Genomic DNA, 144,179 nt, shown 5'->3' with positions numbered 1-144,179 from the left:
GTTTCCGAGATATTTGCAGATTTATCTCAAGGGAAGGGGCCTGACGGACATATTTCGGGATATTTCTTCTTCTTGTTGTTCTTCTTCTGCACAGCTGAGCTGGAAGTGGCATTTGCAGGTCGCAATAGTGCAGAGTTATCTCAAAGAAAGGGGCCACGGTGTTTCTGTATCTCTATTATGTTGGTGCGGCTTCGGAACTTTTAAATATCTCGATATATCTCGAAAACTACGCTTCTGATCAAAAAATATCATAGAACATAAATTGTAGGAAACATAATTCTTTACAAAAAAGGTCTCTTAACATTTTGCCATAGCTCGCTTCGTTTCCGAGATATTTGCAGATTTATCTCAAGGGAAGGGGCCTGACGGACATATTTCGAGATATTTCTTCTTCTTGTTGTTCTTCTTCTGCACAGCTAAGCTGGAAGTGGCATTTGCGGCTCGCACTAGTGCAGAGTTATCTCAAAGAAAGGGGCCACGGTGTTTCTGTATCTCTATTATGTTGGTGCGGCTTCGGAACTTTTAAATATCTTGATATATCTCGAGAACTACGCATCTGATCAAAAAATATCATCGAACATAAAAAGTAGCAAACCTAATTCTCTACAAAAAAGGTCTCTTAACATTTTGCCATAGCTCGCTTCGTTTCCGAGATATTTGCAGATTTATCTCAAGGGAAGTGGCCTGACGGACATATTTCGAGATATTTCTTCTTCTTGTTGTTCTTCTTCTGCACAGCTAAGCTGGAAGTGGCATTTCCAGCTCGCAATAGTGCAGAGTTATCTCAATGAAAGGGGCCACGGTGTTTCTGTATCTCTATTATGTTGGTGCGGCTTCGGAACTTTTAAATATCTTGATATATCTCGAGAACTACGCATCTGATCAAAAAATATCACAGAACATAAAAAGTAGGAAACTTAATTCTCTACAAAAAAGGTCTCTTAACATTTTGCCATAGCTCGCTTGGTTTCCGAGATATTTGCAGATTTATCTCAAGGGAAGGGGCCTGACGGACATATTTCGAGATATTTCTTCTTCTTGTTGTTCTTCTTCTGCACAGCTGAGCTGGAAGTGGCATTTGCAGGTCGCAATAGTGCAGAGTTATCTCAAAGAAAGGGGCCACGGTGTTTCTGTATCTCTATTATGTTGGTGCGGCTTCGGAACTTTTAAATATCTCGATATATCTCGAAAACTACGCTTCTGATCAAAAAATATCATAGAACCTAAATTGTAGGAAACATAATTCTCTACAAAAAAGTTCTCTTACCATTTTGCCATAGCTCGCTTCGTTTCCGAGATATTTGCAGATATATCTCACGGGAAGGGGCCTGACGGACATATTTCGAGATATTTCTTCTTCTTGTTGTTCTTCTTCTGCACAGCTAAGCTGGAAGTGGCATTTGCAGCTCGCAATAGTGCAGAGTTATCTCAAAGAAAGAGGCCACGGTGTTTCTGTATCTCTATTATGTTGGTGCGGCTTCGGAACTTTTAAATATCTTGATATATCTCGAGAACTACGCGTCTGATCAAAAAATATCATAGAACATAAAAAGTAGGAAACATAATTCTCTACAAAAACGGTCTCTTAACATTTTGCCATAGCTCGCTTCGTTTCCGAGATATTTGCAGATATATCTCAAGGGAAGGGGCCTGACGGACATATTTCGAGATATTTCTTCTTCTTGTTGTTCTTCTTCTGCACAGCTAAGCTGGAAGTTGCATTTGCGGCTCGCACTAGTGCACAGTTATCTCAAAGAAAGGGGCCACGGTGTTTCTGTATCTCTATTATGTTGGTGCGTCTTCGGAACTTTTAAATATCTCGATATATCTCGAAAACTACGCCTCTGATCAAAAAATATCATAGAACATAAAAAGTAGGAAACTTAATTCTCTACAAAAAAGGTCTCTTAACATTTTGCCATAGCTCGCTTCGTTTCCGAGATATTTGCAGATATATCTCAAGGGAAGGGGCCTAACGGACATATTTCGAGATATTTCTTCTTCTTGTTGTTCTTCTTCTGCACAGCTAAACTGGAAGTGGCATTTCCAGCTCGCAATAGTGCAGAGTTATCTCAAAGAAAGGGGCCACGGTGTTTCTGTATCTCTATTATGTTGGTGCGGTTTCGGAACTTTTAAATATCTTGATATATCTCGAGAACTGCGCATCTGATCAAAAAATATCATAGAACATAAAAAGTTGGAAACTTAATTCTCTACAAAAAAGGTCTCTTAACATTTTGCCATAGCTCGCTTCGTTTCCGAGATATTTGCAGATTTATCTCAAGGGAAGGGGCCTGACGGACATATTTCGAGATATTTCTTCTTCTTGTTGTTCTTCTTCTGCACAGCTGAGCTGGAAGTGGCATTTGCAGCTCGCAATAGTGCAGAGTTATCTCAAAGAAAGGGGCCACGGTGTTTCTGTATCTCTATTATGTTGGTGCGGCTTCGGAACTTTTAAATATCTCGATATATCTCGAAAACTACGCTTCTGATCAAAAAATATCATAGAACGTAAATTGTAGGAAACATTATTCTCTACAAAAAAGGCCTCTTAACATTTTGCCATAGCTCGCTTCGTTTCCGAGATATTTGCAGATTCATCTCAAGGGAAGGGGTCTGACGGACATATTTCGAGATATTTCTTCTTCTTGTTGTTCTTCTTCTGCACAGCTGAGCTGGAAGTGGCATTTGCAGGTCGCAATAGTGCAGAGTTATCTCAAAGAAAGGGGCCACGGTGTTTCTGTATCTCTATTATGTTGGTGCGGCTTCGGAACTTTTAAATATCTCGATATATCTCGAAAACTACGCTTCTGATCAAAAAATATCATAGAACATAAATTGTAGGAAACATAATTCTTTACAAAAAAGGTCTCTTAACATTTTGCCATAGCTCGCTTCGTTTCCGAGATATTTGCAGATTTATCTCAAGGGAAGGGGCCTGACGGACATATTTCGAGATATTTCTTCTTCTTGTTGTTCTTCTTCTGCACAGCTAAGCTGGAAGTGGCATTTGCGGCTCGCACTAGTGCAGAGTTATCTCAAAGAAAGGGGCCACGGTGTTTCTGTATCTCTATTATGTTGGTGCGGCTTCGGAACTTTTAAATATCTTGATATATCTCGAGAACTACGCATCTGATCAAAAAATATCATCGAACATAAAAAGTAGCAAACCTAATTCTCTACAAAAAAGGTCTCTTAACATTTTGCCATAGCTCGCTTCGTTTCCGAGATATTTGCAGATTTATCTCAAGGGAAGTGGCCTGACGGACATATTTCGAGATATTTCTTCTTCTTGTTGTTCTTCTTCTGCACAGCTAAGCTCGAAGCGGCATTTGCAGCTCGCAATAGTGCAGAGTTATCTCAAAGAAAGAGGCCACGGTGTTTCTGTACCTCTATTATGTTGGTGCAGCTTTGGAACTTTTAAATATCTTGATATATCTCGAGAACTACGCATCTGATCAAAAAATATCATCGAACATAAAAAGTAGGAAACCTAATTCTCTACAAAAAAGGTCTCTTAACATTTTGCCATAGCTCGCTTCGTTTCCGAGATATTTGCAGATTTATCTCAAGGGAAGTGGCCTGACGGACATATTTCGAGATATTTCTTCTTCTTGTTGTTCTTCTTCTGCACAGCTAAGCTGGAAGTGGCATTTCCAGCTCGCAATAGTGCAGAGTTATCTCAATGAAAGGGGCCACGGTGTTTCTGTATCTCTATTATGTTGGTGCGGCTTCGGAACTTTTAAATATCTTGATATATCTCGAGAACTACGCATCTGATCAAAAAATATCATAGAACATAAAAAGTAGGAAACTTAATTCTCTACAAAAAAGGTCTCTTAACATTTTGCCATAGCTCGCTTCGTTTCCGAGATATTTGCAGATTTATCTCAAGGGAAGGGGCCTGACGGACATATTTCGAGATATTTCTTCTTCTTGTTGTTCTTCTTCTGCACAGCTGAGCTGGAAGTGGCATTTGCAGGTCGCAATAGTGCAGAGTTATCTCAAAGAAAGGGGCCACGGTGTTTCTGTATCTCTATTATGTTGGTGCGGCTTCGGAACTTTTAAATATCTCGATATATCTCGAAAACTACGCTTCTGATCAAAAAATATCATAGAACATAAATTGTAGGAAACATAATTCTTTACAAAAAAGGTCTCTTAACATTTTGCCATAGCTCGCTTCGTTTCCGAGATATTTGCAGATTTATCTCAAGGGAAGTGGCCTGACGGACATATTTCGAGATATTTCTTCTTCTTGTTGTTCTTCTTCTGCACAGCTAAGCTGGAAGTGGCATTTGCGGCTCGCACTAGTGCAGAGTTATCTCAAAGAAAGGGGCCACGGTGTTTCTGTATCTCTATTATGTTGGTGCGGCTTCGGAACTTTTAAATATCTCGATATATCTCGAAAACTACGCTTCTGATCAAAAAATATCATAGATCATAAATTGTAGGAAACATAATTCTCTACAAAAAACGTATGTTAACATTTTGCCATAGCTCGCTTCGTTTCCGAGATATTTGCAGATTCATCTCAAGGGAAGGGGTCTGACGGACATACTTCGAGATATTTCTTCTTCTTGTTGTTCTTCTTCTGCACAGCTAAGCTCGAAGCGGCATTTGCAGCTCGCAATAGTGCAGAGTTATCTCAAAGAAAGAGGCCACGGTGTTTCTGTACCTCTATTATGTTGGTGCAGCTTCGGAACTTTTAAATATCTTGATATATCTCGAGAACTACGCATCTGATCAAAAAATATCATCGAACATAAAAAGTAGCAAACCTAATTCTCTACAAAAAAGGTCTCTTAACATTTTGCCATAGCTCGCTTCGTTTCCGAGATATTTGCAGATTTATCTCAAGGGAAGTGGCCTGACGGACATATTTCGAGATATTTCTTCTTCTTGTTGTTCTTCTTCTGCATAGCTAAGCTGGAAGTGGCATTTCCAGCTCGCAATAGTGCAGAGTTATCTCAATGAAAGGGGCCACGGTGTTTCTGTATCTCTATTATGTTGGTGCGGCTTCGGAACTTTTAAATATCTTGATATATCTCGAGAACTACGCATCTGATCAAAAAATATCATAGAACATAAAAAGTAGGAAACTTAATTCTCTACAAAAAAGGTCTCTTAACATTTTGCCATAGCTCGCTTGGTTTCCGAGATATTTGCAGATTTATCTCAAGGGAAGGGGCCTGACGGACATATTTCGAGATATTTCTTCTTCTTGTTGTTCTTCTTCTGCACAGCTGAGCTGGAAGTGGCATTTGCAGGTCGCAATAGTGCAGAGTTATCTCAAAGAAAGGGGCCACGGTGTTTCTGTATCTCTATTATGTTGGTGCGGCTTCGGAACTTTTAAATATCTCGATATATCTCGAAAACTACGCTTCTGATCAAAAAATATCATAGAACCTAAATTGTAGGAAACATAATTCTCTACAAAAAAGTTCTCTTACCATTTTGCCATAGCTCGCTTCGTTTCCGAGATATTTGCAGATATATCTCACGGGAAGGGGCCTGACGGACATATTCCGAGATATTTCTTCTTCTTGTTGTTCTTCTTCTGCACAGCTAAGCTGGAAGTGGCATTTGCAGCTCGCAATAGTGCAGAGTTATCTCAAAGAAAGAGGCCACGGTGTTTCTGTATCTCTATTATGTTGGTGCGGCTTCGGAACTTTTAAATATCTTGATATATCTCGAGAACTACGCGTCTGATCAAAAAATATCATCGAACATAAAAAGTAGGAAACCTAATTCTCTACAAAAAAGGTCTCTTAACATTTTGCCATAGCTCGCTTCGTTTCCGAGATATTTGCAGATTTATCTCAAGGGAAGTGGCCTGACGGACATATTTCGAGATATTTCTTCTTCTTGTTGTTCTTCTTCTGCACAGCTAAGCTGGAAGTGGCATTTCCAGCTCGCAATAGTGCAGAGTTATCTCAATGAAAGGGGCCACGGTGTTTCTGTATCTCTATTATGTTGGTGCGGCTTCGGAACTTTTAAATATCTTGATATATCTCGAGAACTACGCATCTGATCAAAAAATATCATAGAACATAAAAAGTAGGAAACTTAATTCTCTACAAAAAAGGGCTCTTAACATTTTGCCATAGCTCGCTTCGTTTCCGAGATATTTGCAGATTTATCTCAAGGGAAGGGGCCTGACGGACATATTTCGAGATATTTCTTCTTCTTGTTGTTCTTCTTCTGCACAGCTGAGCTGGAAGTGGCATTTGCAGGTCGCAATAGTGCAGAGTTATCTCAAAGAAAGGGGCCACGGTGTTTCTGTATCTCTATTATGTTGGTGCGGCTTCGGAACTTTTAAATATCTCGATATATCTCGAAAACTACGCTTCTGATCAAAAAATATCATAGAACATAAATTGTAGGAAACATAATTCTTTACAAAAAAGGTCTCTTAACATTTTGCCATAGCTCGCTTCGTTTCCGAGATATTTGCAGATTTATCTCAAGGGAAGGGGCCTGACGGACATATTTCGAGATATTTCTTCTTCTTGTTGTTCTTCTTCTGCACAGCTAAGCTGGAAGTTGCATTTGCGGCTCGCACTAGTGCAGAGTTATCTCAAAGAAAGGGGCCACGGTGTTTCTGTATCTCTATTATGTTGGTGCGGCTTCGGAACTTTTAAATATCTCGATATATCTCGAGAACTACGCGTCTGATCAAAAAATATCATCGAACATAAAAAGTAGGAAACCTAATTCTCTACAAAAAAGGTCTCTTAACATTTTGCCATAGCTCGCTTCGTTTCCGAGATATTTGCAGATTTATCTCAAGGGAAGTGGCCTGACGGACATATTTCGAGATATTTCTTCTTCTTGTTGTTCTTCTTCTGCACAGCTAAGCTGGAAGTGGCATTTCCAGCTCGCAATAGTGCAGAGTTATCTCAATGAAAGGGGCCACGGTGTTTCTGTATCTCTATTATGTTGGTGCGGCTTCGGAACTTTTAAATATCTTGATATATCTCGAGAACTACGCATCTGATCAAAAAATATCATAGAACATAAAAAGTAGGAAACTTAATTCTCTACAAAAAAGGGCTCTTAACATTTTGCCATAGCTCGCTTCGTTTCCGAGATATTTGCAGATTTATCTCAAGGGAAGGGGCCTGACGGACATATTTCGAGATATTTCTTCTTCTTGTTGTTCTTCTTCTGCACAGCTGAGCTGGAAGTGGCATTTGCAGGTCGCAATAGTGCAGAGTTATCTCAAAGAAAGGGGCCACGGTGTTTCTGTATCTCTATTATGTTGGTGCGGCTTCGGAACTTTTAAATATCTCGATATATCTCGAAAACTACGCTTCTGATCAAAAAATATCATAGAACATAAATTGTAGGAAACATAATTCTTTACAAAAAAGGTCTCTTAACATTTTGCCATAGCTCGCTTCGTTTCCGAGATATTTGCAGATTTATCTCAAGGGAAGGGGCCTGACGGACATATTTCGAGATATTTCTTCTTCTTGTTGTTCTTCTTCTGCACAGCTAAGCTGGAAGTTGCATTTGCGGCTCGCACTAGTGCAGAGTTATCTCAAAGAAAGGGGCCACGGTGTTTCTGTATCTCTATTATGTTGGTGCGGCTTCGGAACTTTTAAATATCTCGATATATCTCGAAAACTACGCTTCTGATCAAAAAATATCATAGAACCTAAATTGTAGGAAACATAATTCTCTACAAAAAAGTTCTCTTACCATTTTGCCATAGCTCGCTTCGTTTCCGAGATATTTGCAGATATATCTCACGGGAAGGGGCCTGACGGACATATTTCGAGATATTTCTTCTTCTTGTTGTTCTTCTTCTGCACAGCTAAGCTGGAAGTGGCATTTGCAGCTCGCAATAGTGCAGAGTTATCTCAAAGAAAGAGGCCACGGTGTTTCTGTATCTCTATTATGTTGGTGCGGCTTCGGAACTTTTAAATATCTTGATATATCTCGAGAACTACGCGTCTGATCAAAAAATATCATAGAACATAAAAAGTAGGAAACATAATTCTCTACAAAAACGGTCTCTTAACATTTTGCCATAGCTCGCTTCGTTTCCGAGATATTTGCAGATATATCTCAAGGGAAGGGGCCTGACGGACATATTTCGAGATATTTCTTCTTCTTGTTGTTCTTCTTCTGCACAGCTAAGCTGGAAGTTGCATTTGCGGCTCGCACTAGTGCACAGTTATCTCAAAGAAAGGGGCCACGGTGTTTCTGTATCTCTATTATGTTGGTGCGTCTTCGGAACTTTTAAATATCTCGATATATCTCGAAAACTACGCCTCTGATCAAAAAATATCATAGAACATAAAAAGTAGGAAACTTAATTCTCTACAAAAAAGGTCTCTTAACATTTTGCCATAGCTCGCTTCGTTTCCGAGATATTTGCAGATATATCTCAAGGGAAGGGGCCTAACGGACATATTTCGAGATATTTCTTCTTCTTGTTGTTCTTCTTCTGCACAGCTAAACTGGAAGTGGCATTTCCAGCTCGCAATAGTGCAGAGTTATCTCAAAGAAAGGGGCCACGGTGTTTCTGTATCTCTATTATGTTGGTGCGGTTTCGGAACTTTTAAATATCTTGATATATCTCGAGAACTGCGCATCTGATCAAAAAATATCATAGAACATAAAAAGTAGGAAACTTAATTCTCTACAAAAAAGGTCTCTTAACATTTTGCCATAGCTCGCTTCGTTTCCGAGATATTTGCAGATTTATCTCAAGGGAAGGGGCCTGACGGACATATTTCGAGATATTTCTTCTTCTTGTTGTTCTTCTTCTGCACAGCTGAGCTGGAAGTGGCATTTGCAGCTCGCAATAGTGCAGAGTTATCTCAAAGAAAGGGGCCACGGTGTTTCTGTATCTCTATTATGTTGGTGCGGCTTCGGAACTTTTAAATATCTCGATATATCTCGAAAACTACGCTTCTGATCAAAAAATATCATAGAACGTAAATTGTAGGAAACATTATTCTCTACAAAAAAGGTCTCTTAACATTTTGCCATAGCTCGCTTCGTTTCCGAGATATTTGCAGATTCATCTCAAGGGAAGGGGTCTGACGGACATATTTCGAGATATTTCTTCTTCTTGTTGTTCTTCTTCTGCACAGCTAAGCTCGAAGCGGCATTTGCAGCTCGCAATAGTGCAGAGTTATCTCAAAGAAAGAGGCCACGGTGTTTCTGTACCTCTATTATGTTGGTGCAGCTTCGGAACTTTTAAATATCTTGATATATCTCGAGAACTACGCATCTGATCAAAAAATATCATCGAACATAAAAAGTAGGAAACTTAATTCTCTACAAAAAAGGTCTCTTAACATTTTGCCATAGCTCGCTTCGTTTCCGAGATATTTGCAGATTTATCTCAAGGGAAGTGGCCTGACGGACATATTTCGAGATATTTCTTCTTCTTGTTGTTCTTGTTCTGCACAGCTAAGCTGGAAGTGGCATTTGCAGCTCGCAATAGTGCAGAGTTATCCCAAAGAAAGGGGCCACGGTGTTTCTGTATCTCTATTATGTTGGTGCCGCTTCGGAACTTTTAAATATCTGGATATATCTCGAGAACTACGCATCTGATCAAAAAATATCATAGAGCATAAAAAGTAGGAAACTTAATTCTCTACAAAAAAGGTGTCTTAACATTTTGCCATAGCTCGCTTCGTTTCCGAGATATTTGCAGATTTATCTCAAGGGAAGGGGCCTGACGGACATATTTCGAGATATTTCTTCTTCTTGTTGTTCTTCTTCTGCACAGCTAAGCTGGAAGTGGCATTTGCAGCTCGCAGTAGTGCAGAGTTATCTCAAAGAAAGGGGCCACGGTGTTTCTGTATCTCTATTATGTTGGTGCGGCTTCGGAACTTTTAAATATCTTGATATATCTCGAGAACTACGCATCTGATCAAAAAATATCATAGAAGATAAAAAGTAGGAAACTTAATTCTCTACAAAAAAGGTCTCCGAACATTTTGCCATAGCTCGCTTCGTTTCCGAGATATTTGCATATTTATCTCAAGGGAAGGGGCCTGACGGACATATTTCGAGATATTTCTTCTTCTTGTTGTTCTTCTTCTGCACAGCTAAGCTGGAAGTGGCATTTGCGGCTCGCACTAGTGCAGAGTTATCTCAAAGAAAGGGGCCACGGTGTTTCTGTATCTCTATTATGTTGGTGCGGCTTCGGAACTTTTAAATATCTCGATATATCTCGAAAACTACGCTTCTGATCAAAAAATATCATAGAACATAAAAAGTAGGAAACTTAATTCTCTACAAAAAAGGTCTCTTAACATTTTGCCATAGCTCGCTTCGTTTCCGAGATATTTGCAGATTTATCTCAAGGGAAGGGGCCTAACGGACATATTTCGAGATATTTCTTCTTCTTGTTGTTCTTCTTCTGCACAGCTAAACTGGAAGTGGCATTTCCAGCTCGCAATAGTGCAGAGTTATCTCAAAGAAAGGGGCCACGGTGTTTCTGTATCTCTATTATGTTGGTGCGGCTTCGGAACTTTTAAATATCTTGATATATCTCGAGAACTACGCATCTGATCAAAAAATATCATAGAACATAAAAAGTAGGAAACTTAATTCTCTACAAAAAAGGTCTCTTAACATTTTGCCATAGCTCGCTTCGTTTCCGAGATATTTGGAGATTTATCTCAAGGGAAGGGGCCTGACGGACATATTTCGAGATATTTCTTCTTCTTGTTGTTCTTCTTCTGCACAGCTGAGCTGGAAGTGGCATTTGCAGGTCGCAATAGTGCAGAGTTATCTCAAAGAAAGGGGCCACGGTGTTTCTGTATCTCTATTATGTTGGTGCGGCTTCGGAACTTTTAAATATCTCGATATATCTCGAAAACTACGCTTCTGATCAAAAAATATCATAGAACGTAAATTGTAGGAAACATTATTCTCTACAAAAAAGGTCTCCTAACATTTTGCCATAGCTCGCTTCGTTTCCGAGATATTTGCAGATTTATCTCAAGGGAAGTGGCCTGACGGACATATTTCGAGATATTTCTTCTTCTTGTTGTTCTTGTTCTGCACAGCTAAGCTGGAAGTGGCATTTGCAGCTCGCAATAGTGCAGAGTTATCCCAAAGAAAGGGGCCACGGTGTTTCTGTATCCCTATTATGTTGGTGCGGCTTCGGAACTTTTAAATATCTCGATATATCTCGAAAACTACGCTACTGATCAAAAAATATCATAGAACATAAATTGTAGGAAACATAATTCTCTACAAAAAACGTCTCTTAACATTTTGCCATAGATCGCTTCGTTTCCGAGATATTTGCAGATTCAGCTCAAAGGAACTGGCCTGACGGACATATTTCGAGATATTTCTTCTTCTTGTTGTTCTTCCTCTGCACAGCTAAGCTGGAAGTGGCATTTGCAGCTCGCAATAGTGCAGAGTTATCTCAAAGAAAGGGGCCACGGTGTTTCTGTATCTCTATTATGTTGGTGCGGCTTCGGAACTTTTAAATATCTTGATATATCTCGAGAACTACGCATCTGATCAAAAAATATCATAGAACATAAAAGTAGGAAACTTAATTCTCTACACAAAAGGTCTCTTAACATTTTGCCATAGCTCGCTTCGTTTCCGAGACATTTGCAGATTTATCTCAAGGGAAGGGGCCTGACGGACATATTTCGAGATATTTCTTCTTCTTGTTGTTCTTCTTCTGCACAGCTAAGCTGGAAGTTGCATTTGCGGCTCGCACTAGTGCACAGTTATCCCAAAGAAAGGGGCCACGGTGTTTCTGTATCTCTATTATGTTGGTGCGTCTTCGGAACTTTTAAATATCTCGATATATCTCGAAAACTACGCTTCTGATCAAAAAATATCATAGAACATAAATTGTAGGAAACATAATTCTCTACAAAAAACGTCTCTTAACATTTTGCCATAGCTCGCTTCGTTTCCGAGATATTTGCAGATTTATCTCAAGGGAAGGGGCCTGACGGACATATTTCGAGATATTTCTTCTTCTTGTTGTTCTTCCTCTGCACAGCTAAGCTGGAAGTGGCATTTGCAGCTCGCAATAGTGCAGAGTTATCTCAAAGAAAGGGGCCACGGTGTTTCTGTATCTCTATTATGTTGGTGCGGCTTCGGAACTTTTAAATATCTTGATATATCTCGAGAACTACGCATCTGATCAAAAAATATCATAGAACATAAAAGTAGGAAACTTAATTCTCTACACAAAAGGTCTCTTAACATTTTGCCATAGCTCGCTTCGTTTCCGAGACATTTGCAGATTTATCTCAAGGGAAGGGGCCTGACGGACATATTTCGAGATATTTCTTCTTCTTGTTGTTCTTCTTCTGCACAGCTAAGCTGGAAGTTGCATTTGCGGCTCGCACTAGTGCACAGTTATCCCAAAGAAAGGGGCCACGGTGTTTCTGTATCTCTATTATGTTGGTGCGTCTTCGGAACTTTTAAATATCTCGATATATCTCGAAAACTACGCTTCTGATCAAAAAATATCACAGAACATAAATTGTAGGAAACATAATTCTCTACAAAAAAGGTCTCTTAACATTTTGCCATAGCTCGCTTCGTTTCCGAGATATTTGGAGATTTATCTCAAGGGAAGGGGCCTGACGGACATATTTCGAGATATTTCTTCTTCTTGTTGTTCTTCTTCTGCACAGCTGAGCTGGAAGTGGCATTTGCAGGTCGCAATAGTGCAGAGTTATCTCAAAGAAAGGGGCCACGGTGTTTCTGTATCTCTATTATGTTGGTGCGGCTTCGGAACTTTTAAATATCTCGATATATCTCGAAAACTACGCTTCTGATCAAAAAATATCATAGAACGTAAATTGTAGGAAACATTATTCTCTACAAAAAAGGTCTCTTAACATTTTGCCATAGCTCGCTTCGTTTCCGAGATATTTGCAGATTTATCTCAAGGGAAGTGGCCTGACGGACATATTTCGAGATATTTCTTCTTCTTGTTGTTCTTGTTCTGCACAGCTAAGCTGGAAGTGGCATTTGCAGCTCGCAATAGTGCAGAGTTATCCCAAAGAAAGGGGCCACGGTGTTTCTGTATCCCTATTATGTTGGTGCGGCTTCGGAACTTTTAAATATCTCGATATATCTCGAAAACTACGCTACTGATCAAAAAATATCATAGAACATAAATTGTAGGAAACATAATTCTCTACAAAAAACGTCTCTTAACATTTTGCCATAGATCGCTTCGTTTCCGAGATATTTGCAGATTCAGCTCAAAGGAACTGGCCTGACGGACATATTTCGAGATATTTCTTCTTCTTGTTGTTCTTCCTCTGCACAGCTAAGCTGGAAGTGGCATTTGCAGCTCGCAATAGTGCAGAGTTATCTCAAAGAAAGGGGCCACGGTGTTTCTGTATCTCTATTATGTTGGTGCGGCTTCGGAACTTTTAAATATCTTGATATATCTCGAGAACTACGCATCTGATCAAAAAATATCATAGAACATAAAAGTAGGAAACTTAATTCTCTACACAAAAGGTCTCTTAACATTTTGCCATAGCTCGCTTCGTTTCCGAGACATTTGCAGATTTATCTCAAGGGAAGGGGCCTGACGGACATATTTCGAGATATTTCTTCTTCTTGTTGTTCTTCTTCTGCACAGCTAAGCTGGAAGTTGCATTTGCGGCTCGCACTAGTGCACAGTTATCCCAAAGAAAGGGGCCACGGTGTTTCTGTATCTCTATTATGTTGGTGCGTCTTCGGAACTTTTAAATATCTCGATATATCTCGAAAACTACGCTTCTGATCAAAAAATATCATAGAACATAAATTGTAGGAAACATAATTCTCTACAAAAAACGTCTCTTAACATTTTGCCATAGCTCGCTTCGTTTCCGAGATATTTGCAGATTTATCTCAAGGGAAGGGGCCTGACGGACATATTTCGAGATATTTCTTCTTCTTGTTGTTCTTCCTCTGCACAGCTAAGCTGGAAGTGGCATTTGCAGCTCGCAATAGTGCAGAGTTATCTCAAAGAAAGGGGCCACGGTGTTTCTGTATCTCTATTATGTTGGTGCGGCTTCGGAACTTTTAAATATCTTGATATATCTCGAGAACTACGCATCTGATCAAAAAATATCATAGAACATAAAAGTAGGAAACTTAATTCTCTACACAAAAGGTCTCTTAACATTTTGCCATAGCTCGCTTCGTTTCCGAGACATTTGCAGATTTATCTCAAGGGAAGGGGCCTGACGGACATATTTCGAGATATTTCTTCTTCTTGTTGTTCTTCTTCTGCACAGCTAAGCTGGAAGTTGCATTTGCGGCTCGCACTAGTGCACAGTTATCCCAAAGAAAGGGGCCACGGTGTTTCTGTATCTCTATTATGTTGGTGCGTCTTCGGAACTTTTAAATATCTCGATATATCTCGAAAACTACGCTTCTGATCAAAAAATATCACAGAACATAAATTGTAGGAAACATAATTCTCTACAAAAAAGGTCTCTTAACATTTTGCCATAGCTCGCTTCGTTTCCGAGATATTTGCATATTTATCTCAAGGGAAGGGGCCTGACGGACATATTTCGAGATATTTCTTCTTCTTGTTGTTCTTCTTCTGCACAGCTAAACTGGAAGTGGCATTTGCAGCTCGCACTAGTGCAGAGTTATCTCAAAGAAAGGGGCCACGGTGTTTCTGTATCTCTATTATGTTGGTGCGGCTTCGGAACTTTTAAATATCTCGATATATCTCGAAAACTACGCTTCTGATCAAAAAATATCGTAGAACATAAATTGTAGGAAACATAATTCTCTACAAAAAAGGTCTCTTAACATTTTGCGATAGCTCGCTTCGTTTCCGAGATATTTGCAGATTTATCTCAAGGGAAGGGGCCTGACGGACATATTTCGAGATATTTCTTCTTCTTGTTGTTCTTCTTCTGCACAGCTAAGCTGGAAGTGGCATTTGCGGCTCGCACTAGTGCAGAGTTATCTCAAAGAAAGGGGCCACGGTGTTTCTGTATCCCTATTATGTTGGTGCGGCTTTGGAACTTTTAAATATCTTGATATATCTCGAGAACTACGCTTCTGATCAAAAAATATCATAGAACATAAATTGTAGGAAACATAATTCTCTACAAAAAACGTCTCTTAACATTTTGCCATAGCTCGCTTCGTTTCCGAGATATTTGCAGATTCAGCTCAAAGGAACTGGCCTGACGGACATATTTCGAGATATTTCTTCTTCTTGTTGTTCTTCCTCTGCACAGCTAAGCTGGAAGTAGCATTTGCAGCTCGCAATAGTGCAGAGTTATCTCAAAGAAAGGGGCCACGGTGTTTCTGTATCTCTATTATGTTGGTGCGGCTTCGGAACTTTTAAATATCTTGATATATCTCGAGAACTACGCATCTGATCAAAAAATATCATAGAACATAAAAAGTAGGAAACTTAATTCTCTACAAAAAAGGTCTCTTAACATTTTGCCATAGCTCGCTTCGTTTCCGAGATATTTGCATATTTATCTCAAGGGAAGGGGCCTGACGGACATATTTCGAGATATTTCTTCTTCTTGTTGTTCTCCTTCTGCACAGCTGAGCTGGAAGTGGCATTTGCGGCTCGCAATAGTGCAGAGTTATCTCAAAGAATGGGGCCACGGTGTTTCTGTATCTCTATTATATTGGTGCGGCTTCGGAACTTTTAAATATCTCGATATATCTCGAAAACTACGCTTCTGATCAAAAAATATCATAGAACGTAAATTGTAGGAAATATTATTCTCTACAAAAAAGGTCTCTTAACATTTTCCCATAGCTGGCATCGTTTCCGTGATATTTGCAGATTTATCTCAAGGTAAGGGGCCTGACGGACATATTTCCAGATATTTCTTCTTCTTGTTGTTCTTCTTCTGCACAGCTAAGCTGGAAGTGGCATTTGCAGCTCGCAATTGTGCAGAGTTATCTCAAAGAGAGGGGCCACGGTGTTTCTGTATCTCTATTATGTTGGTGCGGCTTCGGAACTTTTAAATATCTTGATATATCTCGAGAATTACGAATCTGGTCAGAAAATATCATACAAGATAAAAAGTGGGAAACCTAATTCTCTACAAAAAAGGTCTCTTAACTTTTTGCCATAGCTCGCTTCGTTTCCGAGATATTTGCAGATTTATCTCAAGGTAAGGGGCCTGACGGACATATTTCGAGATATTTCTTCTTCTTGTTGTTCTTCCTCTGCACAGCTAAGCTGGAAGTGGCATTTGCAGCTCGCAATAGTGCAGAGTTATCTCAAAGAAAGGGGCCACGGTGTTTCTGTATCTCTATTATGTTGGTGCGGCTTCGGAACTTTTAAATATCTTGATATATCTCGAGAACTACGCATCTGATCAAAAAATATCATAGAACATAAAAGTAGGAAACTTAATTCTCTACACAAAAGGTCTCTTAACATTTTGCCATAGCTCGCTTCGTTTCCGAGACATTTGCAGATTTATCTCAAGGGAAGGGGCCTGACGGACATATTTCGAGATATTTCTTCTTCTTGTTGTTCTTCTTCTGCACAGCTAAGCTGGAAGTTGCATTTGCGGCTCGCACTAGTGCACAGTTATCCCAAAGAAAGGGGCCACGGTGTTTCTGTATCTCTATTATGTTGGTGCGTCTTCGGAACTTTTAAATATCTCGATATATCTCGAAAACTACGCTTCTGATCAAAAAATATCATAGAACATAAATTGTAGGAAACATAATTCTCTACAAAAAACGTCTCTTAACATTTTGCCATAGCTCGCTTCGTTTCCGAGATATTTGCAGATTTATCTCAAGGGAAGGGGCCTGACGGACATATTTCGAGATATTTCTTCTTCTTGTTGTTCTTCCTCTGCACAGCTAAGCTGGAAGTGGCATTTGCAGCTCGCAATAGTGCAGAGTTATCTCAAAGAAAGGGGCCACGGTGTTTCTGTATCTCTATTATGTTGGTGCGGCTTCGGAACTTTTAAATATCTTGATATATCTCGAGAACTACGCATCTGATCAAAAAATATCATAGAACATAAAAGTAGGAAACTTAATTCTCTACACAAAAGGTCTCTTAACATTTTGCCATAGCTCGCTTCGTTTCCGAGACATTTGCAGATTTATCTCAAGGGAAGGGGCCTGACGGACATATTTCGAGATATTTCTTCTTCTTGTTGTTCTTCTTCTGCACAGCTAAGCTGGAAGTTGCATTTGCGGCTCGCACTAGTGCACAGTTATCCCAAAGAAAGGGGCCACGGTGTTTCTGTATCTCTATTATGTTGGTGCGTCTTCGGAACTTTTAAATATCTCGATATATCTCGAAAACTACGCTTCTGATCAAAAAATATCACAGAACATAAATTGTAGGAAACATAATTCTCTACAAAAAAGGTCTCTTAACATTTTGCCATAGCTCGCTTCGTTTCCGAGATATTTGGAGATTTATCTCAAGGGAAGGGGCCTGACGGACATATTTCGAGATATTTCTTCTTCTTGTTGTTCTTCTTCTGCACAGCTGAGCTGGAAGTGGCATTTGCAGGTCGCAATAGTGCAGAGTTATCTCAAAGAAAGGGGCCACGGTGTTTCTGTATCTCTATTATGTTGGTGCGGCTTCGGAACTTTTAAATATCTCGATATATCTCGAAAACTACGCTTCTGATCAAAAAATATCATAGAACGTAAATTGTAGGAAACATTATTCTCTACAAAAAAGGTCTCTTAACATTTTGCCATAGCTCGCTTCGTTTCCGAGATATTTGCAGATTTATCTCAAGGGAAGTGGCCTGACGGACATATTTCGAGATATTTCTTCTTCTTGTTGTTCTTGTTCTGCACAGCTAAGCTGGAAGTGGCATTTGCAGCTCGCAATAGTGCAGAGTTATCCCAAAGAAAGGGGCCACGGTGTTTCTGTATCCCTATTATGTTGGTGCGGCTTCGGAACTTTTAAATATCTCGATATATCTCGAAAACTACGCTACTGATCAAAAAATATCATAGAACATAAATTGTAGGAAACATAATTCTCTACAAAAAACGTCTCTTAACATTTTGCCATAGATCGCTTCGTTTCCGAGATATTTGCAGATTCAGCTCAAAGGAACTGGCCTGACGGACATATTTCGAGATATTTCTTCTTCTTGTTGTTCTTCCTCTGCACAGCTAAGCTGGAAGTGGCATTTGCAGCTCGCAATAGTGCAGAGTTATCTCAAAGAAAGGGGCCACGGTGTTTCTGTATCTCTATTATGTTGGTGCGGCTTCGGAACTTTTAAATATCTTGATATATCTCGAGAACTACGCATCTGATCAAAAAATATCATAGAACATAAAAGTAGGAAACTTAATTCTCTACACAAAAGGTCTCTTAACATTTTGCCATAGCTCGCTTCGTTTCCGAGACATTTGCAGATTTATCTCAAGGGAAGGGGCCTGACGGACATATTTCGAGATATTTCTTCTTCTTGTTGTTCTTCTTCTGCACAGCTAAGCTGGAAGTTGCATTTGCGGCTCGCACTAGTGCACAGTTATCCCAAAGAAAGGGGCCACGGTGTTTCTGTATCTCTATTATGTTGGTGCGTCTTCGGAACTTTTAAATATCTCGATATATCTCGAAAACTACGCTTCTGATCAAAAAATATCATAGAACATAAATTGTAGGAAACATAATTCTCTACAAAAAACGTCTCTTAACATTTTGCCATAGCTCGCTTCGTTTCCGAGATATTTGCAGATTTATCTCAAGGGAAGGGGCCTGACGGACATATTTCGAGATATTTCTTCTTCTTGTTGTTCTTCCTCTGCACAGCTAAGCTGGAAGTGGCATTTGCAGCTCGCAATAGTGCAGAGTTATCTCAAAGAAAGGGGCCACGGTGTTTCTGTATCTCTATTATGTTGGTGCGGCTTCGGAACTTTTAAATATCTTGATATATCTCGAGAACTACGCATCTGATCAAAAAATATCATAGAACATAAAAGTAGGAAACTTAATTCTCTACACAAAAGGTCTCTTAACATTTTGCCATAGCTCGCTTCGTTTCCGAGACATTTGCAGATTTATCTCAAGGGAAGGGGCCTGACGGACATATTTCGAGATATTTCTTCTTCTTGTTGTTCTTCTTCTGCACAGCTAAGCTGGAAGTTGCATTTGCGGCTCGCACTAGTGCACAGTTATCCCAAAGAAAGGGGCCACGGTGTTTCTGTATCTCTATTATGTTGGTGCGTCTTCGGAACTTTTAAATATCTCGATATATCTCGAAAACTACGCTTCTGATCAAAAAATATCACAGAACATAAATTGTAGGAAACATAATTCTCTACAAAAAAGGTCTCTTAACATTTTGCCATAGCTCGCTTCGTTTCCGAGATATTTGCATATTTATCTCAAGGGAAGGGGCCTGACGGACATATTTCGAGATATTTCTTCTTCTTGTTGTTCTTCTTCTGCACAGCTAAACTGGAAGTGGCATTTGCAGCTCGCACTAGTGCAGAGTTATCTCAAAGAAAGGGGCCACGGTGTTTCTGTATCTCTATTATGTTGGTGCGGCTTCGGAACTTTTAAATATCTCGATATATCTCGAAAACTACGCTTCTGATCAAAAAATATCGTAGAACATAAATTGTAGGAAACATAATTCTCTACAAAAAAGGTCTCTTAACATTTTGCGATAGCTCGCTTCGTTTCCGAGATATTTGCAGATTTATCTCAAGGGAAGGGGCCTGACGGACATATTTCGAGATATTTCTTCTTCTTGTTGTTCTTCTTCTGCACAGCTAAGCTGGAAGTGGCATTTGCGGCTCGCACTAGTGCAGAGTTATCTCAAAGAAAGGGGCCACGGTGTTTCTGTATCCCTATTATGTTGGTGCGGCTTTGGAACTTTTAAATATCTTGATATATCTCGAGAACTACGCTTCTGATCAAAAAATATCATAGAACATAAATTGTAGGAAACATAATTCTCTACAAAAAACGTCTCTTAACATTTTGCCATAGCTCGCTTCGTTTCCGAGATATTTGCAGATTCAGCTCAAAGGAACTGGCCTGACGGACATATTTCGAGATATTTCTTCTTCTTGTTGTTCTTCCTCTGCACAGCTAAGCTGGAAGTAGCATTTGCAGCTCGCAATAGTGCAGAGTTATCTCAAAGAAAGGGGCCACGGTGTTTCTGTATCTCTATTATGTTGGTGCGGCTTCGGAACTTTTAAATATCTTGATATATCTCGAGAACTACGCATCTGATCAAAAAATATCATAGAACATAAAAAGTAGGAAACTTAATTCTCTACAAAAAAGGTCTCTTAACATTTTGCCATAGCTCGCTTCGTTTCCGAGATATTTGCATATTTATCTCAAGGGAAGGGGCCTGACGGACATATTTCGAGATATTTCTTCTTCTTGTTGTTCTCCTTCTGCACAGCTGAGCTGGAAGTGGCATTTGCGGCTCGCAATAGTGCAGAGTTATCTCAAAGAATGGGGCCACGGTGTTTCTGTATCTCTATTATATTGGTGCGGCTTCGGAACTTTTAAATATCTCGATATATCTCGAAAACTACGCTTCTGATCAAAAAATATCATAGAACGTAAATTGTAGGAAATATTATTCTCTACAAAAAAGGTCTCTTAACATTTTCCCATAGCTGGCATCGTTTCCGTGATATTTGCAGATTTATCTCAAGGTAAGGGGCCTGACGGACATATTTCCAGATATTTCTTCTTCTTGTTGTTCTTCTTCTGCACAGCTAAGCTGGAAGTGGCATTTGCAGCTCGCAATTGTGCAGAGTTATCTCAAAGAGAGGGGCCACGGTGTTTCTGTATCTCTATTATGTTGGTGCGGCTTCGGAACTTTTAAATATCTTGATATATCTCGAGAATTACGAATCTGGTCAGAAAATATCATACAAGATAAAAAGTGGGAAACCTAATTCTCTACAAAAAAGGTCTCTTAACTTTTTGCCATAGCTCGCTTCGTTTCCGAGATATTTGCAGATTTATCTCAAGGTAAGGGGCCTGACGGACATATTTCGAGATATTTCTTCTTCTTGTTGTTCTTCTTCTGCACAGCTAAGCTGGAAGTGGCATTTGCAGCTCGCAATAGTGCAGAGTTATCTCAAAGAAAGGGGCCACGGTGTTTCTGTACCTCTATTATGTTGGTGCGGCTTCGGAACTTTTAAATATCTTGATATATCTCGAGAACTACGCCTCTGATCGAAAAATATCATAGAACATAAAAAGTAGGAAACTGAATTCTCTACAAAAAAGGTCTCTTAACATTTTGCCATAGCTCGCTTCGTTTCCGAGATATTTGCAGATTTATCTCAAGGGAAGGGGCCGACGGACATATTTCGAGATATTTCTTCTTCTTGTTGTTCTTCTTCTGCACAGCTAAGCTGGAAGTGGCATTTGCAGCTCGCAATAGTGCAGAGTTATCTCAAAGAAAGGGGCCACGGTGTTTCTGTACCTCTATTATGTTGGTGCAGCTTCGGAGCTTTTAAATATCTTGATATATCTCGAGAACTACGCATCTGATCAAAAAATATCATAGAACATAAATTGTAGGGAACATAATTCTCTACAAAAAAGGTCTCTTAACATTTTGCCATAGCTCGCTTCGTTTCCGAGATATTTGCAGATTTATCTCAAGGGAAGGGTCCTGATGGACATATTTCGAGATATTTCTTCTTCTTGTTGTTCTTCTTCTGCACAGCTAAACTGGAAGTGGCATTTCCAGCTCGCAATCGTGCAGAGTTATCTCAAAGAAAGGGGCCACGGTGTTTCTGTATCTCTATTATGTTGGTGCGGCTTCGGAACTTTTAAATATCTTGATATATCTCGAGAACTACGCCTCTGATCGAAAAATATCATAGAACATAAAAAGTAGGAAACTTAATTCTCTACAAAAAAGGTCTCTTAACATTTTGCGATAGCTCGCTTGGTTTCCGAGGTATTTGCAGATTTATCTCAAGGGAAGGGGCCTGACGGACATATTTCGAGATATTTCTTCTTCTTGTTGTTCTTCTTCTGCACAGCTAAGCTGGAAGTGGCATTTGCAGCTCGCAATAGTGCAGAGTTATCGCAAAGAAAGGGGCCACGGTGTTTCTGTATCTCTATTATGTTGGTGCGGCTTCGGAACTTTTAAATATCTTGATGTATCTCGAGAACTACGCATCTGATCAAAAAATATCCTAGAACATAAAAAGTAGGAAACCTAATTTTCTACAAAAAAGGTCTCTTAACATTTTGCCGTAGCTCGCTTCGTTTCCGAGATATTTGCAGATTTATCTCAAGGGAAGGGGCCTGACGGACATATTTCGAAATATTTCTTATTCTTGTTGTTCTTCTTCTGCACAGCTAAGCTGGAAGTGGCATTTGCAGCTCGCAATAGTGCAGAGTTATCTCAAAGAAAGGGGCCACGGTGTTTCTGTACCTCTATTATGTTGGTGCAGCTTCGGAGCTTTTAAATATCTTGATATATCTCGAGAACTACGCATCTGATCAAAAAATATCATACAACATAAAAAGTAGGAAACTTAATTCTCTACAAAAAAGGTCTCTTAACGTTTTGCAATAGCTCGCTTCGTTTCCGAGATATTTGCAGATTTATCTCAAGGGAAGGGTCCTGACGGACATATTTCGAGATATTTCTTCTTCTTGTTGTTCTTCTTCTGCACAGCTAAACTGGAAGAGGCATTTCCAGCTCGCAATAGTGCAGAGTTATCCCAAAGAAAGGGGCCACGGTGTTTCTGTATCTCTATTATGTTGGTGCGGCTTCGGAACTTTTAAATATCTCGATATATCTCGAAAACTACGCTTCTGATCAAAAAATATCAGAGAACGTAAATTGTAGGAAACATAATTCTCTACAAAAAAGGTCTCTTAAGATTTTGCCATAGCTCGCTTCGTTTCCGAGATAATTGCAGATTTATTTCAAGGGAAGGGGCCTGACGGACATATTTCGAGATATTGCTTCTTCTTGTTGTTCTTCTTCTGCACAGCTAAGCTGGAAGTGGCATTTGCAGCTCGCAATAGTCCAGGGTTATCTCAAAGAAAGGGGCCACGGTGTTTCTGTATCTCTATTATGTTGGTGCGGCTTCGGAACTTTTAAATATCTTGATATATCTCGAGAACTACGCATCTGATCAAAAAATATCGTAGAACATAAGAAGTAGGAAACTTAATTCGCTACAAATAAGGTCTCTTAACATTTTGCCATAGCTCGCTTGGTTTCCGAGATATTTGCAGATTTATCTCAAGGGAAGGGGCCTGAGGGACATATTTCGAGATATTTCTTCTTCTTGTTGTTCTTCTTCTGCACAGCTAAGCTGGAAGTGGCATTTGCAGGTCGCAATAGTGCAGAGTTATCTCAAAGAAAGGGGCCACGGTGTTTCTGTATCTCTATTATGTTGGTGCGGCTTCGGAACTTTTAAATATCTCCATATATCTCGAAAACTACGCTTCTGATCAAAAAATATCAGAGAACGTAAATTGTAGGAAACATAATTCTCTACAAAAAAGGTCTCTTAAGATTTTGCCATAGCTCGCTTCGTTTCCGAGATATTTGCAGATTTATCTCAAGGGAAGGGGCCTGACGGACATATTTCGAGATATTTCTTCTTCTTGTTGTCCTTCTTCTGCACAGCCAAGCTGGAAGTGGCATTTCCAGCTCGCAATAGTGCAGAGTTATCTCAAAGAAAGGGGCCACGGTGTTTCTGTATCTCTATTATGTTGGTGCGGCTTCGGAACTTTAAAATATCTTGATATATCTCGAGAACTACGCATCTGATCAAAAAATATCGTAGAACATAAAAAGTAGGAAACTTAATTCTCTACAAAAAAGGTCTCTTAACATTTTGCCATAGCTCGCTTGGTTTCCGAGATATTTGCAGATTTATCTCAAGGGAAGGGGCCTGACGGACATATTTCGAGATATTTCTTCTTCTTGTTGTTCTTCTTCTGCACAGCTAAGCTGGAAGTGCCATTTGCAGCGCGCAATAGTGCAGAGTTATCTCAAAGAAAGGGGCCACGGTGTTTCTGTATCTCTATTATGTTGGTGCGGCTTCGGAACTTTTAAATATCTTGATATATCTCGAGAACTACGCATCTGTGCAAAAAATATCATAGAACATAAAAAGTAGGAATCCTAATTTTCTACAAAAAAGGTCTCTTAACATTTTGCCGTAGCTCGCTTCGTTTCCGAGATATTTGCAGATTTATCTCAAGGGAAGGGGCCTGACGGACATATTTCCAGATATTTCTTCTTCTTGTTGTTCTTCTTCTGCACAGCTAAGCTGGAAGTGGCATTTGCAGCTCGCAATAGTGCAGAGTTATCTCAAAGAAAGGGGCCACGGTGTTTCTGTATCTCTATTATGTTGGTGCGGCTTCGGAACTTTTAAATATCTTGATATATCTCGAGAACTACGCATCTGATCAAAAAATATCATAGAACATAAAAAGTAGGAAACTTAATTCTCTACAAAAAAGGTCTCTTAACATTTTGCAATAGCTCGCTTCGTTTCCGAGATATTTGCAGATTTATCTCAAGGGAAGGGTCCTGACGGACATATTTCGGGATATTTCTTCTTCTTGTTGTTCTTCTTCTGCACAGCTAAACTGGAAGTGGCATTTCCAGCTCGCAATAGTGCAGAGTTATCCCAAAGAAAGGGGCCACGATGTTTCTGTATCTCTATTATGTTGGTGCGGCTTCGGAACTTTTAAATATCTCGATATATCTCGAGAACTACGCATCTGATCAAAAAATATCATAGAACATAAAAAGTAGGAAACTTAATTCTCTACAAAAAAGGTCTCTTAACATTTTGCCATAGCTCGCTTCGTTTCCGAGATATTTGCAGATTTATCTCAAGGGAAGGGGCCTGACGGACATATTTCGAGATATTTCTTCTTCTTGTTGTTCTTCTTCTGCACAGCTAAGCTGGAAGTGGCATTTGCAGCTCGCAATAGTGCAGAGTTATCTCAAAGAAAGGGGCCACGGTGTTTCTGTATCTCTATTATGTTGGTGCGGCTTCGGAACTTTTAAATATCTTGATATATCTCGAGAACTACGCATCTGATCAAAAAATATCATAGAACATAAAAAGTAGGAAACTTAATTCTCTACAAAAAAGGTCTCTTAACGTTTTGCAATAGCTCGCTTCGTTTCCGAGATATTTGCAGATTTATCTCAAGGGAAGGGTCCTGACGGACATATTTCGAGATATTTCTTCTTCTTGTTGTTCTTCTTCTGCACAGCTAAACTGGAAGTGGCATTTCCAGCTCGCAATAGTGCAGAGTTATCCCAAAGAAAGGGGCCACGATGTTTCTGTATCTCTATTATGTTGGTGCGGCTTCGGAACTTTTAAATATCTCGATATATCTCGAAAACTACGCTTCTGATCAAAAAATATCATAGAACATAAATTGTAGGAAACATAATTCTCTACAAAAAAGGTCTCTTAACATTTTGCCATAGCTCGCTTCGTTTCCGAGATATTTGCAGATTCAGCTCAAAGGAACTGGCCTGACGGACATATTTCGAGATATTTCTTCTTCTTGTTGTTCTTCCTCTGCACAGCTAAGCTGGAAGTGGCATTTGCAGCTCGCAATAGTGCAGAGTTATCTCAAAGAAAGGGGCCACGGTGTTTCTGTATCTCTATTATGTTGGTGCGGCTTCGGAACTTTTAAATATCTTGATATATCTCGAGAACTACGCATCTGATCAAAAAATATCATAGAACATAAAAAGTAGGAAACTTAATTCTCTACAAAAAAGGTCTCTTAACATTTTGCCATAGCTCGCTTCGTTTCCGAGATATTTGCAGATTTATCTCAAGGGAAGGGGCCTGACGGACATATTTCGAGATATTTCTTCTTCTTGTTGTTCTTCTTCTGCACAGCTAAGCTGGAAGTGGCATTTGCAGCTCGCACTAGTGCAGGGTTATCTCAAAGAAAGGGGCCACGGTGTTTCTGTATCTCTATTATGTTGGTGCGGCTTCGGAACTTTTAAATATCTCGATATATCTCGAAAACTACGCTTCTGATCAAAAAATATCATCGAACATAAAAAGTAGGAAACTTAATTCTCTACAAAAAAGGTCTCTTAACATTTTGCCATAGCTCGCTTCGTTTCCGAGATATTTGCAGATTTATCTCAAGGGAAGTGGCCTGACGGACATATTTCGAGATATTTCTTCTTCTTGTTGTTCTTGTTCTGCACAGCTAAGCTGGAAGTGGCATTTGCAGCTCGCAATAGTGCAGAGTTATCCCAAAGAAAGGGGCCACGGTGTTTCTGTATCTCTATTATGTTGGTGTGGCTTCGGAACTTTTAAATATCTTGATATATCTCGAGAACTACGCATCTGATCAAAAAATATCATACTACATAAAAAGTAGGAAACATAATTCTCTACAAAAAAGGTCTCTTAACATTTTGCCATAGCTCGCTTCCTTTCCGAGATATTTGCAGATTCAGCTCAAAGGAACTGGCCTGACGGACATATTTCGAGATATTTCTTCTTCTTGTTGTTCTTCCTCTGCACAGCTAAGCTGGAAGTGGCATTTGCAGCTCGCAATAGTGCAGAGTTATCTCAAAGAAAGGGGCCACGGTGTTTCTGTATCTCTATTATGTTGGTGCGGCTTCGGAACTTTTAAATATCTTGATATATCTCGAGAACTACGCATCTGATCAAAAAATATCATAGAACATAAAAAGTAAGAAACTTAATTCTCTACAAAAAAGGTCTCTTAACATTTTGCCATAGCTCGCTTCGTTTCCGAGATATTTGCAGATTTATCTCAAGGGAAGGGGCCTGACGGACATATTTCGAGATATTTCTTCTTCTTGTTGTTCTTCTTCTGCACAGCTAAGCTGGAAGTGGCATTTGCAGCTCGCACTAGTGCAGAGTTATCTCAAAGAAAGGGGCCACGGTGTTTCTGTATCTCTATTATGTTGGTGCGGCTTCGGAACTTTTAAATATCTCGATATATCTCGAAAACTACGCATCTGATCAAAAAATATCATAGAACATAAAAAGTAGGAAACTTAATTCTCTACAAAAAAGGTCTCTTAACATTTTGCCATAGCTCGCTTCGTTTCCGAGATATTTGCAGATATATCTCAAGGGAAGGGGCCTGACGGACATATTTCGAGATATTTCTTCTTCTTGTTGTTCTTCTTCTGCACAGCTAAGCTGGAAGTGGCATTTGCGGCTCGCACTAGTGCAGAGTTATCTCAAAGAAAGGGGCCACGGTGTTTCTGTATCTCTATTATGTTGGTGCGGCTTCGGAACTTTTAAATATCTCGATATATCTCGAAAACTACGCTTCTGATCAAAAAATATCGTAGAACATAAATTGTAGGAAACATAATTCTCTACAAAAAAGGTCTCTTAACATTTTGCGATAGCTCGCTTCGTTTCCGAGATATTTGCAGATTTATCTCAAGGGAAGGGGCCTGACGGACATATTTCGAGATATTTCTTCTTCTTGTTGTTCTTCTTCTGCACAGCTAAGCTGGAAGTGGCATTTGCGGCTCGCACTAGTGCAGAGTTATCTCAAAGAAAGGGGCCACGGTGTTTCTGTATCCCTATTATGTTGGTGCGGCTTCGGAACTTTTAAATATCTTGATATATCTCGAGAACTACGCGTCTGATCAAAAAATATCATAGAACATAAAAAGTAGGAAACATAATTCTCTACAAAAACGGTCTCTTAACATTTTGCCATAGCTCGCTTCGTTTCCGAGATATTTGCAGATATATCTCAAGGGAAGCGGCCTGACGGACATATTTCGAGATATTTCTTCTTCTTGTTGTTCTTCTTCTGCACAGCTAAGCTGGAAGTGGCATTTGCGGCTCGCACTGGTGCACAGTTATCTCAAAGAAAGGGGCCACGGTGTTTCTGTATCTCTATTATGTTGGTGCGTCTTCGGAACTTTTAAATATCTCGATATATCTCGAAAACTACGCTTCTGATCAAAAAATATCATAGAACATAAATTGTAGGAAACATAATTCTCTACAAAAAACGTCTCTTAACATTTTGCCATAGCTCGCTTCGTTTCCGAGATATTTGCAGATTTATCTCAAGGGAAGGGGCCTGACGGACATATTTCGAGATATTTCTTCTTCTTGTTGTTCTTCTTCTGCACAGCTGAGCTGGAAGTGGCATTTGCGGCTCGCAATAGTGCATAGTTATCTCAAAGAATGGGGCCACGGTGTTTCTGTATCTCTATTATGTTGGTGCGGCTTCGGAACTTTTAAATATCTCGATATATCTCGAAAACTACGCTTCTGATCAAAAAATATCATAGAACGTAAATTGTAGGAAATATTATTCTCTACAAAAAAGGTCTCTTAACATTTTCCCATAGCTGGCATCGTTTCCGAGATATTTGCAGATTTATCTCAAGGTAAGGGGCCTGACGGACATATTTCCAGATATTTCTTCTTCTTGTTGTTCTTCTTCTGCACAGCTAAGCTGGAAGTGGCATTTGCAGCTCGCAATAGTGCATAGCTATCTGAAAGAAAGGGGCCACGGTGTTTCTGTATCTCTATTATGTTGGTGCGGCTTCGGAACTTTTAAATATCTTGATATATCTCGAAAACTACGCTTCTGATCAAAAAATATCATAGAACATAAATTGTAGGAAACATAATTCTCTACAAAAAAGGTCTCTTAACATTTTGCCATAGCTCGCTTCGTTTCCGAGATATTTGCAGATTTATCTCAAGGGAAGGGTCCTGATGGACATATTTCGAGATATTTCTTCTTCTTGTTGTTCTTCTTCTGCACAGCTAAACTGGAAGTGGCATTTCCAGCTCGCAATAGTGCAGAGTTATCTCAAAGAAAGGGGCCACGGTGTTTCTGTACCTCTATTATGTTGGTGCAGCTTCGGAGCTTTTAAATATCTTGATATATCTCGAGAACTACGCATCTGATCAAAAAATATCATAGAACATAAATTGTAGGGAACATAATTCTCTACAAAAAAGGTCTCTTAACATTTTGCCATAGCTCGCTTCGTTTCCGAGATATTTGCAGATTTATCTCAAGGGAAGGGTCCTGATGGACATATTTCGAGATATTTCTTCTTCTTGTTGTTCTTCTTCTGCACAGCTAAACTGGAAGTGGCATTTCCAGCTCGCAATCGTGCAGAGTTATCTCAAAGAAAGGGGCCACGGTGTTTCTGTATCTCTATTATGTTGGTGCGGCTTCGGAACTTTTAAATATCTTGATATATCTCGAGAACTACGCCTCTGATCGAAAAATATCATAGAACATAAAAAGTAGGAAACTTAATTCTCTACAAAAAAGGTCTCTTAACATTTTGCCATAGCTCGCTTGGTTTCCGAGGTATTTGCAGATTTATCTCAAGGGAAGGGGCCTGACGGACATATTTCGAGATATTTCTTCTTCTTGTTGTTCTTCTTCTGCACAGCTAAGCTGGAAGTGGCATTTGCAGCTCGCAATAGTGCAGAGTTATCGCAAAGAAAGGGGCCACGGTGTTTCTGTATCTCTATTATGTTGGTGCGGCTTCGGAACTTTTAAATATCTTGATATATCTCGAGAACTACGCATCTGATCAAAAAATATCCTAGAACATAAAAAGTAGGAAACCTAATTTTCTACAAAAAAGGTCTCTTAACATTTTGCCGTAGCTCGCTTCGTTTCCGAGATATTTGCAGATTTATCTCAAGGGAAGGGGCCTGACGGACATATTTCGAAATATTTCTTATTCTTGTTGTTCTTCTTCTGCACAGCTAAGCTGGAAGTGGCATTTGCAGCTCGCAATAGTGCAGAGTTATCTCAAAGAAAGGGGCCACGGTGTTTCTGTACCTCTATTATGTTGGTGCAGCTTCGGAGCTTTTAAATATCTTGATATATCTCGAGAACTACGCATCTGATCAAAAAATATCATACAACATAAAAAGTAGGAAACTTAATTCTCTACAAAAAAGGTCTCTTAACGTTTTGCAATAGCTCGCTTCGTTTCCGAGATATTTGCAGATTTATCTCAAGGGAAGGGTCCTGACGGACATATTTCGAGATATTTCTTCTTCTTGTTGTTCTTCTTCTGCACAGCTAAACTGTAAGTGGCATTTCCAGCTCGCAATAGTGCAGAGTTATCCCAAAGAAAGGGGCCACGGTGTTTCTGTATCTCTATTATGTTGGTGCGGCTTCGGAACTTTTAAATATCTCGATATATCTCGAAAACTACGCTTCTGATCAAAAAATATCAGAGAACGTAAATTGTAGGAAACATAATTCTCTACAAAAAAGGTCTCTTAAGATTTTGCCATAGCTCGCTTCGTTTCCGAGATAATTGCAGATTTATCTCAAGGGAAGGGGCCTGACGGACATATTTCGAGATATTTCTTCTTCTTGTTGTTCTTCTTCTGCACAGCTAAGCTGGAAGTGGCATTTGCAGCTCGCAATAGTGCAGAGTTACCTCAAAGAAAGGGGCCACGGTGTTTCTGTATCTCTATTATGTTGGTGCCGCTTCGGAACTTTTAAATATCTGGATATATCTCGAGAACTACGCATCTGATCAAAAAATATCATAGAACATAAAAAGTAGGAAACTTAATTCTCTACAAAAAAGGTCTCTTAACATTTTGCCATAGCTCGCTTCGTTTCCGAGATATTTGCAGATTTATCTCAAGGGAAGGGGCCTGACGGACATATTTCGAGATATTTCTTCTTCTTGTTGTTCTTCTTCTGCACAGCTAAGCTGGAAGTGCCATTTGCAGCGCGCAATAGTGCAGAGTTATCTCAAAGAAAGGGGCCACGGTGTTTCTGTATCTCTATTATGTTGGTGCGGCTTCGGAACTTTTAAATATCTTGATATATCTCGAGAACTACGCATCTGTTCAAAAAATATCATACAACATAAAAAGTAGGAATCCTAATTTTCTACAAACAAGGTCTCTTAACATTTTGCCGTAGCTCGCTTCGTTTCCGAGATATTTGCAGATATATCTCAAGGGAAGGGGCCTGACGGACATATTTCCAGATATTTCTTCTTCTTGTTGTTCTTCTTCTGCACAGCTAAGCTGGAAGTGGCATTTGCAGCTCGCAATAGTGCATAGCTATCTGAAAGAAAGGGGCCACGGTGTTTCTGTATCTCTATTATGTTGGTGCGGCTTCGGAACTTTTAAATATCTTGATATATCTCGAAAACTACGCTTCTGATCAAAAAATATCATAGAACATAAATTGTAGGAAACATAATTCTCTACAAAAAAGGTCTCTTAACATTTTGCCATAGCTCGCTTCGTTTCCGAGATATTTGGAGATTTATCTCAAGGGAAGGGTCCTGATGGACATATTTCGAGATATTTCTTCTTCTTGTTGTTCTTCTTCTGCACAGCTAAACTGGAAGTGGCATTTCCAGCTCGCAATAGTGCAGAGTTATCTCAAAGAAAGGGGCCACGGTGTTTCTGTACCTCTATTATGTTGGTGCAGCTTCGGAGCTTTTAAATATCTTGATATATCTCGAGAACTACGCATCTGATCAAAAAATATCATACAACATAAATTGTAGGGAACATAATTCTCTACAAAAAAGGTCTCTTAACATTTTGCCATAGCTCGCTTCGTTTCCGAGATATTTGCAGATTTATCTCAAGGGAAGGGTCCTGATGGACATATTTCGAGATATTTCTTCTTCTTGTTGTTCTTCTTCTGCACAGCTAAACTGGAAGTGGCATTTCCAGCTCGCAATCGTGCAGAGTTATCTCAAAGAAAGGGGCCACGGTGTTTCTGTATCTCTATTATGTTGGTGCGGCTTCGGAACTTTTAAATATCTTGATATATCTCGAGAACTACGCCTCTGATCGAAAAATATCATAGAACATAAAAAGTAGGAAACTTATTTCTCTACAAAAAAGGTCTCTTAACATTTTGCCATAGCTCGCTTGGTTTCCGAGGTATTTGCAGATTTATCTCAAGGGAAGGGGCCTGACGGACATATTTCGAGATATTTCTTCTTCTTGTTGTTCTTCTTCTGCACAGCTAAGCTGGAAGTGGCATTTGCAGCTCGCAATAGTGCAGAGTTATCGCAAAGAAAGGGGCCACGGTGTTTCTGTATCTCTATTATGTTGGTGCGGCTTCGGAACTTTTAAATATCTTGATATATCTCGAGAACTACGCATCTGATCAAAAAATATCCTAGAACATAAAAAGTAGGAAACCTAATTTTCTACAAAAAAGGTCTCTTAACATTTTGCCGTAGCTCGCTTCGTTTCCGAGATATTTGCAGATTTATCTCAAGGGAAGGGGCCTGACGGACATATTTCGAAATATTTCTTATTCTTGTTGTTCTTCTTCTGCACAGCTAAGCTGGAAGTGGCATTTGCAGCTCGCAATAGTGCAGAGTTATCTCAAAGAAAGGGGCCACGGTGTTTCTGTACCTCTATTATGTTGGTGCAGCTTCGGAGCTTTTAAATATCTTGATATATCTCGAGAACTACGCATCTGATCAAAAAATATCATACAACATAAAAAGTAGGAAACTTAATTCTCTACAAAAAAGGTCTCTTAACGTTTTGCAATAGCTCGCTTTGTTTCCGAGATATTTGCAGATTTATCTCAAGGGAAGGGTCCTGACGGACATATTTCGAGATATTTCTTCTTCTTGTTGTTCTTCTTCTGCACAGCTAAACTGTAAGTGGCATTTCCAGCTCGCAATAGTGCAGAGTTATCCCAAAGAAAGGGGCCACGGTGTTTCTGTATCTCTATTATGTTGGTGCGGCTTCGGAACTTTTAAATATCTCGATATATCTCGAAAACTACGCTTCTGATCAAAAAATATCAGAGAACGTAAATTGTAGGAAACATAATTCTCTACAAAAAAGGTCTCTTAAGATTTTGCCATAGCTCGCTTCGTTTCCGAGATAATTGCAGATTTATCTCAAGGGAAGGGGCCTGACGGACATATTTCGAGATATTGCTTCTTCTTGTTGTTCTTCTTCTGCACAGCTAAGCTGGAAGTGGCATTTGCAGCTCGCAATAGTCCAGGGTTATCTCAAAGAAAGGGGCCACGGTGTTTCTGTATCTCTATTATGTTGGTGCGGCTTCAGAACTTTTAAATATCTTGATATATCTCGAGAACTACGCATCTGATCAAAAAATATCGTAGAACATAAAAAGTAGGAAACTTAATTCTCTACAAATAAGGTCTCTTAACATTTTGCCATAGCTCGCTTGGTTTCCGAGATATTTGCAGATTTATCTCAAGGGAAGGGGCCTGAGGGACATATTTCGAGATATTTCTTCTTCTTGTTGTTCTTCTTCTGCACAGCTAAGCTGGAAGTGGCATTTGCAGGTCGCAATAGTGCAGTGTTATCTCAAAGAAAGGGGCCACGGTGTTTCTGTATCTCTATTATGTTGGTGCGGCTTCGGAACTTTTAAATATCTCCATATATCTCGAAAACTACGCTTCTGATCAAAAAATATCAGAGAACGTAAATTGTAGGAAACATAATTCTCTACAAAAAAGGTCTCTTAAGATTTTGCCATAGCTCGCTTCGTTTCCGAGATATTTGCAGATTTATCTCAAGGGAAGGGGCCTGACGGACATATTTCGAGATATTTCTTCTTCTTCTTGTTCTTCTTCTGCACAGCTAAGCTGGAAGTGGCATTTCCAGCTCGCAATAGTGCAGAGTTATCTCAAAGAAAGGGGCCACGGTGTTTCTGTATCTCTATTATGTTGGTGCGGCTTCGGAACTTTTAAATATCTTGATATATCTCGAGAACTACGCATCTGATCAAAAAATATCGTAGAACATAAAAAGTAGGAAACTTAATTCTCTACAAATAAGGTCTCTTAACATTTTGCCATAGCTCGCTTGGTTTCCGAGATATTTGCAGATTTATCTCAAGGGAAGGGGCCTGAGGGACATATTTCGAGATATTTCTTCTTCTTGTTGTTCTTCTTCTGCACAGCTAAGCTGGAAGTGGCATTTGCAGCTCGCAATAGTGCAGAGTTACCTCAAAGAAAGGGGCCACGGTGTTTCTGTATCTCTATTATGTTGGTGCCGCTTCGGAACTTTTAAATATCTGGATATATCTCGAGAACTACGCATCTGATCAAAAAATATCATAGAACATAAAAAGTAGGAAACTTAATTCTCTACAAAAAAGGTCTCTTAACATTTTGCCATAGCTCGCTTCGTTTCCGAGATATTTGCAGATTTATCTCAAGGGAAGGGGCCTGACGGACATATTTCGAGATATTTCTTCTTCTTGTTGTTCTTCTTCTGCACAGCTAAGCTGGAAGTGCCATTTGCAGCGCGCAATAGTGCAGAGTTATCTCAAAGAAAGGGGCCACGGTGTTTCTGTATCTCTATTATGTTGGTGCGGCTTCGGAACTTTTAAATATCTTGATATATCTCGAGAACTACGCATCTGTTCAAAAAATATCATAGAACATAAAAAGTAGGAATCCTAATTTTCTACAAAAAAGGTCTCTTAACATTTTGCCGTAGCTCGCTTCGTTTCCGAGATATTTGCAGATCTATCTCAAGGGAAGGGGCCTGACGGACATATTTCCAGATATTTCTTCTTCTTGTTGTTCTTCTTCTGCACAGCTAAGCTGGAAGTGGCATTTGCAGCTCGCAATAGTGCAGAGTTATCTCAAAGAAAGGGGCCACGGTGTTTCTGTATCTCTATTATGTTGGTGCGGCTTCGGAACTTTTAAATATCTTGATATATCTCGAGAACTACGCATCTGATCAAAAAATATCATAGAACATAAAAAGTAGGAAACTTAATTCTCTACAAAAAAGGTCTCTTAACGTTTTGCAATAGCTCGCTTCGTTTCCGAGATATTTGCAGATATATCTCAAGGGAAGGGTCCTGACGGACATATTTCGAGATATTTCTTCTTCTTGTTGTTCTTCTTCTGCACAGCTAAACTGGAAGTGGCATTTCCAGCTCGCAATAGTGCAGAGTTATCCCAAAGAAAGGGGCCACGATGTTTCTGTATCTCTATTATGTTGGTGCGGCTTCGGAACTTTTAAATATCTCGATATATCTCGAAAACTACGCTTCTGATCAAAAAATATCATAGAACATAAATTGTAGGAAACATAATTCTCTACAAAAAAGGTCTCTTAACATTTTGCCATAGCTCGCTTCGTTTCCGAGATATTTGCAGATTTATCTCAAGGGAAGGGGCCTGACGGACATATTTCGAGATATTTCTTCTCCTTGTTGTTCTTCTTCTGCACAGCTAAGCTGGAAGTGCCATTTGCAGCGCGCAATAGTGCAGAGTTATCTCAAAGAAAGGGGCCACGGTGTTTCTGTATCTCTATTATGTTGGTGCGGCTTCGGAACTTTTAAATATCTTGATATATCTCGAGAACTACGCATGTGATCAAAAAATATCATAGAACATAAAAAGTAGGAAACTTAATTCTCTACAAAAAAGGTCTCTTAACGTTTTGCAATAGCTCGCTTCGTTTCCGAGATATTTGCAGATTTATCTCAAGGGAAGGGTCTTGACGGACATATTTCGAGATATTTCTTCTTCTTGTTGTTCTTCTTCTGCACAGCTAAACTGGAAGTGGCATTTCCAGCTCGCAATAGTGCAGAGTTATCCCAAAGAAAGGGGCCACGATGTTTCTGTATCTCTATTATGTTGGTGCGGCTTCGGAACTTTTAAATATCTCGATATATCTCGAAAACTACGCTTCTGATCAAAAAATATCATAGAACATAAATTGTAGGAAACATAATTCTCTACAAAAAAGGTCTCTTAACATTTTGCCATAGCTCGCTTCGTTTCCGAGATATTTGCAGATTTATCTCAAGCGAAGGGGCCTGACGGACATATTCCGAGATATTTCTTCTTCTTGTTGTTCCTCTTCTGCACAGCTAAGCTGGAAGTGGCATTTGCAGCTCGCAATAGTGCAGAGTTACCTCAAAGAAAGGGGCCACGGTGTTTCTGTATCTCTATTATGTTGGTGCGGCTTCGGAACTTTTAAATATCTTGATATATCTCGAGAACTACGCATCTGATCAAAAAATATCATAGAACATAAAAAGTAGGAAACTTAATTCTCTACAAAAAAGGTCTCTTAACGTTTTGCAATAGCTCGCTTCGTTTCCGAGATATTTGCAGATTTATCTCAAGGGAAGGGTCCTGACGGACATATTTCGAGATATTTCTTCTTCTTGTTGTTCTTCTTCTGCACAGCTAAACTGGAAGTGGCATTTCCAGCTCGCAATAGTGCAGAGTTATCCCAAAGAAAGGGGCCACGATGTTTCTGTATCTCTATTATGTTGGTGCGGCTTCGGAACTTTTAAATATCTTGATATATCTCGAGAACTACGCATCTGGTCAAAAAATATCATAGAACGTAAATTGTAGGAAACATAATTCTCTACAAAAAAGGTCTCTTAAGATTTTGCCATAGTTCGCTTCGTTTCCGAGATATTTGCAGATTTATCTCAAGGGAAGGGGCCTGACGGACATATTTCGAGATATTTCTTCTTCTTGTTGTTCTTCTTCTGCACAGCTAAGCTGGAAGTGGCATTTGCAGCTCGCAATAGTGCAGAGTTATCTCAAAGAAAGGGGCCACGGTGTTTCTGTATCTCTATTATGTTGGTGCGGCTTCGGAACTTTTAAATATCTTGATATATCTCGAGAACTACGCATCTGATCAAAAAATATCGTAGAACATAAAAAGTAGGAAACTTAATTCTCTACAAAAAAGGTGTTATAACATTTTGCCATAGCTCGCTTCGTTTCCGAGATATTTGCAGACTTATCTCAAGGGAAGGGGCCTGACGGACATATTTCGAGATATTTCTTCTTCTTGTTGTTCTTCTTCTGCACAGCTAAGCTGGAAGTGGCATTTGCAGCTCGCAGTAGTGCAGAGTTATCCCAAAGAAAGGGGCCACGGTGTTTCTGTATCTCTATTATGTTGGTGCGGCTTCGGAACTTTTAAATATCTTGATATATCTCGAGAACTACGCATCTGTTCAAAAAATATCATAGAACATAAAAAGTAGGAATCCTAATTTTCTACAAAAAAGGTCTCTTAACATTTTGCCGTAGCTCGCTTCGTTTCCGAGATATTTGCAGATTTATCTCAAGGGAAGGGGCCTGACGGACATATTTCCAGATATTTCTTCTTCTTGTTGTTCTTCTTCTGCACAGCTAAGCTGGAAGTGGCATTTGCAGCTCGCAATAGTGCAGAGTTATCTCAAAGAAAGGGGCCACGGTGTTTCTGTATCTCTATTATGTTGGTGCGGCTTCGGAACTTTTAAATATCTTGATATATCTCGAGAACTACGCATCTGATCAAAAAACATCATAGAACATAAAAAGTAGGAAACTTAATTCTCTACAAAAAAGATCTCTTAACATTTTGCCATAGCTCGCTTCGTTTCCGAGATATTTGCAGATTTATCTCAAGGGAAGGGGCCTGACGGACATATTTCGAGATATTTCTTCTTCTTGTTGTTCTTCTTCTGCACAGCTAAGCTGGAAGTGCCATTTGCAGCGCGCAATAGTGCAGAGTTATCTTAAAGAAAGGGGCCACGGTGTTTCTGTATCTCTATTATGTTGGTGCGGCTTCGGAACTTTTAAATATCTTGATATATCTCGAGAACTACGCATCTGATCAAAAAATATCATAGAACATAAAAAGTAGGAAACTTCATTCTCTACAAAAAAGGTCTCTTAACATTTTGCCATAGCTCGCTTCGTTTCCGAGATATTTGCAGGAATATCTCAAGGGAAGGGGCCTGACGGACATATTTCGAGATATTTCTTCTTCTTGTTGTTCTTCTTCTGCACAGCTAAGCTGGAAGTGGCATTTGCAGCGCGCAATAGTGCAGAGTTATCTCAAAGAAAGGGGCCACGGTGTTTCTGTATCTCTATTATGTTAGTGCGGCTTCGGAACTTTTAAATATCTTGATATATCTCGAGAACTACGCATCTGTTCAAAAAATATCATAGAACATAAAAAGTAGGAATCCTAATTTTCTACAAAAAAGGTCTCTTAACATTTTGCCGTAGCTCGCTTCGTTTCCGAGATATTTGCAGATTTATCTCAAGGGAAGGGGCCTGACGGACATATTTCGAAATATTTCTTCTTCTTGTTGTTCTTCTTCTGCACAGCTAAACTGGAAGTGGCATTTCCAACTCGCAATAGTGCAGAGTTATCCCAAAGAAAGCGGCCACGATGTTTCTGTATCTCTATTATGTTGGTGCGGCTTCGGAACTCTTAAATATCTCGATATATCTCGAAAACTACGCATCTGATCAAAAAATATCATAGAACATAAAAAGTAGGAAACTTAATTCCCTACAAAAAAGGTCTCTTAACATTTTCCGATAGCTGGCATCGTTTCCGAGATATTTGCAGATTTAGCTCAAGGGAAGGGGCCTGACGACATATTCCGAGATATTTCTTCTTCTTGTTGTTCCTCTTCTGCACAGCTAAGCTGGAAGTGGCATTTGCAGGTCGCAATAGTGCTGAGTTATCTCAAAGAAAGGGGCCACGGTGTTTCTGTATCTCTATTATGTTGGTGCGGCTTCGGAACTTTTAAATATCTCGATATATCTCGAAAACTACGCTTCTGATCAAAAAATATCACAGAACGTAAATTGTAGGAAACATAATTCTCTACAAAAAAGGTCTCTTAACATTTTGCCATAGCTCGCTTCGTTTCCGAGATATTTGCACATTTATCTCAAGGGAAGGGGCCTGACGGACATATTTCGAGATATTTCTTGTTCTTGTTGTTATTCTTCTGCACAGCTAAGCTGGAAGTGGCATTTGCAGCTCGCAATAGTGCAGAGTTATCTCAAAGAAAGGGGCCACGGTGTTTCTGTATCTCTATTATGTTGGTGCGGCTTCGGAACTTTTAAGTATCATGATATATCTCGAGAACTACGCATCTGATCAAAAAATATCGTAGAACATAAAAAGTAGGAAACTTAATTCTCTACAAATAAGGTCTCTTAACATTTTGCCATAGCTCGCTTGGTTTCCGAGATATTTGCAGATTTATCTCAAGGGAAGGGGCCTGAGGGACATATTTCGAGATATTTCTTCTTCTTGTTGTTCTTCTTCTGCACAGCTAAGCTGGAAGTGGCATTTGCAGCTCGCAATAGTGCAGAGTTACCTCAAAGAAAGGGGCCACGGTGTTTCTGTATCTCTAGTATGTTGGTGCGGCTTCGGAACTTTTAAATATCTTGCTATATCTCGAGAACTACGCATCTGATCAAAAAATATCATAGAACATAAAAAGTAGGAAACTTAATTCTCTACAAAAAAGGTCTCTTAACATTTTGCCATACCTCGCTTCGTTTCCGAGATATTTGCAGATTTATCTCAAGGGAAGGGGCCTGACGGACATATTTCGAGATATTTCTTCTTCTTGTTGTTCTTCTTCTGCACAGCTAAGCTGGAAGTGGCATTTGCAGCGCGCAATAGTGCAGAGTTATCTCAAAGAAAGGGGCCACGGTGTTTCTGTATCTCTATTATGTTGGTGCGGCTTCGGAACTTTTAAATATCTTGATATATCTCGAGAACTACGCATCTGATCAAAAAATATCGTAGAACATAAAAAGTAGGAAACTTAATTCTCTACAAATAAGGTCTCTTAACATCTTGCCATAGCTCGCTTGGTTTCCGAGATATTTGCAGATTTATCTCAAGGGAAGGGGCCTGACGGACATATTTCCAGATATTTCTTCTTCTTGTTGTTCTTCTTCTGCACAGCTAAGCTGGAAGTGGCATTTGCAGCTAGCAATAGTGCAGAGTTATCTCAAAGAAAGGAGCCACGGTGTTTCTGTACCTCTATTATGTTGGTGCAGCTTCGGAGCTTTTAAATATCTTGATATATCTCGAGAACTACGCATCTGATCAAAAAATATCATAGAACATATAAAGTAGGAAACTTAATTCTCTACAAAAAAGGTCTCTTAACGTTTTGCAATAGCTCGCTTCGTTTCCGAGATATTTGCAGATTTATCTCAAGGGAAGGGGCCTGACGGACATATTTCGACATATTTCTTCTTCTTGTTGTTCTTCTTCTGCACAGCTAAGCTGGAAGTGGCATTTGCAGCGCGCAATAGTGCAGAGTTATCTCAAAGAAAGGGGCCACGTTGTTTCTGTATCTCTATTATGTTGGTGCGGCTTCGGAACTTTTAAATATCTCGATATATCTCGAAAACTACGCTTCTGATCAAAAAATATCAGAGAACCTAAATTGTAGGAAACATAATTCTCTACAAAAAAGGTCTCTTAAGATTTTGCCATAGCTCGCTTCGTTTCCGAGATATTTACCGATTTATCTCAAGGGAAGGGGCCTGACGGACATATTTCGAGATATTTCTGCTTCTTGTTGTTCTTCTTCTGCACAGCTAAGCTGGAAGTGGCATTTGCAGCTCGCAATAGTGCAGAGTTATCGCAAAGAAAGGGGCCACGGTGTTTCTGTATCTCTATTATGTTGGTGCGGCTTCGGAACTTTTAAATATCTTGATATATCTCGAGAACTACGCATCTGATCAAAAAATATCATAGAACATAAAAAGTAGGAAACCTAATTTTCTACAAAAAAGGTCTCTTAACATTTTGCCGTAGCTCGCTTCGTTTCCGAGATATTTGCAGATTTATCTCAAGGGAAGGGGCCTGACGGACATATTTCGAGATATTTCTTCTTCTTGTTGTTCTTCTTCTGCACAGCTAAGCTGGAAGTGGCATTTGCAGCGCGCAATAGTGCAGAGTTATCTCAAAGAAAGGGGCCACGGTGTTTCTGTATCTCTATTATGTTGGTGCGGCTTCGGAACTTTTAAATATCTTGATATATCTCGAAAACTACGCTTCTGATCAAAAAATATCAGAGAACGTAAATTGTAGGAAACATAATTCTCTACAAAAAAGGTCTCTTAACATTTTGCCATAGCTCGCTTCGTTTCCGAGATATTTGCAGATTTATCTCAAGGGAAGGGTCCTGACGGACATATTTCGAGATATTTCTTCTTCTTGTTGTTCTTCTTCTGCACAGCTAAACTGGAAGTGGCATTTCCAACTCGCAATAGTGCAGAGTTATCCCAAAGAAAGCGGCCACGATGTTTCTGTATCTCTATTATGTTGGTGCGGCTTCGGAACTCTTAAATATCTCGATATATCTCGAAAACTACGCATCTGATCAAAAAATATCATAGAACATAAAAAGTAGGAAACTTAATTCTCTACAAAAAAGGTCTCTTAACATTTTCCGATAGCTGGCATCGTTTCCGAGATATTTGCAGATTTAACTCAAGGGAAGGGGCCTGACGACATATTCCGAGATATTTCTTCTTCTTGTTGTTCCTCTTCTGCACAGCTAAGCTGGAAGTGGCATTTGCAGGTCGCAATAGTGCAGAGTTATCTCAAAGAAAGGGGCCACGGTGTTTCTGTATCTCTATTATGTTGGTGCGGCTTCGGAACTTTTAAATATCTCGATATATCTCGAAAACTACGCTTCTGATCAAAAAATATCACAGAACGTAAATTGTAGGAAACATAATTCTCTACAAAAAAGGTCTCTTAACATTTTGCCATAGCTCGCTTCGTTTCCGAGATATTTGCACATTTATCTCAAGGGAAGGGGCCTGACGGACATATTTCGAGATATTTCTTGTTCTTGTTGTTCTTCTTCTGCACAGCTAAGCTGGAAGTGGCATTTGCAGCTCGCAATAGTGCAGAGTTATCTCAAAGAAAGGGGCCACGGTGTTTCTGTATCTCTATTATGTTGGTGCGGCTTCGGAACTTTTAAGTATCTTGATATATCTCGAGAACTACGCATCTGATCAAAAAATATCGTAGAACATAAAAAGTAGGAAACTTAATTCTCTACAAATAAGGTCTCTTAACATTTTGCCATAGCTCGCTTGGTTTCCGAGATATTTGCAGATTTATCTCAAGGGAAGGGGCCTGAGGGACATATTTCGAGATATTTCTTCTTCTTGTTGTTCTTCTTCTGCACAGCTAAGCTGGAAGTGGCATTTGCAGCTCGCAATAGTGCAGAGTTACCTCAAAGAAAGGGGCCACGGTGTTTCTGTATCTCTATTATGTTGGTGCCGCTTCGGAACTTTTAAATATCTGGATATATCTCGAGAACTACGCATCTGATCAAAAAATATCATAGAACATAAAAAGTAGGAAACTTAATTCTCTACAAAAAAGGTCTCTTAACATTTTGCCATAGCTCGCTTCGTTTCCGAGATATTTGCAGATTTATCTCAAGGGAAGGGGCCTGACGGACATATTTCGAGATATTTCTTCTTCTTGTTGTTCTTCTTCTGCACAGCTAAGCTGGAAGTGGCATTTGCAGCTCGCAGTAGTGCAGAGTTATCTCAAAGAAAGGGGCCACGGTGTTTCTGTATCTCTATTATGTTGGTGCGGCTTCGGAACTTTTAAATATCTTGCTATATCTCGAGAACTACGCATCTGATCAAAAAATATCATAGAACATAAAAAGTAGGAAACTTAATTCTCTACAAAAAAGGTCTCTTAACATTTTGCCATACCTCGCTTCGTTTCCGAGATATTTGCAGATTTATCTCAAGGGAAGGGGCCTGACGGACATATTTCGAGATATTTCTTCTTCTTGTTGTTCTTCTTCTGCACAGCTAAGCTGGAAGTGGCATTTGCAGCGCGCAATAGTGCAGAGTTATCTCAAAGAAAGGGGCCACGGTGTTTCTGTATCTCTATTATGTTGGTGCGGCTTCGGAACTTTTAAATATCTTGATATATCTCGAGAACTACGCGTCTGATCAAAAAATATCGTAGAACATAAAAAGTAGGAAACTTAATTCTCTACAAATAAGGTCTCTTAACATCTTGCCATAGCTCGCTTGGTTTCCGAGATATTTGCAGATTTATCTCAAGGGAAGGGGCCTGACGGACATATTTCCAGATATTTCTTCTTCTTGTTGTTCTTCTTCTGCACAGCTAAGCTGGAAGTGGCATTTGCAGCTAGCAATAGTGCAGAGTTATCTCAAAGAAAGGGGCCACGGTGTTTCTGTACCTCTATTATGTTGGTGCAGCTTCGGAGCTTTTAAATATCTTGATATATCTCGAGAACTACGCATCTGATCAAAAAATATCATAGAACATATAAAGTAGGAAACTTAATTCTCTACAAAAAAGGTCTCTTAACGTTTTGCAATAGCTCGCTTCGTTTCCGAGATATTTGCAGATTTATCTCAAGGGAAGGGTCCTGACGGACATATTTCGAGATATTTCTTCTTCTTGTTGTTCTTCTTCTGCACAGCTAAACTGGAAGTGGCATTTCCAGCTCGCAATAGTGCAGAGTTATCCCAAAGAAAGGGATCACGGTGTTTCCGTATCTCTATTATGTTGGTGCGGCTTCGGAACTTTTAAATATCTCGATATATCTCGAAAACTACGCTTCTGATCAAAAAATATGATAGAACATAAATTGTAGGAAACATAATTCTCTACAAAAAAGGTCTCCTAACATTTTGCCATAGCTCGCTTCGTTTCCGAGATATTTGCAGATTTATCTCAAGGGAAGGGTCCTGATGGACATATTTCGAGATATTTCTTCTTCTTGTTGTTCTTCTTCTGCACAGCTAAACTGGTAGTGGCATTTCCAGCTCGCAATCGTGCAGAGTTATCTCAAAGAAAGGGGCCACGGTGTTTCTGTACCTCTATTATGTTGGTGCAGCTTCGGAGCTTTTAAATATCTCGATATATCTCGAAAACTACGCTTCTGATCAAAAAATATCATAGAACATAAATTGTAGGAAACATAATTCTCGACAAAAAAGGTCTCTTAACATTTTGCCATAGCTCGCTTCGTTTCCGAGATATTTGCAGATTTATCTCAAGGGAAGGGGCCTGACGGACATATTTCGAGATATTTCTTCTTCTTGTTGTTCTTCTTCTGCACAGCCAAGCTGGAAGTGGCATTTGCGGCTCGCACTAGTGCAGAGTTATCTCAGAGAAAGGGGCCACGGTGTTTCTGTATCTCTATTATGTTGGTGCGGCTTCGGAACCTTTAAATATCTCGATATATCTCGAAAACTACGCTTCTGATCAAAAAATATCATAGAACATAAATTGTAGGAAACATAATTCTCTACAAAAAAGGTCTCTTAACATTTTGCCATAGCTCGCTTCGTTTCCGAGATATTTGCAGATATATCTCAAGGGCAGGGGCCTGACGGACATATTTCGAGATATTTCTTCTTCTTGTTGTTCTTCTTCTGCACAGCTAAGCTGGAAGTGGCATTTACAGCTCGCAATAGTGCAGAGTTATCTCAAAGAAAGGGGCCACGGTGTTTCTGTATCTCTATTATGTTGGTGCGGCTTCGGAACTTTTAAATATCTTGATATATCTCGAGAACTACGCATCTGATCAAAAAATATCATAGAACGTAAAAAGTAGGAAACTTAATTCTCTACAAAAAAGGTCTCTTAACATTTTGCCATAGCTCTCTTCGTTTCCGAGATATTTGCAGATTTATCTCAAGGGAAGGGGCCTGACGGACATATTTCGAGATATTTCTTCTTCTTGTTGTTCTTCTTCTGCACAGCTAAGCTGGAAGTGGCATTTACAGCTCGCAATAGTGCAGAGTCATCTCAAAGAAAGGGGCCACGGTGTTTCTGTATCTCTATTATGTTGGTGCGGCTTCGGAACTTTTAAATATCTTGATATATCTCGAGAACTACGCATCTGATCAAAAAATATCATAGAACATGAAAAGTAGGAAACTTAATTCTCTACAAAAAAGGTCTCTTAACATTTTGCCATAGCTCTCTTCGTTTCCGAGATATTTGCAGATTTATCTCAAGGGAAGGGGCCTGACGGACATATTTCGAGATATTTCTTCTTCTTGTTGTTCTTCTTCTGCACAGCTAAGCTGGAAGTGGCATTTGCAGCTCGCAATAGTGCAGAGTTATCTCAAAGAAAGGGGCCACGGTGTTTCTGTATCTCTCTTATGTTGGTGCGGCTTCGGAACTTTTAAATATCTTGATATATCTCGAGAACTACGCATCTGATCAAAAAATATCATAGAACATAAAAAGTAGGAAACTTAATTCTCTACAAAAAAGGTCTCTTAACATTTTGCCATAGCTCGCTTTGTTTCCGAGATATTTGCAGATTTATCTCAAGGGAAGGGGCCTAACGGACATATTTCGAGATATTTCTTCTTCTTGTTGTTCTTCTTCTGCACAGCTAAACTGGAAGTGGCATTTCCAGCTCGCAATAGTGCAGAGTCATCTCAAAGAAAGGGGCCACGGTGTGTCTGTATCTGTATTATGTTGGTGCGGCTTCGGAACTTTTAAATATCTCGATATATCTCGAAAACTACGCTTCTGATCAAAAAATATCATACAACATAAATTGTAGGAAACATAATTCTCGACAAAAAAGGTCTCTTAACATTTTGCCATAGCTCGCTTCGTTTCCGAGATATTTGTAGATATATCTCAAGGGAAGGGGCCTGACGGACATATTTCGAGATATTTCTTCTTCTTGTTGTTCTTCTTCTGCACAGCTAAGCTGGAAGTGGCATTTACAGCTCGCAATAGTGCAGAGTTATCTCAAAGAAAGGGACCACGGTGTTTCTGTATCTCTATTATGTTGGTGCGGCTTCGGAACTTTTAAATATCTTGATATATCTCGAGAACTACGCATCTGATCAAAAAATGTCATAGAACGTAAAAAGTAGGAAACTTAATTCTCTACAAAAAAGGTCTCTTAACATTTTGCCATAGCTCTCTTCGTTTCCGAGATATTTCCAGATTTATCTCAAGGGAAGGGGCCTGACGGACATATTTCGAGATATTTCTTCTTCTTGTTGTTCTTCTTCTGCACAGCTAAGCTGGAAGTGGCATTTGCAGCTCGCAATAGTGCAGAGTTATCTCAAAGAAAGGGGCCACGGTGTTTCTGTATCTCTATTATGTTGGTGCGGCTTCGGAACTTTTAAATATCTTGATATATCTCGAGAACTGCGCATCTGATCAAAAAATATCATAGAACATAAAAAGTAGGAAACTTAATTCTCTACAAAAAACGTCTCTTAACATTTTGCCATAGCTCGCTTCGTTTCCGAGATATTTGCAGATTTATCTCAAGGGAAGGGGCCTGACGGACATATTTCGAGATATTTCTTCTTCTTGTTGTTCTTCTTCTGCACAGCTAAGCTGGAAGTGGCATTTGCGGCTCGCACTAGTGCAGAGTTAGCTCAAAGAAAGGGGCCACGGTGTTTCTGTATCTCTATTATGTGGGTGCGGCTTCGGAACTTTTAAATATCTTGATATATCTCGAGAACTACGCATCTGATCAAAAAATATCATAGAACATAAAAAGTAGGAAACCTAATTCTCTACAAAAAAGGTCTCTTAACATTTTGCCATAGCTCGCTTTGTTTCCGAGATATTTGCAGATTTATCTCAAGGGAAGGGGCCTAACGGACATATTTCGAGATATTTCTTCTTCTTGTTGTTCTTCTTCTGCACAGCTAAACTGGAAGTGGCATTTCCAGCTCGCAATAGTGCAGAGTCATCTCAAAGAAAGGGGCCACGGTGTTTCTGTATCTGTATTATGTTGGTGCGGCTTCGGAACTTTTAAATATCTCGATATATCTCGAAAACTACGCTTCTGATCAAAAAATATCATACAACATAAATTGTAGGAAACATAATTCTCGACAAAAAAGGTCTCTTAACATTTTGCCATAGCTCGCTTCGTTTCCGAGATATTTGTAGATATATCTCAAGGGAAGGGGCCTGACGGACATATTTCGAGATATTTCTTCTTCTTGTTGTTCTTCTTCTGCACAGCTAAGCTGGAAGTGGCATTTACAGCTCGCAATAGTGCAGAGTTATCTCAAAGAAAGGGACCACGGTGTTTCTGTATCTCTATTATGTTGGTGCGGCTTCGGAACTTTTAAATATCTTGATATATCTCGAGAACTACGCATCTGATCAAAAAATGTCATAGAACGTAAAAAGTAGGAAACTTAATTCTCTACAAAAAAGGTCTCTTAACATTTTGCCATAGCTCTCTTCGTTTCCGAGATATTTCCAGATTTATCTCAAGGGAAGGGGCCTGACGGACATATTTCGAGATATTTCTTCTTCTTGTTGTTCTTCTTCTGCACAGCTAAGCTGGAAGTGGCATTTGCAGCTCGCAATAGTGCAGAGTTATCTCAAAGAAAGGGGCCACGGTGTTTCTGTATCTCTATTATGTTGGTGCGGCTTCGGAACTTTTAAATATCTTGATATATCTCGAGAACTGCGCATCTGATCAAAAAATATCATAGAACATAAAAAGTAGGAAACTTAATTCTCTACAAAAAACGTCTCTTAACATTTTGCCATAGCTCGCTTCGTTTCCGAGATATTTGCAGATTTATCTCAAGGGAAGGGGCCTGACGGACATATTTCGAGATATTTCTTCTTCTTGTTGTTCTTCTTCTGCACAGCTAAGCTGGAAGTGGCATTTGCGGCTCGCACTAGTGCAGAGTTAGCTCAAAGAAAGGGGCCACGGTGTTTCTGTATCTCTATTATGTGGGTGCGGCTTCGGAACTTTTAAATATCTTGATATATCTCGAGAACTACGCATCTGATCAAAAAATATCATAGAACATAAAAAGTAGGAAACCTAATTCTCTACAAAAAAGGTCTCTTAACATTTTGCCATAGCTCGCTTCGTTTCCGAGATATTTGCAGATTTATCTCAAGGGAAGGGGCCTGACGGACATATTTCGAGATATTTCTTCTTCTTGTTGTTCTTCTTCTGCACAGCCAAGCTGGAAGTGGCATTTGCGGCTCGCACTAGTGCAGAGTTATCTCAGAGAAAGGGGCCACGGTGTTTCTGTATCTCTATTATGTTGGTGCGGCTTCGGAACCTTTAAATATCTCGATATATCTCGAAAACTACGCTTCTGATCAAAAAATATCATAGAACATAAATTGTAGGAAACATAATTCTCTACAAAAAAGGTCTCTTAACATTTTGCCATAGCTCGCTTCGTTTCCGAGATATTTGCAGATATATCTCAAGGGCAGGGGCCTGACGGACATATTTCGAGATATTTCTTCTTCTTGTTGTTCTTCTTCTGCACAGCTAAGCTGGAAGTGGCATTTACAGCTCGCAATAGTGCAGAGTTATCTCAAAGAAAGGGGCCACGGTGTTTCTGTATCTCTATTATGTTGGTGCGGCTTCGGAACTTTTAAATATCTTGATATATCTCGAGAACTACGCATCTGATCAAAAAATATCATAGAACGTAAAAAGTAGGAAACTTAATTCTCTACAAAAAAGGTCTCTTAACATTTTGCCATAGCTCTCTTCGTTTCCGAGATATTTGCAGATTTATCTCAAGGGAAGGGGCCTGACGGACATATTTCGAGATATTTCTTCTTCTTGTTGTTCTTCTTCTGCACAGCTAAGCTGGAAGTGGCATTTACAGCTCGCAATAGTGCAGAGTTATCTCAAAGAAAGGGGCCACGGTGTTTCTGTATCTCTATTATGTTGGTGCGGCTTCGGAACTTTTAAATATCTTGATATATCTCGAGAACTACGCATCTGATCAAAAAATATCATAGAACATAAAAAGTAGGAAACCTAATTCTCTACAAAAAAGGTCTCTTAACATTTTGCCATAGCTCGCTTCGTTTCCGAGATATTTGCAGATTTATCTCAAGGGAAGGGGCCTGACGGACATATTTCGAGATATTTCTTCTTCTTGTTGTTCTTCTTCTGCACAGCTAAGCTGGAAGTGGCATTTGCGGCTCGCACTAGTGCAGAGTTATCTCAGAGAAAGGGGCCACGGTGTTTCTGTATCTCTATTATGTTGGTGCGGCTTCGGAACCTTTAAATATCTCGATATATCTCGAAAACTACGCTTCTGATCAAAAAATATCATAGAACATAAATTGTAGGAAACATAATTCTCTACAAAAAAGGTCTCTTAACATTTTGCCATAGCTCGCTTCGTTTCCGAGATATTTGCAGATATATCTCAAGGGCAGGGGCCTGACGGACATATTTCGAGATATTTCTTCTTCTTGTTGTTCTTCTTCTGCACAGCTAAGCTGGAAGTGGCATTTACAGCTCGCAATAGTGCAGAGTTATCTCAAAGAAAGGGGCCACGGTGGTTCTGTATCTCTATTATGTTGGTGCGGCTTCGGAACTTTTAAATATCTTGATATATCTCGAGAACTACGCATCTGATCAAAAAATATCATAGAACATAAAAAGTAGGAAACTTAATTCTCTACAAAAAAGGTCTCTGAACATTTTGCCATAGCTCTCTTCGTTTCCGAGATATTTGCAGATTTATCTCAAGGGAAGGGGCCTGACGGACATATTTCGAGATATTTCTTCTTCTCGTTGTTCTTCTTCTGCACAGCTAAGCTGGAAGTGGCATTTGCAGCTCGCAATAGTGCAGAGTTATCTCAAAGAAAGGGGCCACGGTGTTTCTGTATCTCTATTATGTTGGTGCGGCTGCGGAACTTTTAAATATCTTAATATATCTCGAGAACTACGCATCTGATCAAAAAATATCATAGAACATAAAAAGTAGGAAACTTAATTCTCTACAAAAAAGGTCTCTTAACATTTTGCCATAGCTCGCTTCGTTTCCGAGATATTTGCAGATTTATCTCAAGGGAAGGGGCCTGACGGACATATTTCGAGATATTTCTTCTTCTTGTTGTTCTGCTTCTGCACAGCTAAGCTGGAAGTGGCATTTGCGGCTCGCACTAGTGCAGAGTTAGCTCAAAGAAAGGGGCCACGGTGTTTCTGTATCCCTATTATGTTGGTGCGGCTTCGGAACTTTTAAATATCTCGATATATCTCGAAAACTACGCTTCTGATCAAAAAATATCATAGAACATAAATTGTAGGAAACATAATTCTCTACAAAAAACGTCTCTTAACATTTTGCCATAGCTCGATTCGTTTCCGAGATATTTGCAGATTCAGCTCAAAGGAACTGGCCTGACGGACATATTTCGAGATATTTCTTCTTCTTGTTGTTCTTCTTCTGCACAGCTAAGCTGGAAGTGGCATTTACAGCTCGCAATAGTGCAGAGTTATCTCAAAGAAAGGGGCAACGGTGTTTCTGTATCCCTATTATGTTGGTGCGGCTTCGGAACTTTTAAATATCTCGATATATCTCGAAAACTACGCTTCTGATCAAAAAATATCATAGAACATAAATTGTCGGAAACATAATTCTCTACAAAAAACGTCTCTTAACATTTTGCCATAGCTCGCTTCGTTTCCGAGATATTTGCAGATTCAGCTCAATGGAACTGGCCTGACGGACATATTTCGAGATATTTCTTCTTCTTGTTGTTCTTCTTCTGCACAGCTAAACTGGAAGTGGCATTTCCAGCTCGCAATCGTGCAGAGTTATCTCAAAGAAAGGGGCCACGGTGTTTCTGTATCTCTATTATGTTGGTGCGGCTTCGGAACTTTTAAATATCTTGATATATCTCGAGAACTACGCCTCTGATCGAAAAATATCATAGAACATAAAAAGTAGGAAACTTAATTCTCTACAAAAAAGGTCTCTCAACATTTTGCCATAGCTCGCTTCGTTTCCGAGATATTTGCAGATTTATCTCAAGGGAAGGGGCCTGACGGACATATTTCGAGATATTTCTTCTTCTTGTTGTTCTTCTTCTGCACAGTTAAGCTGGACGTGGCATTTACAACTCGCAATAGTGCAGAGTTATCTCAAAGAAAGGAGCCACGGTGTTTCTGTATCTCTATTATGTTGGTGCGGCTTCGGAACTTTTAAATATCTTGATATATCTCGAGAACTACGCATCTGATCAAAAAATATCATAGAACATAAAAAGTAGGAAACTTAATTCTCTACAAAAACGGTCTCTTAACATTTTGCCATAGCTCGCTTCGTTTCCGAGATATTTGCAGATTCAGCTCAAAGGAACTGGCCTGACGGACATATTTCGAGATATTTCTTCTTCTTGTTGTACTTCCTCTGCACAGCTAAGCTGGAAGTGGCATTTGCAGCTCGCAATAGTGCAGAGTTATCTCAAAGAAAGGGGCCACGGTGTTTCTGTATCTCTATTATGTTGGTGCGGCTTCGGAACTTTTAAATATCTTGATATATCTCGAGAACTACGCATCTGATCAAAAAATATCATAGAAGATAAAAAGGAGGAAACTTAATTCTCTACAAAAAAGGTCTCTTAACATTTCGCCATAGCTCGCTTCGTTTCCGAGATATTTGCAGATTTATCTCAAGGGAAGGGGCCTGTCGGACATATTTCGAGATATTTCTTCTTCTTGTTGTTCTTCTTCTGCACAGCTAAGCTGGAAGTGGCATTTGCGGCTCGCACTAGTGCAGAGTTATCTCAAAGAAAGGGGCCACGGTGTTTCTGTATCTCTATTATGTTGGTGCGGCTTCGGAACTTTTAAATATCTCGATATATCTCGAAAACTACGCTTCTGATCAAAAAATATCATAGAACATAAATTGTAGGAAACATAATTCTCTACAAAAAACGTCTCTTAACATTTTGCCATAGCTCGCTTCGTTTCCGAGATATTTGCAGATTCAGCTCAAAGGAACGGGCCTGACGGACATATTTCGAGATACTTCTTCTTCTTGTTGTTCTTCCTCTGCACAGCTAAGCTGGAAGTGGCATTTGCAGCTCGCAATAGTGCAGAGTTATCTCAAAGAAAGGGGCCACGGTGTTTCTGTATCTCTATTATGTTGGTGCGGCTTCGGAACTTTTAAATATCTTGATATATCTCGAAAACTACGCATCTGATCAAAAAATATCATAGAACATAAAAAGTAGGAAACTTAATTCTCTACAAAAAAGGTCTCTTAACATTTTGCCATAGCTCGCTTCGTTTCCGAGATATTTGCAGATTTATCTCAAGGGAAGGGGCCTGACGGACATATTTCGAGATATTTCTTCTTCTTGTTGTTCTTCTTCTGCACAGCTGAGCTGGAAGTGGCATTTGCAGGTCGCAATAGTGCAGAGTTATCTCAAAGAAAGGGGCCACGGTGTTTCTGTATCTCTATTATGTTGGTGCGGCTTCGGAACTTTTAAATATCTCGATATATCTCGAAAACTACGCTTCTGATCAAAAAATATCATAGAACATAAATTGTAGGAAACATAATTCTCTACAAAAAATGTCTCTTAACATTTTGCCATAGCTCGCTTCGTTTCCGAGATATTTGCAGATTCAGCTCAAAGGAACTGGCCTGACGGACATATTTCGAGATATTTCTTCTTCTTGTTGTTCTTCCTCTGCACAGCTAAGCTGGAAGTGGCATTTACAGCTCGCAATAGTGCAGAGTTATCTCAAAGAAAGGGGCCACGGTGTTTCTGTATCTCTATTATGTTGGTGCGGCTTCGGAACTTTTAAATATCTTGATATATCTGGAGAACTACGCATCTGATCAAAAAATATCATAGAACATAAAAAGTAGGAAACTTAATTCTCTACAAAAAAGGTCTCTTAACATTTTGCCATAGCTCGCTTCGTTTCCGAGATATTTGCAGATATATCTCAAGGGAAGGGGCCTGCCGGACATATTTCGAGATATTTCTTCTTCTTGTTGTTCTTCTTCTGCACAGCTAAGCTGGAAGTGGCATTTACAGCTCGCAATAGTGCAGAGTTATCTCAAAGGAAGGGGCCACGGTGTTTCTGTATCTCTATTATGTTGGTGCTGCTTCGGAACTTTTAAATATCTTGATATATCTCGAGAACTACGCATCTGATCAAAAAATATCATAGAACATGAAAAGTAGGAAACTTAATTCTCTACAAAAAAGGTCTCTTAACATTTTGCCATAGCTCTCTTCGTTTCCGAGATATTTGCAAATTTATCTCAAGGGAAGGGGCCTGACGGACATATTTCGAGATATTTCTTCTTCTTGATGTTCTTCTTCTGCACAGCTAAGCTGGAAGTGGCATTTGCAGCTCGCAATAGTGCAGAGTTATCTCAAAGAAAGGGGCCACGGTGTTTGTGTATCTCTATTATGTTGGTGCGGCTTCGGAACTTTTAAATATCTGGATATATCTCGAGAACTACGCATCTGATCAAAAAATATCATAGAACATAAAAAGTAGGAAACTTAATTCCCTACAAAAAAGGTCTCTTAACATTTTGCCATAGCTCGCTTCGTTTCCGAGATATTTGCAGATTTATCTCAAGGGAAGGGTCCTGATGGACATATTTCGAGATATTTCTTCTTCTTGTTGTTCTTCTTCTGCACAGCTAAACTGGAAGTGGCATTTCCAGCTCGCAATCGTGCAGAGTTATCTCAAAGAAAGGGGCCACGGTGTTTCTGTATCTCTATTATGTTGGTGCGGCTTCGGAACTTTTAAATATCTTGATATATCTCGAGAACTACGCATCTGATCAAAAAATATCATAGAACATAAAAAGTAGAAAACTTAATTCTCTACAAAAAAGGTCTCTTAACGTTTTGCAATAGCTCGCTTCGTTTCCGAGATATTTGCAGATTTATCTCAAGGGAAGGGTCCTGATGGACATATTTCGAGATATTTCTTCTTCTTGTTGTTCTTCTTCTGCACAGCTAAGCTGGAAGTGGCATTTGCAGCTCGCAATAGTGCAGAGTTATCTCAAAGAAAGGGGCCACGGTGTTTCTGTACCTCTATTATGTTGGTGCGGCTTCGGAACTTTTAAATATCTTGATATATCTCGAGAACTACGCATCTGTTCAAAAAATATCATAGAACATAAAAAGTAGGAATCCTAATTTTCTGCAAAAAAGGTCTCTTAACATTTTGCCGTAGCTCGCTTCGTTTCCGAGATATTTGCAGATTTATCTCAAGGGAAGGGGCCTGACGGACATATTTCCAGATATTTCTTCTTCTTGTTGTTCTTCTTCTGCACAGCTAAGCTGGAAGTGGCATTTGCCGCTCGCAATAGTGCAGAGTTATCTCAAAGAAAGGGGCCACGGTGTTTCTGTACCTCTATTATGTTGGTGCGGCTTCGGAACATTTAAATATCTTGATATATCTCGAGAACTACGCATCTGTTCAAAAAATATCATAGAACATAAAAAGTAGGAATCCTAATTTTCTACAAAAAAGGTCTCTTAACATTTTGCCGTAGCTCGCTTCGTTTCCGAGATATTTGCAGATTTATCTCAAGGGAAGGGGCCTGACGGACATATTTCCAGATATTTCTTCTTCTTGTTGTTCTTCTTCTGCACAGCTAAGCTGGAAGTGGCATTTGCCGCTCGCAATAGTGCAGAGTTATCTCAAAGAAAGGGGCCACGGTGTTTCTGTATCTCTATTATGTTGGTGCGGCTTCGGAACTTTCAAATATCTTGATATATCTCGAGAACTACGCATCTGATCAAAAAATATCATAGAACATAAAAAGTAGGAAACCTAATTTTCTACAAAAAAGGTCTCTTAACATTTTGCCGTAGCTCGCTTCGTTTCCGAGATATTTGCAGATTTATCTCAAGGGAAGGGGCCTGACGGACATATTTCGAAATATTTCTTATTCTTGTTGTTCTTCTTCTGCACAGCTAAGCTGGAAGTGGCATTTGCATCCCGCAATAGTGCAGAGTTATCTCAAAGAAAGGGGCCACGGTGTTTCTGTATCTCTATTATGTTGGTGCGGCTTCGGAACTTTTAAATATCTCGATATATCTCGAAAACTACGCTTCTGATCAAAAAATATCATAGAACATAAATTGTAGGAAACATAATTCTCTACAAAAAATGTCTCCTAACATTTTGCCATAGCTCGCTTCGTTTCCGAGATATTTGCAGATTCAGCTCAAAGGAACTGGCCTGACGGACATATTTCGAGATATTTCTTCTTCTTGTTGTTCTTCCTCTGCACAGCTAAGCTGGAAGTGGCATTTACAGCTCGCAATAGTGCAGAGTTATCTCAAAGAAAGGGGCCACGGTGTTTCTGTATCTCTATTATGTTGGTGCGGCTTCGGAACTTTTAAATATCTTGATATATCTGGAGAACTACGCATCTGATCAAAAAATATCATAGAACATAAAAAGTAGGAAACTTAATTCTCTACAAAAAAGGTCTCTTAACATTTTGCCATAGCTCGCTTCGTTTCCGAGATATTTGCAGATATATCTCAAGGGAAGGGGCCTGCCGGACATATTTCGAGATATTTCTTCTTCTTGTTGTTCTTCTTCTGCACAGCTAAGCTGGAAGTGGCATTTACAGCTCGCAATAGTGCAGAGTTATCTCAAAGAAAGGGGCCACGGTGTTTCTGTATCTCTATTATGTTGGTGCTGCTTCGGAACTTTTAAATATCTTGATATATCTCGAGAACTACGCATCTGATCAAAAAATATCATAGAACATGAAAAGTAGGAGACTTAATTCTCTACAAAAAAGGTCTCTTAACATTTTGCCATAGCTCTCTTCGTTTCCGAGATATTTGCAGATTTATCTCAAGGGAAGGGGCCTGACGGACATATTTCGAGATATTTCTTCTTCTTGATGTTCTTCTTCTGCACAGCTAAGCTGGAAGTGGCATTTGCAGCTCGCAATAGTGCAGAGTTGTCTCAAAGAAAGGGGCCACGGTGTTTCTGTATCTCTATTATGTTGGTGCGGCTTCGGAACTTTTAAATATCTCGATATATCTCGAAAACTACGCTTCTGATCAAAAAATATCATAGAACATAAATTGTAGGAAACATAATTCTCTACAAAAAACGTCTCTTAACATTTTGCCATAGCTCGCTTCGTTTCCGAGATATTTGCAGATTCAGCTCAAAGGAACGGGCCTGACGGACATATTTCGAGATACTTCTTCTTCTTGTTGTTCTTCCTCTGCACAGCTAAGCTGGAAGTGGCATTTGCAGCTCGCAATAGTGCAGAGTTATCTCAAAGAAAGGGGCCACGGTGTTTCTGTATCTCTACTATGTTGGTGCGGCTTCGGAACTTTTAAATATCTTGATATATCTCGAAAACTACGCATCTGATCAAAAAATATCATAGAACATAAAAAGTAGGAAACTTAATTCTCTACAAAAAAGGTCTCTTAACATTTTGCCATAGCTCGCTTCGTTTCCGAGATATTTGCAGATTTATCTCAAGGGAAGGGGCCTGACGGACATATTTCGAGATATTTCTTCTTCTTGTTGTTCTTCTTCTGCACAGCTGAGCTGGAAGTGGCATTTGCAGGTCGCAATAGTGCAGAGTTATCTCAAAGAAAGGGGCCACGGTGTTTCTGTATCTCTATTATGTTGGTGCGGCTTCGGAACTTTTAAATATCTCGATATATCTCGAAAACTACGCTTCTGATCAAAAAATATCATAGAACATAAATTGTAGGAAACATAATTCTCTACAAAAAATGTCTCTTAACATTTTGCCATAGCTCGCTTCGTTTCCGAGATATTTGCAGATTCAGCTCAAAGGAACTGGCCTGACGGACATATTTCGAGATATTTCTTCTTCTTGTTGTTCTTCCTCTGCACAGCTAAGCTGGAAGTGGTATTTACAGCTCGCAATAGTGCAGAGTTATCTCAAAGAAAGGGGCCACGGTGTTTCTGTATCTCTATTATGTTGGTGCGGCTTCGGAACTTTTAAATATCTTGATATATCTGGAGAACTACGCATCTGATCAAAAAATATCATAGAACATAAAAAGTAGGAAACTTAATTCTCTACAAAAAAGGTGTCTTAACATTTTGCCATAGCTCGCTTCGTTTCCGAGATATTTGCAGATATATCTCAAGGGAAGGGGCCTGCCGGACATATTTCGAGATATTTCTTCTTCTTGTTGTTCTTCTTCTGCACAGCTAAGCTGGAAGTGGCATTTACAGCTCGCAATAGTGCAGAGTTATCTCAAAGAAAGGGGCCACGGTGTTTCTGTATCTCTATTATGTTGGTGCTGCTTCGGAACTTTTAAATATCTTGATATATCTCGAGAACTACGCATCTGATCAAAAAATATCATAGAACATGAAAAGTAGGAAACTTAATTCTCTACAAAAAAGGTCTCTTAACATTTTGCCATAGCTCTCTTCGTTTCCGAGATATTTGCAGATTTATCTCAAGGGAAGGGGCCTGACGGACATATTTCGAGATATTTCTTCTTCTTGATGTTCTTCTTCTGCACAGCTAAGCTGGAAGTGGCATTTGCAGCTCGCAATAGTGCAGAGTTATCTCAAAGAAAGGGGCCACGGTGTTTGTGTATCTCTATTATGTTGGTGCGGCTTCGGAACTTTTAAATATCTGGATATATCTCGAGAACTACGCATCTGATCAAAAAATATCATAGAACATAAAAAGTAGGAAACCTAATTTTCTACAAAAAAGGTCTCTTAACATTTTGCCGTAGCTCGCTTCGTTTCCGAGATATTTGCAGATTTATCTCAAGGGAAGGGGCCTGACGGACATATTTCGAAATATTTCTTATTCTTGTTGTTCTTCTTCTGCACAGCTAAGCTGGAAGTGGCATTTGCAGCCCGCAATAGTGCAGAGTTATCTCAAAGAAAGGGGCCACGGTGTTTGTGTATCTCTATTATGTTGGTGCGGCTTCGGAACTTTTAAATATCTGGATATATCTCGAGAACTACGCATCTGATCAAAAAATATCATAGAACATAAAAAGTAGGAAACTTAATTCTCTACAAAAAAGGTCTCTTAACATTTTGCCATAGCTCGCTTCGTTTCCGAGGTATTTGCAGATTTATCTCAAGGGAAGGGTCCTGATGGACATATTTCGAGATATTTCTTCTTTTTGTTGTTCTTCTTCTGCACAGCTAAGCTGGAAGTGGCATTTGCAGCTCGCAATAGTGCAGAGTTATCGCAAAGAAAGGGGCCACGGTGTTTCTGTATCTCTATTATGTTGGTGCGGCTTCGGAACTTTTAAATATCTTGATATATCTCGAGAACTACGCATCTGATCAAAAAATATCATAGAACATAAAAAGTAGGAAACCTAATTTTCTACAAAAAAGGTCTCTTAACATTTTGCCGTAGCTCGCTTCGTTTCCGAGATATTTGCAGATTTATCTCAAGGGAAGGGGCCTGACGGACATATTTCGAAATATTTCTTATTCTTGTTGTTCTTCTTCTGCACAGCTAAGCTGGAAGTGACATTTGCAGCCCGCAATAGTGCAGAGTTATCTCAAAGAAAGGGGCCACGGTGTCTCTGTACCTCTATTATGTTGGTGCAGCTTCGGAGCTTTTAAATATCTTGATATATCTCGAGAACTACGCATCTGATCAAAAAATATCATAGAACATAAAAAGTAGGAAACTTAATTCTCTACAAAAAAGGTCTCTCAACGTTTTGCAATAGCTCGCTTCGTTTCCGAGATATTTGCAGATTTATCTCAAGGGAAGGGTCCTGACGGACATATTTCGAGATATTTCTTCTTCTTGTTGTTCTTCTTCTGCACAGCTAAGCTGGAAGTGGCATTTGCAGCTCGCAATAGTGCAGAGTTATCTCAAAGAAAGGGGCCACGGTGTTTCTGTACCTCTATTATGTTGGTGCGGCTTCGGAACTTTTAAATATCTTGATATATCTCGAGAACTACGCATCTGTTCAAAAAATATCATAGAACATAAAAAGTAGGAATCCTAATTTTCTGCAAAAAAGGTCTCTTAACATTTTGCCGTAGCTCGCTTCGTTTCCGAGATATTTGCAGATTTATCTCAAGGGAAGGGGCCTGACGGACATATTTCCAGATATTTCTTCTTCTTGTTGTTCTTCTTCTGCACAGCTAAGCTGGAAGTGGCATTTGCCGCTCGCAATAGTGCAGAGTTATCTCAAAGAAAGGGGCCACGGTGTTTCTGTACCTCTATTATGTTGGTGCGGCTTCGGAACTTTTAAATATCTTGATATATCTCGAGAACTACGCATCTGTTCAAAAAATATCATAGAACATAAAAAGTAGGAATCCTAATTTTCTACAAAAAAGGTCTCTTAACATTTTGCCGTAGCTCGCTTCGTTTCCGAGATATTTGCAGATTTATCTCAAGGGAAGGGGCCTAACGGACATATTTCCAGATATTTCTTCTTCTTGTTGTTCTTCTTCTGCACAGCTAAGCTGGAAGTGGCATTTGCAGCTCGCAATAGTGCAGAGTTATCTCAAAGAAAGGGGCCACGGTGTTTCTGTACCTCTATTATGTTGGTGCGGCTTCGGAACTTTTAAATATCTTGATATATCTCGAGAACTGCGCATCTGTTCAAAAAATATCATAGAACATAAAAAGTAGGAATCCTAATTTTCTGCAAAAAAGGTCTCTTAACATTTTGCCGTAGCTCGCTTCGTTTCCGACATATTTGCAGATTTATCTCAAGGGAAGGGGCCTGACGGACATATTTCCAGATATTTCTTCTTCTTGTTGTTCTTCTTCTGCACAGCTAAGCTGGAAGTGGCATTTGCCGCTCGCAATAGTGCAGAGTTATCTCAAAGAAAGGGGCCACGGTGTTTCTGTATCTCTATTATGTTGGTGCGGCTTCGGAACTTTCAAATATCTTGATATATCTCGAGAACTACGCATCTGATCAAAAAATATCATAGAACATAAAAAGTAGGAAACCTAATTTTCTACAAAAAAGGTCTCTTAACATTTTGCCGTAGCTCGCTTCGTTTCCGAGATATTTGCAGATTTATCTCAAGGGAAGGGGCCTGACGGACATATTTCGAAATATTTCTTATTCTTGTTGTTCTTCTTCTGCACAGCTAAGCTGGAAGTGGCATTTGCAGCCCGCAATAGTGCAGAGTTATCTCAAAGAAAGGGGCCACGGTGTCTCTGTACCTCTATTATGTTGGTGCAGCTCCGGAGCTTTTAAATATCTTGATATATCTCGAGAACTACGCATCTGATCAAAAAATATCATAGAACATAAAAAGTAGGAAACATAATTCTCTACAAAAAAGGTCCCTTAACGTTTTGCAATAGCTCGCTTCGTTTCCGAGATATTTGCAGATTTATCTCAAGGGAAGGGTCCTGACGGACATATTTCGAGATATTTCTTCTTCTTGTTGTTCTTCTTCTGCACAGCTAAGCTGGAAGTGGCATTTGCAGCTCGCAATAGTGCAGAGTTATCTCAAAGAAAGGGGCCACGGTGTTTCTGTACCTCTATTATGTTGGTGCGGCTTCGGAACTTTTAAATATCTTGATATATCTCGAGAACTGCGCATCTGTTCAAAAAATATCATAGAACATAAAAAGTAGGAATCCTAATTTTCTGCAAAAAAGGTCTCTTAACATTTTGCCGTAGCTCGCTTCGTTTCCGAGATATTTGCAGATTTATCTCAAGGGAAGGGGCCTGACGGACATATTTCCAGATATTTCTTCTTCTTGTTGTTCTTCTTCTGCACAGCTAAGCTGGAAGTGGCATTTGCCGCTCGCAATAGTGCAGAGTTATCTCAAAGAAAGGGGCCACGGTGTTTCTGTATCTCTATTATGTTGGTGCGGCTTCGGAACTTTCAAATATCTTGATATATCTCGAGAACTACGCATCTGATCAAAAAATATCATAGAACATAAAAAGTAGGAAACCTAATTTTCTACAAAAAAGATCTCTTAACATTTTGCCGTAGCTCGCTTCGTTTCCGAGATATTTGCAGATTTATCTCAAGGGAAGGGGCCTGACGGACATATTTCGAAATATTTCTTATTCTTGTTGTTCTTCTTCTGCACAGCTAAGCTGGAAGTGGCATTTGCAGCTCGCAATAGTGCAGAGTTATCTCAAAGAAAGGGGCCACGGTGTTTCTGTACCTCTATTATGTTGGTGCAGCTTCGGAACTTTTAAATATCTGGATATATCTCGAGAACTACGCATCTGATCAAAAAATATCATAGAACATAAAAAGTAGGAAACTTAATTCTCTACAAAAAAGGTCTCTTAACATTTTGCCATAGCTCGCTTCGTTTCCGAGATATTTGCTGATTTATCTCAAGGGAAGGGTCCTGATGGACATATTTCGAGATATTTCTTCTTTTTGTTGTTCTTCTTCTGCACAGCTAAGCTGGAAGTGGCATTTGCAGCTCGCAATAGTGCAGAGTTATCGCAAAGAAAGGGGCCACGGTGTTTCTGTATCTCTATTATGTTGGTGCGGCTTCGGAACTTTTAAATATCTTGATATATCTCGAGAACTACGCATCTGATCAAAAAATATCATAGAACATAAAAAGTAGGAAACCTAATTTTCTACAAAAAAGGTCTCTTAACATTTTGCCGTAGCTCGCTTCGTTTCCGAGATATTTGCAGATTTATCTCAAGGGAAGGGGCCTGACGGACATATTTCGAAATATTTCTTATTCTTGTTGTTCTTCTTCTGCACAGCTAAGCTGGAAGTGACATTTGCAGCCCGCAATAGTGCAGAGTTATCTCAAAGAAAGGGGCCACGGTGTCTCTGTACCTCTATTATGTTGGTGCAGCTTCGGAGCTTTTAAATATCTTGATATATCTCGAGAACTACGCATCTGATCAAAAAATATCATAGAACATAAAAAGTAGGAAACTTAATTCTCTACAAAAAAGGTCTCTCAACGTTTTGCAATAGCTCGCTTCGTTTCCGAGATATTTGCAGATTTATCTCAAGGGAAGGGTCCTGACGGACATATTTCGAGATATTTCTTCTTCTTGTTGTTCTTCTTCTGCACAGCTAAGCTGGAAGTGGCATTTGCAGCTCGCAATAGTGCAGAGTTATCTCAAAGAAAGGGGCCACGGTGTTTCTGTACCTCTATTATGTTGGTGCGGCTTCGGAACTTTTAAATATCTTGATATATCTCGAGAACTACGCATCTGTTCAAAAAATATCATAGAACATAAAAAGTAGGAATCCTAATTTTCTGCAAAAAAGGTCTCTTAACATTTTGCCGTAGCTCGCTTCGTTTCCGAGATATTTGCAGATTTATCTCAAGGGAAGGGGCCTGACGGACATATTTCCAGATATTTCTTCTTCTTGTTGTTCTTCTTCTGCACAGCTAAGCTGGAAGTGGCATTTGCCGCTCGCAATAGTGCAGAGTTATCTCAAAGAAAGGGGCCACGGTGTTTCTGTACCTCTATTATGTTGGTGCGGCTTCGGAACTTTTAAATATCTTGATATATCTCGAGAACTACGCATCTGTTCAAAAAATATCATAGAACATAAAAAGTAGGAATCCTAATTTTCTACAAAAAAGGTCTCTTAACATTTTGCCGTAGCTCGCTTCGTTTCCGAGATATTTGCAGATTTATCTCAAGGGAAGGGGCCTAACGGACATATTTCCAGATATTTCTTCTTCTTGTTGTTCTTCTTCTGCACAGCTAAGCTGGAAGTGGCATTTGCAGCTCGCAATAGTGCAGAGTTATCTCAAAGAAAGGGGCCACGGTGTTTCTGTACCTCTATTATGTTGGTGCGGCTTCGGAACTTTTAAATATCTTGATATATCTCGAGAACTGCGCATCTGTTCAAAAAATATCATAGAACATAAAAAGTAGGAATCCTAATTTTCTGCAAAAAAGGTCTCTTAACATTTTGCCGTAGCTCGCTTCGTTTCCGACATATTTGCAGATTTATCTCAAGGGAAGGGGCCTGACGGACATATTTCCAGATATTTCTTCTTCTTGTTGTTCTTCTTCTGCACAGCTAAGCTGGAAGTGGCATTTGCCGCTCGCAATAGTGCAGAGTTATCTCAAAGAAAGGGGCCACGGTGTTTCTGTATCTCTATTATGTTGGTGCGGCTTCGGAACTTTCAAATATCTTGATATATCTCGAGAACTACGCATCTGATCAAAAAATATCATAGAACATAAAAAGTAGGAAACCTAATTTTCTACAAAAAAGGTCTCTTAACATTTTGCCGTAGCTCGCTTCGTTTCCGAGATATTTGCAGATTTATCTCAAGGGAAGGGGCCTGACGGACATATTTCGAAATATTTCTTATTCTTGTTGTTCTTCTTCTGCACAGCTAAGCTGGAAGTGGCATTTGCAGCCCGCAATAGTGCAGAGTTATCTCAAAGAAAGGGGCCACGGTGTCTCTGTACCTCTATTATGTTGGTGCAGCTCCGGAGCTTTTAAATATCTTGATATATCTCGAGAACTACGCATCTGATCAAAAAATATCATAGAACATAAAAAGTAGGAAACATAATTCTCTACAAAAAAGGTCCCTTAACGTTTTGCAATAGCTCGCTTCGTTTCCGAGATATTTGCAGATTTATCTCAAGGGAAGGGTCCTGACGGACATATTTCGAGATATTTCTTCTTCTTGTTGTTCTTCTTCTGCACAGCTAAGCTGGAAGTGGCATTTGCAGCTCGCAATAGTGCAGAGTTATCTCAAAGAAAGGGGCCACGGTGTTTCTGTACCTCTATTATGTTGGTGCGGCTTCGGAACTTTTAAATATCTTGATATATCTCGAGAACTGCGCATCTGTTCAAAAAATATCATAGAACATAAAAAGTAGGAATCCTAATTTTCTGCAAAAAAGGTCTCTTAACATTTTGCCGTAGCTCGCTTCGTTTCCGAGATATTTGCAGATTTATCTCAAGGGAAGGGGCCTGACGGACATATTTCCAGATATTTCTTCTTCTTGTTGTTCTTCTTCTGCACAGCTAAGCTGGAAGTGGCATTTGCCGCTCGCAATAGTGCAGAGTTATCTCAAAGAAAGGGGCCACGGTGTTTCTGTATCTCTATTATGTTGGTGCGGCTTCGGAACTTTCAAATATCTTGATATATCTCGAGAACTACGCATCTGATCAAAAAATATCATAGAACATAAAAAGTAGGAAACCTAATTTTCTACAAAAAAGATCTCTTAACATTTTGCCGTAGCTCGCTTCGTTTCCGAGATATTTGCAGATTTATCTCAAGGGAAGGGGCCTGACGGACATATTTCGAAATATTTCTTATTCTTGTTGTTCTTCTTCTGCACAGCTAAGCTGGAAGTGGCATTTGCAGCTCGCAATAGTGCAGAGTTATCTCAAAGAAAGGGGCCACGGTGTTTCTGTACCTCTATTATGTTGGTGCAGCTTCGGAACTTTTAAATATCTGGATATATCTCGAGAACTACGCATCTGATCAAAAAATATCATAGAACATAAAAAGTAGGAAACTTAATTCTCTACAAAAAAGGTCTCTTAACATTTTGCCATAGCTCGCTTCGTTTCCGAGATATTTGCTGATTTATCTCAAGGGAAGGGTCCTGATGGACATATTTCGAGATATTTCTTCTTTTTGTTGTTCTTCTTCTGCACAGCTAAGCTGGAAGTGGCATTTGCAGCTCGCAATAGTGCAGAGTTATCGCAAAGAAAGGGGCCACGGTGTTTCTGTATCTCTATTATGTTGGTGCAGCTTCGGAACTTTTAAATATCTTGATATATCTCGAGAACTACGCATCTGATCAAAAAATATCATAGAACATAAAAAGTAGGAAACCTAATTTTCTACAAAAAAGGTCTCTTAACATTTTGCCGTAGCTCGCTTCGTTTCCGAGATATTTGCAGATTTATCTCAAGGGAAGGGGCCTGACGGACATATTTCGAAATATTTCTTATTCTTGTTGTTCTTCTTCTGCACAGCTAAGCTGGAAGTGGCATTTGCAGCCCGCAATAGTGCAGAGTTATCTCAAAGAAAGGGGCCACGGTGTCTCTGTACCTCTATTATGTTGGTGCAGCTTCGGAGCTTTTAAATATCTTGATATATCTCGAGAACTACGCATCTGATCAAAAAATATCATAGAACATAAAAAGTAGGAAACTTAATTCTCTACAAAAAAGGTCTCTTAACGTTTTGCAATAGCTCGCTTCGTTTCCGAGATATTTGCAGATTTATCTCAAGGGAAGGGTCCTGACGGACATATTTCGAGATATTTCTTCTTCTTGTTGTTCTTCTTCTGCACAGCTAAGCTGGAAGTGGCATTTGCAGCTCGCAATAGTGCAGAGTTATCTCAAAGAAAGGGGCCACGGTGTTTCTGTACCTCTATTATGTTGGTGCGGCTTCGGAACTTTTAAATATCTTGATATATCTCGAGAACTACGCATCTGTTCAAAAAATATCATAGAACATAAAAAGTAGGAATCCTAATTTTCTGCAAAAAAGGTCTCTTAACATTTTGCCGTAGCTCGCTTCGTTTCCGAGATATTTGCAGATTTATCTCAAGGGAAGGGGCCTGACGGACATATTTCCAGATATTTCTTCTTCTTGTTGTTCTTCTTCTGCACAGCTAAGCTGGAAGTGGCATTTGCCGCTCGCAATAGTGCAGAGTTATCTCAAAGAAAGGGGCCACGGTGTTTCTGTACCTCTATTATGTTGGTGCGGCTTCGGAACTTTTAAATATCTTGATATATCTCGAGAACTACGCATCTGTTCAAAAAATATCATAGAACATAAAAAGTAGGAATCCTAATTTTCTACAAAAAAGGTCTCTTAACATTTTGCCGTAGCTCGCTTCGTTTCCGAGATATTTGCAGATTTATCTCAAGGGAAGGGGCCTGACGGACATATTTCCAGATATTTCTTCTTCTTGTTGTTCTTCTTCTGCACAGCTAAGCTGGAAGTGGCATTTGCAGCTCGCAATAGTGCAGAGTTATCGCAAAGAAAGGGGCCACGGTGTTTCTGTATCTCTATTATGTTGGTGCGGCTTCGGAACTTTTAAATATCTTGATATATCTCGAGAACTACGCATCTGATGAAAAATATCATAGAACATAAAAAGTAGGAAACCTAATTTTCTACAAAAAAGGTCTCTTAACATTTTGCCGTAGCTCGCTTCGTTTCCGAGATATTTGCAGATTTATCTCAAGGGAAGGGGCCTGACGGACATATTTCGAAATATTTCTTATTCTTGTTGTTCTTCTTCTGCACAGCTAAGCTGGAAGTGGCATTTGCAGCCCGCAATAGTGCAGAGTTATCTCAAAGAAAGGGGCCACGGTGTCTCTGTACCTCTATTATGTTGGTGCAGCTTAGGAGCTTTTAAATATCTTGATATATCTCGAGAACTACGCATCTGATCAAAAAATATCATAGAACATAAAAAGTAGGAAACTTAATTCTCTACAAAAAAGGTCCCTTAACGTTTTGCAATAACTCGCTTCGTTTCCGAGATATTTGCAGATTTATCTCAAGGGAAGGGTCCTGACGGACATATTTCGAGATATTTCTTCTTCTTGTTGTTCTTCTTCTGCACAGCTAAGCTGGAAGTGGCATTTGCAGCTCGCAATAGTGCAGAGTTATCTCAAAGAAAGGGGCCACGGTGTTTCTGTACCTCTATTATGTTGGTGCGGCTTCGGAACTTTTAAATATCTTGATATATCTCGAGAACTACGCATCTGTTCAAAAAATATCATAGAACATAAAAAGTAGGAATCCTAATTTTCTGCAAAAAAGGTCTCTTAACATTTTGCCGTAGCTCGCTTCGTTTCCGAGATATTTGCAGATTTATCTCAAGGGAAGGGGCCTGACGGACATATTTCCAGATATTTCTTCTTCTTGTTGTTCTTCTTCTGCACAGCTAAGCTGGAAGTGGCATTTGCCGCTCGCAATAGTGCAGAGTTATCTCAAAGAAAGGGGCCACGGTGTTTCTGTACCTCTATTATGTTGGTGCGGCTTCGGAACTTTTAAATATCTTGATATATCTCGAGAACTACGCATCTGTTCAAAAAATATCATAGAACATAAAAAGTAGGAATCCTAATTTTCTACAAAAAAGGTCTCTTAACATTTTGCCGTAGCTCGCTTCGTTTCCGAGATATTTGCAGATTTATCTCAAGGGAAGGGGCCTGACGGACATATTTCCAGATATTTCTTCTTCTTGTTGTTCTTCTTCTGCACAGCTAAGCTGGAAGTGGCATTTGCAGCTCGCAATAGTGCAGAGTTATCGCAAAGAAAGGGGCCACGGTGTTTCTGTATCTCTATTATGTTGGTGCGGCTTCGGAACTTTTAAATATCTTGATATATCTCGAGAACTACGCATCTGATAAAAAATATCATAGAACATAAAAAGTAGGAAACCTAATTTTCTACAAAAAAGGTCTCTTAACATTTTGCCGTAGCTCGCTTCGTTTCCGAGATATTTGCAGATTTATCTCAAGGGAAGGGGCCTGACGGACATATTTCGAAATATTTCTTATTCTTGTTGTTCTTCTTCTGCACAGCTAAGCTGGAAGTGGCATTTGCAGCCCGCAATAGTGCAGAGTTATCTCAAAGAAAGGGGCCACGGTGTCTCTGTACCTCTATTATGTTGGTGCAGCTTCGGAGCTTTTAAATATCTTGATATATCTCGAGAACTACGCATCTGATCAAAAAATATCATAGAACATAAAAAGTAGGAAACTTAATTCTCTACAAAAAAGGTCCCTTAACGTTTTGCAATAACTCGCTTCGTTTCCGAGATATTTGCAGATTTATCTCAAGGGAAGGGTCCTGACGGACATATTTCGAGATATTTCTTCTTCTTGTTGTTCTTCTTCTGCACAGCTAAGCTGGAAGTGGCATTTGCAGCTCGCAATAGTGCAGAGTTATCTCAAAGAAAGGGGCCACGGTGTTTCTGTACCTCTATTATGTTGGTGCGGCTTCGGAACTTTTAAATATCTTGATATATCTCGAGAACTGCGCATCTGTTCAAAAAATATCATAGAACATAAAAAGTAGGAATCCTAATTTTCTGCAAAAAAGGTCTCTTAACATTTTGCCGTAGCTCGCTTCGTTTCCGACATATTTGCAGATTTATCTCAAGGGAAGGGGCCTGACGGACATATTTCCAGATATTTCTTCTTCTTGTTGTTCTTCTTCTGCACAGCTAAGCTGGAAGTGGCATTTGCCGCTCGCAATAGTGCAGAGTTATCTCAAAGAAAGGGGCCACGGTGTTTCTGTATCTCTATTATGTTGGTGCGGCTTCGGAACTTTCAAATATCTTGATATATCTCGAGAACTACGCATCTGATCAAAAAATATCATAGAACACGAATTGTAGGAAACATAATTCTCTAGAAAAAACGTCTCTTAACATTTTGCCATAGCTCGCTTCGTTTCCGAGATATTTGCAGATTTATCTCAAGGGAAGGGGCCTGACGGACATATTTCCAGATATTTCTTCTTCTTGTTGTTCTTCTTCTGCACAGCTAAGCTGGAAGTGGCATTTGCAGCTCGCAATAGTGCAGAGTTATCGCAAAGAAAGGGGCCACGGTGTTTCTGTATCTCTATTATGTTGGTGCGGCTTCGGAACTTTTAAATATCTTGATATATCTCGAGAACTACGCATCTGATGAAAAATATCATAGAACATAAAAAGTAGGAAACCTAATTTTCTACAAAAAAGGTCTCTTAACATTTTGCCGTAGCTCGCTTCGTTTCCGAGATATTTGCAGATTTATCTCAAGGGAAGGGGCCTGACGGACATATTTCGAAATATTTCTTATTCTTGTTGTTCTTCTTCTGCACAGCTAAGCTGGAAGTGGCATTTGCAGCCCGCAATAGTGCAGAGTTATCTCAAAGAAAGGGGCCACGGTGTCTCTGTACCTCTATTATGTTGGTGCAGCTTAGGAGCTTTTAAATATCTTGATATATCTCGAGAACTACGCATCTGATCAAAAAATATCATAGAACATAAAAAGTAGGAAACTTAATTCTCTACAAAAAAGGTCCCTTAACGTTTTGCAATAACTCGCTTCGTTTCCGAGATATTTGCAGATTTATCTCAAGGGAAGGGTCCTGACGGACATATTTCGAGATATTTCTTCTTCTTGTTGTTCTTCTTCTGCACAGCTAAGCTGGAAGTGGCATTTGCAGCTCGCAATAGTGCAGAGTTATCTCAAAGAAAGGGGCCACGGTGTTTCTGTACCTCTATTATGTTGGTGCGGCTTCGGAACTTTTAAATATCTTGATATATCTCGAGAACTACGCATCTGTTCAAAAAATATCATAGAACATAAAAAGTAGGAATCCTAATTTTCTGCAAAAAAGGTCTCTTAACATTTTGCCGTAGCTCGCTTCGTTTCCGAGATATTTGCAGATTTATCTCAAGGGAAGGGGCCTGACGGACATATTTCCAGATATTTCTTCTTCTTGTTGTTCTTCTTCTGCACAGCTAAGCTGGAAGTGGCATTTGCCGCTCGCAATAGTGCAGAGTTATCTCAAAGAAAGGGGCCACGGTGTTTCTGTACCTCTATTATGTTGGTGCGGCTTCGGAACTTTTAAATATCTTGATATATCTCGAGAACTACGCATCTGTTCAAAAAATATCATAGAACATAAAAAGTAGGAATCCTAATTTTCTACAAAAAAGGTCTCTTAACATTTTGCCGTAGCTCGCTTCGTTTCCGAGATATTTGCAGATTTATCTCAAGGGAAGGGGCCTGACGGACATATTTCGAAATATTTCTTATTCTTGTTGTTCTTCTTCTGCACAGCTAAGCTGGAAGTGGCATTTGCAGCCCGCAATAGTGCAGAGTTATCTCAAAGAAAGGGGCCACGGTGTCTCTGTACCTCTATTATGTTGGTGCAGCTTCGGAGCTTTTAAATATCTTGATATATCTCGAGAACTACGCATCTGATCAAAAAATATCATAGAACATAAAAAGTAGGAAACTTAATTCTCTACAAAAAAGGTCCCTTAACGTTTTGCAATAACTCGCTTCGTTTCCGAGATATTTGCAGATTTATCTCAAGGGAAGGGTCCTGACGGACATATTTCGAGATATTTCTTCTTCTTGTTGTTCTTCTTCTGCACAGCTAAGCTGGAAGTGGCATTTGCAGCTCGCAATAGTGCAGAGTTATCTCAAAGAAAGGGGCCACGGTGTTTCTGTACCTCTATTATGTTGGTGCGGCTTCGGAACTTTTAAATATCTTGATATATCTCGAGAACTGCGCATCTGTTCAAAAAATATCATAGAACATAAAAAGTAGGAATCCTAATTTTCTGCAAAAAAGGTCTCTTAACATTTTGCCGTAGCTCGCTTCGTTTCCGACATATTTGCAGATTTATCTCAAGGGAAGGGGCCTGACGGACATATTTCCAGATATTTCTTCTTCTTGTTGTTCTTCTTCTGCACAGCTAAGCTGGAAGTGGCATTTGCCGCTCGCAATAGTGCAGAGTTATCTCAAAGAAAGGGGCCACGGTGTTTCTGTATCTCTATTATGTTGGTGCGGCTTCGGAACTTTCAAATATCTTGATATATCTCGAGAACTACGCATCTGATCAAAAAATATCATAGAACATAAAAAGTAGGAAACCTAATTTTCTACAAAAAAGGTCTCTTAACATTTTGCCGTAGCTCGCTTCGTTTCCGAGATATTTGCAGATTTATCTCAAGGGAAGGGGCCTGACGGACATATTTCGAAATATTTCTTATTCTTGTTGTTCTTCTTCTGCACAGCTAAGCTGGAAGTGGCATTTGCAGCCCGCAATAGTGCAGAGTTATCTCAAAGAAAGGGGCCACGGTGTCTCTGTACCTCTATTATGTTGGTGCAGCTTCGGAGCTTTTAAATATCTTGATATATCTCGAGAACTACGCATCTGATCAAAAAATATCATAGAACATAAAAAGTAGGAAACTTAATTCTCTACAAAAAAGGTCCCTTAACGTTTTGCAATAACTCGCTTCGTTTCCGAGATATTTGCAGATTTATCTCAAGGGAAGGGTCCTGACGGACATATTTCGAGATATTTCTTCTTCTTGTTGTTCTTCTTCTGCACAGCTAAGCTGGAAGTGGCATTTGCAGCTCGCAATAGTGCAGAGTTATCTCAAAGAAAGGGGCCACGGTGTTTCTGTACCTCTATTATGTTGGTGCGGCTTCGGAACTTTTAAATATCTTGATATATCTCGAGAACTGCGCATCTGTTCAAAAAATATCATAGAACATAAAAAGTAGGAATCCTAATTTTCTGCAAAAAAGGTCTCTTAACATTTTGCCGTAGCTCGCTTCGTTTCCGACATATTTGCAGATTTATCTCAAGGGAAGGGGCCTGACGGACATATTTCCAGATATTTCTTCTTCTTGTTGTTCTTCTTCTGCACAGCTAAGCTGGAAGTGGCATTTGCCGCTCGCAATAGTGCAGAGTTATCTCAAAGAAAGGGGCCACGGTGTTTCTGTATCTCTATTATGTTGGTGCGGCTTCGGAACTTTCAAATATCTTGATATATCTCGAGAACTACGCATCTGATCAAAAAATATCATAGAACATAAAAAGTAGGAAACCTAATTTTCTACAAAAAAGGTCTCTTAACATTTTGCCGTAGCTCGCTTCGTTTCCGAGATATTTGCAGATTTATCTCAAGGGAAGGGGCCTGACGGACATATTTCGAAATATTTCTTATTCTTGTTGTTCTTCTTCTGCACAGCTAAGCTGGAAGTGGCATTTGCAGCCCGCAATAGTGCAGAGTTATCTCAAAGAAAGGGGCCACGGTGTCTCTGTACCTCTATTATGTTGGTGCAGCTTCGGAGCTTTTAAATATCTTGATATATCTCGAGAACTACGCATCTGATCAAAAAATATCATAGAACATAAAAAGTAGGAAACCTAATTTTCTACAAAAAAGGTCTCTTAACATTTTGCCGTAGCTCGCTTCGTTTCCGAGATATTTGCAGATTTATCTCAAGGGAAGGGGCCTGACGGACATATTTCGAAATATTTCTTATTCTTGTTGTTCTTCTTCTGCACAGCTAAGCTGGAAGTGGCATTTGCAGCCCGCAATAGTGCAGAGTTATCTCAAAGAAAGGGGCCACGGTGTCTCTGTACCTCTATTATGTTGGTGCAGCTTCGGAGCTTTTAAATATCTTGATATATCTCGAGAACTACGCATCTGTTCAAAAAATATCATAGAACATAAAAAGTAGGAATCCTAATTTTCTACAAAAAAGGTCTCTTAACATTTTGCCGTAGCTCGCTTCGTTTCCGAGATATTTGCAGATTTATCTCAAGGGAAGGGGCCTGACGGACATATTTCCAGATATTTCTTCTTCTTGTTGTTCTTCTTCTGCACAGCTAAGCTGGAAGTGGCATTTGCAGCTCGCAATAGTGCAGAGTTATCGCAAAGAAAGGGGCCACGGTGTTTCTGTATCTCTATTATGTTGGTGCGGCTTCGGAACTTTTAAATATCTTGATATATCTCGAGAACTACGCATCTGATCAAAAAATATCATAGAAGATAAAAAGTAGGAAACCTAATTTTCTACAAAAAAGGTCTCTTAACATTTTGCCGTAGCTCGCTTCGTTTCCGAGATATTTGCAGATTTATCTCAAGGGAAGGGGCCTGACGGACATATTTCGAAATATTTCTTATTCTTGTTGTTCTTCTTCTGCACAGCTAAGCTGGAAGTGGCATTTGCAGCCCGCAATAGTGCAGAGTTATCTCAAAGAAAGGGGCCACGGTGTCTCTGTACCTCTATTATGTTGGTGCAGCTTCGGAGCTTTTAAATATCTTGATATATCTCGAGAACTACGCATCTGATCAAAAAATATCATAGAACATAAAAAGTAGGAAACTTAATTCTCTACAAAAAAGGTCCCTTAACGTTTTGCAATAACTCGCTTCGTTTCCGAGATATTTGCAGATTTATCTCAAGGGAAGGGTCCTGACGGACATATTTCGAGATATTTCTTCTTCTTGTTGTTCTTCTTCTGCACAGCTAAGCTGGAAGTGGCATTTGCAGCTCGCAATAGTGCAGAGTTATCTCAAAGAAAGGGGCCACGGTGTTTCTGTACCTCTATTATGTTGGTGCGGCTTCGGAACTTTTAAATATCTTGATATATCTCGAGAACTGCGCATCTGTTCAAAAAATATCATAGAACATAAAAAGTAGGAATCCTAATTTTCTGCAAAAAAGGTCTCTTAACATTTTGCCGTAGCTCGCTTCGTTTCCGACATATTTGCAGATTTATCTCAAGGGAAGGGGCCTGACGGACATATTTCCAGATATTTCTTCTTCTTGTTGTTCTTCTTCTGCACAGCTAAGCTGGAAGTGGCATTTGCCGCTCGCAATAGTGCAGAGTTATCTCAAAGAAAGGGGCCACGGTGTTTCTGTATCTCTATTATGTTGGTGCGGCTTCGGAACTTTCAAATATCTTGATATATCTCGAGAACTACGCATCTGATCAAAAAATATCATAGAACATAAAAAGTAGGAAACCTAATTTTCTACAAAAAAGGTCTCTTAACATTTTGCCGTAGCTCGCTTCGTTTCCGAGATATTTGCAGATTTATCTCAAGGGAAGGGGCCTGACGGACATATTTCGAAATATTTCTTATTCTTGTTGTTCTTCTTCTGCACAGCTAAGCTGGAAGTGGCATTTGCAGCCCGCAATAGTGCAGAGTTATCTCAAAGAAAGGGGCCACGGTGTCTCTGTACCTCTATTATGTTGGTGCAGCTTCGGAGCTTTTAAATATCTTGATATATCTCGAGAACTACGCATCTGATCAAAAAATATCATAGAACATAAAAAGTAGGAAACCTAATTTTCTACAAAAAAGGTCTCTTAACATTTTGCCGTAGCTCGCTTCGTTTCCGAGATATTTGCAGATTTATCTCAAGGGAAGGGGCCTGACGGACATATTTCGAAATATTTCTTATTCTTGTTGTTCTTCTTCTGCACAGCTAAGCTGGAAGTGGCATTTGCAGCCCGCAATAGTGCAGAGTTATCTCAAAGAAAGGGGCCACGGTGTCTCTGTACCTCTATTATGTTGGTGCAGCTTCGGAGCTTTTAAATATCTTGATATATCTCGAGAACTACGCATCTGTTCAAAAAATATCATAGAACATAAAAAGTAGGAATCCTAATTTTCTACAAAAAAGGTCTCTTAACATTTTGCCGTAGCTCGCTTCGTTTCCGAGATATTTGCAGATTTATCTCAAGGGAAGGGGCCTGACGGACATATTTCCAGATATTTCTTCTTCTTGTTGTTCTTCTTCTGCACAGCTAAGCTGGAAGTGGCATTTGCAGCTCGCAATAGTGCAGAGTTATCGCAAAGAAAGGGGCCACGGTGTTTCTGTATCTCTATTATGTTGGTGCGGCTTCGGAACTTTTAAATATCTTGATATATCTCGAGAACTACGCATCTGATCAAAAAATATCATAGAAGATAAAAAGTAGGAAACCTAATTTTCTACAAAAAAGGTCTCTTAACATTTTGCCGTAGCTCGCTTCGTTTCCGAGATATTTGCAGATTTATCTCAAGGGAAGGGGCCTGACGGACATATTTCGAAATATTTCTTATTCTTGTTGTTCTTCTTCTGCACAGCTAAGCTGGAAGTGGCATCTGCAGCCCGCAATAGTGCAGAGTTATCTCAAAGAAAGGGGCCACGGTGTCTCTGTACCTCTATTATGTTGGTGCAGCTTCGGAGCTTTTAAATATCTTGATATATCTCGAGAACTACGCATCTGATCAAAAAATATCATAGAACATAAAAAGTAGGAAACTTAATTCTCTACAAAAAAGGTCCCTTAACGTTTTGCAATAACTCGCTTCGTTTCCGAGATATTTGCAGATTTATCTCAAGGGAAGGGTCCTGACGGACATATTTCGAGATATTTCTTCTTCTTGTTGTTCTTCTTCTGCACAGCTAAGCTGGAAGTGGCATTTGCAGCTCGCAATAGTGCAGAGTTATCTCAAAGAAAGGGGCCACGGTGTTTCTGTACCTCTATTATGTTGGTGCGGCTTCGGAACTTTTAAATATCTTGATATATCTCGAGAACTGCGCATCTGTTCAAAAAATATCATAGAACATAAAAAGTAGGAATCCTAATTTTCTGCAAAAAAGGTCTCTTAACATTTTGCCGTAGCTCGCTTCGTTTCCGAGATATTTGCAGATTTATCTCAAGGGAAGGGGCCTGACGGACATATTTCCAGATATTTCTTCTTCTTGTTGTTCTTCTTCTGCACAGCTAAGCTGGAAGTGGCATTTGCCGCTCGCAATAGTGCAGAGTTATCTCAAAGGAAGGGGCCACGGTGTTTCTGTATCTCTATTATGTTGGTGCGGCTTCGGAACTTTCAAATATCTTGATATATCTCGAGAACTACGCATCTGATCAAAAAATATCATAGAACATAAAAAGTAGGAAACCTAATTTTCTACAAAAAAGATCTCTTAACATTTTGCCGTAGCTCGCTTCGTTTCCGAGATATTTGCAGATTTATCTCAAGGGAAGGGGCCTGACGGACATATTTCGAAATATTTCTTATTCTTGTTGTTCTTCTTCTGCACAGCTAAGCTGGAAGTGGCATTTGCAGCTCGCAATAGTGCAGAGTTATCTCAAAGAAAGGGGCCACGGTGTTTCTGTACCTCTATTATGTTGGTGCAGCTTCGGAGCTTTTAAATATCTTGATATATCTCGAGAACTACGCATCTGATCAAAAAATATCATAGAACATAAAAAGTAGGAAACTTAATTCTCTACAAAAAAGGTCTCTTAACATTTTGCCATAGCTCGCTTCGTTTCCGAGATATTTGCAGATTTATCTCAAGGGAAGGGGCCTGACGGACATATTTCGAGATATTTCTTCTTCTTGTTGTTCTTCTTCTGCACAGCTAAGCTGGAAGTGGCATTTGCAGCGCGCAATAGTGCAGAGTTATCTCAAAGAAAGGGGCCACGGTGTTTCTGTATCTCTATTATGTTGGTGCGGCTTCGGAACTTTTAAATATCTTGATATATCTCGAGAACTACGCATCTGTTCAAAAAATATCATAGAACATAAAAAGTAGGAATCCTAATTTTCTACAAAAAAGGTCTCTTAACATTTTGCCGTAGCTCGCTTCGTTTCCGAGATATTTGCAGATTTATCTCAAGGGAAGGGGCCTGACGGACATATTTCCAGATATTTCTTCTTCTTGTTGTTCTTCTTCTGCACAGCTAAGCTGGAAGTGGCATTTGCCGCTCGCAATAGTGCAGAGTTATCTCAAAGAAACGGGCCACGGTGTTTCTGTATCTCTATTATGTTGGTGCGGCTTCGGAACTTTTAAATATCTTGATATATCTCGAGAACTACGCCTCTGAACGAAAAATATCATAGAACATAAAAAGTAGGAAACTTAATTCTCTACAAAAAAGGTCTCTTAACATTCTGCCATAGCTCGCTTCGTTTCCGAGATATTTGCAGATTTATCTCAAGGGAAGGGGCCTGACGGACATATTTCGAGATATTTCTTCTTCTTGTTGTTCTTCTTCTGCACAGCTAAGCTGGAAGTGGCATTTGCAGCTCGCAATAGTGCAGAGTTACCTCAAAGAAAGGGGCCACGGTGTTTCTGTATCTCTATTATGTTGGTGCCGCTTCGGAACTTTTAAATATCAGGATATATCTCGAGAACTACGCATCTGATCAAAAAATATCATAGAACAGAAAAAGTAGGAAACTTAATTCTCTACAAAAATGGTCTCTTAACATTTTGCCATAGCTCGCTTCGTTTCCGAGATATTTGCAGATTTATCTCAAGGGAAGGGGCCTGACGGACATATTTCGAGATATTTCTTCTTCTTGTTGTTCTTCTTCTGCACAGCTAAGCTGGAAGTGGCATTTGCAGCTCGCAGTAGTGCAGAGTTATCTCAAAGAAAGGGGCCACGGTGTTTCTGTATCTCTATTATGTTGGTGCGGCTTCGGAACTTTCAAATATCTTGATATATCTCGAGAACTACGCATCTGATCAAAAAATATCATAGAACATAAAAAGTAGGAAACCTAATTTTCTACAAAAAAGGTCTCTTAACATTTTGCCGTAGCTCGCTTCGTTTCCGAGATATTTGCAGATTTATCTCAAGGGAAGGGGCCTGACGGACATATTTCGAAATATTTCTTATTCTTGTTGTTCTTCTTCTGCACAGCTAAGCTGGAAGTGGCATTTGCAGCCCGCAATAGTGCAGAGTTATCTCAAAGAAAGGGGCCACGGTGTCTCTGTACCTCTATTATGTTGGTGCAGCTTCGGAGCTTTTAAATATCTTGATATATCTCGAGAACTACGCATCTGATCAAAAAATATCATAGAACATAAAAAGTAGGAAACCTAATTTTCTACAAAAAAGGTCTCTTAACATTTTGCCGTAGCTCGCTTCGTTTCCGAGATATTTGCAGATTTATCTCAAGGGAAGGGGCCTGACGGACATATTTCGAAATATTTCTTATTCTTGTTGTTCTTCTTCTGCACAGCTAAGCTGGAAGTGGCATTTGCAGCCCGCAATAGTGCAGAGTTATCTCAAAGAAAGGGGCCACGGTGTCTCTGTACCTCTATTATGTTGGTGCAGCTTCGGAGCTTTTAAATATCTTGATATATCTCGAGAACTACGCATCTGTTCAAAAAATATCATAGAACATAAAAAGTAGGAATCCTAATTTTCTACAAAAAAGGTCTCTTAACATTTTGCCGTAGCTCGCTTCGTTTCCGAGATATTTGCAGATTTATCTCAAGGGAAGGGGCCTGACGGACATATTTCCAGATATTTCTTCTTCTTGTTGTTCTTCTTCTGCACAGCTAAGCTGGAAGTGGCATTTGCAGCTCGCAATAGTGCAGAGTTATCGCAAAGAAAGGGGCCACGGTGTTTCTGTATCTCTATTATGTTGGTGCGGCTTCGGAACTTTTAAATATCTTGATATATCTCGAGAACTACGCATCTGATCAAAAAATATCATAGAAGATAAAAAGTAGGAAACCTAATTTTCTACAAAAAAGGTCTCTTAACATTTTGCCGTAGCTCGCTTCGTTTCCGAGATATTTGCAGATTTATCTCAAGGGAAGGGGCCTGACGGACATATTTCGAAATATTTCTTATTCTTGTTGTTCTTCTTCTGCACAGCTAAGCTGGAAGTGGCATCTGCAGCCCGCAATAGTGCAGAGTTATCTCAAAGAAAGGGGCCACGGTGTCTCTGTACCTCTATTATGTTGGTGCAGCTTCGGAGCTTTTAAATATCTTGATATATCTCGAGAACTACGCATCTGATCAAAAAATATCATAGAACATAAAAAGTAGGAAACTTAATTCTCTACAAAAAAGGTCCCTTAACGTTTTGCAATAACTCGCTTCGTTTCCGAGATATTTGCAGATTTATCTCAAGGGAAGGGTCCTGACGGACATATTTCGAGATATTTCTTCTTCTTGTTGTTCTTCTTCTGCACAGCTAAGCTGGAAGTGGCATTTGCAGCTCGCAATAGTGCAGAGTTATCTCAAAGAAAGGGGCCACGGTGTTTCTGTACCTCTATTATGTTGGTGCGGCTTCGGAACTTTTAAATATCTTGATATATCTCGAGAACTGCGCATCTGTTCAAAAAATATCATAGAACATAAAAAGTAGGAATCCTAATTTTCTGCAAAAAAGGTCTCTTAACATTTTGCCGTAGCTCGCTTCGTTTCCGAGATATTTGCAGATTTATCTCAAGGGAAGGGGCCTGACGGACATATTTCCAGATATTTCTTCTTCTTGTTGTTCTTCTTCTGCACAGCTAAGCTGGAAGTGGCATTTGCCGCTCGCAATAGTGCAGAGTTATCTCAAAGGAAGGGGCCACGGTGTTTCTGTATCTCTATTATGTTGGTGCGGCTTCGGAACTTTCAAATATCTTGATATATCTCGAGAACTACGCATCTGATCAAAAAATATCATAGAACATAAAAAGTAGGAAACCTAATTTTCTACAAAAAAGATCTCTTAACATTTTGCCGTAGCTCGCTTCGTTTCCGAGATATTTGCAGATTTATCTCAAGGGAAGGGGCCTGACGGACATATTTCGAAATATTTCTTATTCTTGTTGTTCTTCTTCTGCACAGCTAAGCTGGAAGTGGCATTTGCAGCTCGCAATAGTGCAGAGTTATCTCAAAGAAAGGGGCCACGGTGTTTCTGTACCTCTATTATGTTGGTGCAGCTTCGGAGCTTTTAAATATCTTGATATATCTCGAGAACTACGCATCTGATCAAAAAATATCATAGAACATAAAAAGTAGGAAACTTAATTCTCTACAAAAAAGGTCTCTTAACATTTTGCCATAGCTCGCTTCGTTTCCGAGATATTTGCAGATTTATCTCAAGGGAAGGGGCCTGACGGACATATTTCGAGATATTTCTTCTTCTTGTTGTTCTTCTTCTGCACAGCTAAGCTGGAAGTGGCATTTGCAGCGCGCAATAGTGCAGAGTTATCTCAAAGAAAGGGGCCACGGTGTTTCTGTATCTCTATTATGTTGGTGCGGCTTCGGAACTTTTAAATATCTTGATATATCTCGAGAACTACGCATCTGTTCAAAAAATATCATAGAACATAAAAAGTAGGAATCCTAATTTTCTACAAAAAAGGTCTCTTAACATTTTGCCGTAGCTCGCTTCGTTTCCGAGATATTTGCAGATTTATCTCAAGGGAAGGGGCCTGACGGACATATTTCCAGATATTTCTTCTTCTTGTTGTTCTTCTTCTGCACAGCTAAGCTGGAAGTGGCATTTGCCGCTCGCAATAGTGCAGAGTTATCTCAAAGAAACGGGCCACGGTGTTTCTGTATCTCTATTATGTTGGTGCGGCTTCGGAACTTTTAAATATCTTGATATATCTCGAGAACTACGCCTCTGAACGAAAAATATCATAGAACATAAAAAGTAGGAAACTTAATTCTCTACAAAAAAGGTCTCTTAACATTCTGCCATAGCTCGCTTCGTTTCCGAGATATTTGCAGATTTATCTCAAGGGAAGGGGCCTGACGGACATATTTCGAGATATTTCTTCTTCTTGTTGTTCTTCTTCTGCACAGCTAAGCTGGAAGTGGCATTTGCAGCTCGCAATAGTGCAGAGTTACCTCAAAGAAAGGGGCCACGGTGTTTCTGTATCTCTATTATGTTGGTGCCGCTTCGGAACTTTTAAATATCGGGATATATCTCGAGAACTACGCATCTGATCAAAAAATATCATAGAACAGAAAAAGTAGGAAACTTAATTCTCTACAAAAATGGTCTCTTAACATTTTGCCATAGCTCGCTTCGTTTCCGAGATATTTGCAGATTTATCTCAAGGGAAGGGGCCTGACGGACATATTTCGAGATATTTCTTCTTCTTGTTGTTCTTCTTCTGCACAGCTAAGCTGGAAGTGGCATTTGCAGCTCGCAGTAGTGCAGAGTTATCTCAAAGAAAGGGGCCACGGTGTTTCTGTATCTCTATTATGTTGGTGCGGCTTCGGAACTTTCAAATATCTTGATATATCTCGAGAACTACGCATCTGATCAAAAAATATCATAGAACATAAAAAGTAGGAAACCTAATTTTCTACAAAAAAGGTCTCTTAACATTTTGCCGTAGCTCGCTTCGTTTCCGAGATATTTGCAGATTTATCTCAAGGGAAGGGGCCTGACGGACATATTTCGAAATATTTCTTATTCTTGTTGTTCTTCTTCTGCACAGCTAAGCTGGAAGTGGCATTTGCAGCCCGCAATAGTGCAGAGTTATCTCAAAGAAAGGGGCCACGGTGTCTCTGTACCTCTATTATGTTGGTGCAGCTTCGGAGCTTTTAAATATCTTGATATATCTCGAGAACTACGCATCTGATCAAAAAATATCATAGAACATAAAAAGTAGGAAACCTAATTTTCTACAAAAAAGGTCTCTTAACATTTTGCCGTAGCTCGCTTCGTTTCCGAGATATTTGCAGATTTATCTCAAGGGAAGGGGCCTGACGGACATATTTCGAAATATTTCTTATTCTTGTTGTTCTTCTTCTGCACAGCTAAGCTGGAAGTGGCATTTGCAGCCCGCAATAGTGCAGAGTTATCTCAAAGAAAGGGGCCACGGTGTCTCTGTACCTCTATTATGTTGGTGCAGCTTCGGAGCTTTTAAATATCTTGATATATCTCGAGAACTACGCATCTGTTCAAAAAATATCATAGAACATAAAAAGTAGGAATCCTAATTTTCTACAAAAAAGGTCTCTTAACATTTTGCCGTAGCTCGCTTCGTTTCCGAGATATTTGCAGATTTATCTCAAGGGAAGGGGCCTGACGGACATATTTCCAGATATTTCTTCTTCTTGTTGTTCTTCTTCTGCACAGCTAAGCTGGAAGTGGCATTTGCAGCTCGCAATAGTGCAGAGTTATCGCAAAGAAAGGGGCCACGGTGTTTCTGTATCTCTATTATGTTGGTGCGGCTTCGGAACTTTTAAATATCTTGATATATCTCGAGAACTACGCATCTGATCAAAAAATATCATAGAAGATAAAAAGTAGGAAACCTAATTTTCTACAAAAAAGGTCTCTTAACATTTTGCCGTAGCTCGCTTCGTTTCCGAGATATTTGCAGATTTATCTCAAGGGAAGGGGCCTGACGGACATATTTCGAAATATTTCTTATTCTTGTTGTTCTTCTTCTGCACAGCTAAGCTGGAAGTGGCATCTGCAGCCCGCAATAGTGCAGAGTTATCTCAAAGAAAGGGGCCACGGTGTCTCTGTACCTCTATTATGTTGGTGCAGCTTCGGAGCTTTTAAATATCTTGATATATCTCGAGAACTACGCATCTGATCAAAAAATATCATAGAACATAAAAAGTAGGAAACTTAATTCTCTACAAAAAAGGTCCCTTAACGTTTTGCAATAACTCGCTTCGTTTCCGAGATATTTGCAGATTTATCTCAAGGGAAGGGTCCTGACGGACATATTTCGAGATATTTCTTCTTCTTGTTGTTCTTCTTCTGCACAGCTAAGCTGGAAGTGGCATTTGCAGCTCGCAATAGTGCAGAGTTATCTCAAAGAAAGGGGCCACGGTGTTTCTGTACCTCTATTATGTTGGTGCGGCTTCGGAACTTTTAAATATCTTGATATATCTCGAGAACTGCGCATCTGTTCAAAAAATATCATAGAACATAAAAAGTAGGAATCCTAATTTTCTGCAAAAAAGGTCTCTTAACATTTTGCCGTAGCTCGCTTCGTTTCCGAGATATTTGCAGATTTATCTCAAGGGAAGGGGCCTGACGGACATATTTCCAGATATTTCTTCTTCTTGTTGTTCTTCTTCTGCACAGCTAAGCTGGAAGTGGCATTTGCCGCTCGCAATAGTGCAGAGTTATCTCAAAGGAAGGGGCCACGGTGTTTCTGTATCTCTATTATGTTGGTGCGGCTTCGGAACTTTCAAATATCTTGATATATCTCGAGAACTACGCATCTGATCAAAAAATATCATAGAACATAAAAAGTAGGAAACCTAATTTTCTACAAAAAAGATCTCTTAACATTTTGCCGTAGCTCGCTTCGTTTCCGAGATATTTGCAGATTTATCTCAAGGGAAGGGGCCTGACGGACATATTTCGAAATATTTCTTATTCTTGTTGTTCTTCTTCTGCACAGCTAAGCTGGAAGTGGCATTTGCAGCTCGCAATAGTGCAGAGTTATCTCAAAGAAAGGGGCCACGGTGTTTCTGTACCTCTATTATGTTGGTGCAGCTTCGGAGCTTTTAAATATCTTGATATATCTCGAGAACTACGCATCTGATCAAAAAATATCATAGAACATAAAAAGTAGGAAACTTAATTCTCTACAAAAAAGGTCTATTAACATTTTGCCATAGCTCGCTTCGTTTCCGAGATATTTGCAGATTTATCTCAAGGGAAGGGGCCTGACGGACATATTTCGAGATATTTCTTCTTCTTGTTGTTCTTCTTCTGCACAGCTAAGCTGGAAGTGGCATTTGCAGCGCGCAATAGTGCAGAGTTATCTCAAAGAAAGGGGCCACGGTGTTTCTGTATCTCTATTATGTTGGTGCGGCTTCGGAACTTTTAAATATCTTGATATATCTCGAGAACTACGCATCTGTTCAAAAAATATCATAGAACATAAAAAGTAGGAATCCTAATTTTCTACAAAAAAGGTCTCTTAACATTTTGCCGTAGCTCGCTTCGTTTCCGAGATATTTGCAGATTTATCTCAAGGGAAGGGGCCTGACGGACATATTTCCAGATATTTCTTCTTCTTGTTGTTCTTCTTCTGCACAGCTAAGCTGGAAGTGGCATTTGCCGCTCGCAATAGTGCAGAGTTATCTCAAAGAAACGGGCCACGGTGTTTCTGTATCTCTATTATGTTGGTGCGGCTTCGGAACTTTTAAATATCTTGATATATCTCGAGAACTACGCCTCTGAACGAAAAATATCATAGAACATAAAAAGTAGGAAACTTAATTCTCTACAAAAAAGGTCTCTTAACATTCTGCCATAGCTCGCTTCGTTTCCGAGATATTTGCAGATTTATCTCAAGGGAAGGGGCCTGACGGACATATTTCGAGATATTTCTTCTTCTTGTTGTTCTTCTTCTGCACAGCTAAGCTGGAAGTGGCATTTGCAGCTCGCAATAGTGCAGAGTTACCTCAAAGAAAGGGGCCACGGTGTTTCTGTATCTCTATTATGTTGGTGCCGCTTCGGAACTTTTAAATATCAGGATATATCTCGAGAACTACGCATCTGATCAAAAAATATCATAGAACAGAAAAAGTAGGAAACTTAATTCTCTACAAAAATGGTCTCTTAACATTTTGCCATAGCTCGCTTCGTTTCCGAGATATTTGCAGATTTATCTCAAGGGAAGGGGCCTGACGGACATATTTCGAGATATTTCTTCTTCTTGTTGTTCTTCTTCTGCACAGCTAAGCTGGAAGTGGCATTTGCAGCTCGCAGTAGTGCAGAGTTATCTCAAAGAAAGGGGCCACGGTGTTTCTGTATCTCTATTATGTTGGTGCGGCTTCGGAACTTTTAAATATCTTGATATATCTCGAGAACTACGCATCTGATCAGAAAATATCATAGAACATAAAAAGTAGGAAACTTAATTCTCTACAAAAAAGGTCTCTTAACATTTTGCCATAGCTCGCTTCGTTTCCGAGATATTTGCAGATTTATCTCAAGGGAAGGGGCCTGACGGACATATTTCGAGATATTTCTTCTTCTTGTTGTTCTTCTTCTGCACAGCTAAGCTGGAAGTGGCATTTGCAGCGCGCAATAGTGCAGAGTTATCTCAAAGAAAGGGGCCACGGTGTTTCTGTATCTCTATTATGTTGGTGCGGCTTCGGAACTTTTAAATATCTTGATATATCTCGAGAACTACGCATCTGTTCAAAAAATATCATAGAACATAAAAAGTAGGAATCCCAATTTTCTACAAAAAAGGTCTCTTAACATTTTGCCGTAGCTCGCTTCGTTTCCGAGATATTTGCAGATTTATCTCAAGGGAAGGGGCCTGACGGACATATTTCCAGATATTTCTTCTTCTTGTTGTTCTTCTTCTGCACAGCTAAGCTGGAAGTGGCATTTGCAGCTCGCAATAGTGCAGAGTTATCTCAAAGAAAGGGGCCACGGTGTTTCTGTATCTCTATTATGTTGGTGCGGCTTCGGAACTTTAAAATATCTTGATATATCTCGAGAACTACGCATCTGTTCAAAAAATGTCATACAACATAAAAAGTAGGAATCCTAATTTTCTACAAAAAAGATCTCTTAACATTTTCCCATAGCTGGCATCGTTTCCGAGATATTTGCAGATTTATCTCAAGGGAAGGGGCCTGACGGACATATTTCCAGATATTTCTTCTTCTTGTTGTTCTTCTTCTGCACAGCTAAGCTGGAAGTGGCATTTGCAGCTCGCAATAGTGCAGAGTTATCTCAAAGAAAGGGGCCACGGTGTTTCTGTATCTCTATTATGTTGGTGCGGCTTCGGAACTTTTAAATATCTTGATATATCTCGAGAACTACGCATCTGTTCAAAAAATATCATAGAACATAAAAAGTAGGAATCCAAATTTTCTACAAAAAAGTTCTCTTAACATTTTGCCGTAGCTCGCTTCGTTTCCGAGATATTTGCAGATTTATCTCAAGGGAAGGGGCCTGACGGACATATTTCCAGATATTTCTTCTTCTTGTTGTTCTTCTTCTGCACAGCTAAGCTGGAAGTGGCATTTGCAGCTCGCAATAGTGCAGAGTTATCTCAAAGAAAGGGGCCACGGTGTTTCTGTATCTCTATTATGTTGGTGCGGCTTCGGAACTTTTAAATATCTTGATATATCTCGAGAACTACGCATCTGTTCAAAAAATATCATAGAACATAAAAAGTAGGAATCCTAATTTTCTACAAAAAAGGTCTCTTAACATTTTCCCATAGCTGGCATCGTTTCCGAGATATTTGCAGATTTATCTCAAGGGAAGGGGCCTGACGGACATATTTCCAGATATTTCTTCTTCTTGTTGTTCTTCTTCTGCACAGCTAAGCTGGAAGAGGCATTTGCAGCGCGCAATAGTGCAGAGTTATCTCAAAGAAAGGGGCCACGGTGTTTCTGTATCTCTATTATGTTGGTGCGGCTTCGGAACTTTTAAATATCTTGATATATCTCGAGAACTACGCATCTGTTCAAAAAATATCATAGAACATAAAAAGTAGGAATCCTAATTTTCTACAAAAAAGTTCTCTTAACATTTTGCCGTAGCTCGCTTCGTTTCCGAGATATTTGCAGATTTATCTCAAGGGAAGGGGCCTGACGGACATATTTCGAGATATTTCTTCTTCTTGTTGTTCTTCTTCTGCACAGCTAAGCTGGAAGTGGCATTTGCAGCGCGCAATAGTGCAGAGTTATCTCAAAGAAAGGGGCCACGGTGTTTCTGTATCTCTATTATGTTGGTGCGGCTTCGGAACTTTTAAATATCTTGATATATCTCGAGAACTACGCATCTGTTCAAAAAATATCATAGAACATAAAAAGTAGGAATCCTAATTTTCTACAAAAAAGGTCTCTTAACATTTTGCCGTAGCTCGCTTCGTTTCCGAGATATTTGCAGATTTATCTCAAGGGAAGGGGCCTGACGGACATATTTCCAGATATTTCTTCTTCTTGTTGTTCTTCTTCTGCACAGCTAAGCTGGAAGTGGCATTTGCCGCTCGCAATAGTGCAGAGTTATCTCAAAGAAACGGGCCACGGTGTTTCTGTATCTCTATTATGTTGGTGCGGCTTCGGAACTTTTAAATATCTTGATATATCTCGAGAACTACGCCTCTGAACGAAAAATATCATAGAACATAAAAAGTAGGAAACTTAATTCTCTACAAAAAAGGTCTCTTAACATTCTGCCATAGCTCGCTTCGTTTCCGAGATATTTGCAGATTTATCTCAAGGGAAGGGGCCTGACGGACATATTTCGAGATATTTCTTCTTCTTGTTGTTCTTCTTCTGCACAGCTAAGCTGGAAGTGGCATTTGCAGCTCGCAATAGTGCAGAGTTACCTCAAAGAAAGGGGCCACGGTGTTTCTGTATCTCTATTATGTTGGTGCCGCTTCGGAACTTTTAAATATCAGGATATATCTCGAGAACTACGCATCTGATCAAAAAATATCATAGAACAGAAAAAGTAGGAAACTTAATTCTCTACAAAAATGGTCTCTTAACATTTTGCCATAGCTCGCTTCGTTTCCGAGATATTTGCAGATTTATCTCAAGGGAAGGGGCCTGACGGACATATTTCGAGATATTTCTTCTTCTTGTTGTTCTTCTTCTGCACAGCTAAGCTGGAAGTGGCATTTGCAGCTCGCAATAGTGCAGAGTTATCTCAAAGAAAGGGGCCACGGTGTTTCTGTATCTCTATTATGTTGGTGCGGCTTCGGAACTTTTAAATATCTTGATATATCTCGAGAACTACGCATCTGTTCAAAAAATATCATAGAACATAAAAAGTAGGAATCCAAATTTTCTACAAAAAAGTTCTCTTAACATTTTGCCGTAGCTCGCTTCGTTTCCGAGATATTTGCAGATTTATCTCAAGGGAAGGGGCCTGACGGACATATTTCCAGATATTTCTTCTTCTTGTTGTTCTTCTTCTGCACAGCTAAGCTGGAAGTGGCATTTGCAGCTCGCAATAGTGCAGAGTTATCTCAAAGAAAGGGGCCACGGTGTTTCTGTATCTCTATTATGTTGGTGCGGCTTCGGAACTTTTAAATATCTTGATATATCTCGAGAACTACGCATCTGTTCAAAAAATATCATAGAACATAAAAAGTAGGAATCCTAATTTTCTACAAAAAAGGTCTCTTAACATTTTCCCATAGCTGGCATCGTTTCCGAGATATTTGCAGATTTATCTCAAGGGAAGGGGCCTGACGGACATATTTCGAGATATTTCTTCTTCTTGTTGTTCTTCTTCTGCACAGCTAAGCTTGAAGTGGCATTTGCGGCTCGCACTAGTGCAGAGTTATCTCAACGAAAGGGGCCACGGTGTTTCTGTATCTCTATTATGTTGGTGCGGCTTCGGAACTTTTAAATATCTTGATATATCTCGAGAACTACGCATCTGATCAAAAAATATCATACTACATAAAAGGTAGGAAACTTAATTCTCTACAAGAAAGGTCTCTAAACATTTTGCCATAGCTCGCTTCGTTTCCAAGATATTTGCAGATTTATCTCAAGGGAAGGGGCCTGACGGACATATTTCGAGATATTTCTTCTTCTTGTTGTTCTTCTTCTGCACAGCTAAACTGGAAGTGGCATTTCCAGCTCGCAATAGTGCAGAGTTATCTCAACGAGAGGGGCCACGGTGTTTCTGTATCTCTATTATGTTGGTGCGGCTTCGGAACTTTTAAATATCTTGATATATCTCGAGAACTACGCCTCTGATCGAAAAATATCATAGAACATAAAAAGTAGGAAACTTAATTCTCTACAAAAAAGGTCTCTTAACATTTTGCCATAGCTCGCTTCGTTTCCGAGATATTTGCAGATTTATCTCAAGGGACGGGGCCTGACGGACATATTTCGAGATATTTCTTCTTCTTGTTGTTCTTCTTCTGCACAGCTAAGCTGGAAGTGGCATTTGCAGCTCGCAATAGTGCAGAGCTATCGCAAAGAAAGGGGCCACGGTGTTTCTGTATCTCTATTATGTTGGTGCGGCTTCGGAACTTTTAAATATCTCGATATATCTCGAAAACTACGCTTCTGATCAAAAAATATCAGAGATCGTAAATTGTAGGAAACATAATTGTCTACAAAAAAGGTCTCTTAACATTTTGCCATAGCTCGCTTCGTTTCCGAGATATTTGCAGATTTATCTCAAGGGAAGGGGCCTGACGGACATATTTCGAGATATTTCTTCTTCTTGTTGTTCTTCTTCTGCACAGCTAAGCTGGAAGTGGCATTTGCAGCTCGCAATAGTGCAGAGTTATCTCAAAGAAAGGGGCCACGGTGTTTCTGTATCTCTATTATGTTGGTGCGGCTTCGGAACTTTTAAATATCTTGATATATCTCGAGAACTACGCATCTGATCAAAAAATATCGTAGAACATAAAAAGTAGGAAACTTAATTCTCTACAAATAAGGTCTCTAAACATTTTGCCATAGCTCGCTTGGTTTCCGAGATATTTGCAGATTTATCTCAAGGGAAGGGGCCTGACGGACATATTTCGAGATATTCCTTCTTCTTGTTGTTCTTCTTCTGCACAGCTAAGCTGGAAGTGGCATTTGCAGCTCGCAATAGTGCAGAGTTACCTCAAAGAAAGGGGCCACGGTGTTTCTGTATCTCTATTATGTTGGTGCGGCTTCGGAACTTTTAAATATCTTGATATATCTCGAGAACTACGCATCTGTTCAAAAAATATCATAGAACATAAAAAGTAGGAATCCTAATTTTCTACAAAAAAGGTCTCTTAACATTTTGCCGTAGCTCGCTTCGTTTCCGAGATATTTGCAGATTTATCTCAAGGGAAGGGGCCTGACGGACATATTTCCAGATATTTCTTCTTCTTGTTGTTCTTCTTCTGCACAGCTAAGCTGGAAGTGGCATTTGCAGCTCGCAATAGTGCAGAGTTATCTCAAAGAAAGGGGCCACGGTGTTTCTGTATCTCTATTATGTTGGTGCGGCTTCGGAACTTTTAAATATCTTGATATATCTCGAGAACTACGCATCTGTTCAAAAAATATCATAGAACATAAAAAGTAGGAATCCTAATTTTCTACAAAAAAGGTCTCTTAACATTTTCCCATAGCTGGCATCGTTTCCGAGATATTTGCAGATTTATCTCAAGGGAAGGGGCCTGACGGACATATTTCCAGATATTTCTTCTTCTTGTTGTTCTTCTTCTGCACAGCTAAGCTGGAAGTGGCATTTGCAGCGCGCAATAGTGCAGAGTTATCTCAAAGAAAGGGGCCACGGTGTTTCTGTATCTCTATTATGTTGGTGCGGCTTCGGAACTTTTAAATATCTTGATATATCTCGAGAACTACGCATCTGTTCAAAAAATATCATAGAACATAAAAAGTAGGAATCCTAATTTTCTACAAAAAAGGTCTCTTAACATGTTGCCGTAGCTCGCTTCGTTTCCGAGATATTTGCAGATTTATCTCAAGGGAAGGGGCCTGACGGACATATTTCCAGATATTTCTTCTTCTTGTTGTTCTTCTTCTGCACAGCTAAGCTGGAAGTGGCATTTGCAGCTCGCAATAGTGCAGAGTTATCTCAAAGAAAGGGGCCACGGTGTTTCTGTATCTCTATTATGTTGGTGCAGCTTCGGAGCTTTTAAATATCTTGATATATCTCGAGAACTACGCATCTGATCAAAAAATATCATAGAACATAAAAAGTAGGAAACTTAATTCTCTACAAAAAAGGTCTCTTAACGTTTTGCAATAGCTCGCTTCGTTTCCGAGATATTTGCAGATTTATCTCAAGGGAAGGGTCCTGACGGACATATTTCGAGATATTTCTTCTTCTTGTTGTTCTTCTTCTGCACAGCTAAACTGGAAGTGGCATTTTCAGCTCGCAATAGTGCAGAGTTATCCCAAAGAAAGGGGCCACGGTGTTTCTGTATCTCTATTATGTTGGTGCGGCTTCGGCACTTTTAAATATCTCGATATATCTCGAAAACTACGCTTCTGATCAAAAAATATCATAGAACATAAATTGTAGGAAACATAATTCTCTACAAAAAAGGTCTCTTAACATTTTGCCATAGCTCGCTTCGTTTCCGAGATATTTGCAGATTTATCTCAAGGGAAGGGTCCTGATGGACATATTTCGAGATATTTCTTCTTCTTGTTGTTCTTCTTCTGCACAGCTAAGCTGGAAGTGGCATTTGCAGCTCGCAATAGTGCAGAGTTATCGCAAAGAAAGGGGCCACGGTGTTTCTGTATCTCTATTATGTTGGTGCGGCTTCGGAACTTTTAAATATCTTGATATATCTCGAGAACTACGCATCTGATCGAAAAATATCATAGAACATAAAAAGTAGGAAACTTAATTCTCTACAAAAAAGGTCTCTTAACATTTTGCCATAGCTCGCTTCGTTTCCGAGATATTTGCAGATTTATCTCAAGGGAAGGGGCCTGACGGACATATTTCGAGATATTTCTTCTTCTTGTTGTTCTTCTTCTGCACAGCTAAACTGGAAGTGGCATTTTCAGCTCGCAATAGTGCAGAGTTATCCCAAAGAAAGGGGCCACGGTGTTTCTGTATCTCTATTATGTTGGTGCGGCTTCGGCACTTTTAAATATCTCGATATATCTCGAAAACTACGCTTCTGATCAAAAAATATCATAGAACATAAATTGTAGGAAACATAATTCTCTACAAAAAAGGTCTCTTAACATTTTGCCATAGCTCGCTTCGTTTCCGAGATATTTGCAGATTTATCTCAAGGGAAGGGTCCTGATGGACATATTTCGAGATATTTCTTCTTCTTGTTGTTCTTCTTCTGCACAGCTAAGCTGGAAGTGGCATTTGCAGCTCGCAATAGTGCAGAGTTATCGCAAAGAAAGGGGCCACGGTGTTTCTGTATCTCTATTATGTTGGTGCGGCTTCGGAACTTTTAAATATCTTGATATATCTCGAGAACTACGCATCTGATCAAAAAATATCATAGAACATAAAAAGTAGGAAACCTAATTTTCTACAAAAAAGGTCTCTTAACATTTTGCCGTAGCTCGCTTCGTTTCCGAGATATTTGCAGATTTATCTCAAGGGAAGGGGCCTGACGGACATATTTCTTAATATTTCTTATTCTTGTTGTTCTTCTTCTGCACAGCTAAGCTGGAAGTGGCATTTGCAGCCCGCAATAGTGCAGAGTTATCTCAAAGAAAGGGGCCACGGTGGCTCTGTACCTCTATTATGTTGGTGCAGCTTCGGAGCTTTTAAATATCTTGATATATCTCGAGAACTACGCATCTGATCAAAAAATATCATAGAACATAAAAAGTAGGAAACTTAATTCTCTACAAAAAAGGTCTCTTAACGTTTTGCAATAGCTCGCTTCGTTTCCGAGATATTTGCAGATTTATCTCAAGGGAAGGGTCCTGACGGACATATTTCGAGATATTTCTTCTTCTTGTTGTTCTTCTTCTGCACAGCTAAACTGGAAGTGGCATTTCCAGCTCGCAATAGTGCAGAGTTATCCCAAAGAAAGGGGCCACGGTGTTTCTGTATCTCTATTATGTTGGTGCGGCTTCGGAACTTTTAAATATCTCGATATATCTCGAAAACTACGCTTCTGATCAAAAAATATCATAGAACATAAATTGTAGGAAACATAATTCTCTACAAAAAAGGTCTCTTAACATTTTGCCATAGCTCGCTTCGTTTCCGAGATATTTGCAGATATATCTCAAGGGAAGAGTCCTGATGGGCATATTTCGAGATATTTCTTCTTCTTGTTGTTCTTCTTCTGCACAGCTAAACTGGAAGTGGCATTTGCAGCTCGCAATAGTGCAGAGTTATCTCAAAGAAAGGGGCCACGGTGTTTCTGTATCTCTATTATGTTGGTGCGGCTTCGGAACTTTTAAATATCTTGATATATCTCGAGAACTACGCCTCTGATCGAAAAATATCATAGAACATAAAAAGTAGGAAACTTAATTCTCTACAAAAAAGGTCTCTTAACATTTTGCCATAGCTCGCTTCGTTTCCGAGATATTTGCAGATTTATCTCAAGGGAAGGGGCCTGACGGACATATTTCGAGATATTTCTTCTTCTTGTTGTTCTTCTTCTGCACAGCTAAGCTGGAAGTGGCATTTGCAGCTCGCAATAGTGCAGAGTTGTCGCAAAGAAAGGGGCTACGGTGTTTCTGTATCTCTATTATGTTGGTGCGGCTTCGGAACTTTTAAATATCTTGATATATCTCGAGAACTACGCATCTGATCAAAAAATATCATAGAACATAAAAAGTAGGAAACTTAATTCTCTACAAAAAAGGTCTCTTAACGTTTTGCAATAGCTCGCTTCGTTTCCGAGATATTTGCAGATTTATCTCAAGGGAAGGGTCCTGACGGACATATTTCGAGATATTTCTTCTTCTTGTTGTTCTTCTTCTGCACAGCTAAGCTGGAAGTGGCATTTGCAGCTCGCAATAGTGCAGAGTTATCTCAAAGAAAGGGGCCACGGTGTTTCTGTACCTCTATTATGTTGGTGCGGCTTCGGAACTTTTAAATATCTTGATATATCTCGAGAACTACGCATCTGTTCAAAAAATATCATAGAACATAAAAAGTAGGAATCCTAATTTTCTACAAAAAAGGTCTCTTAACATTTTGCCATAGCTCGCTTCGTTTCCGAGATATTTGCAGATTTATCTCAAGGGAAGGGGCCTGACGGACATATTTCGAGATATTTCTTCTTCTTGTTGTTCTTCTTCTGCACAGCTAAGCTGGAAGTGGCATTTGCAGCGCGCAATAGTGCAGAGTTATCTCAAAGAATGGGGCCACGGTGTTTCTGTATCTCTATTATGTTGGTGCGGCTTCGGAACTTTTAAATATCTTGATATATCTCGAGAACTACGCCTCTGTTCAAAAAATATCATAGAACATAAAAAGTAGGAATCCTAATTTTCTACAAAAAAGGTCTCTTAACATTTTGCCGTAGCTCGCTTCGTTTCCGAGATATTTGCAGATTTATCTCAAGGGAAGGGGCCTGACGGACATATTTCCAGATATTTCTTCTTCTTGTTGTTCTTCTTCTGCACAGCTAAGCTGGAAGTGGCATTTGCAGCTCGCAATAGTGCAGAGTTATCGCAAAGAAAGGGGCTACGGTGTTTCTGTATCTCTATTATGTTGGTGCGGCTTCGGAACTTTTAAATATCTTGATATATCTCGAGAACTACGCATCTGATCAAAAAATATCATAGAACATAAAAAGTAGGAAACTTAATTCTCTACAAAAAAGGTCTCTTAACGTTTTGCAATAGCTCGCTTCGTTTCCGAGATATTTGCAGATTTATCTCAAGGGAAGGGTCCTGACGGACATATTTCGAGATATTTCTTCTTCTTGTTGTTCTTCTTCTGCACAGCTAAGCTGGAAGTGGCATTTGCAGCTCGCAATAGTGCAGAGTTATCTCAAAGAAAGGGGCCACGGTGTTTCTGTACCTCTATTATGTTGGTGCGGCTTCGGAACTTTTAAATATCTTGATATATCTCGAGAACTACGCATCTGTTCAAAAAATATCATAGAACATAAAAAGTAGGAATCCTAATTTTCTACAAAAAAGGTCTCTTAACATTTTGCCATAGCTCGCTTCGTTTCCGAGATATTTGCAGATTTATCTCAAGGGAAGGGTCCTGACGGACATATTTCGAGATATTTCTTCTTCTTGTTGTTCTTCTTCTGCACAGCTAAGCTGGAAGTGGCATTTGCAGCGCGCAATAGTGCAGAGTTATCTCAAAGAATGGGGCCACGGTGTTTCTGTATCTCTATTATGTTGGTGCGGCTTCGGAACTTTTAAATATCTTGATATATCTCGAGAACTACGCATCTGTTCAAAAAATATCATAGAACATAAAAAGTAGGAATCCTAATTTTCTACAAAAAAGGTCTCTTAACATTTTGCCGTAGCTCGCTTCGTTTCCGAGATATTTGCAGATTTATCTCAAGGGAAGGGGCCTGACGGACATATTTCCAGATATTTCTTCTTCTTGTTGTTCTTCTTCTGCACAGCTAAGCTGGAAGTGGCATTTGCCGCTCGCAATAGTGCAGAGTTATCTCAAAGAAAGGGGCCACGGTGTTTCTGTATCTCTATTATGTTGGTGCGGCTTCGGAACTTTCAAATATCTTGATATATCGCGAGAACTACGCTTCTGATCAAAAAATATCATAGAACATAAATTGTAGGAAACATAATTCTCTACAAAAAAGGTCTCTTAACATTTTGCCATAGCTCGCTTCGTTTCCGAGATATTTGCAGATTTATCTCAAGCGAAGGGTCCTGATGGACATATTTCGAGATATTTCTTCTTCTTGTTGTTCTTCTTCTGCACAGCTAAACTGGAAGTGGCATTTCCAGCTCGCAATCGTGCAGAGTTATCTCAAAGAAAGGGGCCACGGTGTTTCTGTATCTCTATTATGTTGGTGCGGCTTCGGAACTTTTAAATATCTTGATATATCTCGAGAACTACGCCTCTGATCGAAAAACATCATAGAACATAAAAAGTAGGAAACTTAATTCTCTACAAAAAAGGTCTCTTAACATTTTGCCATAGCTCGCTTCGTTTCCGAGATATTTGCAGATTTATCTCAAGGGAAGGGGCCTGACGGACATATTTCGAGATATTTCTTCTTCTTGTTGTTCTTCTTCTGCACAGCTAAGCTGGAAGTGGCATTTGCAGCTCGCAATAGTGCAGAGTTATCGCAAAGAAAGGGGCCACGGTGTTTCTGTATCTCTATTATGTTGGTGCGGCTTCGGAACTTTTAAATATCTTGATATATCTCGAGAACTACGCATCTGATCAAAAAATATCATAGAACATAAAAAGTAGGAAACCTAATTTTCTACAAAAAAGGTCTCTTAACATTTTGCCGTAGCTCGCTTCGTTTCCGAGATATTTGCAGATTTATCTCAAGGGAAGGGGCCTGACGGACATATTTCGAGATATTTCTTCTTCTTGTTGTTCTTCTTCTGCACAGCTAAGCTGGAAGTGGCATTTGCAGCGCGCAATAGTGCAGAGTTATCTCAAAGAAACGGGCCACGGTGTTTCTGTATCTCTATTATGTTGGTGCGGCTTCGGAACTTTTAAATATCTTGATATATCTCGAGAACTACGCATCTGATCAAAAAATATCATAGAACATAAAAAGTAGGAAACTTAATTCTCTACAAAAAAGGTCTCTTAACATTTTCCCATAACTGGCATCGTTTCCGAGATATTTGCAGATTTATCTCAAGGGAAGGGGCCTGACGGACATATTTCGAGATATTTCTTCTTCTTGTTGTTCTTCTTCTGCACAGCTAAGCTGGAAGTGGCATTTGCAGCTCGCAATAGTGCAGAGTTATCGCAAAGAAAGGGGCCACGGTGTTTCTGTATCTCTATTATGTTGGTGCGGCTTCGGAACCTTTAAATATCTTGATATATCTCGAGAACTACGCATCTGATCAAAAAATATCATAGAACATAAAAAGTAGGAAACCTAATTTTCTACAAAAAAGGTCTCTTAACATTTTGCCGTAGCTCGCTTCGTTTCCGAGATATTTGCAGATTTATCTCAAGGGAAGGGGCCTGACGGACATATTTCGAGATATTCCTTCTTCTTGTTGTTCTTCTTCTGCACAGCTAAGCTGGAAGTGGCATTTGCAGCTCGCAATAGTGCAGAGTTACCTCAAAGAAAGGGGCCACGGTGTTCCTGTATCTCTATTATGTTGGTGCCGCTTCGGAACTTTTAAATATCAGGATATATCTCGAGAACTACGCATCTGATCAAAAAATATCAGAGAACGTAAATTGTAGGAAACATAATTCTCTACAAAAAAGGTCTCTTAACATTTTGCCATAGCTCGCTTCGTTTCCGAGATATTTGCAGATTTATCTCAAGGGAAGGGTCCTGACGGACATATTTCGAGATATTTCTTCTTCTTGTTGTTCTTCTTCTGCACAGCTAAACTGGAAGTGGCATTTCCAGCTCGCAATCATGCAGAGTTATCTCAAAGAGAGGGGCCACGGTGTTTCTGTATCTCTATTATGTTGGTGCGGCTTCGGAACTTTTAAATATCTTGATATATCTCGAGAACTACGCATCTGATCAAAAAATATCACAGAACATAAAAAGTAGGAAACCTAATTTTCTACAAAAAAGGTCTCTTAACATTTTGCCGTAGCTCGCTTCGTTTCCGAGATATTTGCAGATTTATCTCAAGGGAAGGGGCCTGACGGACATATTTCGAAATATTTCTTCTTCTTGTTGTTCTTCTTCTGCACAGCTAAACTGGAAGTGGCATTTCCAGCTCGCAATCGTGCAGAGTTATCTCAAAGAGAGGGGCCACGGTGTTTCTGTATCTCTATTATGTTGGTGCGGCTTCAGAACTTTTAAATATCTCGATATATCTCGAGAACTACGCATCTGATCAAAAAATATCGTAGAACATAAATAGTAGGAAACCTAATTTTCTACAAAAAAGGTCTCTTAACATTTTGCCGTAGCTCGGTTCGTTTCCGAGATATTTGCAGATTTATCTCAAGGGAAGGGGCCTGACGGACATATTTCGAGATATTTCTTCTTCTTGTTGTTCTTCTTCTGCACAGCTAAACTGGAAGTGGCATTTCCAGCTCGCAATCGTGCAGAGTTATCTCAAAGAGAGGGGCCACGGTGTTTCTGTATCTCTATTATGTTGGTGCGGCTTCGGAACTTTTAAATATCTTGATATATCTCGAGAACTACGCCTCTGATCGAAAAATATCATAGAACATAAAAAGTAGGAAACTTAATTCTCTACAAAAAAGGTCTCTTAACATTTTGCCATAGCTCGCTTCGTTTCCGAGATATTTGCAGATTATCTCAAGGGAAGGGGCCTGACGGACATATTTCGAGATATTTCTTCTTCTTGTTGTTCTTCTTCTGCACAGCTAAGCTGGAAGTGGCATTTGCAGCTCGCAATAGTGCAGAGTTATCGCAAAGAAAGGGGCCACGGTGTTTCTGTATCTCTATTATGTTGGTGCGGCTTCGGAACTTTTAAATATCTTGATATATCTCGAGAACTACGCATCTGATCAAAAAATATCATAGAACATAAAAAGTAGGAAACTTAATTCTCTACAAAAAAGGTCTCTTAACATTTTGCCGTAGCTCGCTTCGTTTACGAGATATTTGCAGATTTAGCTCAAGGGAAGGGGCCTGACGGACATATTCCGAGATATTTCTTCTTCTTGTTGTTCCTCTTCTGCACCGCTAAGCTGGAAGTGGCATTTACAGGTCGCAATAGTGCAGAGTTATCTCAAAGAAAGGGGCCACGGTGTTTCTGTATCTCTATTATGTTGGTGCGGCTTCGGAACTTTTAAATATCTCGATATATCTCGAAAACTACGCTTCTGATCAAAAAATATCAGAGAACGTAAATTGTAGGAAACATAATTCTCTACAAAAAAGGTCTCTTAACATTTTGCCATAGCTCGCTTCGTTTCCGAGATATTTGCAGATTTATCTCAAGGGAAGGGGCCTGACGGACATATTTCGAGATATTTCTTCTTCTTGTTGTTCTTCTTCTGCACAGCTAAGCTGGAAGTGGCATTTGCAGGTCGCAATAGTGCAGAGTTATCTCAAAGAAAGGGGCCACGGTGTTTCTGTATCTCTATTATGTTGGTGCGGCTTCGGAACTTTTAAATATCTCGATATATCTCGAAAACTACGCTTCTGATCAAAAAATATCAGAGAACGTAAATTGTAGGAAACATAATTCTCTACAAAAAAGGTCTCTTAACATTTTGCCATAGCTCGCTTCGTTTCCGAGATATTTGCAGATTTATCTCAAGGGAAGGGGCCTGACGGACATATTTCGAGATATTTCTTCTTCTTGTTGTTCTTCTTCTGCACAGCTAAGCTGGAAGTGGCATTTGCAGCTCGCAATAGTGCAGAGTTATCTCAAAGAAAGGGGCCACGGTGTTTCTGTATCTCTATTATGTTGGTGCGGCTTCGGAACTTTTAAATATCTTGATATATCTCGAGAACTACGCATCTGATCAAAAAATATCGTAGAACATAAAAAGTAGGAAACTTAATTCTCTACAAATAAGGTCTCTTAACATTTTGCCATAGCTCGCTTGGTTTCCGAGATATTTGCAGATTTATCTCAAGGGAAGGGGCCTGACGGACATATTTCGAGATATTCCTTCTTCTTGTTGTTCTTCTTCTGCACAGCTAAGCTGGAAGTGGCATTTGCAGCTCGCAATAGTGCAGAGTTACCTCAAAGAAAGGGGCCACGGTGTTTCTGTATCTCTATTATGTTGGTGCCGCTTCGGAACTTTGAAATATCAGGATATATCTCGAGAACTACGCATCTGATCAAGAAATATCATAAAACATAAAAAGTAGAAAACTTAATTCTCTACAAAAAAGGTCTCTTAACATTTTCCGATAGCTGGCATCGTTTCCGAGATATTTTCAGATTTAGCTCAAGGGAAGGGGCCTGACGGACATATTCCGAGATATTTCTTCTTCTTGTTGTTCCTCTTCTGCACAGCTAAGCTGGAAGTGGCATTTGCAGGTCGCAATAGTGCAGAGTTATCTCAAAGAAAGGGGCCACGGTGTTTCTGTATCTCTATTATGTTGGTGCGGCTTCGGAACTTTTAAATATCTCGATATATCTCGAAAACTACGCTTCTGATCAAAAAATATCAGAGAACGTAAATTGTAGGAAACATAATTCTCTACAAAAAAGGTCTCTTAACATTTTGCCGTAGCTCGCTTCGTTTCCGAGATATTTGCAGATTTATCTCAAGGGAAGGGGCCTGACGGACATATTTCGAGATATTTCTTCTTCTTGTTGTTCTTCTTCTGCACAGCTAAGCTGGAAGTGGCATTTGCAGCTCGCAATAGTGCAGAGTTATCGCAAAGAAAGGGGCCACGGTGTTTCTGTATCTCTATTATGTTGGTGCGGCTTCGGAACTTTTAAATATCTTGATATATCTCGAGAACTACGCATCTGATCAAAAAATATCATAGAACATAAAAAGTAGGAAACCTAATTTTCTACAAAAAAGGTCTCTTAACATTTTGCCGTAGCTCGCTTCGTTTCCGAGATATTTGCAGATTTATCTCAAGGGAAGGGGCCTGACGGACATATTTCGAGATATTTCTTCTTCTTGTTGTTCTTCTTCTGCGCAGCTAAGCTGGAAGTGGCATTTGCAGCGCGCAGTAGTGCAGAGTTATCTCAAAGAAAGGGGCCACGGTGTTTCTGTATCTCTATTATGTTGGTGCGGCTTCGGAACTTTTAAATATCTTGATATATCTCGAGAACTACGCATCTGTTCAAAAAATATCATAGAACATAAAAAGTAGGAATCCTAATTTTCTACAAAAAAGGTCTCTTAACATTTTGCCGTAGCTCGCTTCGTTTCCGAGATATTTGCAGATTTATCTCAAGGGAAGGGGCCTGACGGACATATTTCGAGATATTTCTTCTTCTTGTTGTTCTTCTTCTGCGCAGCTAAGCTGGAAGTGGCATTTGCAGCGCGCAATAGTGCAGAGTTATCTCAAAGAAAGGGGCCACGGTGTTTCTGTATCTCTATTATGTTGGTGCGGCTTCGGAACTTTTAAATATCTTGATATATCTCGAGAACTACGCATCTGTTCAAAAAATATCATAGAACATAAAAAGTAGGAATCCTAATTTTCTACAAAAAAGGTCTCTTAACATTTTGCCGTAGCTCGCTTCGTTTCCGAGATATTTGCAGGTTTATCTCAAGGGAAGGGGCCTGACGGACATATTTCCAGATATTTCTTCTTCTTGTTGTTCTTCTTCTGCACAGCTAAGCTGGAAGTGGCATTTGCAGCTCGCAATAGTGCAGAGTTATCGCAAAGAAAGGGGCCACGGTGTTTCTGTATCTCTATTATGTTGGTGCGGCTTCGGAACTTTTAAATATCTTGATATATCTCGAGAACTACGCATCTGATCAAAAAATATCATAGAACATAAAAAGTAGGAAACTTAATTCTCTACAAAAAAGGTCTCTTAACATTTTGCCATAGCTCGCTTCGTTTCCGAGATATTTGCAGATTTATCTCAAGGGAAGGGGCCTGACGGACATATTTCGAGATATTTCTTCTTCTTGTTGTTCTTCTTCTGCACAGCTAAGCTGGAAGTGGCATTTGCAGGTCGCAATAGTGCAGAGTTAGCTCAAAGAAAGGGGCCACGGTGTTTCTGTATCTCTATTATGTTGGTGCGGCTTCGGAACTTTTAAATATCTCGATATATCTCGAAAACTACGCTTCTGATCAAAAAATATCAGAGAACGTAAATTGTAGGAAACATAATTCTCTACAAAAAAGGTCTCTTAACATTTTGCCGTAGCTCGCTTCGTTTCCGAGATATTTGCAGATTTATCTCATGGGAAGGGGCCTGACGGACATATTTCGAGATATTTCTTCTTCTTGTTGTTCTTCTTCTGCGCAGCTAAGCTGGAAGTGGCATTTGCAGCGCGCAATAGTGCAGAGTTATCTCAAAGAAAGGGGCCACGGTGTTTCTGTATCTCTATTATGTTGGTGCGGCTTCGGAACTTTTAAATATCTTGATATATCTCGAGAACTACGCATCTGTTCAAAAAATATCATAGAACATAAAAAGTAGGAATCCTAATTTTCTACAAAAAAGGTCTCTTAACATTTTGCCATAGCTCGCTTCGTTTCCGAGATATTTGCAGATTTATCTCAAGGGAAGGGGCCTGACGGACATATTTCCAGATATTTCTTCTTCTTGTTGTTCTTCTTCTGCACAGCTAAGCTGGAAGTGGCATTTGCAGCTCGCAATAGTGCAGAGTTATCGCAAAGAAAGGGGCCACGGTGTTTCTGTATCTCTATTATGTTGGTGCGGCTTCGGAACTTTTAAATATCTTGATATATCTCGAGAACTACGCATCTGATCAAAAAATATCATAGAACATAAAAAGTAGGAAACCTAATTTTCTACAAAAAAGGTCTCTTAACATTTTGCCGTAGCTCGCTTCGTTTCCGAGATATTTGCAGATTTATCTCAAGGGAAGGGGCCTGACGGACATATTTCGAGATATTTCTTCTTCTTGTTGTTCTTCTTCTGCGCAGCTAAGCTGGAAGTGGCATTTGCAGCGCGCAATAGTGCAGAGTTATCTCAAAGAAAGGGGCCACGGTGTTTCTGTATCTCTATTATGTTGGTGCGGCTTCGGAACTTTTAAATATCTTGATATATCTCGAGAACTACGCATCTGTTCAAAAAATATCATAGAACATAAAAAGTAGGAATCCTAATTTTCTACAAAAAAGGTCTCTTAACATTTTGCCGTAGCTCGCTTCGTTTCCGAGATATTTGCAGGTTTATCTCAAGGGAAGGGGCCTGACGGACATATTTCCAGATATTTCTTCTTCTTGTTGTTCTTCTTCTGCACAGCTAAGCTGGAAGTGGCATTTGCAGCTCGCAATAGTGCAGAGTTATCGCAAAGAAAGGGGCCACGGTGTTTCTGTATCTCTATTATGTTGGTGCGGCTTCGGAACTTTTAAATATCTTGATATATCTCGAGAACTACGCATCTGATCAAAAAATATCATAGAACATAAAAAGTAGGAAACTTAATTCTCTACAAAAAAGGTCTCTTAACATTTTGCCATAGCTCGCTTCGTTTCCGAGATATTTGCAGATTTATCTCAAGGGAAGGGGCCTGACGGACATATTTCGAGATATTTCTTCTTCTTGTTGTTCTTCTTCTGCACAGCTAAGCTGGAAGTGGCATTTGCAGGTCGCAATAGTGCAGAGTTAGCTCAAAGAAAGGGACCACGGTGTTTCTGTATCTCTATTATGTTGGTGCGGCTTCGGAACTTTTAAATATCTCGATATATCTCGAAAACTACGCTTCTGATCAAAAAATATCAGAGAACGTAAATTGTAGGAAACATAATTCTCTACAAAAAAGGTCTCTTAACATTTTGCCGTAGCTCGCTTCGTTTCCGAGATATTTGCAGATTTATCTCATGGGAAGGGGCCTGACGGACATATTTCGAGATATTTCTTCTTCTTGTTGTTCTTCTTCTGCGCAGCTAAGCTGGAAGTGGCATTTGCAGCGCGCAATAGTGCAGAGTTATCTCAAAGAAAGGGGCCACGGTGTTTCTGTATCTCTATTATGTTGGTGCGGCTTCGGAACTTTTAAATATCTTGATATATCTCGAGAACTACGCATCTGTTCAAAAAATATCATAGAACATAAAAAGTAGGAATCCTAATTTTCTACAAAAAAGGTCTCTTAACATTTTGCCATAGCTCGCTTCGTTTCCGAGATATTTGCAGATTTATCTCAAGGGAAGGGGCCTGACGGACATATTTCCAGATATTTCTTCTTCTTGTTGTTCTTCTTCTGCACAGCTAAGCTGGAAGTGGCATTTGCAGCTCGCAATAGTGCAGAGTTATCGCAAAGAAAGGGGCCACGGTGTTTCTGTATCTCTATTATGTTGGTGCGGCTTCGGAACTTTTAAATATCTTGATATATCTCGAGAACTACGCATCTGATCAAAAAATATCATAGAACATAAAAAGTAGGAAACCTAATTTTCTACAAAAAAGGTCTCTTAACATTTTGCCGTAGCTCGCTTCGTTTCCGAGATATTTGCAGATTTATCTCAAGGGAAGGGGCCTGACGGACATATTTCGAGATATTTCTTCTTCTTGTTGTTCTTCTGCGCAGCTAAGCTGGAAGTGGCATTTGCAGCGCGCAATAGTGCAGAGTTATCTCAAAGAAAGGGGCCACGGTGTTTCTGTATCTCTATTATGTTGGTGCGGCTTCGGAACTTTTAAATATCTTGATATATCTCGAGAACTACGCATCTGTTCAAAAAATATCATAGAACATAAAAAGTAGGAATCCTAATTTTCTACAAAAAAGGTCTCTTAACATTTTGCCGTAGCTCGCTTCGTTTCCGAGATATTTGCAGGTTTATCTCAAGGGAAGGGGCCTGACGGACATATTTCCAGATATTTCTTCTTCTTGTTGTTCTTCTTCTGCACAGCTAAGCTGGAAGTGGCATTTGCAGCTCGCAATAGTGCAGAGTTATCGCAAAGAAAGGGGCCACGGTGTTTCTGTATCTCTATTATGTTGGTGCGGCTTCGGAACTTTTAAATATCTTGATATATCTCGAGAACTACGCATCTGATCAAAAAATATCATAGAACATAAAAAGTAGGAAACTTAATTCTCTACAAAAAAGGTCTCTTAACATTTTGCCATAGCTCGCTTCGTTTCCGAGATATTTGCAGATTTATCTCAAGGGAAGGGGCCTGACGGACATATTTCGAGATATTTCTTCTTCTTGTTGTTCTTCTTCTGCACAGCTAAGCTGGAAGTGGCATTTGCAGGTCGCAATAGTGCAGAGTTAGCTCAAAGAAAGGGACCACGGTGTTTCTGTATCTCTATTATGTTGGTGCGGCTTCGGAACTTTTAAATATCTCGATATATCTCGAAAACTACGCTTCTGATCAAAAAATATCAGAGAACGTAAATTGTAGGAAACATAATTCTCTACAAAAAAGGTCTCTTAACATTTTGCCGTAGCTCGCTTCGTTTCCGAGATATTTGCAGATTTATCTCAAGGGAAGGGGCCTGACGGACATATTTCGAGATATTTCTTCTTCTTGTTGTTCTTCTTCTGCGCAGCTAAGCTGGAAGTGGCATTTGCAGCGCGCAATAGTGCAGAGTTATCTCAAAGAAAGGGGCCACGGTGTTTCTGTATCTCTATTATGTTGGTGCGGCTTCGGAACTTTTAAATATCTTGATATATCTCGAGAACTACGCATCTGATCAAAAAATATCATAGAACATAAAAAGTAGGAAACCTAATTTTCTACAAAAAAGGTCTCTTAACATTTTGCCGTAGCTCGCTTCGTTTCCGAGATATTTGCAGATTTATCTCAAGGGAAGGGGCCTGACGGACATATTTCGAGATATTCCTTCTTCTTGTTGTTCTTCTTCTGCACAGCTAAGCTGGAAGTGGCATTTGCAGCTCGCAATAGTGCAGAGTTACCTCAAAGAAAGGGGCCACGGTGTTTCTGTACCTCTATTATGTTGGTGCAGCTTCGGAGCTTTTAAATATCTTGATATATCTCGAGAACTACGCATCTGATCAAAAAATATCATAGAACCTAAAAAGTAGGAAACTTAATTCTCTACAAAAAAGGTCTCTTAACATTTTCCCATAGCTGGCATCGTTTCCGAGATATTTGCAGATTTAGCTAAAGGGAAGGGGCCTGACGGACATATTCCGAGATATTTCTTCTTCTTGTTGTTCCTCTTCTGCACCGCTAAGCTGGAAGTGGCATTTACAGGTCGCAATAGTGCAGAGTTATCTCAAAGAAAGGGGCCACGGTGTTTCTGTATCTCTATTATGTTGGTGCGGCTTCGGAACTTTTAAATATCTCGATATATCTCGAAAACTACGCTTCTGATCAAAAAATATGAGAGAACGTAAATTGTAGGAAACATAATTCTCTACAAAAAAGGTCTCTTAACATTTTGCCATAGCTCGCTTCGTTTCCGAGATATTTGCAGATTTATCTCAAGGGAAGGGGCCTGACGGACATATTTCGAGATATTTCTTCTTCTTGTTGTTCTTCTTCTGCACAGCTAAGCTGGAAGTGGCATTTGCAGCTCGCAATAGTGCAGAGTTATCTCAAAGAAAGGGGCCACGGTGTTTCTGTATCTCTATTATGTTGGTGCGGCTTCGGAACTTTTAAATATCTTGATATATCTCGAGAACTACGCATCTGATCAAAAAATATCGTAGAACATAAAAAGTAGGAAACTTAATTCTCTACAAATAAGGTCTCTAAACATTTTGCCATAGCTCGCTTGGTTTCCGAGATATTTGCAGATTTATCTCAAGGGAAGGGGCCTGACGGACATATTTCGAGATATTTCTTCTTCTTGTTGTTCTTCTTCTGCACAGCTAAGCTGGAAGTGGCATTTGCAGGTCGCAATAGTGCAGAGTTATCTCAAAGAAAGGGGCCACGGTGTTTCTGTATCTCTATTATGTTGGTGCGGCTTCGGAACTTTTAAATATCTCGATATATCTCGAAAACTACGCTTCTGATCAAAAAATATCAGAGAACGTAAATTGTAGGAAACATAATTCTCTACAAAAAAGGTCTCTTAACATTTTGCCATAGCTCGCTTCGTTTCCGAGATATTTGCAGATTTATCTCAAGGGAAGGGGCCTGACGGACATATTTCGAGATATTTCTTCTTCTTGTTGTTCTTCTTCTGCACAGCTAAGCTGGAAGTGGCATTTGCAGCTCGCAATAGTGCAGAGTTATCTCAAAGAAAGGGGCCACGGTGTTTGTGTATCTCTATTATGTTGGTGCGGCTTCGGAACTTTTAAATATCTGGATATATCTCGAGAACTACGCATCTGATCAAAAAATATCATAGAACATAAAAAGTAGGAAACTTAATTCTCTACAAAAAAGGTCTCTTAACATTTTGCCATAGCTCGCTTCGTTTCCGAGATATTTGCAGATTTATCTCAAGGGAAGGGTCCTGATGGACATATTTCGAGATATTTCTTCTTTTTGTTGTTCTTCTTCTGCACAGCTAAGCTGGAAGTGGCATTTGCAGCTCGCAATAGTGCAGAGTTATCGCAAAGAAAGGGGCCACGGTGTTTCTGTATCTCTATTATGTTGGTGCGGCTTCGGAACTTTTAAATATCTTGATATATCTCGAGAACTACGCATCTGATCAAAAAATATCATAGAACATAAAAAGTAGGAAACCTAATTTTCTACAAAAAAGGTCTCTTAACATTTTGCCGTAGCTCGCTTCGTTTCCGAGATATTTGCAGATTTATCTCAAGGGAAGGGGCCTGACGGACATATTTCGAAATATTTCTTATTCTTGTTGTTCTTCTTCTGCACAGCTAAGCTGGAAGTGGCATTTGCAGCCCGCAATAGTGCAGAGTTATCTCAAAGAAAGGGGCCACGGTGTTTGTGTATCTCTATTATGTTGGTGCGGCTTCGGAACTTTTAAATATCTGGATATATCTCGAGAACTACGCATCTGATCAAAAAATATCATAGAACATAAAAAGTAGGAAACTTAATTCTCTACAAAAAAGGTCTCTTAACGTTTTGCAATAGCTCGCTTCGTTTCCGAGATATTTGCAGATTTATCTCAAGGGAAGGGTCCTGACGGACATATTTCGAGATATTTCTTCTTCTTGTTGTTCTTCTTCTGCACAGCTAAGCTGGAAGTGGCATTTGCAGCTCGCAATAGTGCAGAGTTATCTCAAAGAAAGGGGCCACGGTGTTTCTGTACCTCTATTATGTTGGTGCGGCTTCGGAACTTTTAAATATCTTGATATATCTCGAGAACTACGCATCTGTTCAAAAAATATCATAGAACATAAAAAGTAGGAATCCTAATTTTCTGCAAAAAAGGTCTCTTAACATTTTGCCGTAGCTCGCTTCGTTTCCGAGATATTTGCAGATTTATCTCAAGGGAAGGGGCCTGACGGACATATTTCCAGATATTTCTTCTTCTTGTTGTTCTTCTTCTGCACAGCTAAGCTGGAAGTGGCATTTGCCGCTCGCAATAGTGCAGAGTTATCTCAAAGAAAGGGGCCACGGTGTTTCTGTACCTCTATTATGTTGGTGCGGCTTCGGAACTTTTAAATATCTTGATATATCTCGAGAACTACGCATCTGTTCAAAAAATATCATAGAACATAAAAAGTAGGAATCCTAATTTTCTACAAAAAAGGTCTCTTAACATTTTGCCGTAGCTCGCTTCGTTTCCGAGATATTTGCAGATTTATCTCAAGGGAAGGGGCCTAACGGACATATTTCCAGATATTTCTTCTTCTTGTTGTTCTTCTTCTGCACAGCTAAGCCGGAAGTGGCATTTGCAGCTCGCAATAGTGCAGAGTTATCGCAAAGAAAGGGGCCACGGTGTTTCTGTATCTCTATTATGTTGGTGCGGCTTCGGAACTTTTAAATATCTTGATATATCTCGAGAACTACGCATCTGATCAAAAAATATCATAGAACATAAAAAGTAGGAAACCTAATTTTCTACAAAAAAGGTCTCTTAACATTTTGCCGTAGCTCGCTTCGTTTCCGAGATATTTGCAGATTTATCTCAAGGGAAGGGGCCTGACGGACATATTTCGAAATATTTCTTATTCTTGTTGTTCTTCTTCTGCACAGCTAAGCTGGAAGTGGCATTTGCAGCCCGCAATAGTGCAGAGTTATCCCAAAGAAAGGGGCCACGGTGTCTCTGTACCTCTATTATGTTGGTGCAGCTTCGGAGCTTTTAAATATCTTGATATATCTCGAGAACTACGCATCTGATCAAAAAATATCATAGAACATAAAAAGTAGGAAACTTAATTCTCTACAAAAAAGGTCCCTTAACGTTTTGCAATAGCTCGCTTCGTTTCCGAGATATTTGCAGATTTATCTCAAGGGAAGGGTCCTGACGGACATATTTCGAGATATTTCTTCTTCTTGTTGTTCTTCTTCTGCACAGCTAAGCTGGAAGTGGCATTTGCAGCTCGCAATAGTGCAGAGTTATCTCAAAGAAAGGGGCCACGGTGTTTCTGTACCTCTATTATGTTGGTGCGGCTTCGGAACTTTTAAATATCTTGATATATCTCGAGAACTGCGCATCTGTTCAAAAAATATCATAGAACATAAAAAGTAGGAATCCTAATTTTCTGCAAAAAAGGTCTCTTAACATTTTGCCGTAGCTCGCTTCGTTTCCGACATATTTGCAGATTTATCTCAAGGGAAGGGGCCTGACGGACATATTTCCAGATATTTCTTCTTCTTGTTGTTCTTCTTCTGCACAGCTAAGCTGGAAGTGGCATTTGCCGCTCGCAATAGTGCAGAGTTATCTCAAAGAAACGGGCCACGGTGTTTCTGTATCTCTATTATGTTGGTGCGGCTTCGGAACTTTTAAATATCTTGATATATCTCGAGAACTACGCCTCTGAACGAAAAATATCATAGAACATAAAAAGTAGGAAACTTAATTCTCTACAAAAAAGGTCTCTTAACATTCTGCCATAGCTCGCTTCGTTTCCGAGATATTTGCAGATTTATCTCAAGGGAAGGGGCCTGACGGACATATTTCGAGATATTTCTTCTTCTTGTTGTTCTTCTTCTGCACAGCTAAGCTGGAAGTGGCATTTGCAGCTCGCAATAGTGCAGAGTTACCTCAAAGAAAGGGGCCACGGTGTTTCTGTATCTCTATTATGTTGGTGCCGCTTCGGAACTTTTAAATATCAGGATATATCTCGAGAACTACGCATCTGATCAAAAAATATCATAGAACAGAAAAAGTAGGAAACTTAATTCTCTACAAAAATGGTCTCTTAACATTTTGCCATAGCTCGCTTCGTTTCCGAGATATTTGCAGATTTATCTCAAGGGAAGGGGCCTGACGGACATATTTCGAGATATTTCTTCTTCTTGTTGTTCTTCTTCTGCACAGCTAAGCTGGAAGTGGCATTTGCAGCTCGCAGTAGTGCAGAGTTATCTCAAAGAAAGGGGCCACGGTGTTTCTGTATCTCTATTATGTTGGTGCGGCTTCGGAACTTTTAAATATCTTGATATATCTCGAGAACTACGCATCTGATCAGAAAATATCATAGAACATAAAAAGTAGGAAACTTAATTCTCTACAAAAAAGGTCTCTTAACATTTTGCCATAGCTCGCTTCGTTTCCGAGATATTTGCAGATTTATCTCAAGGGAAGGGGCCTGACGGACATATTTCGAGATATTTCTTCTTCTTGTTGTTCTTCTTCTGCACAGCTAAGCTGGAAGTGGCATTTGCAGCGCGCAATAGTGCAGAGTTATCTCAAAGAAAGGGGCCACGGTGTTTCTGTATCTCTATTATGTTGGTGCGGCTTCGGAACTTTTAAATATCTTGATATATCTCGAGAACTACGCATCTGTTCAAAAAATATCATAGAACATAAAAAGTAGGAATCCCAATTTTCTACAAAAAAGGTCTCTTAACATTTTGCCGTAGCTCGCTTCGTTTCCGAGATATTTGCAGATTTATCTCAAGGGAAGGGGCCTGACGGACATATTTCCAGATATTTCTTCTTCTTGTTGTTCTTCTTCTGCACAGCTAAGCTGGAAGTGGCATTTGCAGCTCGCAATAGTGCAGAGTTATCTCAAAGAAAGGGGCCACGGTGTTTCTGTATCTCTATTATGTTGGTGCGGCTTCGGAACTTTAAAATATCTTGATATATCTCGAGAACTACGCATCTGTTCAAAAAATGTCATACAACATAAAAAGTAGGAATCCTAATTTTCTACAAAAAAGGTCTCTTAACATTTTCCCATAGCTGGCATCGTTTCCGAGATATTTGCAGATTTATCTCAAGGGAAGGGGCCTGACGGACATATTTCCAGATATTTCTTCTTCTTGTTGTTCTTCTTCTGCACAGCTAAGCTGGAAGTGGCATTTGCAGCTCGCAATAGTGCAGAGTTATCTCAAAGAAAGGGGCCACGGTGTTTCTGTATCTCTATTATGTTGGTGCGGCTTCGGAACTTTTAAATATCTTGATATATCTCGAGAACTACGCATCTGATCAAAAAATATCATAGAACATAAAAAGTAGGAAACTTAATTCTCTACAAAAAAGGTCTCTTAACGTTTTGCAATAGCTCGCTTCGTTTCCGAGATATTTGCAGATTTATCTCAAGGGAAGGGTCCTGACGGACATATTTCGAGATATTTCTTCTTCTTGTTGTTCTTCTTCTGCACAGCTAAACAGGAAGTGGCATTTTCAGCTCGCAATAGTGCAGAGTTATCCCAAAGAAAGGGGCCACGGTGTTTCTGTATCTCTATTATGTTGGTGCGGCTTCGGCACTTTTAAATATCTCGATATATCTCGAAAACTACGCTTCTGATCAAAAAATATCATAGAACATAAATTGTAGGAAACATAATTCTCTACAAAAAAGGTCTCTTAACATTTTGCCATAGCTCGCTTCGTTTCCGAGATATTTGCAGATTTATCTCAAGGGAAGGGTCCTGATGGACATATTTCGAGATATTTCTTCTTCTTGTTGTTCTTCTTCTGCACAGCTAAGCTGGAAGTGGCATTTGCAGCTCGCAATAGTGCAGAGTTATCGCAAAGAAAGGGGCCACGGTGTTTCTGTATCTCTATTATGTTGGTGCGGCTTCGGAACTTTTAAATATCTTGATATATCTCGAGAACTACGCATCTGATCAAAAAATATCATAGAACATAAAAAGTAGGAAACCTAATTTTCTACAAAAAAGGTCTCTTAACATTTTGCCGTAGCTCGCTTCGTTTCCGAGATATTTGCAGATTTATCTCAAGGGAAGGGGCCTGACGGACATATTTCTTAATATTTCTTATTCTTGTTGTTCTTCTTCTGCACAGCTAAGCTGGAAGTGGCATTTGCAGCCCGCAATAGTGCAGAGTTATCTCAAAGAAAGGGGCCACGGTGGCTCTGTACCTCTCTTATGTTGGTGCAGCTTCGGAGCTTTTAAATATCTTGATATATCTCGAGAACTACGCATCTGATCAAAAAATATCGTAGAACATAAAAAGTAGGAAACTTAATTCTCTACAAATAAGGTCTCTAAACATTTTGCCATAGCTCGCTTGGTTTCCGAGATATTTGCAGATTTATCTCAAGGGAAGGGGCCTGACGGACATATTTCGAGATATTCCTTCTTCTTGTTGTTCTTCTTCTGCACAGCTAAGCTGGAAGTGGCATTTGCAGCTCGCAATAGTGCAGAGTTACCTCAAAGAAAGGGGCCACGGTGTTTCTGTATCTCTATTATGTTGGTGCGGCTTCGGAACTTTTAAATATCTTGATATATCTCGAGAACTACGCATCTGTTCAAAAAATATCATAGAACATAAAAAGTAGGAATCCTAATTTTCTACAAAAAAGGTCTCTTAACATTTTGCCGTAGCTCGCTTCGTTTCCGAGATATTTGCAGATTTATCTCAAGGGAAGGGGCCTGACGGACATATTTCCAGATATTTCTTCTTCTTGTTGTTCTTCTTCTGCACAGCTAAGCTGGAAGTGGCATTTGCAGCTCGCAATAGTGCAGAGTTATCTCAAAGAAAGGGGCCACGGTGTTTCTGTATCTCTATTATGTTGGTGCGGCTTCGGAACTTTTAAATATCTTGATATATCTCGAGAACTACGCATCTGTTCAAAAAATATCATAGAACATAAAAAGTAGGAATCCTAATTTTCTACAAAAAAGGTCTCTTAACATTTTCCCATAGCTGGCATCGTTTCCGAGATATTTGCAGATTTATCTCAAGGGAAGGGGCCTGACGGACATATTTCCAGATATTTCTTCTTCTTGTTGTTCTTCTTCTGCACAGCTAAGCTGGAAGTGGCATTTGCAGCGCGCAATAGTGCAGAGTTATCTCAAAGAAAGGGGCCACGGTGTTTCTGTATCTCTATTATGTTGGTGCGGCTTCGGAACTTTTAAATATCTTGATATATCTCGAGAACTACGCATCTGTTCAAAAAATATCATAGAACATAAAAAGTAGGAATCCTAATTTTCTACAAAAAAGGTCTCTTAACATGTTGCCGTAGCTCGCTTCGTTTCCGAGATATTTGCAGATTTATCTCAAGGGAAGGGTCCTGACGGACATATTTCGAGATATTTCTTCTTCTTGCTGTTCTTCTTCTGCACAGCTAAACTGGAAGTGGCATTTTCAGCTCGCAATAGTGCAGAGTTATCCCAAAGAAAGGGGCCACGGTGTTTCTGTATCTCTATTATGTTGGTGCGGCTTCGGCACTTTTAAATATCTCGATATATCTCGAAAACTACGCTTCTGATCAAAAAATATCATAGAACATAAATTGTAGGAAACATAATTCTCTACAAAAAAGGTCTCTTAACATTTTGCCATAGCTCGCTTCGTTTCCGAGATATTTGCAGATTTATCTCAAGGGAAGGGTCCTGATGGACATATTTCGAGATATTTCTTCTTCTTGTTGTTCTTCTTCTGCACAGCTAAGCTGGAAGTGGCATTTGCAGCTCGCAATAGTGCAGAGTTATCGCAAAGAAAGGGGCCACGGTGTTTCTGTATCTCTATTATGTTGGTGCGGCTTCGGAACTTTTAAATATCTTGATATATCTCGAGAACTACGCATCTGATCAAAAAATATCATAGAACATAAAAAGTAGGAAACCTAATTTTCTACAAAAAAGGTCTCTTAACATTTTGCCGTAGCTCGCTTCGTTTCCGAGATATTTGCAGATTTATCTCAAGGGAAGGGGCCTGACGGACATATTTCTTAATATTTCTTATTCTTGTTGTTCTTCTTCTGCACAGCTAAGCTGGAAGTGGCATTTGCAGCCCGCAATAGTGCAGAGTTATCTCAAAGAAAGGGGCCACGGTGGCTCTGTACCTCTATTATGTTGGTGCAGCTTCGGAGCTTTTAAATATCTTGATATATCTCGAGAACTACGCATCTGATCAAAAAATATCATAGAACATAAAAAGTAGGAAACTTAATTCTCTACAAAAAAGGTCTCTTAACGTTTTGCAATAGCTCGCTTCGTTTCCGAGATATTTGCAGATTTATCTCAAGGGAAGGGTCCTGACGGACATATTTCGAGATATTTCTTCTTCTTGTTGTCCTTCTTCTGCACAGCTAAACTGGAAGTGGCATTTCCAGCTCGCAATAGTGCAGAGTTATCCCAAAGAAAGGGGCCACGGTGTTTCTGTATCTCTATTATGTTGGTGCGGCTTCGGAACTTTTAAATATCTCGATATATCTCGAAAACTACGCTTCTGATCAAAAAATATCATAGAACATAAATTGTAGGAAACATAATTCTCTACAAAAAAGGTCTCTTAACATTTTGCCATAGCTCGCTTCGTTTCCGAGATATTTGCAGATATATCTCAAGGGAAGAGTCCTGATGGGCATATTTCGAGATATTTCTTCTTCTTGTTGTTCTTCTTCTGCACAGCTAAACTGGAAGTGGCATTTGCAGCTCGCAATAGTGCAGAGTTATCTCAAAGAAAGGGGCCACGGTGTTTCTGTATCTCTATTATGTTGGTGCGGCTTCGGAACTTTTAAATATCTTGATATATCTCGAGAACTACGCATCTGATCAAAAAATATCATAGAACATAAAAAGTAGGAAACCTAATTTTCTACAAAAAAGGTCTCTTAACATTTTGCCGTAGCTCGCTTCGTTTCCGAGATATTTGCAGATTTATCTCAAGGGAAGGGGCCTGACGGACATATTTCTTAATATTTCTTATTCTTGTTGTTCTTCTTCTGCACAGCTAAGCTGGAAGTGGCATTTGCAGCCCGCAATAGTGCAGAGTTATCTCAAAGAAAGGGGCCACGGTGGCTCTGTACCTCTATTATGTTGGTGCAGCTTCGGAGCTTTTAAATATCTTGATATATCTCGAGAACTACGCATCTGATCAAAAAATATCATAGAACATAAAAAGTAGGAAACTTAATTCTCTACAAAAAAGGTCTCTTAACGTTTTGCAATAGCTCGCTTCGTTTCCGAGATATTTGCAGATTTATCTCAAGGGAAGGGTCCTGACGGACATATTTCGAGATATTTCTTCTTCTTGTTGTCCTTCTTCTGCACAGCTAAACTGGAAGTGGCATTTCCAGCTCGCAATAGTGCAGAGTTATCCCAAAGAAAGGGGCCACGGTGTTTCTGTATCTCTATTATGTTGGTGCGGCTTCGGAACTTTTAAATATCTCGATATATCTCGAAAACTACGCTTCTGATCAAAAAATATCATAGAACATAAATTGTAGGAAACATAATTCTCTACAAAAAAGGTCTCTTAACATTTTGCCATAGCTCGCTTCGTTTCCGAGATATTTGCAGATATATCTCAAGGGAAGAGTCCTGATGGGCATATTTCGAGATATTTCTTCTTCTTGTTGTTCTTCTTCTGCACAGCTAAACTGGAAGTGGCATTTGCAGCTCGCAATAGTGCAGAGTTATCTCAAAGAAAGGGGCCACGGTGTTTCTGTATCTCTATTATGTTGGTGCGGCTTCGGAACTTTTAAATATCTTGATATATCTCGAGAACTACGCCTCTGATCGAAAAATATCATAGAACATAAAAAGTAGGAAACTTAATTCTCTACAAAAAAGGTCTCTTAACATTTTGCCATAGCTCGCTTCGTTTCCGAGATATTTGCAGATTTATCTCAAGGGAAGGGGCCTGACGGACATATTTCGAGATATTTCTTCTTCTTGTTGTTCTTCTTCTGCACAGCTAAGCTGGAAGTGGCATTTGCAGGTCGCAATAGTGCAGAGTTGTCGCAAAGAAAGGGGCTACGGTGTTTCTGTATCTCTATTATGTTGGTGCGGCTTCGGAACTTTTAAATATCTTGATATATCTCGAGAACTACGCATCTGATCAAAAAATATCATAGAACATAAAAAGTAGGAAACTTAATTCTCTACAAAAAAGGTCTCTTAACGTTTTGCAATAGCTCGCTTCGTTTCCGAGATATTTGCAGATTTATCTCAAGGGAAGGGTCCTGACGGACATATTTCGAGATATTTCTTCTTCTTGTTGTTCTTCTTCTGCACAGCTAAGCTGGAAGTGGCATTTGCAGCTCGCAATAGTGCAGAGTTATCTCAAAGAAAGGGGCCACGGTGTTTCTGTACCTCTATTATGTTGGTGCGGCTTCGGAACTTTTAAATATCTTGATATATCTCGAGAACTACGCATCTGTTCAAAAAATATCATAGAACATAAAAAGTAGGAATCCTAATTTTCTACAAAAAAGGTCTCTTAACATTTTGCCATAGCTCGCTTCGTTTCCGAGATATTTGCAGATTTATCTCAAGGGAAGGGTCCTGACGGACATATTTCGAGATATTTCTTCTTCTTGTTGTTCTTCTTCTGCACAGCTAAGCTGGAAGTGGCATTTGCAGCGCGCAATAGTGCAGAGTTATCTCAAAGAATGGGGCCACGGTGTTTCTGTATCTCTATTATGTTGGTGCGGCTTCGGAACTTTTAAATATCTTGATATATCTCGAGAACTACGCATCTGTTCAAAAAATATCATAGAACATAAAAAGTAGGAATCCTAATTTTCTACAAAAAAGGTCTCTTAACATTTTGCCGTAGCTCGCTTCGTTTCCGAGATATTTGCAGATTTATCTCAAGGGAAGGGGCCTGACGGACATATTTCCAGATATTTCTTCTTCTTGTTGTTCTTCTTCAGCACAGCTAAGCTGGAAGTGGCATTTGCCGCTCGCAATAGTGCAGAGTTATCTCAAAGAAAGGGGCCACGGTGTTTCTGTATCTCTATTATGTTGGTGCGGCTTCGGAACTTTCAAATATCTTGATATATCGCGAGAACTACGCTTCTGATCAAAAAATATCATAGAACATAAATTGTAGGAAACATAATTCTCTACAAAAAAGGTCTCTTAACATTTTGCCATAGCTCGCTTCGTTTCCGAGATATTTGCAGATTTATCTCAAGGGAAGGGTCCTGATGGACATATTTCGAGATATTTCTTCTTCTTGTTGTTCTTCTTCTGCACAGCTAAACTGGAAGTGGCATTTCCAGCTCGCAATCGTGCAGAGTTATCTCAAAGAAAGGGGCCACGGTGTTTCTGTATCTCTATTATGTTGGTGCGGCTTCGGAACTTTTAAATATCTTGATATATCTCGAGAACTACGCCTCTGATCGAAAAATATCATAGAACATAAAAAGTAGGAAACTTAATTCTCTACAAAAAAGGTCTCTTAACATTTTGCCATAGCTCGCTTCGTTTCCGAGATATTTGCAGATTTATCTCAAGGGAAGGGGCCTGACGGACATATTTCGAGATATTTCTTCTTCTTGTTGTTCTTCTTCTGCACAGCTAAGCTGGAAGTGGCATTTGCAGCTCGCAATAGTGCAGAGTTATCGCAAAGAAAGGGGCCACGGTGTTTCTGTATCTCTATTATGTTGGTGCGGCTTCGGAACTTTTAAATATCTTGATATATCTCGAGAACTACGCATCTGATCAAAAAATATCATAGAACATAAAAAGTAGGAAACCTAATTTTCTACAAAAAAGGTCTCTTAACATTTTGCCGTAGCTCGCTTCGTTTCCGAGATATTTGCAGATTTATCTCAAGGGAAGGGGCCTGACGGACATATTTCGAGATATTTCTTCTTCTTGTTGTTCTTCTTCTGCACAGCTAAGCTGGAAGTGGCATTTGCAGCGCGCAATAGTGCAGAGTTATCTCAAAGAAACGGGCCACGGTGTTTCTGTATCTCTATTATGTTGGTGCGGCTTCGGAACTTTTAAATATCTTGATATATCTCGAGAACTACGCATCTGATCAAAAAATATCATAGAACATAAAAAGTAGGAAACTTAATTCTCTACAAAAAAGGTCTCTTAACATTTTCCCATAACTGGCATCGTTTCCGAGATATTTGCAGATTTATCTCAAGGGAAGGGGCCTGACGGACATATTTCGAGATATTTCTTCTTCTTGTTGTTCTTCTTCTGCACAGCTAAGCTGGAAGTGGCATTTGCAGCTCGCAATAGTGCAGAGTTATCGCAAAGAAAGGGGCCACGGTGTTTCTGTATCTCTATTATGTTGGTGCGGCTTCGGAACCTTTAAATATCTTGATATATCTCGAGAACTACGCATCTGATCAAAAAATATCATAGAACATAAAAAGTAGGAAACCTAATTTTCTACAAAAAAGGTCTCTTAACATTTTGCCGTAGCTCGCTTCCTTTCCGAGATATTTGCAGATTTATCTCAAGGGAAGGGGCCTGACGGACATATTTCGAGATATTCCTTCTTCTTGTTGTTCTTCTTCTGCACAGCTAAGCTGGAAGTGGCATTTGCAGCTCGCAATAGTGCAGAGTTACCTCAAAGAAAGGGGCCACGGTGTTCCTGTATCTCTATTATGTTGGTGCCGCTTCGGAACTTTTAAATATCAGGATATATCTCGAGAACTACGCATCTGATCAAAAAATATCAGAGAACGTAAATTGTAGGAAACATAATTCTCTACAAAAAAGGTCTCTTAACATTTTGCCATAGCTCGCTTCGTTTCCGAGATATTTGCAGATTTATCTCAAGGGAAGGGTCCTGACGGACATATTTCGAGATATTTCTTCTTCTTGTTGTTCTTCTTCTGCACAGCTAAACTGGAAGTGGCATTTCCAGCTCGCAATCATGCAGAGTTATCTCAAAGAGAGGGGCCACGGTGTTTCTGTATCTCTATTATGTTGGTGCGGCTTCGGAACTTTTAAATATCTTGATATATCTCGAGAACTACGCATCTGATCAAAAAATATCACAGAACATAAAAAGTAGGAAACCTAATTTTCTACAAAAAAGGTCTCTTAACATTTTGCCGTAGCTCGCTTCGTTTCCGAGATATTTGCAGATTTATCTCAAGGGAAGGGGCCTGACGGACATATTTCGAAATATTTCTTCTTCTTGTTGTTCTTCTTCTGCACAGCTAAACTGGAAGTGGCATTTCCAGCTCGCAATCGTGCAGAGTTATCTCAAAGAGAGGGGCCACGGTGTTTCTGTATCTCTATTATGTTGGTGCGGCTTCAGAACTTTTAAATATCTCGATATATCTCGAGAACTACGCATCTGATCAAAAAATATCGTAGAACATAAATAGTAGGAAACCTAATTTTCTACAAAAAAGGTCTCTTAACATTTTGCCGTAGCTCGGTTCGTTTCCGAGATATTTGCAGATTTATCTCAAGGGAAGGGGCCTGACGGACATATTTCGAGATATTTCTTCTTCTTGTTGTTCTTCTTCTGCACAGCTAAACTGGAAGTGGCATTTCCAGCTCGCAATCGTGCAGAGTTATCTCAAAGAGAGGGGCCACGGTGTTTCTGTATCTCTATTATGTTGGTGCGGCTTCGGAACTTTTAAATATCCTGATATATCTCGAAAACTACGCTTCTGATCAAAAAATATCAGAGAACGTAAATTGTAGGAAACATAATTCTCTACAAAAAAGGTCTCTTAACATTTTGCCATAGCTCGCTTCGTTTCCGAGATATTTGCAGATTTATCTCAAGGGAAGGGGCCTGACGGACATATTTCGAGATATTTCTTCTTCTTGTTGTTCTTCTTCTGCACAGCTAAGCTGGAAGTGGCATTTGCAGCTCGCAATAGTGCAGAGTTATCGCAAAGAAAGGGGCCACGGTGTTTCTGTATCTCTATTATGTTGGTGCGGCTTCGGAACTTTTAAATATCTTGATATATCTCGAGAACTACGCATCTGATCAAAAAATATCATAGAACATAAAAAGTAGGAAACTTAATTCTCTACAAAAAAGGTCTCTTAACATTTTGCCGTAGCTCGCTTCGTTTACGAGATATTTGCAGATTTAGCTCAAGGGAAGGGGCCTGACGGACATATTCCGAGATATTTCTTCTTCTTGTTGTTCCTCTTCTGCACCGCTAAGCTGGAAGTGGCATTTACAGGTCGCAATAGTGCAGAGTTATCTCAAAGAAAGGGGCCACGGTGTTTCTGTATCTCTATTATGTTGGTGCGGCTTCGGAACTTTTAAATATCTTGATATATCTCGAGAACTACGCATCTGATCAAAAAATATCATAGAACATAAAAAGTAGGAAACTTAATTCTCTACAAAAAAGGTCTCTTAACATTTTGCCATAGCTCGCTTCGTTTCCGAGATATTTGCAGATTTATCTCAAGGGAAGGGGCCTGACGGACATATTTCGAGATATTTCTTCTTCTTGTTGTTCTTCTTCTGCACAGCTAAGCTGGAAGTGGCATTTGCAGGTCGCAATAGTGCAGAGTTATCTCAAAGAAAGGGGCCACGGTGTTTCTGTATCTCTATTATGTTGGTGCGGCTTCGGAACTTTTAAATATCTCGATATATCTCGAAAACTACGCTTCTGATCAAAAAATATCAGAGAACGTAAATTGTAGGAAACATAATTCTCTACAAAAAAGGTCTCTTAACATTTTGCCATAGCTCGCTTCGTTTCCGAGATATTTGCAGATTTATCTCAAGGGAAGGGGCCTGACGGACATATTTCGAGATATTTCTTCTTCTTGTTGTTCTTCTTCTGCACAGCTAAGCTGGAAGTGGCATTTGCAGCTCGCAATAGTGCAGAGTTATCTCAAAGAAAGGGGCCACGGTGTTTCTGTATCTCTATTATGTTGGTGCGGCTTCGGAACTTTTAAATATCTTGATATATCTCGAGAACTACGCATCTGATCAAAAAATATCGTAGAACATAAAAAGTAGGAAACTTAATTCTCTACAAATAAGGTCTCTAAACATTTTGCCATAGCTCGCTTGGTTTCCGAGATATTTGCAGATTTATCTCAAGGGAAGGGGCCTGACGGACATATTTCGAGATATTCCTTCTTCTTGTTGTTCTTCTTCTGCACAGCTAAGCTGGAAGTGGCATTTGCAGCTCGCAATAGTGCAGAGTTACCTCAAAGAAAGGGGCCACGGTGTTTCTGTATCTCGATTATGTTGGTGCGGCTTCGGAACTTTTAAATATCTTGATATATCTCGAGAACTACGCACCTGATCAAAAAATATCATAGAACATAAAAAGTAGGAAACCTAATTTTCTACAAAAAAGGTCTCTTAACATTTTGCCGTAGCTCGCTTCGTTTCCGAGATATTTGCAGATTTATCTCAAGGGAAGGGGCCTGACGGACATATTTCGAGATATTCCTTCTTCTTGTTGTTCTTCTTCTGCACAGCTAAGCTGGAAGTGGCATTTGCAGCTCGCAATAGTGCAGAGTTACCTCAAAGAAAGGGGCCACGGTGTTTCTGTACCTCTATTATGTTGGTGCAGCTTCGGAGCTTTTAAATATCTTGATATATCGCGAGAACTACGCATCTGATCAAAAAATATCATAGAACATAAAAAGTAGGAAACTTAATTCTCTACAAAAAAGGTCTCTTAACATTTTCCCATAGCTGGCATCGTTTCCGAGATATTTGCAGATTTAGCTCAAGGGAAGGGGCCTGACGGACATATTCCGAGATATTTCTTCTTCTTGTTGTTCCTCTTCTGCACAGCTAAGCTAGAAGTGGCATTTGCAGGTCGCAATAGTGCAGAGTTATCTCAAAGAAAGGGGCCACGGTGTTTCTGTATCTCTATTATGTTGGTGCGGCTTCGGAACTTTTAAATATCTCGATATATCTCGAAAACTACGCTTCTGATCAAAAAATATCAGAGAACGTAAATTGTAGGAAACATAATTCTCTACAAAAAAGGTCTCTTAACATTTTGCCATAGCTCGCTTCGTTTCCGAGATATTTGCAGATTTATCTCAAGGGAAGGGGCCTGACGGACATATTTCGAGATATTTCTTCTTCTTGTTGTTCTTCTTCTGCACAGCTAAGCTGGAAGTGGCATTTGCAGCTCGCAATAGTGTAGAGTTATCTCAAAGAAAGGGGCCATGGTGTTTCTGTATCTCTATTATGTTGGTGCGGCTTCGGAACTTTTAAATATCTTGATATATCTCGAGAACTACGCATCTGATCAAAAAATATCGTAGAACATAAAAAGTAGGAAACTTAATTCTCTACAAATAAGGTCTCTAAACATTTTGCCATAGCTCGCTTGGTTTCCGAGATATTTGCAGATTTATCTCAAGGGAAGGGGCCTGACGGACATATTTCGAGATATTTCTTCTTCTTGTTGTTCTTCTTCTGCACAGCTAAGCTGGAAGTGGCATTTGCTGCGCGCAATAGTGCAGAGTTATCTCAAAGAAAGGGGCCGCGGTGTTTCTGTATCTCTATTATGTTGGTGCGGCTTCGGAACTTTTAAATATCTTGATATGTCTCGAGAACTACGCATCTGATCAAGAAATATCATAAAACATAAAAAGTAGAAAACTTAATTCTCTACAAAAAAGGTCTCTTAACATTTTCCGATAGCTGGCATTGTTTCCGAGATATTTGCAGATTTAGCTCAAGGGAAGGGGCCTGACGGACATATTCCGAGATATTTCTTCTTCTTGTTGTTCCTCTTCTGCACAGCTAAGCTGGAAGTGGCATTTGCAGGTCGCAATAGTGCAGAGTTAGCTCAAAGAAAGGGGCCACGGTGTTTCTGTATCTCTATTATGTTGGTGCGGCTTCGGAACTTTTAAATATCTCGATATATCTCGAAAACTACGCTTCTGATCAAAAAATATCAGAGAACGTAAATTGTAGGAAACATAATTCTCTACAAAAAAGGTCTCTTAACATTTTGCCGTAGCTCGCTTCGTTTCCGAGATATTTGCAGATTTATCTCAAGGGAAGGGGCCTGACGGACATATTTCGAGATATTTCTTCTTCTTGTTGTTCTTCTTCTGCGCAGCTAAGCTGGAAGTGGCATTTGCAGCGCGCAATAGTGCAGAGTTATCTCAAAGAAAGGGGCCACGGTGTTTCTGTATCTCTATTATGTTGGTGCGGCTTCGGAACTTTTAAATATCTTGATATATCTCGAGAACTACGCATCTGATCAAAAAATATCATAGAACATAAAAAGTAGGAAACCTAATTTTCTACAAAAATGTCTCTTAACATTTTGCCGTAGCTCGCTTCGTTTCCGAGATATTTGCAGATTTATCTCAAGGGAAGGGGCCTGACGGACATATTTCGAGATATTCCTTCTTCTTGTTGTTCTTCTTCTGCACAGCTAAGCTGGAAGTGGCATTTGCAGCTCGCAATAGTGCAGAGTTACCTCAAAGAAAGGGGCCACGGTGTTTCTGTACCTCTATTATGTTGGTGCAGCTTCGGAGCTTTTAAATATCTTGATATATCTCGAGAACTACGCATCTGATCAAAAAATATCATAGAACATAAAAAGTAGGAAACTTAATTCTCTACAAAAAAGGTCTCTTAACATTTTCCCATAGCTGGCATCGTTTCCGAGATATTTGCAGATTTAGCTCAAGGGAAGGGGCCTGACGGACATATTCCGAGATATTTCTTCTTCTTGTTGTTCCTCTTCTGCACCGCTAAGCTGGAAGTGGCATTTACAGGTCGCAATAGTGCAGAGTTATCTCAAAGAAAGGGGCCACGGTGTTTCTGTATCTCTATTATGTTGGTGCGGCTTCGGAACTTTTAAATATCTCGATATATCTCGAAAACTACGCTTCTGATCAAAAAATATGAGAGAACGTAAATTGTAGGAAACATAATTCTCTACAAAAAAGGTCTCTTAACATTTTGCCATAGCTCGCTTCGTTTCCGAGATATTTGCAGATTTATCTCAAGGGAAGGGGCCTGACGGACATATTTCGAGATATTTCTTCTTCTTGTTGTTCTTCTTCTGCACAGCTAAGCTGGAAGTGGCATTTGCAGCTCGCAATAGTGCAGAGTTATCTCAAAGAAAGGGGCCACGGTGTTTCTGTATCTCTATTATGTTGGTGCGGCTTCGGAACTTTTAAATATCTTGATATATCTCGAGAACTACGCATCTGATCAAAAAATATCGTAGAACATAAAAAGTAGGAAACTTAATTCTCTACAAATAAGGTCTCTAAACATTTTGCCATAGCTCGCTTGGTTTCCGAGATATTTGCAGATTTATCTCAAGGGAAGGGGCCTGACGGACATATTTCGAGATATTTCTTCTTCTTGTTGTTCTTCTTCTGCACAGCTAAGCTGGAAGTGGCATTTGCAGGTCGCAATAGTGCAGAGTTATCTCAAAGAAAGGGGCCACGGTGTTTCTGTATCTCTATTATGTTGGTGCGGCTTCGGAACTTTTAAATATCTCGATATATCTCGAAAACTACGCTTCTGATCAAAAAATATCAGAGAACGTAAATTGTAGGAAACATAATTCTCTACAAAAAAGGTCTCTTAACATTTTGCCATAGCTCGCTTCGTTTCCGAGATATTTGCAGATTTATCTCAAGGGAAGGGGCCTGACGGACATATTTCGAGATATTTCTTCTTCTTGTTGTTCTTCTTCTGCACAGCTAAGCTGGAAGTGGCATTTGCAGCTCGCAATAGTGCAGAGTTATCTCAAAGAAAGGGGCCACGGTGTTTCTGTATCTCTATTATGTTGGTGCGGCTTCGGAACTTTTAAATATCTTGATATATCTCGAGAACTACGCATCTGATCAAAAAATATCGTAGAACATAAAAAGTAGGAAACTTAATTCTCTACAAATAAGGTCTCTAAACATTTTGCCATAGCTCGCTTGGTTTCCGAGATATTTGCAGATTTATCTCAAGGGAAGGGGCCTGACGGACATATTTCGAGATATTCCTTCTTCTTGTTGTTCTTCTTCTGCACAGCTAAGCTGGAAGTGGCATTTGCAGCTCGCAATAGTGCAGAGTTACCTCAAAGAAAGGGGCCACGGTGTTTCTGTATCTCTATTATGTTGGTGCGGCTTCGGAACTTTTAAATATCTTGATATATCTCGAGAACTACGCATCTGATCAAAAAATATCATAGAACATAAAAAGTAGGAAACCTAATTTTCTACAAAAAAGGTCTCTTAACATTTTGCCGTAGCTCGCTTCGTTTCCGAGATATTTGCAGATTTATCTCAAGGGAAGGGGCCTGACGGACATATTTCGAGATATTCCTTCTTCTTGTTGTTCTTCTTCTGCACAGCTAAGCTGGAAGTGGCATTTGCAGCTCGCAATAATGCAGAGTTACCTCAAAGAAAGGGGCCACGGTGTTTCTGTACCTCTATTATGTTGGTGCAGCTTCGGAGCTTTTAAATATCTTGATATATCGCGAGAACTACGCATCTGATCAAAAAATATCATAGAACATAAAAAGTAGGAAACTTAATTCTCTACAAAAAAGGTCTCTTAACATTTTCCCATAGCTGGCATCGTTTCCGAGATATTTGCAGATTTAGCTCAAGGGAAGGGGCCTGACGGACATATTCCGAGATATTTCTTCTTCTTGTTGTTCCTCTTCTGCACAGCTAAGCTAGAAGTGGCATTTGCAGGTCGCAATAGTGCAGAGTTATCTCAAAGAAAGGGGCCACGGTGTTTCTGTATCTCTATTATGTTGGTGCGGCTTCGGAACTTTTAAATATCTCGATATATCTCGAAAACTACGCTTCTGATCAAAAAATATCAGAGACCGTAAATTGTAGGAAACATAATTCTCTACAAAAAAGGTCTCTTAACATTTTGCCATAGCTCGCTTCGTTTCCGAGATATTTGCAGATTTATCTCAAGGGAAGGGGCCTGACGGACATATTTCGAGATATTTCTTCTTCTTGTTGTTCTTCTTCTGCACAGCTAAGCTGGAAGTGGCATTTGCAGCTCGCAATAGTGTAGAGTTATCTCAAAGAAAGGGGCCATGGTGTTTCTGTATCTCTATTATGTTGGTGCGGCTTCGGAACTTTTAAATATCTTGATATATCTCGAGAACTACGCATCTGATCAAAAAATATCGTAGAACATAAAAAGTAGGAAACTTAATTCTCTACAAATAAGGTCTCTAAACATTTTGCCATAGCTCGCTTGGTTTCCGAGATATTTGCAGATTTATCTCAAGGGAAGGGGCCTGACGGACATATTTCGAGATATTTCTTCTTCTTGTTGTTCTTCTTCTGCACAGCTAAGCTGGAAGTGGCATTTGCTGCGCGCAATAGTGCAGAGTTATCTCAAAGAAAGGGGCCGCGGTGTTTCTGTATCTCTATTATGTTGGTGCGGCTTCGGAACTTTTAAATATCTTGATATGTCTCGAGAACTACGCATCTGATCAAGAAATATCATAAAACATAAAAAGTAGAAAACTTAATTCTCTACAAAAAAGGTCTCTTAACATTTTCCGATAGCTGGCATTGTTTCCGAGATATTTGCAGATTTAGCTCAAGGGAAGGGGCCTGACGGACATATTTCGAGATATTCCTTCTTCTTGTTGTTCTTCTTCTGCACAGCTAAGCTGGAAGTGGCATTTGCAGCTCGCAATAGTGCAGAGTTACCTCAAAGAAAGGGGCCACGGTGTTTCTGTACCTCTATTATGTTGGTGCAGCTTCGGAGCTTTTAAATATCTTGATATATCTCGAGAACTACGCATCTGATCAAAAAATATCATAGAACATAAAAAGTAGGAAACTTAATTCTCTACAAAAAAGGTCTCTTAACATTTTCCCATAGCTGGCATCGTTTCCGAGATATTTGCAGATTTAGCTCAAGGGAAGGGGCCTGACGGACATATTCCGAGATATTTCTTCTTCTTGTTGTTCCTCTTCTGCACAGCTAAGCTGGAAGTGGCATTTGCAGGTCGCAATAGTGCAGAGTTATCTCAAAGAAAGGGGCCACGGTGTTTCTGTATCTCTATTATGTTGGTGCGGCTTCGGAACTTTTAAATATCTCGATATATCTCGAAAACTACGCTTCTGATCAAAAAATATCAGAGAACGTAAATTGTAGGAAACATAATTCTCTACAAAAAAGGTCTCTTAACATTTTGCCATAGCTCGCTTCGTTTCCGAGATATTTGCAGATTTATCTCAAGGGAAGGGGCCTGACGGACATATTTCGAGATATTTCTTCTTCTTGTTGTTCTTCTTCTGCACAGCTAAGCTGGAAGTGGCATTTGCAGCTCGCAATAGTGTAGAGTTATCTCAAAGAAAGGGGCCACGGTGTTTCTGTATCTCTATTATGTTGGTGCGGCTTCGGAACTTTTAAATATCTTGATATATCTCGAGAACTACGCATCTGATCAAAAAATATCGTAGAACATAAAAAGTAGGAAACTTAATTCTCTACAAATAAGGTCTCTAAACATTTTGCCATAGCTCGCTTGGTTTCCGAGATATTTGCAGATTTATCTCAAGGGAAGGGGCCTGACGGACATATTTCGAGATATTTCTTCTTCTTGTTGTTCTTCTTCTGCACAGCTAAACTGGAAGTGGCATTTCCAGCTCGCAATCGTGCAGAGTTATCTCAAAGAAAGGGGCCACGGTGTTTCTGTATCTCTATTATGTTGGTGCGGCTTCGGAACTTTTAAATATCTTGATATATCTCGAGAACTACGCATCTGTTCAAAAAATATCATAGAACATAAAAAGTAGGAATCCTAATTTTCTACAAAAAAGGTCTCTTAACATTTTGCCGTAGCTCGCTTCGTTTCCGAGATATTTGCAGATTTATCTCAAGGGAAGGGGCCTGACGGACATATTTCCAGATATTTCTTCTTCTTGTTGTTCTTCTTCTGCACAGCTCAGCTGGAAGTGGCATTTGCCGCTCGCAATAGTGCAGAGTTATCTCAAAGAAAGGGGCCACGGTGTTTCTGTATCTCTATTATGTTGGTGCAGCTTCGGAGCTTTTAAATATCTTGATATATCTCGAGAACTACGCATCTGATTAAAAAATATCATAGAACATAAAAAGTAGGAAACTTAATTCTCTACAAAAAAGGTCTCTTAACATTTTGCCATAGCTCGCTTCGTTTCCGAGATATTTGCAGATTTAGCTCAAGGGAAGGGGCCTGACGGACATATTCCGAGATATTTCTTCTTCTTGTTGTTCCTCTTCTGCACAGCTAAGCTGGAAGTGGCATTTGCAGGTCGCAATAGTGCAGAGTTATCTCAAAGAAAGGGGCCACGGTGTTTCTGTATCTCTATTATGTTGGTGCGGCTTCGGAACTTTTAAATATCTTGATATATCTCGAGAACTACGCATCTGATCAAAAAATATCATAGAACATAAAAAGTAGGAAACTTAATTCTCTACAAAAAAGGTCTCTTAACATTTTGCCATAGCTCGCTTCGTTTCCGAGATATTTGCAGATTTATCTCAAGGGAAGGAGCCTGACGGACATATTTCGAGATATTTCTTCTTCTTGTTGTTATTCTTCTGCACAGCTAAGCTGGAAGTGGCATTTGCAGCTCGCAATAGTGCAGAGTTATCGCAAAGAAAGGGGCCACGGTGTTTCTGTATCTCTATTATGTTGGTGCGGCTTCGGAACTTTTAAATATCTTGATATATCTCGAGAACTACGCATCTGATCAAAAAATATCATAGAACATAAAAAGTAGGAAACCTAATTTTCTACAAAAAAGGTCTCTTAACATTTTGCCGTAGCTCGCTTCGTTTCCGAGATATTTGCAGATTTATCTCAAGGGAAGGGGCCTGACGGACATATTTCGAGATATTTCTACTTCTTGTTGTTCTTCTTCTGCACAGCTAAGCTGGAAGTGGCATTTGCAGCGCGCAATAGTGCAGAGTTATCTCAAAGAAACGGGCCACGGTGTTTCTGTATCTCTATTATGTTGGTGCGGCTTCGGAACTTTTAAATATCTTGATATATCTCGAGAACTACGCATCTGATCAAAAAATATCATAGAACATAAAAAGTAGGAAACTTAATTCTCTACAAAAAAGGTCTCTTAACATTTTCCCATAACTGGCATCGTTTCCGAGATATTTGCAGATTTATCTCAAGGGAAGGGGCCTGACGGACATATTTCGAAATATTTCTTATTCTTGTTGTTCTTCTTCTGCACAGCTAAGCTGGAAGTGGCATTTGCAGCTCGCAGTAGTGCACAGTTATCTCAAAGAAAGGGGCCACGGTGTTTCTGTATCTCTATTATGTTGGTGCGGCTTCGGAACTTTTAAATATCTTGATATATCTCGAGAACTACGCATCTGATCAGAAAATATCATAGAACATAAATTGTAGGAAACATAATTCTCTACAAAAAAGGTCTCTTAACATTTTGCCATAGCTCGCTTCGTTTCCGAGATATTTGCAGATTTATCTCAACGGAAGGGTCCTGATGGACATATTTCGAGATATTTCTTCTTCTTGTTGTTCTTCTTCTGCACAGCTAAACTGGAAGTGGCATTTCCAGCTCGCAATCGTGCAGAGTTATCTCAAAGAAAGGGGCCACGGTGTTTCTGTATCTCTATTATGTTGGTGCGGCTTCGGAACTTTTAAATATCTTGATATATCTCGAGAACTACGCATCTGATCAAAAAATATCATAGAACATAAAAAGTAGGAAACTTAATTCTCTACAAAAAAGGTCTCTTAACATTTTCCCATAACTGGCATCGTTTCCGAGATATTTGCAGATTTATCTCAAGGGAAGGGGCCTGACGGACATATTTCGAAATATTTCTTATTCTTGTTGTTCTTCTTCTGCACAGCTAAGCTGGAAGTGGCATTTGCAGCTCGCAGTAGTGCACAGTTATCTCAAAGAAAGGGGCCACGGTATTTCTGTATCTCTATTATGTTGGTGCGGCTTCGGAACTTTTAAATATCTTGATATATCTCGAGAACTACGCATCTGATCAGAAAATATCATAGAACATAAATTGTAGGAAACATAATTCTCTACAAAAAAGGTCTTTTAACATTTTGCCATAGCTCGCTTCGTTTCCGAGATATTTGCAGATTTATCTCAACGGAAGGGTCCTGATGGACATATTTCGAGATATTTCTTCTTCTTGTTGTTCTTCTTCTGCACAGCTAAACTGGAAGTGGCATTTCCAGCTCGCAATCGTGCAGAGTTATCTCAAAGAAAGGGGCCACGGTGTTTCTGTATCTCTATTATGTTGGTGCGGCTTCGGAACTTTTAAATATCTTGATATATCTCGAGAACTACGCATCTGTTCAAAAAATATCATAGAACATAAAAAGTAGGAAACTTAATTCTCTACAAAAAAGGTCTCTTAACATTTTGCCATAGCTCGCTTCGTTTCCGAGATATTTGCAGATTTATCTCAAGGGAAGGGGCCTGACGGACATATTTCGAGATATTTCTTCTTCTTGTTGTTCTTCTTCTGCACAGCTAAGCTGGAAGTGGCATTTGCAGCTCGCAATAGTGCAGAGTTATCTCAAAGAAAGGGGCCACGGTGTTTCTGTACCTCTATTATGTTGGTGCAGCTTCGGAGCTTTTAAATATCTTGATATATCTCGAGAACTACGCATCTGATCAAAAAATATCATAGAACATAAAAAGTAGGAAACTTAATTCTCTACAAAAAAGGTCTTTCAACGTTTTGCAATAGCTCGCTTCGTTTCCGAGATATTTGCAGATTTATCTCAAGGGAAGGGTTCTGACGGACATATTTCGAGATATTTCTTCTTCTTGTTGTTCTTCTTCTGCACAGCTAAACTGGAAGTGGCATTTCCAGCTCGCAATCATGCAGAGTTATCTCAAAGAGAGGGGCCACGGTGTTTCTGTATCTATTATGTTGGTGCGGCTTCGGAACTTTTAAATATCTTGATATATCTCGAGAACTACGCATCTGATCAAAAAATATCATACAACATAAAAAGTAGGAAACCTAATTTTCTACAAAAAAGGTCTCTTAACATTTTGCCGTAGCTCGCTTCGTTTCCGAGATATTTGCAGATTTATCTCAAGGGAAGGGGCCTGACGGACATATTTCCAGATATTTCTTCTTCTTGTTGTTCTTCTTCTGCACAGCTAAGCTGGAAGTGGCATTTGCAGCGCGCAATAGTGCAGAGTTATCTCAAAGAAACGGGCCACGGTGTTTCTGTATCTCTATTATGTTGGTGCGGCTTCGGAACTTTTAAATATCTTGATATATCTCGAGAACTACGCATCTGATCAAAAAATATCATAGAACATAAAAAGTAGGAAACTTAATTCTCTACAAAAAACGTCTCTTAACATTTTCCCATAACTGGCATCGTTTCCGAGATATTTGCAGATTTATCTCAAGGGAAGGGGCCTGACGGACATATTTCGAGATATTTCTTCTTCTTGTTGTTCTTCTTCTGCACAGCTAAGCTGGAAGTGGCATTTGCAGCTCGCAATAGTGCAGAGTTATCGCAAAGAAAGGGGCCACGGTGTTTCTGTATCTCTATTATGTTGGTGCGGCTTCGGAACTTTTAAATATCTTGATATATCTCGAGAACTACGCATCTGATCAAAAAATATCGTAGAACATAAAAAGTAGGAAACTTAATTCTCTACAAATAAGGTCTCTAAACATTTTGCCATAGCTCGCTTGGTTTCCGAGATATTTGCAGATTTATCTCAAGGGAAGGGGCCTGACGGACATATTTCGAGATATTCCTTCTTCTTGTTGTTCTTCTTCTGCACAGCTAAGCTGGAAGTGGCATTTGCAGCTCGCAATAGTGCAGAGTTACCTCAAAGAAAGGGGCCACGGTGGTTCTGTATCTCTATTATGTTGGTGCCGCTTCGGAACTTTTAAATATCAGGATATATCTCGAGAACTACGCATCTGATCAAAAAATATCAGAGAACGTAAATTGTAGGAAACATAATTCTCTACAAAAAAGGTCTCTTAACATTTTGCCATAGCTCGCTTCGTTTCCGAGATATTTGCAGATTTATCTCAAGGGAAGGGGCCTGACGGACATATTTCGAGATATTTCTTCTTCTTGTTGTTCTTCTTCTGCACAGCTAAGCTGGAAGTGGCATTTGCAGCTCGCAATAGTGCAGAGTTATCTCAAAGAAAGGGGCCACGGTGTTTCTGTACCTCTATTATGTTGGTGCAGCTTCGGAGCTTTTAAATATCTTGATATATCTCGAGAACTACGCATCTGATCAAAAAATATCATAGAACATAAAAAGTAGGAAACTTAATTCTCTACAAAAAAGGTCTTTCAACGTTTTGCAATAGCTCGCTTCGTTTCCGAGATATTTGCAGATTTATCTCAAGGGAAGGGTCCTGACGGACATATTTCGAGATATTTCTTCTTCTTGTTGTTCTTCTTCTGCACAGCTAAACTGGAAGTGGCATTTCCAGCTCGCAATCATGCAGAGTTATCTCAAAGAGAGGGGCCACGGTGTTTCTGTATCTATTATGTTGGTGCGGCTTCGGAACTTTTAAATATCTTGATATATCTCGAGAACTACGCATCTGATCAAAAAATATCATACAACATAAAAAGTAGGAAACCTAATTTTCTACAAAAAAGGTCTCTTAACATTTTGCCGTAGCTCGCTTCGTTTCCGAGATATTTGCAGATTTATCTCAAGGGAAGGGGCCTGACGGACATATTTCCAGATATTTCTTCTTCTTGTTGTTCTTCTTCTGCACAGCTAAGCTGGAAGTGGCATTTGCAGCGCGCAATAGTGCAGAGTTATCTCAAAGAAACGGGCCACGGTGTTTCTGTATCTCTATTATGTTGGTGCGGCTTCGGAACTTTTAAATATCTTGATATATCTCGAGAACTACGCATCTGATCAAAAAATATCATAGAACATAAAAAGTAGGAAACTTAATTCTCTACAAAAAAGGTCTCTTAACATTTTCCCATAACTGGCATCGTTTCCGAGATATTTGCAGATTTATCTCAAGGGAAGGGGCCTGACGGACATATTTCGAGATATTTCTTCTTCTTGTTGTTCTTCTTCTGCACAGCTAAGCTGGAAGTGGCATTTGCAGCTCGCAATAGTGCAGAGTTATCGCAAAGAAAGGGGCCACGGTGTTTCTGTATCTCTATTATGTTGGTGCGGCTTCGGAACCTTTAAATATCTTGATATATCTCGAGAACTACGCATCTGATCAAAAAATATCATAGAACATAAAAAGTAGGAAACCTAATTTTCTACAAAAAAGGTCTCTTAACATTTTGCCGTAGCTCGCTTCGTTTCCGAGATATTTGCAGATTTATCTCAAGGGAAGGGGCCTGACGGACATATTTCGAAATATTTCTTATTCTTGTTGTTCTTCTTCTGCACAGCTAAGCTGGAAGTGGCATTTGCAGCTCGCTATAGTGCAGAGTTATCTCAAAGAAAGGGGCCACGGTGTTTCTGTACCTCTGTTATGTTGGTGCAGCTTCGGAGCTTTTAAATATCTTGATATATCTCGAGAACTACGCATCTGATCAAAAAATATCATAGAACGTAAAAAGTAGGACACTTAATTCTCTACAAAAAAGGTCTTTTAACGTTTTGCAATAGCTCGCTTCGTTTCCAAGATATTTGCAGATTTATCTCAAGGGAAGGGTCCTGACGGACATATTTCGAGATATTTCTTCTTCTTGTTGTTCTTCTTCTGCACAGCTAAGCTGGAAGTGGCATTTGCAGCTCGCAATAGTGCAGAGTTATCTCAAAGAAAGGGGCCACGGTGTTTCTGTATCTCTATTATGTTGGTGCGGCTTCGGAACGTTTAAATATCTTGATATATCTCGAGAACTACGCATCTGATCAAAAAATATCATAGAACATAAAAAGTAGGAAACCTAATTTTCTACAAAAAAGGTCTCTTAACATTTTGCCGTAGCTCGCTTCGTTTCCGAGATATTTGCAGATTTATCTCAAGGGAAGGGGCCTGACGGACATATTTCGAGATATTTCTTCTTCTTGTTGTTCTTCTTCTGCACAGCTAAACTGGAAGTGGCATTTCCAGCTCGCAATCGTGCAGAGTTATCTCAAAGAGAGGGGCCACGGTGTTTCTGTATCTCTATTATGTTGGTGCGGCTTCGGAACTTTTAAATATCTTGATATATCTCGAGAAGTACGCCTCTGATCGAAAAATATCATAGAACATAAAAAGTAGGAAACTTAATTCTCTACAAAAAAGGTCTCTTAACATTTTGCCATAGCTCGCTTCGTTTCCGAGATATTTGCAGATTTATCTCCAGGGAAGGGGCCTGACGGACATATTTCGAGATATTTCTTCTTCTTGTTGTTCTTCTTCTGCACAGCTAAGCTGGAAGTGGCATTTGCAGCTCGCAATAGTGCAGAGTTATCGCAAAGAAAGGGGCCACGGTGTTTCTGTATCTCTATTATGTTGGTGCGGCTTCGGAACTTTTAAATATCTTGATATATCTCGAGAACTACGCATCTGATCAAAAAATATCATAGAACATAAAAAGTAGGAAACTTAATTCTCTACAAAAAAGGTCTCTTAACATTTTGCCGTAGCTCGCTTCGTTTCCGAGATATTTGCAGATTTATCTCAAGGGAAGGGGCCTGACGGACATATTTCGAAATATTTCTTCTTCTTGTTGTTCTTCTTCTGCACAGCTAAGCTGGAAGTGGCATTTGCAGCTCGCAATAGTGCAGAGTTATCTCAAAGAAAGGGGCCACGGTGTTTCTGTACCTCTATTATGTTGGTGCAGCTTCGGAGCTTTTAAATATCTTGATATATCTCGAGAACTACGCATCTGATCAAAAAATATCATAGAACATAAAAAGTAGGAAACTTAATTCTCTACAAAAAAGGTCTCTTAACATTTTCCCATAGCTGGCATCGTTTCCGAGATATTTGCAGATTTAGCTCAAGGGAAGGGGCCTGACGGACATATTCCGAGATATTTCTTCTTCTTGTTGTTCCTCTTCTGCACAGCTAAGCTGGAAGTGGCATTTACAGGTCGCAATAGTGCAGAGTTATCTCAAAGAAAGGGGCCACGGTGTTTCTGTATCTCTATTATGTTGGTGCGGCTTCGGAACTTTTAAATATCTCGATATATCTCGAAAACTACGCTTCTGATCAAAAAACATCAGAGAACGTAAATTGTAGGAAACATAATTCTCTACAAAAAAGGTCTCTTAACATTTTGCGATAGCTCGCTTGGTTTCCGAGATATTTGCAGATTTATCTCAAGGGAAGGGGCCTGACGGACATATTTCGAGATATTTCTTCTTCATGTTGTTCTTCTTCTGCACAGCTAAGCTGGAAGTGGCATTTGCAGCTCGCAATAGTGCAGAGTTACCTCAAAGAAAGGGGCCACGGTGTTTCTGTATCTCTATTATGTTGGTGCGGCTTCGGACCTTTTAAAAAACTTGATATATCTCGAGAACTACGCATCTGATCAAAAAATATCATAGCACATAAATTGTAGGAAAGATAATTCTCTACAAAAAACGTCTCTTAACATTTTGCCATAGCTCGCTTCGTTTCCGAGATATTTGCAGATTCAGCTCAAAGGAACGGGCCTGACGGACATATTTCGAGATACTTCTTCTTCTTGTTGTTCTTCTTCTGCACAGCTAAGCTGGAAGTGGCATTTGCAGCGCGCAATAGTGCAGAGTTATCTCAAAGAAAGGGGCCACGGTGTTTCTGTATCTCTATTATGTTGGTGCGGCTTCGGAACTTTTAAATATCTTGATATATCTCGAGAACTACGCCTCTGATCGAAAAATATCATAGAACATAAAAAGTAGGAAACTTAATTCTCTACAAAAAAGGTCTCTTAACATTTTGCCATAGTTCGCTTCGTTTCCGAGATATTTGCAGATTTATCTCACGGGAAGGGGCCTGACGGACATATTTCGATATATTTCTTCTTCTTGTTGTTCTTCTTCTGCACAGCTAAGCTGGAAGTGGCATTTGCAGGTCGCAATAGTGCAGAGTTATCTCAAAGAAAGGGGCCACGGTGTTTCTGTATCTCTATTATGTTGGTGCGGCTTCGGAACTTTTAAATATCTTGATATATCTCGAGAACTACGCATCTGATCAAAAAATATCGTTGAACATAAAAAGTAGGAATCCTAATTTTCTACAAAAAAGGTCTCTTAACATTTTGCCGTAGCTCGCTTCGTTTCCGAGATATTTGCAGGTTTATCTCAAGGGAAGGGGCCTGACGGACATATTTCCAGATATTTCTTTTTCTTGTTGTTCTTCTTCTGCACAGCTAAGCTGGAAGTGGCATTTGCAGCTCGCAATAGTGCAGAGTTATCGCAAAGAAAGGGGCCACGGTGTTTCTGTATCTCTATTATGTTGGTGCGGCTTCGGAACTTTTAAATATCTTGATATATCTCGAGAACTACGCATCTGATCAAAAAATATCATAGAACATAAAAAGTAGGAAACTTAATTCTCTACAAAAAAGGTCTCTTAAGATTTTGCCATAGCTCGCTTCGTTTCCGAGATATTTGCAGATTTATCTCAAGGGAAGGGGCCTGACGGACATATTTCGAGATACTTCTTCTTCTTGTTGTTCTTCTTCTGCACAGCTAAGCTGGAAGTGGCATTTGCAGCGCGCAATAGTGCAGAGTTATCTCAAAGAAAGGGGCCACGGTGTTTCTGTATCTCTATTATGTTGGTGCGGCTTCGGAACTTTTAAATATCTTGATATATCTCGAGAACTACGCATCTGATCAAAAAATATCATAGAACATAAAAAGTAGGAAACCTAATTTTCTACAAAAAAGGTCTCTTAACATTTTGCCGTAGCTCGCTTCGTTTCCGAGATATTTGCAGATTTATCTCAAGGGAAGGGGCCTGACGGACATATTTCGAGATATTTCTTCTTCTTGTTGTTCTTCTTCTGCACAGCTAAGCTGGAAGTGGCATTTGCAGCTCGCTATAGTGCAGAGTTATCTCAAAGAAAGGGGCCACGGTGTTTCTGTACCTCTATTATGTTGGTGCAGCTTCGGAACTTTTAAATATCTTGATATATCTCGAGAACTACGCCTCTGATCGAAAAATATCATAGAACATAAAAAGTAGGAAACTTAATTCTCTACAAAAAAGGTCTCTTAACATTTTGCCATAGCTCGCTTGGTTTCCGAGATATTTGCAGATTTATCTCAAGGGAAGGGGCCTGACGGACATATTTCGAGATATTCCTTCTTCTTGTTGTTCTTCTTCTGCACAGCTAAGCTGGAAGTGGCATTTGCAGCTCGCAATAGTGCAGAGTTACCTCAAAGAAAGGGGCCACGGTGTTTCTGTATCTCTATTATGTTGGTGCCGCTTCGGAACTTTTAAATATCAGGATATATCTCGAGAACTACGCATCTGATCAAAAAATATCAGAGAACGTAAATTGTAGGAAACATAATTCTCTACAAAAAAGGTCTCTTAACATTTTGCCATAGCTCGCTTCGTTTCCGAGATATTTGCAGATTTATCTCAAGGGAAGGGGCCTGACGGACATATTTCGAGATATTTCTTCTTCTTGTTGTTCTTCTTCTGCACAGCTAAGCTGGAAGTGGCATTTGCAGCTCGCAATAGTGCAGAGTTATCTCAAAGAAAGGGGCCACGGTGTTTCTGTACCTCTATTATGTTGGTGCAGCTGCGGAGCTTTTAAATATCTTGATATATCTCGAGAACTACGCATCTGATCAAAAAATATCATAGAACATAAAAAGTAGGAAACTTAATTCTCTACAAAAAAGGTCTTCTAACGTTTTGCAATAGCTCGCTTCGTTTCCGAGATATTTGCAGATTTATCTCAAGGGAAGGGTCCTGACGGACATATTTCGAGATATTTCTTCTTCTTGTTGTTCTTCTTCTGCACAGCTAAACTGGAAGTGGCATTTCCAGCTCGCAATCATGCAGAGTTATCTCAAAGAGAGGGGCCACGGTGTTTCTGTATCTATTATGTTGGTGCGGCTTCGGAACTTTTAAATATCTTGATATATCTCGAGAACTACGCATCTGATCAAAAAATATCATAGAACATAAAAAGTAGGAAACCTAATTTTCTACAAAAAAGGTCTCTTAACATTTTGCCGTAGCTCGCTTCGTTTCCGAGATATTTGCAGATTTATCTCAAGGGAAGGGGCCTGACGGACATATTTCCAGATATTTCTTCTTCTTGTTGTTCTTCTTCTGCACAGCTAAGCTGGAAGTGGCATTTGCAGCGCGCAATAGTGCAGAGTTATCTCAAAGAAACGGGCCACGGTGTTTCTGTATCTCTATTATGTTGGTGCGGCTTCGGAACTTTTAAATATCTTGATATATCTCGAGAACTACGCATCTGATCAAAAAATATCAGAGAACGTAAATTGTAGGAAACATAATTCTCTACAAAAAAGGTCTCTTAACATTTTGCCATAGCTCGCTTCGTTTCCGAGATATTTGCAGATTTATCTCAAGGGAAGGGGCCTGACGGACATATTTCGAGATATTTCTTCTTCTTGTTGTTCTTCTTCTGCACAGCTAAACTGGAAGTGGCATTTCCAGCTCGCAATCGTGCAGAGTTATCTCAAAGAGAGGGGCCACGGTGTTTCTGTATCTCTATTATGTTGGTGCGGCTTCGGAACTTTTAAATATCTTGATATATCTCGAGAAGTACGCCTCTGATCGAAAAATATCATAGAACATAAAAAGTAGGAAACTTAATTCTCTACAAAAAAGGTCTCTTAACATTTTGCCATAGCTCGCTTCGTTTCCGAGATATTTGCAGATTTATCTCAAGGGAAGGGGCCTGACGGACATATTTCGAGATATTTCTTCTTCTTGTTGTTCTTCTTCTGCACAGCTAAGCTGGAAGTGGCATTTGCAGCTCGCAATAGTGCAGAGTTATCGCAAAGAAAGGGGCCACGGTGTTTCTGTATCTCTATTATGTTGGTGCGGCTTCGGAACTTTTAAATATCTTGATATATCTCGAGAACTACGCATCTGATCAAAAAATATCATAGAACATAAAAAGTAGGAAACTTAATTCTCTACAAAAAAGGTCTCTTAACATTTTGCCGTAGCTCGCTTCGTTTCCGAGATATTTGCAGATTTATCTCAAGGGAAGGGGCCTGACGGACATATTTCGAAATATTTCTTCTTCTTGTTGTTCTTCTTCTGCACAGCTAAGCTGGAAGTGGCATTTGCAGCTCGCAATAGTGCAGAGTTATCTCAAAGAAAGGGGCCACGGTGTTTCTGTATCTCTATTATGTTGGTGCGGCTTCGGAACTTTTAAATATCTCGATATATCTCGAAAACTACGCTTCTGATCAAAAAATATCAGAGAACGTAAATTGTAGGAAACATAATTCTCTACAAAAAAGGTCTCTTAACATTTTGCCATAGCTCGCTTCGTTTCCGAGATATTTGCAGATTTATCTCAAGGGAAGGGGCCTGACGGACATATTTCGAGATATTTCTTCTTCTTGTTGTTCTTCTTCTGCACAGCTAAGCTGGAAGTGGCATTTGCAGCTCGCAATAGTGCAGAGTTATCTCAAAGAAAGGGGCCACGGTGTTTCTGTATCTCTATTATGTTGGTGCGGCTTCGGAACTTTTAAATATCTTGATATATCTCGAGAACTACGCATCTGATCAAAAAATATCGTAGAACATAAAAAGTAGGAAACTTAATTCTCTACAAATAAGGTCTCTAAACATTTTGCCATAGCTCGCTTGGTTTCCGAGATATTTGCAGATTTATCTCAAGGGAAGGGGCCTGACGGACATATTTCGAGATATTTCTTCTTCTTGTTGTTCTTCTTCTGCACAGCTAAGCTGGAAGTGGCATTTGCAGCTCGCAATAGTGCAGAGTTACCTCAAAGAAAGGGGCCACGGTGTTTCTGTATCTCTATTATGTTGGTGCCGCTTCGGAACTTTTAAATATCAGGATATATCTCGAGAACTACGCATCTGATCAAAAAATATCATAGAACATAAAAAGTAGGAATCCTAATTTTCTACAAAAAAGGTCTCTTAACATTTTGCCGTAGCTCGCTTCGTTTCCGAGATATTTGCAGATTTATCTCAAGGGAAGGGGCCTGACGGACATATTTCCAGATATTTCTTCTTCTTGTTGTTCTTCTTCTGCACAGCTAAGCTGGAAGTGGCATTTGCAGCTCGCAATAGTGCAGAGTTATCTCAAAGAAAGGGGCCACGGTGTTTCTGTATCTCTATTATGTTGGTGCGGCTTCGGAACTTTTAAATATCTTGATATATCTCGAGAACTACGCATCTGATCAAAAAATATCGTAGAACATAAAAAGTAGGAAACTTAATTCTCTACAAATAAGGTCTCTTAACATTTTGCGATAGCTCGCTTGGTTTCCGAGATATTTGCAGATTTATCTCAAGGGAAGGGGCCTGACGGACATATTTCGAGATATTTCTTCTTCATGTTGTTCTTCTTCTGCACAGCTAAGCTGGAAGTGGCATTTGCAGCTCGCAATAGTGCAGAGTTACCTCAAAGAAAGGGGCCACGGTGTTTCTGTATCTCTATTATGTTGGTGCGGCTTCGGACCTTTTAAAAAACTTGATATATCTCGAGAACTACGCATCTGATCAAAAAATATCATAGCACATAAATTGTAGGAAAGATAATTCTCTACAAAAAACGTCTCTTAACATTTTGCCATCGCTCGCTTCGTTTCCGAGATATTTGCAGATTCAGCTCAAAGGAACGGGCCTGACGGACATATTTCGAGATACTTCTTCTTCTTGTTGTTCTTCTTCTGCACAGCTAAGCTGGAAGTGGCATTTGCAGCGCGCAATAGTGCAGAGTTATCTCAAAGAAAGGGGCCACGGTGTTTCTGTATCCCTATTATGTTGGTGCGGCTTCGGAACTTTTAAATATCTTGATATATCTCGAGAACTACGCCTCTGATCGAAAAATATCATAGAACATAAAAAGTAGGAAACTTAATTCTCTACAAAAAAGGTCTCTTAACATTTTGCCATAGCTCGCTTCGTTTCCGAGATATTTGCAGATTTATCTCAAGGGAAGGGGCCTGACGGACATATTTCGAGATATTTCTTCTTCTTGTTGTTCTTCTTCTGCACAGCTAAGCTGGAAGTGGCATTTGCAGGTCGCAATAGTGCAGAGTTATCTCAAAGAAAGGGGCCACGGTGTTTCTGTATCTCTATTATGTTGGTGCGGCTTCGGAACTTTTAAATATCTCGATATATCTCGAAAAGTACGCTTCTGATCAAAAAATATCAGAGAACGTAAATTGTAGGAAACATAATTCTCTACAAAAAAGGTATTTTAACATTTTGCCATAGCTCGCTTCGTTTCCGAGATATTTGCAGATTTATCTCAAGGGAAGGGGCCTGACGGACATATTTCGAGATATTTCTTCTTCTTGTTGTTCTTCTTCTGCACAGCTAAGCTGGAAGTGGCATTTGCAGCTCGCAATAGTGCAGAGTTATCGCAAAGAAAGGAGCCACGGTGTTTCTGTATCTCTATTATGTTGGTGCGGCTTCGGAACTTTTAAATATCTTGATATATCTCGAGAACTACGCATCTGATCAAAAAATATCATAGAACATAAAAAGTAGGAAACTTAATTCTCTACAAAAAAGGTCTCTTAAGATTTTGCCATAGCTCGCTTCGTTTCCGAGATATTTGCAGATTTATCTCAAGGGAAGGGGCCTGACGGACATATTTCGAGATATTTCTTCTTCTTGTTGTTCTTCTTCTGCACAGCTAAGCTGGAAGTGGCATTTGCTGCGCGCAATAGTGCAGAGTTATCTCAAAGAAAGGGGCCGCGGTGTTTCTGTATCTCTATTATGTTGGTGCGGCTTCGGAACTTTTAAATATCTTGATATGTCTCGAGAACTACGCATCTGATCAAGAAATATCATAAAACATAAAAAGTAGAAAACTTAATTCTCTACAAAAAAGGTCTCTTAACATTTTCCGATAGCTGGCATCGTTTCCGAGATATTTGCAGATTTAGCTCAAGGGAAGGGGCCTGACGGACATATTCCGAGATATTTCTTCTTCTTGTTGTTCCTCTTCTGCACAGCTAAGCTGGAAGTGGCATTTGCAGGTCGCAATAGTGCAGAGTTATCTCAAAGAAAGGGGCCACGGTGTTTCTGTATCTCTATTATGTTGGTGCGGCTTCGGAACTTTTAAATATCTCGATATATCTCGAAAACTACGCTTCTGATCAAAAAATATCAGAGAACGTAAATTGTAGAAAACATAATTCTCTACAAAAAAGGTCTCTTAACATTTTGCCGTAGCTCGCTTCGTTTCCGAGATATTTGCAGATTTATCTCAAGGGAAGGGGCCTGACGGACATATTTCGAGATATTTCTTCTTCTTGTTGTTCTTCTTCTGCACAGCTAAGCTGGAAGTGGCATTTGCAGCTCGCAATAGTGCAGAGTTATCGCAAAGAAAGGGGCCACGGTGTTTCTGTATCTCTATTATGTTGGTGCGGCTTCGGAACTGTTAAATATCTTGATATATCTCGAGAACTACGCATCTGATCAAAAAATATCATAGAACATAAAAAGTAGGAAACCTAATTTTCTACAAAAAAGGTCTCTTAACATTTTGCCGTAGCTCGCTTCGTTTCCGAGATATTTGCAGATTTATCTCAAGGGAAGGGGCCTGACGGACATATTTCGAGATATTTCTTCTTCTTGTTGTTCTTCTTCTGCACAGCTAAGCTGGAAGTGGCATTTGCAGCTCGCAATAGTGCAGAGTTACCTCAAAGAAAGGGGCCACGGTGTTTCTGTACCTCTATTATGTTGGTGCAGCTTCGGAGCTTTTAAATATCTTGATATATCTCGAGAAGTACGCATCTGATCAAAAAATATCATCGAACATAAAAAGTAGGAAACTTAATTCTCTACAAAAAAGGTCTCTTAACATTTTCCCATAGCTGGCATCGTTTCCGAGATATTTGCAGATTTAGCTCAAGGGAAGGGGCCTGACGGACATATTCCGAGATATTTCTTCTTCTTGTTGTTCCTCTTCTGCACAGCTAAGCTGGAAGTGGCATTTGCAGGTCGCAATAGTGCAGAGTTATCTCAAAGAAAGGGGCCACGGTGTTTCTATATCTCTATTATGTTGGTGCGGCTTCGGAACTTTTAAATATCTCGATATATCTCGAAAACTACGCTTCTGATCAAAAAATATCAGAGAACGTAAATTGTAGGAAACATAATTCTCTACAAAAAAGGTCTCTTAACATTTTGCCATAGCTCGCTTCGTTTCCGAGATATTTGCAGATATATCTCAAGGGAAGGGGCCTGACGGACATATTTCGAGATATTTCTTCTTCTTGTTGTTCTTCTTCTGCACAGCTAAACTGGAAGTGGCATTTCCAGCTCGCAATAGTGCAGAGTTATCTCAAAGAGAGGGGCCACGGTGTTTCTGTATCTCTATTATGTTGGTGCGGCTTCGGAACTTTTAAATATCTTGATATATCTCGAGAACTACGCATCTGATCAAAAAATATCATAGAACATGAAAAGTAGGAAACATAATTCTCTACAAAAAAGGTCTCTTAACATTTTGCCATAGCTCGCTTCGTTTCCGAGATATTTGCAGATATATCTCAAGGGAAGGGGCCTGACGGACATATTTCGAGATATTTCTTCTTCTTGTTGTTCTTCTTCTGCACAGCTAAGCTGGAAGTGGCATTTGCGGCTCGCACTAGTGCAGAGTTATCTCAAAGAAAGGGGCCACGGTGTTTCTGTATCCCTATTATGTTGGTGCGGCTTCGGAACTTTTAAATATCTCGATATATCTCGAGAACTACGCTTCTGATCAAAAAATATCATAGAACATAAATTGTAGGAAACATAATTCTCTACAAAAAAGGTCTCTTAACATTTTGCCATAGCTCGCTTCGTTTCCGAGATATTTGCAGATATATCTCAAGGGAAGGGGCCTGACGGACATATTTCGAGATATTTCTTCTTCTTGTTGTTCTTCTTCTGCACAGCTAAGCTGGAAGTGGCATTTACAGCTCGGAATAGTGCAGAGTTATCTCAAAGAGAGGCGCCACGGTGTTTCTGTATCCCTATTATGTTGGTGCGGCTTCGGAACTTTTAAATATCTCGATATATCTCGAGAACTACGCTTCTGATCAAAAAATATCATAGAACATAAATTGTAGGAAACATAATTCTCTACAAAAAAGGTCTCTTAACATTTTGCCATAGCTCGCTTCGTTTCCGAGATATTTGCAGATATATCTCAAGGGAAGGGGCCTGACGGACATATTTCGAGATATTTCTTCTTCATGTTGTTCTTCTTCTGCACAGCTAAACTGGAAGTGGCATTTCCAGCTCGCAATAGTGCAGAGTTATCTCAAAGAGAGGGGCCACGGTGTTTCTGTATCTCTATTATGTTGGTGCGGCTTCGGAACTTTTAAATATCTTGATATATCTCGAGAACTACGCATCTGATCAAAAAATATCGTAGAACATAAAAAGTAGGAAACTTAATTCTCTACAAATAAGGTCTCTAAACATTTTGCCATAGCTCGCTTGGTTTCCGAGATATTTGCAGATTTATCTCAAGGGAAGGGGCCTGACGGACATATTTGGAGATATTCCTTCTTCTTGTTGTTCTTCTTCTGCACAGCTAAGCTCGAAGTGGCATTTGCAGCTCGCAATAGTGCAGAGTTACCTCAAAGAAAGGAGCCACGGTGTTTCTGTATCTCTATTATGTTGGTGCCGCTTCGGAACTTTTAAATATCAGGATATATCTCGAGAACTACGCATCTGATCAAAAAATATCATAGAACATAAAAAGTAGGAAACTTAATTCTCTACAAAAATGGTCTCTTAACATTTTGCCATAGCTCGCTTCGTTTCCGAGATATTTGCAGATTTATCTCAAGGGAAGGGGCCTGACGGACATATTTCGAGATATTTCTTCTTCTTGTTGTTCTTCTTCTGCACAGCTAAGCTGGAAGTGGCATTTGCAGCTCGCAGTAGTGCAGAGTTATCTCAAAGAAAGGGGCCACGGTGTTTCTGTATCTCTATTATGTTGGTGCGGCTTCGGAACTTTTAAATATCTTGATATATCTCGAGAACTACGCATCTGATCAGAAAATATCATAGAACATAAAAAGTAGGAAACTTAATTCTCTACAAAAAAGGTCTCTTAACATTTTGCCATAGCTCGCTTCGTTTCCGAGATATTTGCAGATTTATCTCAAGGGAAGGGGCCTGACGTACATATTTCGAGATATTTCTTCTTCTTGTTGTTCTTCTTCTGCACAGCTAAGCTGGAAGTGGCATTTGCAGCGCGCAATAGTGCAGAGTTATCTCAAAGAAAGGGGCCACGGTGTTTCTGTATCTCTATTATGTTGGTGCGGCTTCGGAACTTTTAAATATCTTGATATATCTCGAGAACTACGCATCTGTTCAAAAAATATCATAGAACATAAAAAGTAGGAATCCTAATTTTCTACAAAAAAGGTCTCTTAACATTTTGCCGTAGCTCGCTTCGTTTCCGAGATATTTGCAGAATTATCTCAAGGGAAGGGGCCTGACGGACATATTTCCAGATATTTCTTCTTCTTGTTGTTCTTCTTCTGCACAGCTAAGCTGGAAGTGGCATTTGCAGCTCGCAATAGTGCAGAGTTATCTCAAAGAAAGGGGCCACGGTGTTTCTGTATCTCTATTATGTTGGTGCGGCTTCGGAACTTTTAAATATCTTGATATATCTCGAGAACTACGCATCTGTTCAAAAAATATCATAGAACATAAAAAGTAGGAATCCTAATTTTCTACAAAAAAGGTCTCTTAACATTTTGCCATAGCTCGCTTCGTTTCCGAGATATTTGCAGATTTATCTCAAGGGAAGGGGCCTAACGGACATATTTCGAGATATTTCTTCTTCTTGTTGTTCTTCTTCTGCACAGCTAAACTGGAAGTGGCATTTCCAGCTCGCAATAGTGCAGATTTATCTCAAAGAGAGGGGCCACGGTGTTTCTGTATCTCTATTATGTTGGTGCGGCTTCGGAACTTTTAAATATCTTGATATATCTCGAGAACTACGCATCTGATCAAAAAATATCATAGAACATGAAAAGTAGGA

The sequence above is a fragment of the Osmia lignaria genome, unplaced genomic scaffold, assembly GCF_051020975.1.
Source record: "Osmia lignaria lignaria isolate PbOS001 unplaced genomic scaffold, iyOsmLign1 scaffold0011, whole genome shotgun sequence".
NCBI lineage: Eukaryota > Metazoa > Arthropoda > Insecta > Hymenoptera > Megachilidae > Osmia > Osmia lignaria.
The sequence above is the reverse complement of the archived record's forward strand: the minus strand, read 5'-3'. Positions refer to the sequence as shown.